At 42.6% G+C, this 111848-nt stretch overlaps 1 protein-coding gene and 1 long non-coding RNA gene across 2 annotated transcripts; one reads left to right on the top strand and one right to left on the bottom strand.

The window, feature by feature from the left end:
• Nucleotides 1-5186: 5186 nt before the first annotated feature.
• CSNK2A1 (casein kinase 2 alpha 1) lies at nucleotides 5187-64529 on the bottom strand. Its single transcript, XM_027558916.1, has 13 exons — nucleotides 64411-64529; nucleotides 31701-31912; nucleotides 29329-29440; nucleotides 25085-25186; nucleotides 24520-24570; nucleotides 23276-23335; nucleotides 21729-21812; nucleotides 17017-17127; nucleotides 16177-16278; nucleotides 12324-12424; nucleotides 11438-11586; nucleotides 10156-10242; nucleotides 5187-8140 (listed from the first exon to the last, which is right to left on the bottom strand). Exons 2-13 carry the CDS (start codon nucleotides 31799-31801, stop codon nucleotides 8025-8027), a joined length of 1176 nt encoding a protein of 391 aa, XP_027414717.1. The 5' UTR covers nucleotides 31802-31912; nucleotides 64411-64529; the 3' UTR covers nucleotides 5187-8024.
• Nucleotides 64530-64613: 84 nt separating this feature from the next.
• LOC113902795 lies at nucleotides 64614-69556 on the top strand. Its single transcript, XR_003513916.1, has 3 exons — nucleotides 64614-65540; nucleotides 65760-65851; nucleotides 69236-69556. It is a non-coding gene; the product is annotated as an uncharacterized LOC113902795 (long non-coding RNA).
• The last annotated feature ends 42292 nt before the right edge of the window (nucleotides 69557-111848 follow it).

Raw genomic sequence — 111848 nt, forward strand, 5'->3', positions numbered from 1 at the left:
CCAGAGGATTCTTTGTTTTTATTTTCAAAGACACTGAGGCTGTCTTCTCTCTCCCTTGGGGCATCCAAACTCTATCCCCTAGCCTCTGAGGCCCACCTGTAGCCAAGTCACATGTCCTGGGGCCCAATGTGACTTCAATACCCACTTACCTTCAGGATGAATTCTGTCTGCCTTTCTATCTTGAAATTCCCATTTCTTTCTTTGAAACTGGCTATTTATTTTAAAGTAAATTAAGTTATATCAGCACCCTCACATATTTAGAGGTAGGTATCTATCTTTAGAGCAATCCACTATGCTGACTAGCAGTATGATTTTTTCCCCCCTAGGGAACAATTTGTTTTTTGCTTTTCTATTTGACAATAACACATTTCCCCATGGTTGTGCATCTCATCTCTCCCAATCTCCAGTGTTTAGCATGGGACCAGGCTCATGGACATCAGCACATGTTTATTGAGGGACATATTTTATTTAAAAAATGAATTCTGCAAAGACCAGTCAAGATAAGTAGATAAGTAACCCTGATTCTGGGCTGAGGGGATGAAGTTGAGTGGGTAAGCAAGGAACAGAATGAATAAACAGCTATGAGAATTTAGGTTTCTTCACAGGAAGTTTACCATAGAATTCTCAAAAACTGTTCAACAGAGAAACAAAGAGCTACCTTTCTAGATAAGTCTACAAATGTTTATCTATAGCTGAGACTGACTCATAGGGTGAAATCAGGAGACCACTTGCCAGCTGCTGCTACTTTTCCTTTTTTATCATTAGAGGAGCCAAGAAAATTCTGTCAAAGCAGGTGATGCAAGACTGAAGCTGATTCAGAAATACCCAATCCCCTCAAGAACTTCTCCAAGAAAGGGATTGGCCATTCTGTAGTCATCCATCTGGAGGTGTCTGGGGAAGAGCTTCTTACATCGAGGTCACTAAGAATCCCTGGTGATTATGACCACAGGGAGACAAATCCAGACTGTAATTTGCTGTAGTGCAAAAATATTTGGCTTTCAGTAGAGAAAAATTCAGAGGCAAGAGTGGTAGGATCTTAGAGGGAAAGAGTGATGGGGGTGAGAACAGGCCAATGCTGGCCTTCATGCAACTTAGAAACAACCTGCATCTGTTGAAAACCTGTCGTATTTAGTGTGTGGGTTTTTTTCCTTCTGCAACCAGATACTTACAGCCATCTGCTATAAAATTATAGAAATAAATGCACAAGTCTACAGCACTGCACAGCTTATGCGGCATCTTTTTCTGCACATGCACATGACCTACACAGTTACACACAATTCAGAGTGGAAATGAATCTTCAGCCTAACTTTACTATGTGCCAGACACTGTAGCAAGCATGTGTATCTAACCTGAATAACCATTTTCCAAAATAGATACTAAGACTCCAATTTTACATATGAAAACAATATTAGAACCTCTGGGGCAGGGAGGAAGAGAAGAGGGGCAAAGGGGTTTCATTCGTATTGGTAATACAGACTTGGGTGCGTTCATGGGTATGTTACACCTTCTTTACAACTTGGTACATCTAAAAAGTTTTACAATGATAATTTAAGTCATCTCTGAGGATTCAAGAAGTTAAACTACTGATCTAAAACTATACTCTTGTGTAGTGTAGTACTTAACTCTCAGCAGAACCAGAGCATATGAAGTCCAACTAAGTTACTTCTTTGCAGTAGTTAAAATTTACCACAGAATCACAGTAAGGTTATAAAATCTAGAAAGCACTTGTCTACATTAAGTTTGACTCCAGAATCAGACTACCCTGTGACACCCTCTGTATGTCTGTTCTACTTGGAGAACAGCCTGAATTTCACATTATTATATACAAATGGTGGAAAGCAGGGATATTGTGGCATCTAAGTCTTCTATATTGGTCAGGATCATTGCTCAGCCTTCAGCCACTTAAGATTTCACCAAAGGCTCATTATATTACTAAATAAAGAAGCAAACATTAAATAAAAATTTTGTCATGTTAATCCAGTCTGGCCTATAGCTTATAATTACAGCTGCAAACCTAAGAACAAGGTTCTTCTGATCTTAAGATCTTATTCAACAATACTCCCAATTAACTTATTGTATGTGAGGGAGGAGGAAGGTGAACTGAGAGTGTAGGATGGAATTACTATTTATTGAGCACCTACTAGGAACCTGGTAGGGCTTCCCAGGGGGTGCTAGTGGTGAAGAATCTGCCTGTCAATGCAGGAGACTGCCAATGCAAGAGATGCAAGTTCAATCCCTAGGTCAGGAAGATCCCCTGGAGAAGAAAAAGCAACCCAATCCAGTATTCTTGCCTGGAAAATTCTATGGACAAAGGAGCCTTGCAGGCTATACAGTCCATGGGGTCACAAAGAGTTGGACAGCACTAAGTATACACACACACGGTGCCAAGCATTTTCCCTGTGACACTCCACTGATCTTCAATTCTGAGGGATATTACTACAGCCTCATAATGAGGATGCACGGATTCACAGATTAGTAAAACATACAAGGTCATCAGGGAGTTTACATGCAGGTTGGGAGAGAGACAAAAATAACAAGTTCAGGTATTACTAGGAAAAAGGGCACAGGGGTAGAGATGGCAGTGGGGGAAGCAGACAAAGGTGACTTTAAATATGGTGGAGATTACGGTTTTTAGACCCATTTCTTTGAAGACAGAACTGGGGACTGCTTTACTTCAAAGACTTCTGGTGAACATTTGTCAAGCAGGAAAAAGTCCCAGGAAGGAAGCCTCCCTAGCATGCACACCACTAACGATCAGCCACAGTTCTCAAACCTGAAGCACAAGGGAGGGTGAAATTACCAGCAGAGAAGTAGGCAAGGGCTGAAAAGATGAAACAATTACTCAAACCCAATTCTAAACTCAGGGGAGAAATTGCTAGTGGGAATGGTGACAGAACTAGGTATTTTTTCAAGAGATACTTGTAACACACTTGACAACAGGTGAAACATGATGAAATTTAAAGACTGAGAGGAAATAAAAAAAATTTGAAATCTGTCAACCAATCCACAATGTTCTCTACTATGTTAGGATTACAGTCATTAGCCACACCCTGAAGTTCTAATTTTACAAAGTATATTCCTCTGTCTCTAATAGGCTCACTCTAACAATTTAATCTTCCTATCTGTCTCATGGATAAAATAAGAAAGAGATAATGTCAGAAATTAACATCTGTTTAACCTAGGCATTTCAGATACATGATATGCAATGGCTCCTTTTATCTAAACCATGTTTCTCAACTCCCAATATTAATAATATATGGATGCACTGAACATTTAAAGAAAACTAGGAATCTGGGATAACAGCATCTCCTGATTTCAACTTTATTTCTTTAAATGAGAAAGAATAAATGGCAATTCAAGTACATAATGTTGTAGAATATACTCATTTGACATCAGTAAGCAACTATGTGGATCATAACAAACTGTGGAAAACTCTTCAAGAGATGGGAATACCAGACCATCTTGTCTGTCTCCTAAGAAACCTGTACGCAGGTCAAGAATCAACAGTTAGAACTTTATATGGAACAGCTCACTGGTTCAAAATTGAGAAAGGAGTACGACACAGCTGTTTATTGTCACCTTGTTTATTTACCTTATGATGCACAGCACATCATGCAAAATGCCAGGCTGGATGAGTTACACGCTGGACTCAAGATTGCCAGGAGAAGTATCAAATCTCAGATATGCAGATGATAACACTTTAATTGCAGAAAGCAAAGAGTAACTATAAAGAGCCTCTTGATGAGGGTGAGAGAGGAGGGTGAAAAGCTGGCTCAAAACTCAGTATTAAACTAAGATCACAGCACCTGGTTCCATCACTTCATGGCAAATATAAGGGGAAAAGGTGGAAGCAGTGACGTCTAAAATCACCTGGATGGTGATTGCAGCCATGAAGTTAGAAGACACTTGCTTCTTGGCAGGAAAGCTATGACACACCTAGACAGTGTATTAAAAGCAAAGACATCACTTTACTGACAAAGGTCCATATAGCCAAGGCTATGGTCTTTCCAGTAGTCATGTACAGATGTCACAGCTGGACCATAAAGAAGGCAGCGCACCAATGAACTGATGCTTTCAAATTGTGGTGCTGGGGAAGACTCTTGAGAGAGTCCCCTGGACAGCAAGGAGATCAAACCAGTTAATCCAAAGGAAAATCAACGCTGAATACTTATTGGAAGGACTGATGCTGAAGCTCCACTACTTTGGTCACCTGATGCAAAGAGCCGACATGGTGGAAAAGACCCTGATGCTGAGAAAGACTGAGGGCAGAAAAAGGGGGCGACAGAGAGTGAGATGGTTGGATGGCATCACCAATTCAATGGACATGAACTTGGGCAAACTGCAAGAGATGGCAAGGGACACGGACGCCTAGTGTGCTGCATGCAGTCCATGGGGTCACAAAGAGTCGGACACGACTTACCAAATGAACAACAAAACCCAACTCTGTTTCACTTCTTTTACTGGCCTTTTCATAGTTTCTATTTAAGCTGCCAAATATGTTCTCATAAGCTCACCATAAGCTCATTCCAGGCCCCAAGACTGCAAATTGCCTCCCACTGGGAGGTATCTCCAAGACTGATCTTCCACAGGGCTTACTGCCATTAACTAACACTGGTCTTTTCTGCTAACACACTGTCTCTACAGGCCTTTATGCACCAACTCAAACTTTCTAAACTCAGTGTCAGAGCTGAAAAGCAGCTCAGAAGAAATCTCATCCAGTCTCCCCCTGACTGAACACACAGAGGTCCCGAGAGAGCCAGAGGAGAGAGAGGTCATACTGTGAATTACTTGCAAAGTCAGGGCCAAGGACTAATACTCTATACAAGGGGCCAGGGGAGTTAGGTTTAACAGGTGGCAGACACTTGACATTTACTCTCATTCAATCCAAAGAAGCAGTGGCTCCATTTTATGGATGATGAAACAGATCCAGAAGTAACTTGCCAAGTAGCCAAGTATGTAACAAGGGCAGGAATGAAACCAATCCTGTTTAGCAACATCATGCTTTCTTCATTATTATCTCCATGTTAAAAATTCCTAGACTTCAGTGCTCCTCCACCAACCTTAATCCATCCCGCTTCACACTGCCATCAACCCAGTATTAAATTCAAAGCACATGAGAACTAAGGCATTTATAACACACGGTGTCGGCAGGAGAAGCATACTGCTCAGGCTGCAGGGACATTTCATTTGTTTAAATGTTTTTTATTTAAAAAAAAAAAATTAAAGACCTTCATGGCACAACTTCTTCCCAGCACAATTTATGTTTTCGTTATACCAATAACAATACAATTACAACCAATAAATCATCGAGGTGGGGAGGGGGAACTTATGACTTCAAACTTAAAAGTGGGGGGAGGGGCACTTCAAACAATGTTAAAAAAATACTTAAAAAAAAAAAAAAACAAAACTTTCAGAGTAACTGCCAACACAACTGTCTGAGATTGGCATTCCAGATCCTGCCATCTAATCAATGCAAACAGGTAGTGCTGAGAAATGAAGTGTCCCAATACAAGGTATACAGATGAGGTAATTTACAACAACACATAAGTTGTTACTCTGTAAACCCTTGTCCCTCCCACCCACCCAATTGGGTCTTTTTTAAATTTTTCATGCTTCTGCAGTGACTCCTTAAGTAGCATTTTAAAAACTTCTATTTCTTTTAAAAGGCTCCTGGGTAGCATTTCAGAGTCCTCTGCATTCACCTTCAGCTTCCTTCAAGGTCTGATGCATGTTAGGAGGTCCAGCTATTTGCAGCTTCCCACATCAGCCTCAGCTACACCTAGGTTGTTCTCTGAGCTATAAGGACGTGATGTAAAATCTTGATTTACAACCCTCCTCCCCACTTCAGAAGAAAGAATTCATTAGTCCTGTTCAAATCATAATCCAGTGCAAATGAAATCACAGACTGCATCTCTGGCACATTCGGCACTTTGAGCTTCTGCACAGATTCAACATGGTAACCCCCTACAGCATTCTAGGGCAAAAAAGGATCAAGAACAATAAATATCCACTGTACGTGGCCACAAAGAAGAAAATCACCCTGCCACACAGTCAGAATGTTTTCCCTATGGTGGAGAAACATTATAAAAGAAGGCTTTAGCTTTCTCTAAAGTTTACCATTATATTCACTAAAGCCATCACCTTGATAAAGTTACTAAAGCCAAGATGGGTTACAAAGTTAGATAAGTTCATTAAATTCAACTCCTCAAACAATTATGTTTATCTCTGCCGCCCGGGTGAGAAAGACTTGTAAATCTATAAAGGTAGGAGAATGGGGAACTAAGACTTCAGGTCTTAAAATATGTTGGAAGAATTTTTCCTAGTCCCCACAAGCAGCTACTGTAATGGAATAACAGGAGAAAATACAGAGCTGATGATTTTGCTATTGTGCTTAAAAAACTAGGCTTCCTCAGTGAAGCACCTGATAAACTTAGGTGGTTGGATTACAGTGGAAAATCCACTTTACACACAAACACACACACAAAAACTGGCGACTTCTCCCATCCCCAATCCCTGCACTGCTGAGACACAAAATGATTTTATGGCAAAGGATCCTTAATCCCCAGAGACACTTTGGCTTGTGGTGCTTTTTTAAGGCCTCTCTGCCCTGCCCGGTACCATGGGTTGAACGAGGGGTGTATAAAAACGGGGGCCTTGGGAAGCCTCCATGGTACAGGGCTGCAGGCCCTTCAGATGTGAACGTGAGACACCCACCCAGCGAGACCTTTACACAGGGAACTTAAATCTAACCTTGATAAATAAAACCAAACGTTTATTTACACCAAAGAATTCCAACACTGGATCTTTCACATATGAAGGACAAAGTATTATATATATACACACAGCAAGGGGTGGCAGGGCTGTAACAAGAGAGTTTAGTTTTCCCACAATTACAGGTCTACCATTTCAGTTTCACTGGAGATAGTGGCTCTGCTCCTACCACTCAGATACGTTTATAAACCTGAGGGGCAGGTCTTCTCATTGGATGGCATATGAGGGAAGGGGAAGGTAGGAGGAAATGAAGGTAGAAAGCTGAAAATAAACTTCAGTGGCCACATCTCTCATTAGCTCTTAAAGAGTTGCTAGCATGAAACCTACATAGACAATGTTTTTTTTTTCCTTTTGTAAAAAGCAATAAGTTATGCCCAATAACTAACTGAATTCAAAAGGGCCAAGTCAAAGAAAACTGAAAAAGATTTTACCTTCCCCCTCCTACCAGCTATAGAGCATGTTGGGAGATGAAAGGCAGAGGACCAAGGTAAGGAATCTGGGAGGGATGATATTAAAGTTTTAAACTAAACTGAAACTAAATTATAAATGAGCTGGATTTAGGTTAGGTCAATAAGACATGATTCAAACTGCACAGAAGTTTTCAGGACCTGTCTGCATTTTGGGTAGATTTTCAGCATCTCAATGTAACTAAGACATATTTCCACTAGATTCACCAGGATAACCCCACTGAAGCACTTTTGGAGTAAAGTGATGTAAGTGACTAACAGTGTACTGCTCTTATAGGTTGGGTCCTCCCTTCCTCCTTCCTTCCCACCTCCCTTGAAGAAGCTACATTTTTGTAATCTCTGGAGAAGAGCGTGAAGTACAACCCCCCCAGAGTGTGGGATGGTAGGGGAGCAATGGTGAGCATGGGAAGAAATCTCCACCCAAACACAGCAGCTGGAATTGAGGCTGGTTTATCTTTGATCTTTAGTGATGAGAAACTGAATTTGGAAGGGGAGAAAAAAAATTTGTCCATGAAATAGTCCACCTGCAGATAATTTTTCAGGGAATCCCCTGAGTTATGAAAAGTTCGAGTTAAAAAAAAAAAGAAAGAAAGAAAAAAGAAAAAAAAAGAAAATCAGCCTATTATAATTTTTTTTTTTATGACTGAACTACTATAAATCCACAAGCAACGGTTCAGACACGGTGCTTCTGAAGTATTTCACCCCTCCCCACCAGGCGCAAGCTGCATCAAGGGAGAGAGTGGACTCCCCAACCTCTGCTCAGGCATCAGGAGACAGAAGGGGCCATTACTGCTGAGCGCCGGCGGCAGCTGGAACAGGCATCCCAAGGGGGTTGGCAGCAGCAATCACTGGTGAGCCCGCCAGAGGTCCAAGGGGTGAAGGGGTTGGCACTGAAGAAATCCCTGAAAGAAAACAGCTGACAGTGAGCTAGAAGCACCAATCACGGAACTCTTAAGTCACCAGTTTTTCAAAGCACCTATCTCAAAAGTGACATAATAAATACTCTCTTTATTGAAGGCCTCGTCTTAATTTTTACAAATTAATTGCAAATTAAATCCTCACAAATTAAAATTTAAGTTCCAATAAATTTAGAAGACAGAGACGGAAATCTAAGTTTGGAGAGTCTGAGCAGTTTGTCCAAGGTGCACAGCTAAGCATGTACAGCTATGTATGCTTGGATTCCAACCCAAGACTGTCTAAGATAACACTGTCCAACCAAACCTGCTCTGTAACCTGTATTAACATGACAGTCACTAGCCACATGTGACTACTGAGCATTTGCAATGTGTAACTAAACTAAGCAACTGATTTTACAATTTTATTTGACTTCAGTGAATTTAAATAACCACATGTGGCTAGTCACTACAAATGGAACAGCAGAAGGCTGGAGTCAAAGTTCATGTGCTCGTGGCCACTGTGCCTAGAGTCAGCCGGTGCAGAGAGGATCATCTCTCATCTCTAAGTTAAAACAGTGTTTTAGGATTTATTTCCATTTACTTTCTTGATCATATTACCTGTTACATTGCCTTCAGTCAGCTAGTTCTTTAAATTTTCAAAATATTATATATATTTCCTGAATAGGTAATATGGTACCATGACTCAAATAACTGCAAAGAGGATACAGTGAGAATTCTCCCTTATCCTATAACTTGGCCAACTTACAGCACTATTTTTGGCAGTGTATCCTTTCAGAAATATTTTATGGGTATACTTGAATTTTATAAAAACATGCATATAAGAATCACATATAAGAACTTGATTCTATGTTTTTGCCCATTTCTAGTCTTGAGCATGGTTCTGCATCTTGCTTCTTTTCACCTCACAATACTACCTTTGAGTTGAGGCTACAAAAGAACAGAAACACTCAAGCTTTTCTGAGTATACAGTACTCTGTTGAAAGGATGCCCCATAATTCATCTTATCAATTCCTTATTCTACAAGGAGCTGTTTTTAATGGTCTCTGACTAGAAACATGGCTAGAATGAGTAACCTTGTGTATGTATCATTTTGCACACTTGCATGATACCCAGAGGTTGAACTCTAGAAGGCAGCTAGTTCTTAAAAAAAAAAAAAAATTGAGACAACAGCAATTTGTTGAGGGTGTTGGAGTAGGTACTCTCACAAAAGTACTCTCACAAGAGCACCCACGTGGATGCTGCCCATGTATATAATTCTTAGGGGATAGGCCTATGGTTTCTTTTGGGTAACTGTGGTTTCTCCCCGGTAAAAACTCACTCTAAATTGTAATGACTCAACAACAATAAAAAGTAATTGCACACAAACCACTGTAATTTACTAGGTACCCTATAGCTGCTCTGGAAAAAAGAGCCATGCTTATACACATCTGTGCCCATGTACAAACCCCATCTCTACTCTCCCTCATTTTCTTATGTGATGAGGACCACATCACCTACTGCCACTCTAACTTGTGAGATGAAAGAATCTCTTTTCATTCTTAATGGCTTGTTGAGACTTTCAAGTCCCAAACAACTTTTGTGATTCTGGCCTCAAAGAGACTGTTGATACTCTAACTCAGCGATGCCCAACCTTTCTGGCACCCGGAACTGATTTCACGGAAGCTAATTTTTCCACGGACTGGGGTTGTGGAGAATGGTTTTGCGATGATTCAAACACATTACATTTATCGTGTGCTTTATTTCTAACCTAATGCCACTGCTGATTTGACAGGAGGTACTTGTTCTGTGGCCCAGAGGTTGGGGGACCCCTGCTCTAACTACTAAGGGAAAACAGGTTTCAAAAGCATCCTGAAACCTGGTGGAGAGAGCCACACAAGTCATCGTTATAGAGGAGAGCCACAGAAATCAGGCCACAAAGAAGGAGCAAAATTAAGAATGACAATTGACTTCTATATATACATTTAAAAAAAAAAAAAAAGAAATTTACCAATGACACTGACCTGACATCATATTGGCGCTGCTGACTGGCGTACTGCCCCCTGGCATGCTAGATGAGCCCATTCGAGCCTGGTCCTTCACAACAGTGTCTAGAAAAAGAGACAAAAATGTTAGGTTCTGTTATGCTTGAAGAACTGAACTAATGGTCTAGGGTCTTATAGCAGCCATCCTGATTCTTCACATTTTATTTAGACTCTGTATTATTCCCCTAATAACAGAACTGAGGTGTCAACTACCTTCACTATGAAATCAACAAGTAATATAAAATAGAACTATTTTTGCTTAAAACTGTGACAAAGGCCAACTATTAAACGGTAGGAAAATGAAGTAAGCATAGTAGAGCTAATTTCTAAACAACAACAACAAAAATGTATTTACTTTTGGCCATGCTGCATGGCATGTGAGATCTTAGTTCCCCAACCAAGGATTGAACCTATGCCCCCTGTGGTGGAAGTACAGAGTCTTAACCACTGGATTGCCAGGGAAGTCCCAGTACAGCTAATTTAAAACAAAAACAATCCTGTTATAGTTTAACAAGACAATACAATCTACCCTACCTATCAGTATTATATTATGAGAATGAAATGAGTTTTACTGCAGCTGGTCAAGCATGGTGCCAAATGGGCCAAAACCACAGGTTTGATCAAATTACTACTATGACCACAGACTTCACTCTCCATCTCAAACAGCCTGTCAGTCTGCTTCAAGTACAGGAGACTGAGCAATAATATAATTGATTCACTAAAATATCATCCCACCACTCCCCAAGGAACAACCCGATACTAAAGCTAACATCACAGTGAGGATGCAGTGGAGCTAGCTAAGTGGCATTTTCACTCAAGACAGTAGTTAGCTATATTCACAAACCTAGATCAAGGTGTTCATATAATTACATTTTTAAGCCTCTCTGGCTCTCTCCAATGAATGATTAATAGGACAGACATAAGGCTGTATGTTCTAATCCAACCACTCCAAACTAGCCATGAGAACTGTCACCCACACAGTAAGAAAAGAAGTTTATTTAGGGATGATCATGTGTCAGGTACTCTGTTAGACAAGAATCCTCTCAACAATTCTGCAAGACAACTGCCATCACTATCCACACTGAAGAGACCAAGGCTCACTGTGGGAGAAGTAACTTTGCAGCAAGCTAAGTAAGGGAGGCTGGGATTCCAATTGTGTTCTGTGGGTCCAGAGCTTTCTTCACAGCATATATTCTCCCTTGCTCTGTACAGTCTGCTGGGCAGGCCTGCAAAGCTCTGTGGACTAAACAGCTGGACTCACAGAAATAAGGGTGCTCCATGGCCTCTCTTGCAGTGAGCCGTGATTGGTGGTCGTATCGCAGCAGCTTGTCCAGGAAATCCAAGGCCTCAGGACTGACAAGGTGCTGGTTTTCACTGTGGACAAAGCGTTCCCATCGCTTACGGGAATGTCTGCAGAGCCAAAAGGGAGAATGAGAAATGGACCCAGGGGGAGAGAAGCCCAACATTTCAGTCCTACATTTTCCTTAGTGTCTAGCATTCCAGCCAATCATAAAGAGAGGTCAAAACTCAAGAGCTAACTGGAGAGACTGGAAATGGCAGTGTTGCAGAAGTGAAATCTGGATCCCAACAATTTTGTGAAACAAACATAATTCAGGTTACAGAAGGCTGGGCTGGTTAGCCTCCTCCCAACTCCCACCCATATTCCTGGCATCTCTACTGCTTGGCCCCCAAAAGCCTTTGTAACAAGAAAGCCTACCTCTTCCCATTAAGTGGTGAATGAATTAGTACTGGGTCTAGTCACTACTTTTAGAGTCTATTGTCTGTAAATTAGTCTGAAACATGCACTTTTTATGATTACTTTTTTCTCTTAGACGGGGTTTTGTCATCTACAAAAGCAAGATAAATCTAGATTTTGATTTCTGACTCAACTACAACCCTTCTATTAGACTACAAGGTCAGGGATCCTCTGCCTACAACCTCCACACTCAGACTCCTATTAGTGAATCTGGGAAAATGGCCATTCAAATCCAAAGCTTTCATCACAGGCTTGCCTATGCAGCATCCTGCAGTAGTGGACCACAGACACTTTGCAGGCAAAGAGAACATTAACTATTTTGGGAATCCAAAGTATCATTTTACACCCGAAGTGCTTATGGTGCAGATACGTATTTTGTTTTATGACTTACCTGCCCAAGATATCATTGAAACGTGGATCTAATTCAATGTTGTATTTGTCAATATAGTCATATAAATCTTCTGTCCCCAGAACCTTGGCTATCCTCACCAACTAGGATTGAAAGAAGACAAAACCCATACCAAAAGCATATTACATGATTAAATCAACAATTAACCATGATCAAGTTAACAATATGGGACCATCATGGCTACAGGTACGAACGCTACACCCATTTACTTCAAATCTCTTTGCATAGCATGAATGGATTTCCATACAACATTCCCTAATTACTACCAGTGTGAACATATCAATAAGAAAAAACAAACGGTTTTATAACCTGGTTCCTTCCCTCTGGAATGCAAAAGTAGGAAGTCAAGAAACACCTGGAGTAATAGGCAAATTTGGCCTTGGAGTACAGAATGAAGCAGGGCAAAGGCTAACAGAGTGCTGCCAAGAGAATGCACTGGTCATAGCAAACACCCTCTTCCAACAACACAAGAGAAGACTCTACACAAGAACATCACCAGATGGTCAACACCAAAATCAAACTGATTATATTTGCCGCCAAAGATGGAGAAGCTCTAAACAGTTAGCAAAAACAAGACCAGGAGCTGACTGTGGCTCAGATCATGAACTCCTTATTGCCAAGTTCAGACTTAAATTGAAGAAAGTGGAGAAAACCACTAGACCATTCAGGTATAACCTAAATCAAATCCCTTATGACTATACAGTGGAAGTGAGAAATAGATTTAAGGGACTAGATCTGATAGACAGAGTGCCTGATGAACTATGGAATGAGGTTCGTGACACTGTACAGGAGACAGGAATTAAGACAGTCCCCAAGAAAAAGAAATGCAAAAAAGCAAAATGGCTGTCTGAGGAGGCCTTACAAATAGCTGTGAAAAAAAGGGAAGTGAAAAGCAAAGGGAAAAAGGAAAGATATACCCATTTGAACACAGAGTTCCAAAGAATAGCAAGGAGAGATAAGAAAGCCTTCCTCAGAGATCAGTGCAAAGAAATAGATGAAAACAATACAATGGCAAAGACTAGAGATCTCTTCAAGAAAATTAGAGATACCAAGAGAACATAAATTTTATGTAAAGATGGGCTTAATAAAGGACAGAAATAGTAGGGACCTAACAGAAGCAGAAGATATTAAGAAGAGGTGGCAAGAATACACAGAAGAATTATACAGAAAAGATTTTCAAGACCCAGATAATCACAATGGTGTGATCACTCACCTAGAGCCAGACATCCTGGAATGTGAAGTCAAGTGGGCCTTAGACAGCATCACTATGAACAAAGCTAGTGGAGGTGATGGAAGTCCAGTTGAGCTCTTTCAAATCCTGAAAGATGATGCTGTGAAAGTGCTGCACTCAATATGCCAGCAACTTTGGAAAACTCAGCAGTGGCCACAGGACTGGAAAAGGTCAATTTTCATTCCAATCCCAAAGAAAGGCAATGCCAAAGAATGCTCAAACTACCACACAATTGCACTCATCTCACACGCTAGTAAAGTAATGCTTAAAATTCTCCAAGCCAGGCTTCAGCAATACGTGAACCGTGAACTTCCAGATGTTCAAGCTGAATTTAGAAAAGGCAGAGGAACCAGAGATCAAATTGCCAACATCTGCTGGATCATCGAAAAAGCAAGAGAGTTCCAGAAAAACATCTATTTCTGCTTTATCGACTATGCCAAAGCCTTTGACTGTGTGGATCATAATAAACTGTGGAAAATTCTGAAAGAGATGGGAATACCAGACCACCTGACCTGCCTCTTGAGAAATCTGTATGCAGGCCAGGAAGCAACAGTTAGAACTGGACATGGAACAGACTGGTTCCAAACAGGAAAAGGAGTTATGTCAAGGCTGTATATTGTCACCCTACTTATTTAACTTATATTCAGAGTACATCATGAGAAATGCTGGGCTGGAGGAAGCACAAGCTGGAATCAAGATTGCCAGGAAAAATATCCATAAACTCAGATATGCAGATGACACCACCCTTATGGCAGAAAGTGAAGAAGAACTAAAGAGCCTCTTGATGAAAGTAAAAGAAGAGAGTGAAAAAGTTGGCTTAAAGCTCAACATTCAGAAAATTAAGATCATGGCATCTGGTCCCATCACTTCATGGCAAATAGATGGGGAAACAGTGGAAACAATGGCTGACTTTATTTTTCTGGGCTCCAATATCACTGCAGATGGTGACCGCAGCCATGAAATTAAAAGACGCTTACTCCTTGGAAGGAAAGTTGTGACCAACCTAGACAGCATATTAAAAAGCAAAGACATTACTCTGCCAACAAAGGTCCATCTAGTCAAGGCTATGGTTTTTCCAGTAGTCATGTATGGATGTGAGAGTTGGACTATAAAGAAAGCTGAGCGCAGAAGAATTGATGCTTTTGAACTGTGGTGTTGGAGAAGACTCTTGAAAGTCCCCTGGACTCCAAGGAGATCCAACCAGTCCATCCTAAAGGAGACCAGTCCTGGGTGTTCATTGGAAGGACTGAGGTTGAAGCTGAAACTCCAATACTTTGGCCACCTGATGCGAAGAGCTGACTCACTGGATAAGATTCTGATGCTGGGAAAGATTGAGGGCAAGAGGAGAAGGGGACGACAGAGGATGAGATGGTTGGATGGCATCACCGACTCAATGGACATGGGTTTGGGTGGAGTCCGGGAGTTGGTGATGGACAGGGAGGCCTGGCGTGCTGCAATTCATGGGGTCGCAAAGAGTCGGACACGGCTGAGTGACTAAACTGAACTGAACTTCCCTCTGAAGTCTCATCCCCCACCCCTCCGCCCCACACTGCAACAGCCTAGCTGAAGATATTACTTCCTTTGGAAAGTTCTCCACTTCATCAGACCACTCACTCGCATTATAACTGCCTTTGTATATCTTATCTACACTTTTACCGACATTTATGACCATGACTTATTTTCTTATACATTTGGTTCTCTTACTAGGTAAGACTGTGAAAAACCTTATGCAGGGCAGAGGGCTATTTTTTTCCTATATTCCTCAAACCTGCGTGACATCTAACAAAAAGCTGCTGATTTTTAACTGAATTTACCTGATATTCTTCAACTCATATGAAGAGTAGTCATTTTCATATGAGTTGTACTATGTTAGTCATAGGTAAATATGACTTCATAAAGTCATATTTACATAACATTCTTGGAATGATAAAACTGCAGAAATGAGATACAACATAGTAGCGTGAAGGCCAGGGGGAAGCTGGTGTGGACTACAAAAGGGCATATAAAGGATTCCTGAGGTGACAGAGATGTTCTGGTATTCTGGTTGTACTGATATTAATATCCTGGTTGTGATCCTGTACATAGCTGGCAAAAAGTTCTATTTGGGGGAAATTGGGTAAAAGATACTATATCTCTCTGTATTAATTATGGTATCTTCACGTGAATTTGCTTCCCTGGTGGCTCAGCTGGTGAAGAATCCGCCTGCAACGTGGAAGACCTGGGCTGGGAAGATCCCGGAGAAGGGCAAGACTACCTGCTGCAGTACTCTGGCCTGGAGAATCGCATGGACTGTATAGTCCAGGTGGTCACAAAGAGTCGGACACAACTGAGCGACTTTCACAACAATTTACATTATCTCAAAATTAAATCACTGTGCTCAATCAAGGCAACGGTACCTCCCACAAGGCCCTAGAATCATTAACTGAACAAGCCAGTAATTGAAAATTATTCTGGGGGCTTACACTCAGAGATTCTAAATAGCTCTCAGGTAGGGGTTAGGCATTTGTATTTTAGCAAGATCCACTGCAGTTTCTAAGGAGTAAGCAGATCTGGCCATTGCTAGGGTACATCAATAAATTTCTCAATAGGAACAACATATATTACCTGATCATAATTGTCATGTCCGTGGAAAAATGGCTCCTTCCGGAAGATCATACTTGCCAGCATACAACCCAAGCTCCACATATCCAAACTATAATCGTACATCTGCATTAAAGAAAATGTTGTCATCACATGTGAAATGACAAGATGAATCTTGTCACTTCAAATTTAAAAAGCTATTTTTTAAAAATAGAAAAACAAATAAATCCTACTCCATTGACTTTAAGCTCCAAATACCAGTATCTTTATATATTTCTTTTCAGTCTTTTCTTCTATGCATTTCCACTTATACTCCCTAACCCTCTCATTTGAAACCCGTACATACTATTTTGAGTTACTTTCTTCACTTACATAAGAACACCCATAAACAAAAAGTTTATGGAAACCTTTTAATGTGTACCATATTTTATAGCATGACTGTTTCAGAATTTAATCTTTAGTGTACCCTATAGTAGGATAGTGTTTTTCACCATTATAAATAATGCTCTAAAGAATATTTTTATGTATAAAAATTCTTTGAATTCAGTGCTATACCAGAAAATAAATTTCTAGGACAGAGCCTGAACTTCTTTCAATTCTAAAACAAGCTCTGGAATTTCTGATTAGAAGTGTCTTTCTCTTCAGTTAGGATCAAATGCAGATTTATTTATATTCTACAGACATTTTGACAATATACACAAAAGTTGTGGTAGACGAACTGAAGAGATTCGTATCTGACACTCCTATAAAAGGGACAGTCACGGATGTGCAAAAATGGCCCATTCAAAACGCAAAATAACACTTAGAAAATTACATGCAAAACAAAACATAGGACAAAAATTTTATCTGCCCTTCTCTTCTCACCTGATAGTCTACAAGTAGCTCAGGACCTTTGAAATATCGGGAAGCAACTCGGACATTATATTCTTGGCCAGGATGGTAAAACTCAGCCAAACCCCAGTCTATTAGCCGTAGCTGAAGGGAGAAAAAAAGATAATAAATGTGTCTTTCAAGATACCCTCCACAATGCCATTAGAGTACTTTTTTTTTTTTGGCCACATTGTGTGGTCTGTGGGACTTTTAGTTCCCCAACCAGGGATTGAACCTGGGCCCTTGGCAGTTAAGAATTCCCAAAACTACTCTTTTTAACATACAATTATTTTGTGTTTCTCCAAATTTATACTCCTCCTCTTGACTAAAATGTCTCTACTACTCAATCTTGACTCCTATTCTGGTGAACATCTCTTCTGAGTTAACTCCTTCAACGAAATCTTTTCTAATTATGTAAATAGAAGCAACTACTGTCTTTGAACTGCCTCACCCACCAACCTTAGATAAATTTCTTTAATAGAACCTACAACTCTTTACTGAATATTTGCTTTCTACTTTTTTTTTTTTTTTTTTACAAAATATGGACTGTAAGGTCCTTGAGAATAGGGACTGTTTTATTCACCTTTGCTAATTTTTAGAATTCAATGCAATGCTCAGTACACAGGAGAAAAATAAAAATACAGCTCTTACCAAAATAGTATTGGGTTGGTCAAAAAGTTCCTTCTGTTTTTTAAGTAAAAATAAAAGACACATTTTTCATTTTCACCAAGATCTTTATTGAACAACGTATTACTGTTTTGTTCTACTACATCCTGCCATTTTCCAGGCAATTTCACAATTCCATTTTCCCAACACTTTTTCTTTCTGAGTAAAGAACTGTTCCAGGTGCCTTTACAGTCTTACAGGAAACTGAAGTTTTTTCCACTAAGATAATTTCATAAAGATCAAAATAAACAGACATCCAAAGGTACAATGTCTGGTGAATTTGGCAGATGAATCAGAACTTTCCAGCCAAGGTGTTAAACAGTTTTTGCCTGGTCATCAAAGAAACATCCGGTCTTGTGTTATCCTGGTGGAGGATTATCCCCATTTTCTGTTGACTAACTCTGGAGCGCTGCTTTCAGTTGGTCCAACCGGGAGCTGTACTTGTTGGGATTCATCGTTTAGTTTTCCAGAAGGAACTCACTATAGAGGACTCTCTTTCAACCCCACCACACATACAACATCACCAGCTTTGGATGAAGATCGGCTTTTGGGGTGGTTGATGGGTGGTTCATTTCACTTGTCCCAAGATCTCTTCCATTCCACATTACTGTACAGTATCCACTTTCATCATCCATCACAATTCGTTTTAAAAGTGAACAATTTTGTTACGTTTAAGTATAGAGAATCACATGCGGAAATACGGTCAAGAAGGTTTTTTTACACTTAACTTATGTGGAACCCAAACATCAAAGTGGTTAACATAACCAAGCTGGTGCAAAGGATTTTCAACGCTTGATCTGGATATTTTGAGTATGTTGACTATCTCTTGCGTGGTATATAACATTGATTTTTTTTCAATCAATGTCTCGATTTGATCGCTATTAACTTCAATTGGTCTACCTGACCAAACAGCATCATCCAGTGGGAAGTCTCCAGTACAAAAGTTTGCAAACCACTTCTGACACAATCAGTCACAGTACCTTCTCCACACACTGCACAAATCTTTTTTTGCATTTCAGTTGCATTTTCACCTCTCTTGAAACAATAAAACATTATATGCTGAAAATGTTGCTTTTTTTCTTCCATCTTCAACATTAAAATGGCTTCACAAAAATTCAGCAATTTGGCTAAGTTTTTAAAAAAAACGCACACTGATAATAATATAATCCAACAAAATTATTTCCAATGAAGTTAAAGACAGCTAAGTGCTACTACAGTCATCGTATGGAGAAATAAACAAACTTTTTGGCCACCCCAATAGTAGCAAGGACAAGAGGCCACCTTACTTGACCTTCATGCAAAGCACGACCATAACTTGTAGTGTGAGCAGAAGGGCCTGAGTAACGCCTGACTGTTCCAGCACTGTCTCCAAAACTTCAGTTTATTAGGTTCAGTGTCTTCTTTTAGTAAACAAAGGGAAATATAACAAAAAATATGAAAATGTAGCTTTTTTATAGTCTTTCTCTTCAACATCTTAATATCAGAGCTATTCCTGAGCTTCCTGTCTTATCAGGAAGTATTCCCAGGTGACTATTTCTGGTCTGTGGCTTCACACACACCATCTCTGATATTCCCACCTATATTTAGCCCACACCTCTCAACAGCCATCTCTCTTTGATCATCTGAAAGACATCTCAGAACTAAAACTCTGATTATTCACTGCAAAACCTGTTTTCCCATGGAATCCTCCTCCTCCTCCTGTTACCTTAAATGTAATTCCATTTATCCTGTCATTCAGGTTAAAAACTTTTCACCCTGGACTCTTCTCTCCCTTCTATCCCACATCTAATCTGTCAATATATCCTGATGGCTCTATCAGATTTTGAGCCTATCATCACATCCACTGCTACCACCCTGGTCCATGCTTTCACCAATCTCTGATTCACTGCAACAGCTGCTTTTCTTAACTGGTCTACCTTTCACTTTTACCCTCGATTCTCCACACAGGAACCAAAATGATCCTCTTAAAAAATATTTTAAAATGGTTATAAATTCATAGGAATCTGGAGATGTTCTGTGTACCCTTCAACCAGTTTCCCCGATGGTAACATCTTACGTCACTACAGTACAATATTAAAGCCAGGAAACTGACACAATTCAGAGACCTTTCTTTTCAACAGTTTTACACGTGTGTATAGTTCCACACAATTTTATCACATATGCAGATTCATACAGCTAGATTCCTATCTAGTCCATGATTAGAAAAAGAGCATCACAACAGTTATCCTTTATGCTACTCCTTCCTCTTGTTTTCTAACCCCTGGCAACCCTTCCGTTCTCTAACTCTGTCATCGTGAGAATTATAGAAATGGAACCATCAGTTTAAATTTTTGAGATTGCTTTTTTCACTCAGCATGAGACTTATCCAAGAGTTCTTACTAATCAGTAATAATACTACAATGGTATAGATACATCAGAGTTTAATGAATCATTTACCCAACTGAAAGTTTCTGTATAGATCTCAGTCTGTTTTTCTGGGATAAATGTCACTACTGGGTTGTCTGGTAAGCGTATGTTTAGCTTTTAAAGAAACTGACAAACTATAAAACAATACAGACTGACATTCTCCAAAATGAGTGTGCCACCTAACATCCCCACCGGCAATGTATGAGAGATTGAGTTACTCTGCATTCCTGTCTATATTTGGAATCCTTTGTACTAATAGATGTGTAGTGAACTTTTAAATACAGAACGGAGAACTTATCAACCCTCTGCTCAAACCCTGCAAAAACCTCTGTATCTTCAGAGAAAAGGTCTGACAGTGATCTTCAAGGTTTTACAAGATACGGTTCTATTTATCTCTCTCAATCTCATTTCCTTCTTCTCTTCCCCGAGTTCATTCTACCCCAGCTCTACCCTTGTTCTGTTTCAATATGCCAGGCACATTCTTGTCTCAGGGTTTTAGCGTCTGCTATACCCTCTTCTCAAAACTGCACAGCTAATTCCCTTCAAGTGTTCTACAAAATGTCACCTTCCTAACAAAATCTTTTCCTTGTCAGCCTGTTTAAAATTGCAACACCCTCTGACACTCCCCATTCCTGTTTTATTTTTCTCCCATACCACTTTTAACTCTGTATCCCACCAGTCTCCCTCAAATGCAAGCTTCTATGGACAAGAATTTTTTGTTTTACACATACACCCCAGCCTCTAGAATAGTACCCATTACACACAGTGTGTAAATGTGTAACAGGATATTAACTGAATGAATAAATCACCTATTATCTCCAAAGCCTGCAACAGAGAGCCATCACTGCATACAAAAGGTGGGCTTGGGTCACCTTAAAAAACAGAAATGTTATACTGCAACTAATACTCATGACACCTGCATCAGCAGTTTCTGAATATTTCATCCATTTTACAACTGTACACACCTAATCCTCGTAATAGCCTAGTGGCACATACAACAAATATTACTTGTATACCCCTATAAGAAAAAAAGAGGCAGATGAGAAACACCATTTCCCAACAGAGTAGTTTTTCAATAAATAAGACTAAAACTCAAACTAATGTTTTACCCACAACACTAATCTCTTTTATTTTTGATAGGAATATGAATGAAGTTTTAAACATTGTGATTTTTTAAAAATTTGTTTTATTCTAGTTGATTTACAATGTTGTGTTAATTTCTGCTGTACAGAAAAGTGATTCAGTTATACATTTATATACATTCTTTTCCATATTCTTCTCCATATGGTTTATCACAGGATATTGAATATAGTTCCCTGTGCTCTAAAATAGGGCCCTGTTGCTCATCCATTCTATATATAATAGTTTTGCATCTGCTAATTCCATACTCCCAGCCCACCCCTCCCCACCCAACTTCACTCTGGCATCCAGGCTGTGAGTCTGTTTCACAGACAAGTTCATTTGTGCCGTATTTTAGATTCCACACTGATTTGTTCATTCATTCAGTTGTCAAACATTTATCAAGTGCCTAATAGGTACCACAGACTATGACAGATGCTAGGGATAAAATGTTGAAAAATGGGCTGCTAACTCTCTTGTGCTGATAAAGAAGACTTGGCCTTCTATCACTTTACCTTTCTGTGCTCATGATCAATCATGACATTATGGGGCTTGACATCTCTGTGCATAATCCCCATGCTATGGCAGTAATCAAGGGCCTGTGGGAGGAACATGTAAAAAAGGGAAGAGTTAGCTTGTATAAGAGATTTTTTTAGTTGAAGTCTTTTACTTTCTCTTTCAGCTTTCCTTCAAGCCTCACAACACTCCTGAGAGTCAAGGTTAGGACAATCAGTTCCACAGGTATTTTTCAGAGACTTGTGCAAACCCACAGACTCTTAAATTCCGAAGACCTGTTTCTGCAGAGGTATTTCAACATCTTTTTTGTTAAAGACTCAAAGTGTATACCAACTACATCACTTCTAATTTCTCCCTCTTACCGAGAGCCTGGATTATTTTAATAAATATGAGCCCCTCAAAGGAAGAAACCTGACCTGTACTACAAACCTCTTATTCAAAGAATAGTAAATCTCTGGCATTAAGAGTCTACAACAGAGGTCGGCAAACCACGACGCTCCCATGGGCCAAATATGACCTGCTGTTTATTTTTGTGAATGTTTTATTGGAAGGTTTTTATAAATGGTTTTATTGTTTAATGGCCATAACTATTTGCTTGCATGTTGCCTGTGGCTGCTTTCATGCTACAGCAGCAGAGCTGAGTAGTGTGACCAAGACCCTGTGACCCACAAAGCCAAAAATTTTTAAACCATTTGGCCTTGTAAAGAAGTTTGCAAACTCCTGATTTATGACACCAAATACGATTTGAAAACCAAGTCCAACTTCAAGCTAGTGAGTGGCATAACTTCTGGAGTTTGCTAATCCAGGCCTTTAAGCCAGCTGAAGTCACTGGCCAAGTTTTTGTCCTTTCTCAAGGGCAATTTGGGTTCCTATGATACCCAGGGTTAGACAAGCATATCCTTAACTTTGTGAAGTCCTGTGTGGCACAAGACTGCATGAGCCAATGAAAGATAAAATACTTCTGCTGGCATAGTTTCTCTGGGGTACTTCTATAGTTCAAATGTAGGCTTTACGTCAACCCTCATTTAGTAAGGCACTAGTCAACTCTTAGCAATTTTCTTACCTATAAAGCTGATCTTTTGAGTACTGGAAGCAACATATTTGGTGATCCCACTTTAGAAATCAAAGCTCATTCTAAATCAGCAACTTCTAAGCAGAGATTCACACAATCCTTAGGACAATGGCTCTTTAAGGGTTAAGTCAAAGTTTACTGTTTTATTTGACCAATTTTAAGTGAAATAAAGTATACCAGAAGCCAGTACATCAGGAATTATTTTTGATAGAGATTACAAATATTTGTTAAGGAGTCTTTTAATCTCTCTTCTAAACACCCTTTCCAAAGCATTATAAATTATATTCCTACTAGACCCTATCTTTCAGTCAGCGTGAGTTCTGATGCTATTAGTTTATTAAGTAGTTACAGAAACAGACTCCCCCACCCCAACATATTTTACAAAGTCAACCCACTGGCTTTTCTACAGTCATCTGGATTATTTAACAAAGGGGAGATCAATCCAAAGATATTTAATATTCAAGAATTCCTTACCTTTAGAATCTCATACATGTAAAATCGAATATCATAGTCTGTTAACGTCTGGTACAATTGCTGTTAAAGACAAATGCAACATTTGAGCCATGAAATAGTACTGAAAGGAAGGCAACTTCTCATCCTCATTTGTAGTAATTCAAATCAAGACTTGGCTCATGTACCACTGTTCTAAGACCTGTTTACCAGTCTCTACTTCTCCAACATAACATTAACTTTAAAGATATACTTTGGGGTTTCAACTCTATATGTAAAAGTGAAAAACTACTTAAGCTCATATTGTTCAAACTATAATCTACTTTTGGAAGCATACCAATTGATATTTGCAACATGCGCTGATACACATTTTCAGCTTAGTTTTGTTTTTCATTTACTTCCAGATCTTCTCATAAAAGGAATATGGGCAAATACATAACCTCCTTAGTAGGGAATTAACCCACCTTTGGTCTACACAGTCATAGCCACTGCAGATCACCAGTGGGTACGCAGATGGCTTGTTGCCAAACACATCAGGACAATTTAACAGAATATTTCTGTCCCAATTTGAAAGTAAACTTTTCTTCCTTGTTTTTGTCCTCTCAGCATAAGAATTCAATCATTTATTGACATCCAACATTCTTGATACTGGACTTGTGCAAAGGCAAATCAAATATTTCTGCAAGTTAAAATCCAAGAGAGTGCCCACATTCTTCTACTGTACTGGAATTGAGAATTATTTGAAACTGGCTAAAAGTCAGAGATACCTATTGCAGGAGTTTGTGTTTTAGCAGAATTTACTACCACCCTTTCTTTCCCATCCATCTCTTTTTAAGATCAAGAGCCTAAAGTTTCTGAGGAATTCTAAGCTATAAGCAAGCAGTCCTGGCTTTCATATATACAATATATTCCTTCTGGAACTTTGTCATTTTTAAAGCAAAATGCTGTAAGGCCAGATCCTGATTAAACATGAGCTGTTGCTTTCATTAAGTTTGACATCAGTGGGACCTGTCAAATGAATGGTAAACTGTCAAATGGTGACAAACCTACACACTGGTCATTAAAGAGCATTAAACAAATAAAAGAGCAAAATACAAGATGTGCAAAGTGGGCACTGTACAAGAGTATGTCTATCTTTAAATTAATAGTATCAGGATGAAAAGCTCTTTTAAAGTAAGTTAGAAGGATGCTCTTCTAACAGTAACATCCCTAAAAGGTTTTTTATGTGGCCTAAAACCCAGCTTGAAATGGTTGGTTATACATTATACCTTGAAGTCTGTGTTGTTTACGTGTTCAAAAACCAAGGCGGGAGTTCGTGACTAGGGGAAAGAAAAAGAAAACACACATTAGCAATAGACCTGGCAGCTTTAGTGGGCACAATGTTTGTGGACACTACGTGGTGAATTTGGCAGTCCTCGCCTCAGTAGTAGGAAACCCTCTATTGCTACAAGCCCTCCCCACTCTGATTATCACCACACTTAGGTCACTTTGGGGATGGATTTCAAACAGAAGATATGGAGCTGAAGTCTCACCAGGCTCTAGGCAGCCCGACAATGCGCCCATCGCCCATCGGCATCGGACCTGAGTTTGCAAAATGGATTAACACATTTCAGTTTCCAGTGCTATCAGTCTCTTAGCCTAGAAGAATAAGAAATAGTCTGTGGGTGGAGGTTTCTTTGAAAGAAAGACCCAAACTAGTCAAATGGTATAACTGATTAAGCACTTTTAAAGCAGGACTTAATGGCAGAGGGAAGAACAGAAAGAGGCCAGCTGTGCTCAAGGTCAAACACCACCTCAGCCCTCGTGGGCCTTACTAGTGCCTACTATACTCACCACAGGGTCTTTTACAATGTCTGCCAGTGTGATGATGTTGGGACCGCCTCGCAAATTCTCCAAAATCTTTATTTCACGCTTGATTTTCTTCTTCTTTACTGGCTGAAAGGGTAAAAGTACATCATTAAAAACAATTATTTCAGGATATTTCAACGGGTAGTATAATACACAAATGGCTTGCTTATGAACTCCTTGAAGGAAGGAAATGTCTCAGACATCTCTGAATCCCCTTCTCCTAGTCCTGTGCCAGGTACTCTGCAGCTACTTAGCAATACTGAATTGAAAGAAAATAAAGATTTGTACTCCAAACACCTGAACTCTGCAGAATTAGCATTTAATTCTGATGATCATTCTTTATGTGTTAACATTAGAATGAAACACAGGGCTCTTTCCATTCCTTCCTCTTAAGTCTTATTAAACACCCTACAGAAATGAAGGAAATCAGGACCAGTAGCAAAGATGGCCAAACTATCTTTGTGTAGTATAACCTTTTCGGTTAAATGTGGGCCTGGGAGTCAGATTGCCTAATGTGACTCCTACTTTCATTACTTGCTAGCTGTGTGCTTATGAGCAAGTTATATAACCTTTCTAAACCTTTCAATTACAGGTAAAACAATCAATAAGAATACTTATAAAATTATTGCAAGACTCAAATGAGACATCTAAAAAGATCTCAGAATATGGCTGAGACATAATATCTGTTTAGCTTTATAATCAATGTATCTTTCATATTTCTTTGTCTTCACCCATCATTTCCACATCTGTTTTAGTACAGAAATTGCTTTCATTTTTCTGAGAAGGGCTGTGGTCCAAATGCACCTCCTCTACAAAGCCTTTTTTCTAAACAGTTAAAACAGTGCTGGTCCAAAGAAATACAATGCAAGCCACATGTGTATTTTATTTTTATTTTTCAATCTATTTTGGCCATGCCATGAGACTTGTAGGATCTTAGTTTCCTGACCAGGGAATGAACTCAGAGGTCATGGCAGTGAAAGGATAAAGTCTGAACCACTGGACTGCTAGGGATTTTCCCACATGTGTATTTAAAATATTCTAGCACCCACATTTAATATTTTAGGGCTAACAAAAAAAATATCCAAAATCTTATTTCAATATTTAAATCAATATAAAAAATTACTAATGAACCATTTTATATTATTTTTTGGTACTAAGCCTTTAAAATTGCTGTATTTTATCCTTACAGCATATCTCAATTTGGATCAGCCATATTTCAAATGCTCAGTGTGACCTGTGTCTGCCACAATGGACCATGTGAGTCTTTCCCATCAGTTTTGGTCACCTAAGACTACTGACACACAGTATACACTTCTTAGAAATTATTGTAAACATGTAATATCTCTTCTTTAACAAGACTACTGGTTACTAAACTTTGATGATCAACCTGGAGTTTTTAACATACAAACTGTACAGACCCACTTAATCAGAATCTTGAGAACAGAGCTGGAGAGCTATTTTTAGACATTTCCCAGGTTGATGATTTAGGTCTAGGGACTACTAAACAATACTGCAGACTTTTTAAACCTTGAGTCCTAATCACATGGTACAGCAGAAAGGAGAAAGTTTTAGAAACAGACTGTCCTCAAAACCTGGCTTTGTAGCTGTGCAGCTTTGGGAAAGATACTTAAGTATTTCTGAACTTTACACCAGTCTTGCAGAATTGTGATGTCAATACCACAGCTAGAAAAGGGCCCAATTCGGGGACTTCTCTGGTAGTTCAATGGCAGAGAAGTCGCCTACCAATGCAGGGGACACAGGTTCAATCCCTTGCCTGGGGAGATTCCACATGCTGCAGAGCTACTGAGCATGCATGTCACAACTCCTGAAGCCCGTGTGCCCTAGAGCCCGTGCTCTGCAGCAAGATAAGCCACTGCACCACAACTAGAGAGTAACCCCCGGTTGCCATAATTAGACAAAGTCCATGCACACCAATGAGGACCTTGGGTGGACAAAAAGTAAAAAAAAAGTCCAATGCAAAGTAGGCATTCAATAAATGAAAGCTATTTTATTAGACTAACCGTGAATTCCATTTTTAATTCAATCCATGGCCTCAGCCTTGCTTCTATTAGAATTCAGTACACTGGGTGGGAAGCTTAGCTAATTTTAAGTTTTCTTTTTGCTTCAACTATATCTTTCTCATCTGCTAGAGTATCTAGGAGATGTTTCTCCTCTCCAGGAAAGTCAAAGTGTTAGTTGCTCAGTTGTATCTGACTCTTTGCAACCCCATAGAGTGTAGCCTGCCAGGCTCCTCCATCCATGGCATTTTCCAGGCAAGAAAACTATAGAGTGGGTTGCCATTCCCTTCTCCAGGGGATCTTCCTGACTCAGGGACTGAATCCGGGTCTGCTGCATTGCAGGCAGAACGTGTACCATCTGAGCCACCAGGGAATCCCCTCTCTCCAGAAACTAATCCATTAATTTTTCTGTTTTCTACTACTTGCTATATCCCTACTGCTGGTTGATGGCAAATAGCTCCTGGTTTACAAACGTTTTTCCTATAGAATCCTTTAAAATCTATAAACTTACAAAAGCTAGTTTGTGATAAACCAGGCAAGTCACTTAAACCCTAATTTAATGTGATCAGTGCAAATTTTATCTTAATAAATGGAAGGAGATTTAAATAAAAAAATCTTTCCAAACCACCCATCACTAAAGGCCATTAATGGCTCCCAACAACCTAGAAGAGACAAAAATTGTAATTTTTAGGCTGGAAGGGAATGCAGAGGTTATCTTTTCCAGGTCATCACTATTCTCCCTTTCCAAGTTTACTTCCTATGTAAACTTCCATATGAAACATTTCTCTCACTTATTTCTTCCTCTCTTATCTTGTGCATTCTAGATTATGCTTCCCTCCCACCCTCCCATGCACACCAATCCAAATCTTCCTCACTCAGGCCCTGAAAACAGTTTCAGAGACCTTTTCCCAAGCACCACCACTGTCTTCTACACCGTAAGACTCACTATTTGTGCCTTTCATATGACTCTAAATGATCTATCACCTCAGTCTATCATATACTTTTCTGTAGGAGTATCATTTTATAATTACATACAACTTCGATCTCCAAAGTATATATCTATATACAATTTTGTGCTTGATCCTAATAACTCTGAGAAAAACAGGTAAAGCCAGACTATCTCATTTTCACAGATAAACATGTCTTAAAAAAACAAGTACCGTGGCTAATCACTTTTAAAGTGGGATTAGAATCTAGAAGTCCGGATTTCAGCCTAGTTCTCTTTGTACACACAATAAGATATAAATACTTAAACTCTCTGGTTCTAGAAAGAAAGGTATACCAAAACACCCCAGAAAATTCATAAGTGCTCTGTGGGCTTTTTAATTTTTGAGGGAAGCACCAGTTACTACTTGTGGTCTGCCAGTCACTGAGCACACTACCACAGCTTGAGGTAGTTCAGCTTCAAAATTACACTGCACTACATTCTCTTTGATGGCATATCTTTGTGAAGCTGGGTTTTCAGCAGCTGCTGTGACAAAAAGTATTATGCAAAAACCAGTGTGGAACAGGAAATGAGGCTACCGATGTCCAGTGTGATTCCACCATATGAGAAGCTGTGTAGCAACGAATAGGTATACATATCCCAATAGTAATTAATTATGGTGACAGAAGAATACAACAAAATTACTCTTCTCTTTAACTTCATATGTATAGTTTTTTAAAAGGCTGCCAAGTTGAAACAGAAATACTATTTTTAGTTATTTGAACTTCACTTAAGAAACAAACCTGTTTCATTTGGCTTAGGGGCATCATCAAAGTTACTGAAGCAATATGGGTGCTATAAATTGAGAACGTCTGGGGCCCTCTGCTTCTCCTGTCAATTATGGAGGCGCTTCTGTGGTAAGGGACTGTATGCTGAGTTCCTGGCATGTGAGAACGTCTGGGGCCCTCTGCTTCTCGTGTCAATTATGGAGGAGCTTCTGTGGTAAGGGACCGTATGCTGAGTTCCTGGTATGTGGCAGTGCACAGCACAGTTATAACTAAAGCAATCTGCACGCCAGTAGCCCACAGGCCAATGTGGCCTGTAGAGTGTTCTTCTATCTGACTTGAGTCAAAAAACTGCTCTTGCTTCAGTTTCCTGATTTGGCAAATGAAGATAATCTCTTCTATCAACTTCAAAGGAACAGTAAAATAAAGGCATTAAAAGCACTAGAAAAATACCTTCAAATGCTACTTAAAACCTCTGAATTACAATCTTTTTGTACTTACCTTGAGAATTTTAACAACAACTTTTTCATTATTTGTGATGTTGATGGCTTCAAATACTTCACTGTATTTACCCCGACCTAATTTTCTAACCAGCTGGTAGTCATCTTGATTTCTGGGAACAAAAAGAATCAAAGTTACAGTGATTTACAAAGTTCAAATTATCAAGTACTATTTCAATTTACAAAACTGTCAAGTGTCAGTCGCTCAGTTGAGTACGACTCTTTGCGACCCCATGGATTACAGCTGCATGGATTATAGGCTCCTCTTTCCATGGGATTTCCCAGACAAGAATACTGAAGTGGGTAGCCCTTCCCTTCTCCAGGGGATCTTCTCCACCCAGGGATCAAATCCCAGCCTCCCACGTTGCAGGCAGATTCTTTATCATCTGAGCCACCAGAGAAGTCCGTACAAAACTATACCCAGTAGAGTAAAAGAAATAAGACTATTTCAAATAATTCCTTAATTGTTTCTTTGTATTTTGTACGTTGGCCAATTAAAAATGTGTCTTCCAAATCCCAGAATTAAAAAATTAAAGTCTTTCAGTTATTCTTTCAAATCCCAAGCTGTTTATATTTCTACTGACATACCACACATAGATAGCTTGTATTGGGGTTTGTTATGTATGTTTATCTCCAACAACAGACAGCTTTCCCCTTGGAAAATAATTTTTATTATATTCCTGCCCCCCACAGCCTTGCCCACTGGTGGCATCTAGCAAGAAGTCAACATGTGCTGTAAGTTCAGCCACACTTTGGGAGTTGCTGACTTTTAATGGGTCTCTTTGCAGATAAGCGGCTTTCAAACATATAGGTCTGACCGCCAACTTGTTCTCCAAGGCTCTGAGGACAGTGCATGTACTGGAGTTTGCAAACCACATTACAGAACACGAGTCAGAGTCTGGTGCTCCTCCCGCTACCTTCACCCACATTCCAAGACCACAAAGCAACATCTGAGGTGAAAAGGAATAAGGGAAAATGCCAACACTTTTTCTTTGTCTCTGCTTACAACTTAGAGGAGTTTGCTCTAAAGAATGACAGCCTTTTCAATAAGGCCTAAATGCTATTTACTCCTGCTGCAGACCCTTGAAAATCCAACATGTAAAAAATCCACCGTTCATTTTCCTCAAGCAACTATAAAGAAAGTGAATGAACAGAGAAGGCAAAAGGTACTACGGACAATGGACAATATAATAATCATCACAGGTCTAAGGAAGGAAGCTTAGTTCTGGTTGAGTTCTTTTCCTGTGGGAGGGCCCTAGATCAATGCAACCAAGCAAACAGCACTAAGCCAAAAACTCAAAAGGGTTGTTTAGTGTCATTTAAGCAGAACTAAGCACAATGCACTTAATTTGAAGACAGTGGCTGAAATTTCTGCAGTAAAACTCAGATATTCCTAGAGTCCAAAGCATGTGATATAAAGGAAAATTAAGATTATCAGTAACACTTATTGGCACTGTACCACAGTTCTTGATGGCATCTTTGAAGCACACTGTGCTTCCTTGTGCAGAGGCAATATACCTACTGTTAAGAATTACGGCCATCATCATATTCATCATCAGGATTAAAATGATAATTTTAATGACCTATGATAATTTTTGAAGACTGTCTGTAAACACTCACATGCTATGAAAATCACATGTGGACAAATATAAAATATAACATATAGGAGCTGCAGCTTTACTGAGTTTTCAAATTGCTATCTTTTGTATTTGAATATCAAAATAATTTTATCACAAAACATACAACCCGATCAGTTTTAGTAAGTACATACTATGCTGGGACAAGATATGCAAAAATCCAGATGAGACTGCACAGAGGATTAGAAGGGCAAATATAGCTGTTCAGGCAGACTGAAACTGTTCAGAATGGAAAAGGGGCTGAATTCCATGTTACACATGGCTAGTCTCATGATAAGGGCAAATGTTTTAAGATTTTAATTTTGCTTCTCATCAGAAAGAGGACACCTTTCTGGAGAACTGTTTTATCCATCAGTATCATCATGGGACAACATTCTCTGACCTCAAAAATTCTTTTATGTAAGAGTCTAGTATTTTCAAACTCTCTCAAGTATTAATTCTCATCTAACTGCAAAGCCTTTAGCTGAGCAAGCTAATAGGTAACTTTGTTACCAGCTTTATATATATATCAGAGAAAAAAATAATAAAAGATTGAAATGATTTTTAAATGATAACCCATCAAAACTTTAATTTGCCAAAGCCAATAACCTGTTTCTTTATTGCAGAAGAAACCAAAAACTGGGTTCAATCTTGAGGTTTATAAATGCAGTCAGGGAATTTCTGACGTAAATTACTCAACAAATTCACCACAGTCAGCCCTTTGGATGAGTACAGTGAAGTGAATGGAAATTATTACCCCCATTCCACCACATGTGACTCGTAATCCCAGTACTCTCGGGGTCTGTGTGTATTAACATCTGTGTAAACTCTGGCTCTGCTTGGCACGGGTCCCGACATGTCAGACAGGTTGGCGGACAAAGCTGGACTTGGTATCTGGAGAGCTGGTAGTCACTGTGTTGAGAGGCAGCTGGGGAGTAAGACCTTGTTTCAGACCTGTTTTCTTCAAAACTGCAGAAACAAAACACATAAATGCCAAGGAACCATTTTTGAAAAGCATATGGGAAGAAAAAAAGTCATCTTACAGTAATGGTCTCAAGTATACCTCAGACTCTCTACTGGTTAACCAATGAATGTATCCCAACTGTGCCAATCAGTATTTCCTAAAACATGGGGAAAAAGTAAAACAACAGAACTCTAAGAAACATATCTAAGCCTATACTGGCCCTGATCCTATCCTACAAAGTAGCCTGTTACCTCCTCATCAAAAGCTTGGATGCTCTTGCAGTCTGAAAGCGAAGAATGGCATTGAGGTTACACCCATCACCATTGCTACTATTTACACATTCTACAAAAAGCTTTCAGCAGTTTTCTACAGCTCAAAGAGGGGTGCTAAACGGCTCTAGAATGGTGGCAAAGTTGAGTATAAACCTTAGTCTTACTCTAATATTTGATGAAACCAGGAAGGGAATAAACACTTGCTCTCATACATCAAAGTTCAATGTTATTTTATTATTTGGGGAACCTTATGTAATAATCGATAGGCTGGTGATCATCATTTGAGAAAAACACTTCATTAAAAAAACATTAATTTTCTCCTGATTTATTTAATATATGAGCAAGCTTAATACAAATTGGTAATATATATTGGCTGAACTAACGCAAAATTTTATACCCAGGAAAAGCTGGTGAAATTTCAGAAACGTGCTTTCTACCAAACCAGTAAAAAATGAAGTCTCCTTCATCACCAACCACTCCAATCCAGTTATCTCCATTCTCTAAGAGTCCTATAGTGTTTCTTGATTCCCTTAACTCTGCATTTAACTACAAATGTATTGAGGGAACTCCCCTCTGTTTGTTTGATGGGACACTGTCCAATGCATAAATCTGAATAAACACAATCATATTTTTAAAAAATGTAATGAGTCTCTAGGCCGTGCATATTTTGGCCTAGACTGTGTAACCTCAATCTAATTACAAGGAAAACACAAACAGAAAATGAGGAAGCTTCTATTAAGAAAAGTCAGGAGTGGGGAATAATATACTGTGCTCTCCAAAAATGTAAATATTATAAAAGATAAAGGAACCTAGATAGCATATTCAAAAGCAGATACATTACTTTGCCAACAAAGGTACGTCTAGTCAAGGCTATGGTTTTTCCTGTGGTCATGTATGGATGTGAGAGTTGGACTGTGAAGAAAGCTGAGTGTCGAATTGATGCTTTTGAACTGTGGTGTTGGAGAAGACTCTTGAGAGTCCCTTGGACTGCAAGGAGATCCAACCAATCCATTCTAAAGGAGATCGGTCCTGGGTGTTCTTTGGAAGGAATGATGCTGGGGCTGAAGCTCCAGTACTTTGGCCACCTCATGTGAAGAGTTGACTCACTGGAAAAGACTCTGATGCTGGGAGGGATTGGGGGCAGGAGGAGAAGGGGAAGAAAGAGGATGAGATGGCTGGACTCACTGACTCAATGTACGTGAGTCTGAGTGAACTCCAGGAGTTGGTGGGGCCTGGCGTGCTGCGATTCATGGCGATTCATGGGATCACAAATAGTCGGACACGACTGAGAGATTGAACTGAACTGAACTGAACTGAAAGAGACATGGCAACTATATACAATGTCCTACCCTAGACTAGACTGTATCCTGTACTAGAGGGGGAGAAATGCTATAAAAAACAATACTATCAGGTCAAATGACAAAACTGGAATTTAGACAGTAGGTATGTACAAGAGTATACTTACACATGATAAAGCAAATGGGGTAACATGTTCTTTGTACTATTTTTATTTTGCTGAAACATGTTATTTTTAAAAACTATTGTAAAATATATATAAAATTTACCAACTTAAACATTTTTAAGCATACAGTTAAAAGGCATTAAGTACTTTCAAATTCTTGTCCAATCATCACATCCATCCATCCTCAGAAATTTTCACCATGCCAAACTGAAATTCCATACTCATTGAACACCGACTCCCTCGTCCCCGCGCTCCTAATAACCACCATTCTATTCTCGGTCTGACTACTCTAGGTAACTTATACAACTGGAATTGTAGACTACTTGTCCTTTTACATTTGGCTCATTTTTTTCATTTAGCAAGTTCATCCATGTTGTAGCATATGCCAGAATTTCCTTCCTCTTTAAGGCTGAATATCTCCATTGTACGTATATTTTTGTCTATCCATTGATTCATCAATAGACACCTGAGTTGTTTCTACCTTTAGGCTATTGTGCATAATGCTGCTAGAAAAAGTGATGTACAAATATCTTCTGGAGTTTCTGCTTTCAATTCTTCCGGGTGGAATTGTGGATCATATGGCAATGCTACCTTTAATTTCTTGAGGAACCAGCACACTCTTTTCCACAGTGGCTGCATCATTTTATATTCCCAACAGCAATGCACAAAGATTCCAATTTCTCCACATCCTCTCCAAGTAATAGCTTTTTAAAAAAAATAGCAGCCATCTTAACAGGTATAAAGTAGTATCTCATTGTAATTTTGACTGGTACTTTCCTAACGATTAGTGATACTGAGCACTTTTTCAAGTGTTTATCGGCCATTTATCTTATTCAGAGATGACTATGCAAGTATTTTAACTGTTTTTTCTTTGGTGGTTGGGGTGGGGGGGTTAAGCTGCAGATGGTGACTGCAGCCATGAAATTAAAAGATGCTTACTCCCTGGAAGAAAAGTTATGACCAACCTAGATAGCATATTGAAAAGCAGAGACATTACTTTGCCAACAAAGGTCCGTCTAGTCAAGGCTATGGTTTTTCCTGTGGTCATGTATGGATGTGAGAGTTGGGACTGTGAAGAAAGCTGAGTGCCGAATTGATGCTTTTGAACTGTGGTGTTGGAGAAGACTCTTGAGAGTCCCTTGGACTCCAAGGAGATCCAACCAGTCCATTCTGAAGGAGATCAGCCCTGGGATTTCTTTGGAAGGAATGATGCTAAAGCTGAAACTCCAGTACTTTGGCCACTTCATGTGAAGAGCTGACTCATTGGAGAAGACTCTGATGCTGGGAGGGATTGGGGGCAGGAGGAGAAGGGGACGACAGAGGATGAGGTGGCTCGATGGCATCACTGACTCGATGGATGTGAGTCTGAGTGAACTCCGGGAGTTGGTGATAGACAGGGAGGCCTGGCGTGCTGCGATTCATGGGGTCGTAAAGAGTCGGACACGACTGAGCGACTGAACTGAACTGAAGCTGCAGAAGTTCCTTATATATTTTGGACATTAATCCCTTATCAGATATATTATTTGCAAATATTTTCTCACGTTCTGTGATTTGTCTCTTTTTAAAAAAAATAATTTACTTGTTTTTTGGCCGTGATGGGTCCCGGTTGCTGTGTGGGCTTTTCTCTAGTTGCGGAGAGCAGGGGCTACTCTCTAGTTCAGTCCACGGGTTTCTCAGTGCAGTGGCTTCTCCTGTTGCGGAGCATCGGCTCTAGAGCACAGGCTCAGTGGTTGTGGCTTATGGGCTTAGTAGCTCCGTGGCAAGTGGGATCTTCCCAGACCACGGATCGAACCTGCATCTCCTGGGTTGCAGGTGGGTTCTTTACCACTGAGCCATCAAAGAAGCCCTGCGGTTTGTGTTTGTAAGCTGCTGATTGTATTCTTTGATGCACAAAACTTTCAAATTTTGATGAAGTCTAATCTGTCTCTTCTGTCTTGTCTGTGCTTTTGATGTCCTATCCGTACTATTTTTATTTTGGTCTCATGTAAATTTGAAGTTACTTCCAAATAAAAAGTTTTTAAACAACGAGTATTAGAAAGCTGAGGCTCATTTACCTCAGAGGAAAATTTGCCTACAATCACATAGCTACTTAATAGCAGAATAAGGACCAGAAACCGAACTTCTGTTTCTTGTGACAGTAACTTGTTTTTGCCAAGTAATCATAAACTAGTTAGATAACAAAAGCTAACATCTACAGGCATTCATTATGTGCTTTGTGTGAATATTTCATAATCCTTACCACATGAGGAAATGGTAAGGAAAGGTTACTATTATTTCCAATTTACAGGATGAGGAAAATAGTGAAGAAAAGATTAAAGTAACTTGCCAAAGGACACACAGTTAGAAGGAGCTGACAATGTTCAACCAGACTACACATCAAGAGATAACTATTTACCTCTCAGGTTTGTGGTGATGATTCAGTAAGTTAATAAAGTGTGTAGAATTCTGCCTACTTGAGAACTCATTTACAGCAATCTGCATGTTCTCTCCACTTTGTATTTAAGTTGGAGCTTAGCTATTACACCAAAAGAGAAACCAGTGTTGTCTCCTTATACCTAGTTTCAGTGGCTTAAGGCTTTAGAGGAAGAGCATGAGAGACCAGAGCAAGGGTTAACGATATACTCCAGAAGTGTAGCAAACAGTGATACTCCCACTCCCCTCACAATACCTGAGGCCAAAAGATCCATTTGTCTACTTATGGATTCCCCCATTCATAAAACCCAATATAACCACCTCTGCTGACCTCTGCTGTCCCTTAAGTATACAATTTATATGGCCAGAAATTACAACAACATGGTTCAGATAGTTATTAAGAAGTGGACCAAAACTGCCTTTAAAATATTTCCAAATTATTTCTTTGGTTTTATAAAACAACCTGAGTGATAATAACCTAATTTATCTTTATCTAATATCGATTAATTATAAACAGACACATATACCCCAAACAAGCAAAAAACCAGAAAGCAGACACTTTTAACTTTCCTTTTTCCCAAAGAAACAAGGTCATTTGTGCTTTAGGGCTGTTGGTTTCTTGGTGATTTATTATCCCTGCACTAAAAACAGCAAAAGACACTAGGGAGATGAGTAAAGGTGTGTGTATATGCACAAACAGCCAAAACAGTAGAGACAACAGCATTAAGCCAGGAGAAATACTGTCCTGGGAATTTATAAATTATAATGATATTAGATACTTTTAAATTCTTACCTTCTTCTCTGCAACAGTATCTTCCTCTTCAGTTTCTATACTGCTTTAAAATTTATTCTTTCTGTTGATATTCTATACCTATAACACGACCTTTAACTGTGGGTCTCAAAGCTCTTCCCCTATGAACTTAACAAGTTTACAAAATCAGCACAAATTTAATAACTGGGATTAGATGCAATAGGGTGATGAAATGAGTAGTCAAGTCCTAGGTTCAAATCCCTAATTGACTGCAGGACCTCTACTGGGCTTCTTCCAGCTTTGATTCATCACTTATAAAACTTGTCTAATTGCACTTACTCAAGTGAGATATTCTTCTAAAAAGGGCTCAGAAACACCAAATACAATGTAAATTAACATTAAATGCTTACTATACCATTGTTGTGGAAACTAATAAGCAGAAGCCTGGCCTTTAAAGGCTGTGCTCTTCAATTTTAGTTTTCTTCACTTCATTTACAAAAATTATAGGAGTTGAGGTTAACTCCCAGCCTCTGAGAGCCAACTTATGGGTGGACACGCCATTACAAAATGAGACTCATTTCTCCATGGAAATCATCTGACTCAAGTGGAAAATATTCCCGAACTCCTTTAATAGACCAAATATCAATCACACTCTAACCACCAAGTCTTCGGCTCTCATACAGCCTTGGTATTCTCTGAGAAGAGCAGAGCAAGACTATTCACTAACGAAACTCCTGAGATCCTCAAATACCTGCTTAACTGACATTTGCAGCTTTGTGCCTCATCAACAGGGACCTAATTTATGAACAGGGGGATTTGATCCTCCACTGGGAGGACAAATGGTTGTTTTGCAGCAACTCAAAGCAGTACTTTACTTTATTGTCATGCATACCAAGTAATCTGCTTAGAGTAAGAGTCATTCACATGAATTTCAAATAGCTGGCCTTCGTTAATTATGTGGGGAGAAGAAAATGGGTGTGTGTGCATGTGTATATTTCTGAACTACATAGCCCAGCAACTTCAGATAAGTAAAATGGTACAAGGAGGGGTGAGGGAGGGTGATGGAACGGAGTAAAGAGGGGATGTGAAGATGGAAAAAAGATGATAAAAATTATTCTAACTCAGAAATACTACTTCACTTGCACCTCTATAAATATGTATGGATATTCACATGCTCTATACAGTCAGCAAAACAAGACCTGGAGCTGACGTAGCTCATATCATGAACTCCTTATCGCAAAATTCAGGTGTAAATTCAAGAAAGCAGGGAAAACCACTAAGTCATTCAGCTATGACTTAAGTCAAATCTCTTATGATTATACAGTGGAGGGGATGAACAGATTCAAGAGATTACAACTGGTAGACAGAGTGCCTGGAGACCTATGGACAGAGATCCATATTACTATACAGGGGGTGGTGGCCAAAACCATCCCAAAGAAAAAGAAAGGTAAAAAGGCAAAATGGTTGTCTGAGGAGGCCTTACAAATAGCTGAGAAAAGAAGTGAAAGGCAAAGGAGAAATGGAAAGATAAATTCAACTGAATGCAGAGTTTCAAAGAAGAGCAAGGAGAGATAAGAGAGCCTTCTTAAGTGAACAGTGCAAAAAATTAGAGGAAAACACAGAATGGGAAAGACTAGAGATCTCTTCAAGAAACTTAGAGATACCAAGGGAACATTTCATGCAAAAATACACAGAGGAACTACACAAAAAAGGTCTTAATGACCTGGATAACCACAATGATGTGGTCACTCATCAGAACCGAGCATCTTGGAGAGTGAAGTCAAGTGAGCCTTAAAAAGCATTATTATGAATAAAGCTAGTGGAAGTGATGGAATTCCAGCTGAGCTATTTCAAACCCTAAAAGATGATACTGTTAAAGAACTGCACTCTATATGTCAGCAAACTTGGAAAACTCAGTAGTGGCCACAGGACTGCAAACGGTTAGTGTTTATTCCAATTCCAAAAAAAGGCAATGCCAAAGACTGTTCAAACTACTGTACAACTGTGGTCATTTCACATGCTAGTAAGGTAATGGTCAAAATCCTTCACGCTAGGCTTCAGCAGTACATGAACCGAAAACTTCCAGATGTAGAACCTAGATTTAGAAAGGGCAGAGAAACAAGAGATCAAACTGCCAATATCTGTTGGATCACAGAAGAAGCAAGGGAATTCCAGATAAACATCTACTTCTGCTTCATTGACTACGATAAGGCCTTTGATTGTGTGAAAAATTCTTCAAGAGATGGGAATACCAGACCACCTTACTTGTCTCCTGAGAAACCTGTATGTAGGTCAGGAAGCAATGGTTAGAACCAGACATGGAACCACGGACTGGTTGAAAACTGGGAAAGGAGTATGTCAAGACTGTATACTGTCACACTGCTTATTTAATTTCTATGCAGAGTACATCATGCAAAATGCTGGGCTCAATTAATTCCAAGCTGGAATCAAAACTGCCAGGAGAAATAGCATCCTCAGATATGCAGAAAATATCACTCTAATGGCAGAAAGTGAAGAAGAACTAAATAGCCTCTAAATGAAGGTGAAAGAAGAGAGTGAAAAAGCTGGCTTAACATACAAAAAACTAAGATTATGGCATCTAGTCCTAACACTTTACAGCAAATAGATGGGGAACAACTAGGAACTGTTTACAGATTTTATTTTCTTGGGCTCCAAAATCACTCGGGATGGTGACTGCAGTCATGAAATTAAAAGACCCTTGTTCCCTGGAAGAAAAGCTCTGACAAACCTAGATAGCAAAAAGCAGAGATATCACTTTGCTGACAAAGGTCTGTCTAGTCAACGCTATGGTTTTTCCCGTAGTCATGTATGGATGTGAGAGTTGGGCCACAGAGAAGCATGAGCGCTGAAGAACTGATGCTTTTGAACTGTGGTGGTGGAGAAGACTCCTGAGAGTCCCCTGTACAGCAAGGAGATCCAACCAGTCAATCCTAAGACTTCCCTGGTGATACAGGAGTTAAGAATCTGCCTTCCAATGCAGTGGATGTAGGTTCCATCCCTGGTCTGGGAAGATCCCACATTCTGTGGGGAACTAACCCTGTGTGCCATACCACAGATCCAGCAGAGCCAAAAATAAAATAAATAAAAATAACTAATTTAGGGTTAAAACAAACAAACAAAACCACCAGTCAATCCTAAAGGACATCAACTCTTGATTATTCACTGGGAGGACTGATGCTGAAGCTCCAATACCTTGACCACCTGATGCTGGGACTCATTGAAAAGACCTTGATACTGGGAAAAATTGAGGGCAAAAGGAGAAGAGGCAACAGAGGATAAGATGGTTGGATGGCATCACTAACTCTATGGACATGAGTATGAGCAAACTCTAGGGGACAGTGAAGGACAGGGATGCCTGGCATGCTCCAGTTCATGAGGTTGCAAAGAATTGGACACGACTTAGCAACTGAACTACATTTACATGCAGCCTAACAAGAAGGAAATACAGGGATGAGCTAAATCTCTCAACTACAGATTTGGTTCTTTCAGACATTCCTTCCTTTGTTCATCCCTTTAACTATATGAGCATCTTCTATGAAGAAGTACTGTGCTAGGCTGTGGGAATATAATAATGAGCAAGGCAGAAAAGGGTGAGATGAACATGCCTTTAAGATTTTACCTATAGATTAAGGACAATGGAAATTCATTGAAGAGTTTTACACAGACAAGTGACCTGTATGTACATTTTGAGTAAGTTTATTCTGGCTGGTGTGAGACAGGCAGAGAGAATACATTTGGGGAAACAGGAAAGTTATCAACAGTAGCCTATGTGACAGAGATGATGAAAGCCTGACCTATGGTGGTAGCAATGGAGATAAAAGAACTAATTAAGATGAACAAAATTTATCGTGTAAAATCAACAGCTCTGGGTGGACTGGATTAATGGTGTAAGGAGTGGAAGTGACTTTCAGATGTCTGGCTAAAGAGACTGTTGATGCCGTTCAGGGAGATAGAAAACATTCTGGAAGACAGCTCACAAGTCAGCTTTTGAACGTAAGGTTAGAATGGTTCTTTGACATGTTAAAAAGAGAACTGAACAGGCAATTAGGTATTACAAGTCTGGAGCTAAAAGTTTTCCAGCTTTAAAATATCTACCCCCCACCTCTCCCCTAGTATTCTATGTGGCAGGCATTTCTTTTCCTAATCTACAGGTAAGAAAACAGCCTAAGTAAATTCAGCAGCTTTACCAAGACCATCCAGTAGAGATGGAGCTGGGATTCAAATCCCAGATGACTGGCCTTCAAGGTGTCTTTACATTCCTATCGAACCTACCACTTCCTACATCATATGGTAGTCTTCAAACTTTAATTTCCTTATTATGCCTTTAACTCCTTGAAGTCAAGATTCACTATCTAATCCATCTTTTTACATTACAGTACCCAGCCCAAGGCATTGCATTTTGTAGGATGTTCAGTAAATATTATTCATCAATTAAATCAATGTTGGTTTCTTATCCAAAAACTGAAACATAAATGAAGTTGCCTCCAAAAGGCAGTGTACCCCTAAACACTTCAGGTCATCTGGTACAGAGCTAGGAAAACTAAAAGATTAACTCAAGGGCTCTTGAGTAATTCTTCCTTCCACTCTCTCCCCCTTCCCAGTACAGCTTTTTCTATCAAATAACAGGGCCACAGTTAAAATTTGTCTTTTTTTCACACAACAATTAGAATTAAGAGAATACTAAGAAATCTAGTTTAGCAATTTTTACAATGGCTTATCTGAAAAGTCAGGGAAACTGCTTGAGTTCTGAAGGTCAATTCTCCTATCTACCACTCACAATCAAGTGTACCTTAAAAAATATATAACTTATAGAACAAGCATCACCTTTCCTTTTAATTTCTATTTTAAATGACCTTACTTAGTCTTTCCTGTCCCCATGTAATGCATAATAGATGCAACTTTTGTGGTTAACAATTTCAGATCACTTCTATTTCAAAAGCCCTCAGACTAACTGAAGACATGGCTAAGTTTTGTCCGTTAAGTTTAGCCTAATAAAAGCCAATTAATCAACTATGAAAAGTTATCTTGTTAACAAAAGTTTCCCAACTAAAGTCAGACTACAACTGCAACCAAAGCTAATTACATGGCTCTGATTGACCTATTCTTTAATAAAATGCAAGGAAAACTTATTAAATCATCAGGCTAAAATATATACTGTCAAAATCATAAGTTTATTGACATAAATGTAACAGAACTAATTAATTTCAATTATAATTCCTTTTGCCCTCTTCAGCCAGTCTCTCCCTCTAATCTCTTCTACTCCATTTGATTTCCGTTTTTCAATCTGGTAACTAAAAAAGAAAATTATAGGCTTAGTAAATGGTCCAAAATCAGAAAACTGCATAAGTCTAATCAGTTATTTGTGCTAAATATATTTTTATGGATCAATTTTCTAGTATGAGAACTGGAAAAGATTATTCTGAAACTTTCAACAATTTCCAAGCCGTGAAACAGTTCTAGGTCTTTTAAGCCTAAAATTTACTGATGGTCTCCATCTTAAAAAAAATTAAAATTACCCCTTCCATCCCTCTATCAACCATGGTGAACAAACAACAGCTCATAATCATCCAGACAGGACAAAGATGAATTCTACCGTAAAGAATGAGGAATGTGCTTATACTGCATTGACTACATGATTTAGGTCTTCTCGTTTAGAGGAAAAGCAGTTGTATGAGGAAAAAACACCTTTGAAGCAGTGGCAGACAATGACCTCTTCTCAGCAACCAAGCAGCATAAATTAGTGAGAGGATTTGTGGAACAAACTATGTATATGTTTTTGCCTTGCTGTAGAAGCAAAAGCAAACATTTAGTCATACAAACTTGTCCTTTCCTCTTTCAAAGCAGCACTGTTTAGAAGGCCAAATGAATACCAAAAGAGCCTAAGTAGTTAACACTACACAAAATTACTTGTTTCAAATGTCCACAGTTGCTTTTAATTTCTAATTATCTACTCCTTTCACATCAAGAGCAGATGTTCACTCATTAAGCATTTATCTAATACTTACTATGTACCAGGAAACATGCTTGATTGCCAGGAAGGGATCTTTTCTCTAGGCCCTAGAGAATAAAGAGAAAGTAACTCTGCCCTCCAACAAAGAGAACAGACCATTACAATCACAAGCAATCAGTACTTGAAAGAATAAAGTCAGGGTACTCTTGCAGGAATTGAAGGGAAGTCAAGTCACCCACCAACCCATTACCGTGCATTCAATAAATATCTGTGGAGTACCTCAATGTTTGGGAAAGGCAGTCAAGGAAGAAATAACACCTATACTCAGTTTTGAAGGATGCACAGGAATTATCAGGTGAAAAACACCAAAACAAGAAATCACAAAGCCCTTCTTTAAGCAAGTTAGGAATTTTAAAGACTGTAATTTGTATCCCCAAATGACCAAAAGCTGGCATACCCTGTAGTCCTCTATAAGAAGCATATCAGATCAACAATCTTTTAATATCTGATTTAGCGCACTCTACTCCACTGCTACTGTGTGTGCCTCTCTCCTCTGTCCTGAAATAATGATTAATTCACAACCACTGCACTCGAGATCTCATTCTTTCCTTTTCTACTCCTCAAACAAATCAGTTCTACTGTAGAGATGCCGAGGTCACAAAGGAAAATGCCTAGAAAGGGCAAGTAGCTAGAGTATGTAGATGATCCTTAAAAGTGTGATTCCTTCTCAGTTTTAAAAATAAGAAATCAAGGTTTTTGCAGGTAACTCCTGTTTTCAGTAATGGCAGACTAGGTGAAGTTTCCTACTGAGGAACGAAGATAATGGCTTTAACACCCCCCCTCCCCGCCACTTCCCTCTTCCTCTGCTCATCTGTCTCACTTAAAAAAAAATTTTTTTTTTAATTAGAGAATAATTGCTTTATAATAATGTGTTGGTTTCTGCCATACATCATCATGAATCAGCCATAGGTATACATGTATCCCCTCCCTCCTGAACAACGCCCTCATCTCCCTCCCCATGCCATCTTCAAGGTTGTCATAGAGCACTGGGTTGAGCTCCCTGTGTCAAACAGCAAATTCCCACTTGCTATCTATTTTACATAGGGTAATGTGCGTGTTTCCATGCTATTCTCACAATTCATTCCACTCCTTCTTTCCCCGAGTCCACAAGTCTGTTCTTTACATCTGACAAACAAGCATACAGCCAAAAGTGAAGAGAAAATGAGAACTCAGAGAAGAAAGCAAACAAGGAAGCACAAAGGGTCTTTGTTTGATCCCCTAAAATTAGAACGTTGTTCTGACAGAAAGCAAAGCCCCAGGGTTCTGACAAGGTAAGGAGTCATAATAAATAATGAATACATATTTATTATTAAAAATTTATTCATAATTAGTAAACAGGTAAATAAATGGAAGGGAGGAGGGAAGGAGGGAGGAGAAAGGCGATTTGTCACAATAAGCTGAGACTTCAGAGTCACAATCTTAGGGTGGAAGTGAACAGAAAGTAAAAGATTCAGGGAAGAGTTACAGTCCTACTACAGAGGGAGTATCTTCAGTGAAGCCTGTTTTAAGGTGACCTCTAGATCACCTGTGTCCACAGATAACCTGACACAAGCAAGTTCTCTGTGGAGAAAACAACCTTGCTATGGGCTTCAAATGAATCTTATAAATAAATAATTTCTCAAATACAACATCCAGCTTGTAACAGAGTAAGAACTAGCAGAAAAAGAACATTTAACAACAACAAAAAAAAACCCTACAGACTTCTGATCTCAAACTCAAGGAAACAACTACGTTGACCACCCTTACAGAAATGAAATAAACTTCAGACTATCTGCAGGGAACAGAATATTTTAAAAATAGCCCATTTCAGGGCTTCCCTGATGGTTAAGAATCCACCTGCCAATGCAGGGGACACGGGTTCGATCTCTGCTCCGGGAAAATCCCACATGCTGTGGAACACCTAAGCCCAAATGCCACTACTGAGCTCGCGTGCTGCAACTATTGAAGCCCATGCACCTGGAGCCTGTGCGCTGCAACAAGAGCAGCCCGTGCAATGAGAAGCCTATGCACGGCAATAAGGAGCAGCCCCCACCTGACACAACTAGAGAAAGCCCGCGTGTAGCAATGAAAAGCCAGTGCAACCACACAAAGAAGTGAGATACACTATATATTAAAATAGTCAAATAAAAAAAAGACAGCACCAAAAGCTGGTGAGGATGTAACAGAAACTAAATTAGAACAACAGAAACTGACTGACTTCTGATGAGACTATAACATGGTACAGGAACCTTGGAAAAATTTGGTCACTGATTACAATGTTACATAAACACTTACCATAAACTCAGCATTCCCCCCCAGGTATTTACTCAAGTGAATGTATGTTCACACAAAAACTGGCATACAAATGTAGACAGAAGCTTTATTCATAATTGCCAAAAAAAAAAAAAGGGGAAACAACCAAGATGTCTAGGTGAATGGATAAACAAATGGTATATGTATAATTACACAATGGAAAATAAGTTATTTATTTGTACAACATGGATGAATAAATATATATTTGTTAAGGAGCCAGATCCAAAAAGCTAGATATTCTATGTTTCCAGTAAGACGTACCGAAAAAGACAGAACAAGAATGACTGACACATGGAAATGCTACTGTTCTGTTTACTATTAATTTGCTACTCTAAGTATTCTCAAAACCCACAGAACTGTCCACGACAAAGAGTGGACATTACTGGTTGCAAATTCCTAGCTCCATCCAATGAGAGCACCTAGAAGCTGTGCTAATGAATAGCAACAGGAATCAGTAGCGTCCAAACCTTGGTTTCTCAATACCTTTCTCCAATAAAAAGGAATGAGGGCTCTTCAGAGAAATGGCTGATTCTAGGATTGAGTCAGGGAAAATATAAGAAAAGGACATAACTGGTAAAAATCGAAATACAGCCCACAATTTAATTAACAGTGCTAATTAACAGTGTATCAGTGCTAATTTCTTAGTTCAATAAAGTGTCATGGTTATGTGATATGTTAACTTTAGGGGAAGTTGGGTGAAGGGTATGTGAGGATTCTATCTTTGCAACTCCTGTAAGTTTAAAATTATTTCCAATTAAAAGTTAAATACAGACAATACTACGTGCTAGAGAGATATGGAACAATTGAATACTCTCTTACACTGCTAGTGGGAATGCAAACTAGTATAGCAAAGCCCTTCTGGAAACAGTTTGGCAGTTTCTTAGAAAGTTACAAATTTTCATATAACCTGGCAACCCTACCATGTTCATAAAGCCTATACAAGTGCATTTACAGCAGCTCAACTAATAATCACCAAAAAAATCTTAAATGGATAAGCAAACTGTTGTCCATCCATACAGTGCCATTCTACTTAACGATAAAAAGGAACTGACCACTGGTATACATAATTTCAATGAATCTCAAAAGCAATAAATAAGCCAGTTTTCAAAATATTATATATTGCCTGATTCAATTTATGTAACATTCTCAAAAAGATAAAACTATAATAACTGAGAATAGAAGAGTGGTTGCCAGAGAATAGGGGTGGGAGGCTGGGTAATATTGGGAGGTGATAGAATTGTTCTATGTCTTGGTTGTGATGGTGGCTACTTCCCTGGTGGCTCACACAGTAAAGAATCTGCCTGCAAGGCAGGAGACTGGGTTTGCTCCTTGGGTTGGGAAGATTCCTGGAGAAGGGAATGGCCACCCACTACAGTATTCTTGCCTGGAGAATTCCATGGACAGAGGAGCCTGGCAGGCTACAGCCCATGGAGTTGCAGAGTTGGACACGACTGAGTGACTAACACACAGAAAGGAAATCAGTTTTACTGTATATTAATTAAAAAAATAAAATTTAAAAAAGGGGGAAAATTCTATCATATGCCGTATCCTAAAACATAGGATAACATGAGGGACAAATTTGAAATATGGAAAGGAAAAAGACTTAGCAAAGCTGATACAAGAAGAAATGAAAATCCTGAATATCTAGCCATTTCCATTTCAATCACTATGATAATTGGCTATCACTTTTCAACCTCCTTTCCATCCTGCTGCTGCTGCTGCTGCTAAGTGGCCTTAGTCATGTCCGACTCTGTGCGACCCCATAGACGGCAGCCCACCAGGCTCTCCCGTCCCTGGGATTCTCCAGGCAAGAACACTGGAGTGGGCTGCCATTTCTTTCTCCAAAGCATGAAAGTGAAAAAATAAAGTGAAGTCGCTCAGTCGTGTCCGACTCCTAGCGACCCCATGGACTGCAGCCCACCAGGCCCCTCCGTCCATGGGATTTTCCACGCAAGAGTACTGGAGTGGGTTGCCATTGCCTTCTCCTCCTTTCCATCCTAAGCTATGCAGTTTTCCTACTGCGTAGCTTAATATTTCTATAACACTTTTTATCACTGTGCCTAGCCATGCTGAATATGTTTCATGAATATTTGATGAACTGATATTAAGACAGCAACAGACAATATACTGGCAAAAATCAAACCTGTCTGCATATGGATCTGCTCCTCTTCAACAATGAGAAAAGCAGTTTGGCTGTACAGTGGGTATTTGATCTGTAGCTGATTTTAAAGTTGCTCTTCGGTCTTACATGTAAATTTTATCACACACATCACTAACACCAGAAGTAAAACAGTCATACTATCACTTCCCAATGAGATATGAATTTAGTCAATATGTGTGGGAGATGCTTCTTTAGAGCCATGAGCTTTTATGAGGCCATGTAATTTACCCATGTGATGAGCATCCTTGATAGAACTACAGAAACAATATAGTGCTCTGTTACTGAAAAACATGAACCTTGAATTTATAAGGCCTCATGAGGTGGTAGAAAGAACAGGAACACTTGAGCCATGAAGACCAAATATGGCTCTGGGACTGTCATTTAACCTATCTGATTCCACTGAGGAAACTGCAGGATATAAGGAGTAACAGTCTCTCCCTCTCCCTCCTTTATTATCATGGAGGCAGGTTACCTAGGAGACAATCATACTTCTTGCAGATGATCAATAATCAATAAAAAATAGGGTGGGTTGTCCTCAATTCAGTTCAGTTCAGTCGCTCAGTTGTGTCTGACTCTTTGTGACCCCATGAATTGCAGCACGCCAGGCCTCCCTGTCCATCATCAACTCACGGAGTTCACTCAAACTCACGTCCATCGAGTTGGTGATGCCACCCAGCCATCTGATCCTCTGTCGTCCCCTTCTCCTCCTGCCCCCAATCCTTCCCAGCATCAGAGTCTTTTCCAATGAGTCAACTCTTTCGCATGAGGTGGCCAAGTACTGGAGTTTCAGCTTTAGCAACATTCCTTCCAAAGAACACCCAGGACTGATCTCCTTTAGAATGGACTGGATGGATCTCCTTGCAGTCCAAGGGACTCTCAAGAGTCTTCTCCAACACTACAGTTCAAAAGCATCAATTCTTCGGAGACTTGCCAAAAACAAATAGGTTGGAAACAGGACAGCAAACATCATCTATCCAGCTTCCAAATCTAAAGAAATGTGAATGTCTATACCTATACTGTTTCTTGGGATTTAAAATGATCACTTCTGAACATAACAAGCCCAGTGAAAGTGAAAGTCACTCAGTCGTGTCCAACTCTTTGTGACCCCATGGGCTGTAGCCTACTAAGCTCCTGTCCATGGAATTCTCCAGGCAAGGATACTGCAGTGGGTAGCCATTCCCTCCTCCAGGAGTTCTTCCCAACCCAGGGATCAAACCCAGGTCTCCTGCACTGCAGACAGATTCTTTACCAGCTGGGCCACCAGGGAAGCCCAGACCTATGTAATACCTTTCCCATGTTACAACAGGTGAATCTGAACAACTTTTACAATGTCACAGAGGGCAAGTGACTTTAAAATATTCTGTCTAGATTCAAAACCTATTCATTCTGCTTTACAGCAAACATATATACTCTATTTAGCTCATGCAGTCTCTTTTCATCCACTTTTTAAAGCTGAGATAAAATCCACACAACATCACATCTATTATTTTAAAGTGCACAATTCAGTGGTTTTTCTAATGTTTTTAACATGCAACCATCACTACCATATGATTACCTTCACTTCCAAAGAAAACAAACATCCCACAGTAGTCACTCCTAATAACTCTCCACTCCCCCCCTCCACGTCTTAACAACTATTCATCCGCTTTCTGTCTTTATAGATTTGCCTATTCTGGACATTTCATAAAAGCAGAATCACACAATACATAACTCTAAGTGTCTGGCTTCTTCCATTTAGCATGTTTTCAAGGTTCATTCATGATGTAGCTTTATAATAGTTCATCCCTTTTTACAGCTGAATCCACTGTAAGAATATACCACATTTTGTTCATCCATTCATCAGTTGATGGACATTTGTTTTCACTTTACGGACATTATGACTAATGCTGCTATGAACATTCTATGCAAATTTTCCACAGTGTTTTTAAAAAGTCAATCAGCTATTAAATTGAATTATGTGTTAAAGATTTTCATGATAAATAATTAGTATTTTTAAGTGTGATTTGATTGCCAACACTAAAAACCAAATTAATGTTTAGTTTCTTATAAGAAGAAATGAGAAAAGATAGGTAGGTCTGTCTTTTTGCTAACAATGATTCTGCATTCCGGCATTGACCACATCACTTTGGATCTGCTGACTGATTATGCAGTCAAAGATGCCATAGGTAAACCTGGACAATTCTACACATTTATCTTACTGGCCTGACTCCTGCAGGTATTTCAGTTAGCAATCCCTGACCTTCACTAAACATATAAATTAATAAATATATAAATAAAACTATTTAAAAAAGATAACTAGGGAAAAATACAGGCAAAGAAAATGTTCAGCATAATCAGATGCAACAGTAATAAGCCCATTTAAGCTCTCAATTTAAGACCATTTGCTCCTTGATTTAGTTTCCATTACTAGTTCAATTAGAGCTTAAAAAACAAAAATCATGGAGTAGTTCGCAGTATGTTTTCAGCCAATTAGAAAATACAGAACTGACTAAATTTATAGACAATTTTCAGTGATCAAGACCCTCCTCCCTCTACTCCAACAGCATATATTGCGTATCTCTTCCATTTAGCACTGTCACTGTACTGTTTACACATCTGTCGCCCTAGCCAAACAAAGCTTCAAAGGCAGAGAATATTGCCTTTGCATCCTCAGGAGTCTACCACTGAAGCTGACACACAGAATACCATGCAGAAAACATTTGTTGGATACTGTGACACCTAAGCAATAAAAAACAAAGCAAGAGGTATAATTCTCCCAGACCGCAGACAATACTATGTATGTATATATGTGTGTATGTGTTAGTCGCTCAGTTGTGTCCAGCTCTTTGTGACCTCATGGACTGTAGCCTGCCTCTGTTCATTGGATTCTCCAGGCAAGAATGCTGGAGTGGCTTGCCATTCCCTTCTCTAGGGGATCTTCCCAACCCAGAGACTGAACTCGGGTCTCCTGCTCTGTAGGCAGATTCTTTGCAGTCTGAGCCACAGGAAAGCAGACAATACTACAAAGCTACAATAATCAAAACAGTGTGGTATTGATACAAAACCAGCCATATGGATCAATGTAACAGAATAGGGCCCAGAGATAAAGCCATACACCTAGAGGCAATTAATCCTTGACAAAGCTGGCAAGAATATAAAATATTCTTTCTCAGCAAATGGTGCTGGGAAAGTAAATCAATGAAGTTAGACCACACCCTCACACTATGCACAAAAATAAATTCAAAATGCTTTATAGACTTAAACATAGGACACAACTCTATAAAACTCCTAGAAGAAAATAAAGGCAAAATATACTCTGACATGAATTGTACCAGTATTTTCTTAGGTCAGTCTCCCAAGGCAAAAGAAATAAAAACAAAAATGGGATCTAATCAAACACATGACTTTGCACAGCAAAGGAAAACAACAACTAAAGAAACTGAAAAACCAAACCAAAACAAAACATGAAAAGACAATTTAAGGAATGGGAGAAACTATCTGCAAATATTTGCAAATTGACATGGGCTTAATCTCCAAAATAAACAAACAGTTCATACAACTCAACAACAGCAAAAACAAACAGACCTTAACAGACATTTCTCCAAAGAAGACATACTAATGGCTAGAGCGTACGTGCATGCTAAGTTGCTTTAATTGTGTCTGACTCTTTGCGACCCTATGGACTGTAATCCACCAGGATCCTCTGTCCATGGGATTCTCCAGAAAAGAATACTGGAGTGGGTTGTCATGCCCTCCTCCAAGGAATTTTCTCAACCCAGGGATCACACTTACATCTCTATGTCTCCTGCATTAGCAGGTGGGTTCTTTACCACTAGTACCATCTGGGAAGCCCTACAGATGGCCAGTAGATACATGAAAAGATGCTCAACATCACTAATTACTAGAGAAATGCAAATCAAAACTACAATGAGGTACCACCTCACACTAGTCAGAATGGCCATCATTAAAAAGTCTACAAATAACAAATGCTGGAGAGGGTGTGAAGAAGAGAGAACTCTCCTACCCTATAGGTGGAAACATAAGTATCAAAGGTAAGTTTGATACAGTTATTATGGAAAACTGTATGGTGGTTTCTCAGAAAACTAAAAATAGAATGATCTAGCAATCCTACTCCTTGGCATATACCTGGACAAAACTGTAATTCAAAAAGATATATGCAACCCTACATTCATAGCAGCACTATTCACAATAGCCAAAACATGGAAACCACCTAAATGTTGATCAACAGATGAAGGGATAAAGAAGATGTAGTGTATACACAATGGAATACTATTCAGCCATAAAAATGACATATGCAGCCACATGGATGCAAGATTATTAAAACTACATGAAGTAAGTCAGAAAAACAAATATCGTATGACATCAGCTGTATGTGGAACCCAAAATATGGCACAACTGAACCTATCTACAAAACAGAGAAAGCCTCATAGACACAGAGATCAGACTTGTGGTTGCCAAGGAGGAGGGGGGAAAGAAGAGGGGTGGGCTGGGAATCTGGGGTTGGTAGATGCAACCTACAACATTTAGAATGCATAAACAAGATCCTACTATATAGCACAGGCAACCATATCCAATCTCCTGGGATAAACCATAATGGAAAAGAATATTAAAAAAAAAAAGAATGCACACATATGTAAAACTGAGTCACTCTGCTGTGCAGCAGAGATTGGCACAACACTGTACATTAACTATATTTCAATTTAAAAAATTGTGAAAAACGATAAATCATACAAGTGTTACTGTATTAAAAATAATAAAAAGGGGAAACTGTTATTTGGAGTAAACAAATTATTTCAAACTGGAATTCATCAATGAGATTGGAAGTCCATGAGTTCCCTAAAGTAATACAAAGTAGCGTGTACAGTACATTTTTTGAAATAAAGATCTGTAGCTTTCACTACAGGCTCAGATAAATCTGTAAACCCCAGCAGAATTAAGAATTGCTAAGTTAGACAAAAGGAGAGGTGTATTTTTAACACTGCAAAATATCAATTTTTAAAAGTTAACTTGATGGGAACTCCCTGGTGGTCCAGTGGTTAGGACTCCATGCTTCTACTGCAGAGGGTACAGGTTTGATCCCTGGTTGGGAAGAGGCTGCAGGCTGCACAGCATGGTCAAAAAGGGGCGGGGGAGCTAACTTCATAATTTACATAAATATTAAACAATTAAAAATTTTAAGTATATCCCATTATTGCCGAAAGGAAGAGGGGAAGACAATGTATCCTCGGTTTCAATTTATGTTAAAGCAGGAGACCCATGCCTGATGAATGATTAACAAAGTGTCAGTTCCCAGAAAAGATACAGTGGCATTCAGAGTCAGATGAGGACACCAATTTTATACAAGGGAACTTGTTTTGCTTCACATTATTGCTTAAACAAATTTAAGAACTCAAATTTATTCACAAGTGCCCAAACTCTAATCGTTCGGTCCCACATTTTAAAGTATAACCCCTGAATTATATGTGGAAAGGAAACTGCTTGAGGATCAGAAAGATACACTTTAAAATGGTCTTTTCTAAACTTAAAATCAAGACTATTTTCAGATCGGCATCCCCTCGAACCTTAAAACTGTTAAGACACTCAATTACTGAACTTTCTCAACTAGTGCTTACACGTAGCCTTTTAAAAACTCAAAACACAAGGAGAAAATAGTATTTGTAATAATGGATAAATGATCAAGACTTTTGGACTTAAGGTCACTGGTTTGGAGGCCCTGTACTCTGCCCAAATGGCCTGATGTCTGAGGGGACCAGAATCTCAGCATATCTGTAACTCTCCCTGACACAGTCCATTGGCTGAAAAATTCTGATTTAACTAAAAAGATCATGAGCTGAACTGTCAAAATCCACGCAGTTGGCTGAGAAAACTATTTTCATAGTGCTCCTTTAAGAGATACACAATTCATCTTTCGCAGCTTTCAAGTACAGCTCACTAATATACTACCATTTCTTCTGGGAGGTCATCCATTCGGAGGTCACTGGCACAAGAAAACCAAAACAATAAACACAACCTAAACCTCCTAACCCTATGGCTTGAAAGAATAAGCCAAAAGAAAACAGGTCAATGGTGGAAATAAATGAAGATTAAATGAAGCGATCTTCTTTCCTCTATTTTAAAATGATTCTCCCTCATCTATCAAACTAATGCCATAAGTAATGGTGTTTTATTTTTTCAACTGGGGAAAAATATAGAGGTAAAAAAGTTAACAATTTAGCTCCTTGACAGTTCACCATACCCACTCCAACCCTCAAATTCCAAGATCCCAAGAGCACACTGAAAAGCAAGAAAACTACCTGGTTCAAAGCTAACTGTAAATTTTTTTAGATCTGTTAAGGGTCTGAATTTGGAATATAAATTTCACAATAACACCTGATATAATCCTAACAAGGGCTTCCCTGATAGCTCAGTTGGTAAAGTATCTGTCTGTAATGCAGGAGACCTCAGTTTGATTCCTTGGTCGGAAAGATCCACTGGAGAAGGGATAGGCTACCCACGCCAGTGTTCTTGGGCTTTCCTGTGGCTCAGCTGGTAAAAAATCTGCCTGCAATGTGGGAGACCTGGGTTTGATCCCTGGGTTGGGAAGATCTCCTGGGGAAGGGAAAGGCTACCCACTCCAGTATTCTGGCCTGGAGAATCCCTGGAGAATGGGCAGAGGAATCTGGCGGGCTACAGTCCATGAGATCGCAGAATCGGACATGACTGAGCGACTAACACTATACTACTCTAGCACATACAAATATTTCTGAATCATTCTGCTGTATATCTGAAACATTATAAGTCAACCACACTTTAATAATACCTAAATCAAACATCCCCAAGCAGTTTGATCTGAATTAACACAGTTCTACCTCAAACACTTGACATAAGCATGAAGTACAATACTGTTTCCAGTAATATAAAATACAATAAATGGTGGGCAAAGAAGCTATCACCTGTGTCTTTTTACCAGGCAACACAGTGAAATAAAGTCACAATCTGCTACTCTATTCCACTTGCCACCACCCTCTGGAACCAAAAGATTTGTTGTGACCTACAGTAATCTAAAGTATAACCCATATATGTATGTAATAACTATCATTTGAGTGTCTCTTATAAGCCAGACATGGTATTAGATGTAGATTCCCATTTTAGAAATAAACACGGATTCAGAGGATAAATAACCTGCCAAATATCACAGGACTACTAAGTAACTGAGGCCAGATTTGAACCCAAGTCAAATACGTTTCAAAGCCTAAACAGGAAATTAGTTTTACTAATTTAACACTATTTCCCCAATTCTTCACACTGATTCAACAACAACCTATCATTTGTAATATTAAAATGAAATGGATTTCTTTAAATTTGGAGGCAAGGTGAGGGGTGAGAGATTTGAGTTTTGACAATCTGGAGTCTTTGTTATTCTCTTACCTGAACGGGCTGGCCACAATGTCACAGTGGTATAAAAAATCAGATTTGAAAAGATGGGACAACTCCCAAGGCAGATGGCTATTTGTATTCATTCTATACAGAGTCACGAATATACAGAGGACTGTAAGTACTGATGAAGACAGGTTTCTGCTATGCCTAAAGGTGTGTGTGTATGATTTAAGAACACAGAGCAAAGAAAGCAAGTTAGTGGATTACCTGAGTGAGCAAGACACAGAGAAGATGTTAATGCAGGAAAAAGTTCTCCTCCAAACATATGCCCAACACACAATACACAAGTTAATTCCCAAACTGTGATCAAAGAACCATCAGGAATAAGATCTCTGATCTCAGGTTCACAAGTCCATAGGTGAGTAAACTTTGAACTTTCCCCAAGTCTGAGATGGAAAGTCACTTTTCTATCTAGAAGCAACAGAACCCTAGATTCACCAAGACTGGATAACACCCTGACCGTGTTCACTGTAGATGAGTAACTGAGGCAATCTACACTGGGCATGAGTTACATACTGACCCACCCCTAAGCAGCAATTCAGTACCTCACCCATCCAACAGGCCACATCGGAAACAGGAAGTACAGGTTGAAAGGCCTCACTGAAAAATAAGGACTCCTGGCAGCAGAAAATGAGAATCAAGAGTATAGGCACTGGCAATGAACACACAGTTGTCACTGACAGGGAAGGAAAAGGTACCTGGCATTTTATAAATTATCTCCTTTAATTTTCAGTTGTGAAGTGAAAGTCGCTCAGTTGTGTCCGACTCTTTGTGACCTAAATTCTCCAGGGCAGAATACTGGAGTGGGTAGCCATTCCCTTCTCCAGGGGATCTTCCCAACCCAGGGATCGAACTCAGGTCTCCTGCATTGCAGGCAGATTCTTTACCAGCTTGAGCCACAGGGAAGCCAAGAATACTGGAGTGGGTAGCCCATCCTTTCTTCAGCAGATCTTCCAGACCCAGGAATCAAAACAGGGTCTCCTGCATTGCACGCGGATTCTTTACCAACTGGGCTATGATAACCAGCTGGTGCTTTAGTTATTAATCTTCACAAGAATATTCTGAGGTAAGTACTGACGCCCATTTTATAGATGAAGGAACAAAAGGCTAATAAATAAGTTGCCCAAGGTAGTTGCTATCCCAATTGCAGAGATGACAAAATCCAGGCTTAAGAGTTAAGTAAACTTGGTCACTAAACCCAAACTTGGTCTCATTCCAAAGCTGAAGCTTTTTCCAACTCTCCTGCTGGCTCCCTCCCTTAGTTCCCCCAGTAATCTTTTTTTCTTTTTTTATTGAAGGACAATCTCTTTACAGAATTTTGTTGTTTTCTGTCAAATCTCAACATGAATCAGACACAGGTATACATATACCCCCTCCCCTCCTGAACCTCCCTCCCCATCCCACCCCTCCAGGTTGACACAGATACCCTGTTTTAGTTTCCTGAGCCATACAGCAAACTCCTGTTAGCTATCTATTTTACATATGGTAATGTTAAGTTTCCATATTATTCTTTCCATATATCTCACCCTCTCCTCCCCTCTCCCCATGTCCAGAAGTCTATTCTCTATGTCTGTTTCTCCACTGCTGCCCTGTAAATAAATTCTTCAGTACCATTTTTCTAGACTCCATATATGTGCATTAGAATATGATACTTATCTTTCTCTTTCTGACTCACTTCGCTCTGTATAATAGGTTCTAGGTTTATCCACCTCATCAGAACTGACTCAAATGTGTTCCTTTTTATGGCTGAGCCCCAGTAATCTTAAAGAATTTCATTAAGAATCAGAAATCCTGAATCCACTGCCCACCAAATTTCTGCAGCTGTTTCAGAAACTATACCTAAATACAAAGCCAATATGAGTTTTCATAAGAAAACACTCCAGAAAGCTGCTGCTATGGCTTCTCTGCCTTTTGGCTAAGATCAAGTGCAGAAAGCTGCCAAGTTACGACAAAATGACACTCAATTTTAAGTTTGAGGTCAAGGACCATCTAGAGATCAGGTAGGCACAGCACCTACCTGAAATACACCAGGCACTCACGGCTTGTTGAAAGAATTAACATCGTTTCACCGGTTATAAATCCAATAAGGTCAAACGGCTATTTTGTACTTTCTGATATGACATGATTAAATTTTTAGGAAAATAATTTATCCATTCATTTTAACAAGGTTGCTTTCTTAAAAACTATAGAACATTAATGAGGTAGCTAAATTGAGAAATGCCCACTAGGGCATTAGTCATAACTTCAAAAAATTGCAAGTATTCACTTTTCCAAGTAGATTAAAAAGTTTCAGCTAATAAAAATCTGTCAAAAAAATCCACAAGACCAGAAAGTGTGAAAAGAAAAAAGTGGCCAATATAAAGGCATTTAAGACATGACACATATAAAATTATAAAACAGTATTCTAAGTATACCCCGGTATTTAACCCTAAAACCCTCACTTCAGGTAACACATACTTTCTATGCAAGAAAACACTATCATCACTAATGTAATAAAAGCTTGCCCACCATAGTAACTGTTGCTAAGTACATTTCTTATGTCTAAGGCTGAAAGACACATGCTTTGTAGAAACCAGTGAAAAGTCACTCCTAGTATGATACTATTAATTCTCTCACCTTAAACTTTTAAAAAGATAATACTTGATTTCTATAATGTGAAGGAGAAAAAGTTTGGTCAACAAGTAGGTCAGCTGAACTCTGCCTTGGAGAAACTACCAATTGCCTATAACCCAATGTAAATATTTGTTACAATGACAGCAGTTCCTTTTTCTTAATAATTCTACAGGAATTGTTTCCTTTGAAAAGCTAGATGGCTTAGATCTCTATTAAGGAACAACTAAATAATACAGTACCATTTTAAATTATCCATTTTAGGAGTTCAAAGAAATTTGGGTGTATGAAGACACTAACATTCTTATGAAACAAACTTGGTCCAGGTCACCCAACGAATTAATTGTGACAGACCAAGGATCAAATCCAATTCTCATTTTAAATTAAGGATCACAAGCATTACTTAAAACAGTAAGTCCTTACCTAATCCAATGCCAAATCACGTAATTCTGTTTCTGAACTTATACAAATTGTACTGTAATATTTATGCAAAAGATGTCAAACAATTGTCAAAACAATTATCATAAACATAACAGTTAACATCTTTTGGGCACTTACTGTGTTAGGTGCTATGCTAAATGTGTTATGTGTTACCTCAATCAATCCTCACAATGACTGCATGAAGAAAATGAGGCAGAGAGAGATAACCTATGTAAGGTAAAATATAGAAAAAGGACAGGATGGAGGTACACAGAGAATATATTCTTAAAGCCACAAATCCCCACTGCCTGGACCAGGATTCTAGGCCAGCTGTAGGACTGAGATGCTTGGTTTAGTCACTTAACCTTCAGGTGGCCCAATTTCCTTTACTCTAAACCTAAAAGTCACACAGATAATCACAAAAGTCCTTCATATCCTGAAATGCTCTAATTTTGTAATCATGTTTCTATTCAGGTAACTAACTCAAAGAGAAACTGTCTTATTTCCTCCATCCTCTGAAGTTCCCTTCACTAAAGTTGAGAGTCCACATTTTATGTATCTAATCAGTAACATACGGATAAACAACAATAAAGCCTTTCTTAAAAGTCAGAAGTCTTTTCTGCAATTATGATTCCAAAATCGTATTTTTTTTAAACTGTTTTGGCTTTTTTAGAAATTAATAGTTGATTTACGGTGTTACAGTAGTTGCAGGTGTATAGCAAGGTGATTTAGTTATACACACATACCCAAGTCTTATTTATGGCTGCTACAGGTCTTCACTGCTGTGCATGGGCTTCCTCTAGTAGACGTGAGAGCAGGCTATTCACTGCGGTCTTTTCTCGTTGGGGAGCAGAGGATCTAGGCGCACTCACTCCAGTAGTTGCAGCATGCAGGCTCAGCAGTCATGGTGCATAGACTTAGTTGCTCTGTGGCATGTGGAATCTAGACCAGGAATGGAACCCGTGTCCCCTTTACTGGCAGGCATATTCCTATATACTGTACAACCAGGCAAGTCCCCAAATCTTATTCTTAGCCCCAAGTGGCCAGTGACAATGACTGGACTTCCCTGGTGGTCCAATGGTTGAGAATCTGTCTGCCAATGCAGCAGACACGGGTTCGATCCCTGGTCCAGGAAGTTTCCACATGCTGTGGGGCAACCTAGCCTGTGCCCTAGAGCCTGTCCTCTGCTACAGGAGAAGCTACCTCAATGAAAAGCCTGTGTATCGCAACTAGAGAAAGTCCATGCAGCAACAAAAGTCCAGCTCAGCCAAAAAAAAAAAGGGGGGGGGGGAGGCAATGACAGGGAGAAAAGACCTTGTAACAATTTCGGGTTGGGGTAGGAAGTGTGAAAGAACAGACTACTGTACATAGGTGGTTATCAATTCCTAAAAAATAATCACCCATTTTCAGCTCTTCGAAAAAAACAGAAAGTCTTTAAAGGATTGTCAAATAAACTCGATGCTTTATTCAGCTAATAAAGATGAAGGAATTATCCAGGATGCTTATTATAGGCATGGAAGAATCATCAATTTATAGAAATTCTACCAAAATGGCCTAGAACTCTAGAATCTATGTTTTACCAAGCTGTTCATCTAGCCCCTTCAAACTTCATCTAATGACACATGACATCTAGGAAGTGTGTAAGGATGTGTAAAGATGCTTACACATCGAGGAAGAAGCCTGCTGCTGCTAAGTTGCCTCAGTCGTGTCCGACTCTGTGCGACCCCATAGACAGCAGCCCACCAGGCTCCCCCGTCCCTGGGATTCTCCAGGCAAGAACACTGGAGTGGGTTGCCATTTCCTTCTCCAATGCAGGAAAGTGAAAAGTGAAAGTGAAGTCGCTCAGTCGTGTCCAACTCTTAGTGACCCCATGGACTGTAGCCCACCAGGCTCCTCCATCCATGGGATTTTCCAGGCAAGAGTACTGGAGTGGGGTGCCATTGCCTTCTCCAGGAAGAAGCCTAGGTTCCACTTAACACCATTATTCTGTGAGGTCTTCCAGGACCAAATTTCCACTTTACAGAATAATCTCTGCTGTCTTTGTTCTCCAGAAAATAATCCCTGAAAGATTCTTAAATAAAGTAAGCAAAACCCCTCTAATTAGTTTTCTTTCAAAATTCCTAATTAGTTTCCTATTGTCACTGCAACAAACTACCACAAACATCAGTTCAGTTCAGTCGCTCAGTCGTGTCCAACTCTTTGTGACCCCATGAATCACAGCACCCCAGGCCTCCCTGTGCATCACCAACTCCCGGAGTTCACTCAAACTCATGTCCATCGAGTTGGTGATGCCACCCAGCCATGTCACCCTCTGTTGTCCCCTTCTCCTCCTGCCCCCAATCCCTCCCAGCATCAGTCTTTTCCAATGAGTCAACTCCAAAGTATTGGAGTTTCAGCTTTAGCATCAGTCCTTCCAATGAACACCCAGGACTGATCTCCTTTAGAATAGACTGGTTGGCTCTCATTGCAGTCCAAGGGACTCTGAAGAGTCTTCTTCAACACCACAGTTCAAAAGCATCAATTCTTTGCTGCTCAGCTTTCTTCACAGTCCAACTCTCACATCCATACATGACCACTGGAAAAACCATAGCCTTGACTAGACGGACCTTTGTTGGCAAAGTAATGTCTCTGCTTTTGAATATGCTATCTAAGTTGTCATAACTTTCCTTCCAAGGAGTAAGCGTCATAAAACAACACAATTTATTATCTCACAGTTTCTATAGACTAGAAGTGAGGTAGGGTTGGCTGGATTCTCTATTTAGGGTCCTGCAAGGCCAAAAATCATGGTGTCTGTAGGGCTATGTTCCTTGGTGGAAATTCTGGGGTAGGGAATCTGCTTTCAAGCTCATTCAGACTGCTGGCTGAAAGAGGTTCCTTTTGAGCACAGGACTAAGGTCCCTATTTCCTTGCTGGTTGTCAGCTGGTATTGATGGCATTCCTTCTTGTGCTTACTACGTGGCCCCCTCCAGGAATGGCAGGTTGAGTCCCTCTCATGCTTCAAATCTAACTCTAGCTGGACAAAGCTGTCTGCTTTCATGTGAACAGATTGGACCTACCTACCCAGAAAATCCAGGATAACCATTTTGTTAGAATTCTTAAACCACAGTTATATCCGAAAAGTCCCTTTTGCCACAAAACAGTAACAAACTCAGATTCCAGAGGATCTTTGGAATAGAGTCCACCCTAATGGCCTCCAAAGACTTATACCTCTCCCAAATGCAAAAACCATCCAATTCATCATAAGGTCTCATTTCATTAAAGCATCAACTCAAAGTCCATAAATTTCATCTAAAGTTCATCAATTCAAAACTCCCAAATCTCACCATGTAAAGCAGGTATGGATGAAGCTCTGGGTATAAAACATTAAGTGCAACACCCTGGAGCACAATTTCTAAAAAAAACACCAAAAAAGACAACTAGTTATCTGCTCCCAATCTGTAATGGTGAGACAAGCATAAGGCAATAGTCAAAAACATTCCAGTTCAAACAGGGAATATAACTATTAAAGAAAGCAGGCAAAACATAAGGGAAAGTGGATCCATCGGTCTAAAGCAGTTTCAAAATGTGGGCAAACTCCATTACATTTCAAACCCAGGGAAATCTCTTCTGTAACCTTCAGTTCTACCTCTTTGGGCTCTTGGTTCCAGCCTCTAAGTCACCCTTTTTTAAAAGAAAAGAAACACGTTCATATCTCTAGTTTTACCAGCCTGCTTCTTACTAGTTAAAAAAAAATCTGGGGGAGGGGAGTGGTTGAGAGCCCCCCTTTAATTTCCTACTCTATGTTTTTCAATCAAGCGGACATTCTGTTAGTAATAAAATGCTCAAGAACTTAGAGGGCTTCACGTGAATTTCACAGGAGCTCACCATTAGACCTACATCTACAAATAAACCAATACTTCGCTTGGAAATCTCCTCAGCTAAACATCCAAGTTCATCACTTTTAAGTTTTCTTTTCCACATGACCTCAGAACACAATTCTAAGTTCATTTGCCACTATGTAAAAAGATCCTCTTTTCTCCAGTTTCCAATGTATACCTCACTTCCACTTGAGTCATTACTCTAATAATCTGTTTCTAGGCCTTTTCTATCTCACGCTCCTCAAAACACTGCTGGCCTCTTCTACTGCCACTTCCAACGTTTTTAGGTAAAAGTACCCTATTTCTGGTACAAAAATGTATACCAGTGTTCTACTGCTGCCGTAACAAAACCACAAACATGGTGGCTTAAACCAACAGAAATTTATTATCTCATAGTTTCTGTAGGTCAGAAGTTAGGTGGGCTTGGCTAGGTCTTCTGCTCAGGGTTTCATATGGTCAAAATCAAGGTGTTATCCTTGTTGGAAATTGGGAAGAATCCACTTTCAAGCTCATTCAGGTTGTTGGCCAACTTCAGTTCCTTGTGGTTGTAGGACTGTGGTCTCCATTTCCTTCTTGGCTATCAGCCGGGGCTGGTCTTTGTTACTAGAGGCTCCCTGCATTCCTTCTCATGCTTTCCATGTAACTCCCTCTAGCAACTGCAAATGGAGTCCCTCTCATGATTCAATTCTCTCTGATTTCCCCTTCTGCCCCATCTCTCTTGACTCCCAGCTGGAGAAAGTTCTCTGCTTTTAAGGGCGCATGTGATTAGATTGGGCCTACCCACAAATCCAGGATAATCTCCCTGTTGTAAGATGTTTAACCCTAATAGCATCTGCAAAGGCCTTTTGCCATGTAACATATTTACAGATCCAGGAATTAAGAGTTTGGACATCTTAAGGGTGGTAGTGGTGGTCATTCTGCCCACTACAACTCCAAACCCTAAGTAAAGCTTTAAACTCAGTTCCCAAAGAAAATTTCTTTCTCCAACAGTGTGTGAAGTAAAGGTATATGTTCAGAGACAGAGACAACAGTAAAACCAAGGACTCATCCTGGAAGAGACTGGCTAAGCAAAAGAGATTAAAAATATACTTGTTTCATCCCTAAACAGTTATGCAATTAACACACTAGGTAGAAACTCACCCTTTGCTCTCCCTTAAACGTGTGCTTCTCTTCTCTACTGTATTCCATATAAAAGGATGTAACTAGACATATTTGGGTTTTGCTTTTTAAAAAAAGTTACCCCGGGGTGACCTAATTTTGTAATCAGTTGATAAACTTATCTAAGCAAACCTGAAATATTTTCATTCTTCAAGGCACACCCCCTCCTCCAACAGCAAACGAAAGTCAAGTATTTCAAAGTCACAGAAGGACAAACCTGTCTAGGTAAAACTGCAGGTGAACTTTTAAAAAACCACGAGGGAGAACTAGCATTGGTCCTGGTGTTTCAGCTCAAGGTCCACCTAGACAGTTAAGCCAAGTGACTTAGAACAAAACACTACAACAGCTACAAATATAATATTCTGAAGCCTTGCCTACTCTCAGATTATTGACCACACACTTTACCTAGATTGGAGGAACCTCATACCAAGTAGGCCCTTTAAGAAAAGCGACACGTAAGGTCTATCGAGCACTCACGACCTGCCAGGCACTGTAGTAAGCACCTGACACAAATTATCTTATTCACTCACCACAAACTTATCCTCTAAGAAATATTATCATCCCCATTTTACAGACAGAAAAACAGAGATTTAGAGAAGTTAGGTCACACAGGCAAACAGCAGTGGCACTTCTAATTGGGAATCCAGAGATGTACTGCCACTCCTTAGATGGAATGGACTCTTCCGACTCTTAGAAAAATCTTCCCTTTCTAGCTTTCTTTCCATTTCCTCTCTGCACGCCCACTTCTCATAGAATTTAGCAGTTGAAAAGGTAATCAGGCCTCCCCAATTAATTTGCCACCTCCTTGCCAGAACTCTTTCCTTCTCACAATAGCAAGAGCCAAGAAGCAACTTCTCCTGACCTCGACTTTGCTTCCCAAAAACAAACTACATAAGCTCCACCCTTCACCTGCCAAGGCAAGAAATGTTCCAATGCTGCAAAAACAAAAACACAATCGAAAAACAAAAATAAAAGTCCTACTCTTCAGAAGGTCACAAACTAACATGTAAACTCAGCCAATCTTTCATTCTATGTACCTCTCGTCTTCCACCCAAGCTCCCAACTAACCCTTAACTCCAACTCCACCCGTTCTGCCCCACTTCTAGGTACCCTTCCCCTTTATCTTCAATGACCTCGCCCCGGGTCGCCTCCACCTTGCACCCCAGTGTGCAGGTGGGAAGCCCTGCCTCGCCCAGAGGGACCTTAGGAGGCCCCCACTCCAGCAGCTCTGCTCCACAGGAAGGTCCACCCGAGCCTACACTGAGGGCATCAGTCCCCTAGACACCCTCCCCCAGCATCCCCCACTGCGGCCCCACCCCTCAAGCTCCCTTCCCCCTCTGGCGACCCCCTTCTCCAAGTTGCCCCCTAGTCCCCGCCCCAGTCCAACCCTCTCCCCAGCCATAAGCTAGACTCTAGAGCCAGCTCCCATCCTCACATCAACCTCTGCCCCCAAAGCTTCCCTCCCCGCCCTGGGGAGTGGCCCCAGGCCTCTCCGATGAGCTGCAGGGGCCTCGGATGGTGAGGGGGGGAGGGTGGGGGGCAGGGGAAGGCGAAGGGCCGCTCCGGAGTCTGCTGGAGGCGTGAGAGGCGGCCGCGCCCCGCTGCCCCGTCTGGGCCCACCCGCACCCCACAACGACCTCGTCTGGCAGCTCCCACGGTACCTGGGGTGGAAGCGGCAGCGGCGGCGGCCGCTCTCCCCTCTCCTCACACAGACAATATGGCGGCGGCGGAGGAGGAGACACACGGCTCGGCCGCCAGCCGCAGGGACCAGAGCGAGGCTGCAGCCTTCGCTGCCGGAAGCGGAAACCCCCCTCCGACCGGGAGGCGGGGAGGGACCGCTTCCGACTCCTCCCCCAGCGGAGTCTCGCAGAGTGCGGCCATGCTGGGATGTCTCATTGAATCCCCAGGGGTTCAGTTCTGAACTGCGGCGCAAAATGGAAGGCATTCTTATCGTAAATCATAATAAGGAGACTTGCAATAATTAAGCGAACTTTATTGCAGTACTGTACGAGCTGATGAGAGAGAGAACACTAACCTCCCCCTAAGTGTACAATTGGTTTGACCTCAGGTAAGATGGCGGTCCCTAGGTTTCCTGCATTTCATCCAGTTGGCAAGTCCTACAGTCTGCAAGCCGGTCCGCCTTTCGTGAAAAGAAGCATGCGCGACCTGCAGAGCTGGAGAGCGAAGCATTTTGGGAGTTGAAGTCTCCTACACTGGTCCCTCGTCTAGGCTCGGGGTTCCAGCAGCACATTTTTTTCTGCTCACACTTCGAGTTCCGGGACAAGTGAACGAAAGTTGGACCCCAGGAGTGGGGTGGCGCAGGAGTCGAGAAGTGACGGTACTAGCCCTCTGGAGACTTAGACCCAGTTCCTGCTCTTACAGGAGTCCTAGCCAGAGCTGCCCTAGCCAGAATAAAATATTTTCTCTCTTCGATCTGCCTCTCCACCCCACTTTACCGGGCAACCGCCCCAAGGCAGGTGTAGGACACTTTCTATTGTGCAGAACTGATTATGACGTCCTCTTGGTTGAACATCTCCCAAGACTTTCCTTTGTGCACCAAAAAAGAGCCCAAGCTCTTCTCTTAACATCGGAGTTCCTGCATAATTTGGACACTACTGCCATCCTTTCTCCCCCCACCGCCCCAAGCCACTTCTGCTGCTCTCATAAGAATTTCCTGAGGCTCCCACTCACTAAAACTGCAGACTGTTCCTGGATTTCTTCTGTGTTGCCTCCCTCCCTTTGCACTGGCAATTACTTCTGGTACTACCACCTCCTTGACCGGCTAACTTCGGTATGTCCGTTGAACCAATCCAAGGATCATTTCCTCTGGGGTTCTTCCCTCCCTTTGTTGTTCAGTTGCTAAGTTGTGTCCGACTCTTTGCGACCCTATGGACTGCAGCCCACCAGGCCTCCCTGTCCTTCACCGTCTGTGGCCTGCTTCTTCCATCAGACTGTGACCTTCCAGTGGACAGGGCTGAGTCTGACGGTCACCCTGTTCTGTTCCCTGCAGGCCCTGCTGAAAGCTGGTGTGTGTGTTACTGAGAGGAATTCAAGTGTTTGCCTCACCTTTGGTGGAGCAGAGGTGTGAGGTCTGGAACAAGGGTGAGAAGGCTGGGTTATTTTGGTACCTGTTTTTATCCCTGAGCTGCCTCAGAATAGCTGCTTGACCCAGGGGGTGGGCCTCCCCACCTTCTCCAGTTCTCCTTTCACAGCTCTTCAGCTGACTGGCACCTCTGCTGTCAAAGAGACAGTCTCCTCCCCTCCAGGGATGGAGTGGTGGCAGCTTCAGACATACAGTGGTGGCCTCGGGGAGGTGGCTGTGACCTTTTCTGGGCCTTTTCTGTCTGTCAGAGAGGTCTGTGGCATTTGACCTCAGTGGACTGAAAGTCCACGGTAATGACTCTCTGAGTGCCCTCATGCTAGTTCAGTTCAGTTCAGTTGCTCAGTCATGTCCAACTCTTTGCGACCCCATGGAGTGCAGCACACCAGGCTTCCCTGTCTGTCACCAGCTACTGGAGCCTACTCAAACTCATGTCCATTGTGTCGGTGATGCCATCCAACCACTTCATCCTCTGTCATCCCCTTCTCCCGCCTTCAGTCCTTCCCAGCATCAGGGTCTTTTCCAATGAGTAGGTTTGCATCAAGTGGCCAAAGTATTGGAGTTCAAGCTAGTTACTTCTGCTTTATGAGTCTTAGTTTCACAGGTTAAACAAGATGATTCTAGGTTTCTGTGAAGTTATCTTCCAGGAAATGAGGCCTTCATTTAGCTTTTCAGGTGTCTTTCCACTCTCTGGTTCCTTTTCACTATCTTTACTCACATTTATTCAGTTCATACCCTTTCATCACTTGCCATGAGACAGATAGTGTGCTAGATGCTGAGAATGTGGTTCTTGTAAAACTCACGTAAAGTGATAACAAATAATGCACAGGTAAACAAGTGAACAAATGCCATGAAGGAAAAAGATAAGTAGGTATGAGGGGAGAACTTTAGCTTGAGTGGTTCAGAAGGTCCCTCTGAGGGAAAGACAGAACAAAAGTCCTGAGGCAGGAAAGAGCTTGATAAGTTCGAGGAAGGAGGCCAGGGCAGCCAAAGCATTCTGAGTGAAGGAAAGAAGAGTAGGAAATAAGGTGGGAAAGGTGGCCAGGGCATTCAGGCCATGGTTAGGAGTCTGGAATTTCATCTGAAAAGAGTAGGGGTAGGTCCCAGGGTGTAACCGTCAGGAGACCTTTTCAATAATCTCAGCAGCTCCCATAGCCTCAGTTCTTCATTCTACCCAATTCCAGCCTCCATGTGTGATATGATTCAGAGGGCTCACCCAGACACACACATGTAGGTCACAGTTGAGACCCAACCCCTGCTATCTTCCAGGCCGGCCTGGTATAGGTCTCTGATTCCAAAAAGTCCTCAATCTCCAATGTTCAGTAGTTATGGCGCCTCCAAAAACAGTTATCTTTAATACTAATTCCTCCTGTCCCTCCATAGTACAGCTCTCAGACTAAACTTTCTTCAAACAATAACAATAGCCACAGCCCTAGTTAAAATGTTCACAGTACTTGTCCTGTGCCACACACTGAATGTTCATCATCTCATTTTATACTCACATCAGCCTAGTGAGGTAGGAACTAAAAGTATCCCACTGTACAGAGGTGGAAACTGAGGTTCAGTCAGGTTGCAGGACATACACAAGATCACTTAAGAAATGGAGCTTACATTCCAACCAGAGCCATAGGCACTGCATAAGAACCTCAGCATATCAACTTTCTATTTTTGCTTAACAAATCATCCCAAAACAGTAATTTAAAATGACAGTAATTTTTTGCTTATATTTGTGTGGATTGGTAACTTGGACATGTCTCAGCTGGGACAGCTCTTTTTGGCTGTACATGGTTTTGCCTGGGCTTACTGCTGCATTGCAGTCAGTTTGCAAGTCAGCAAACTCATTAATCATACATATATGGTCTCATTCACGAGTCTGGCAGATGGCTGGGGCTGCTGGCTTGAGAGCCTAGGTTCTTCTCCACGTGGCTTCAACAAGCTAGCTCAGGCTTCCTCATGATGGCCTCTGAAAGGAAAACACCAAAGCAACAAGGCCTCTTGAGGCCTAGGTTCTGAAGTGCTCTGAAGTGCTATAGCATCATCTTCACTACATTTTATTGATCAATGCCTATCACATGTCCAACTCAGATTCAAGAAGACTAGAAATAGTCTCTTGATGGAAAAGACAACAGAGTCATATTGCAGAGTCAAGTATGTGGGGTGGGGGAATCATTGTGACCATCTTTATGAACAACACAGCACACTAAATGACCATGGGTACAGAACTGGTTATGTAAATTATGGTATAGCTAAACATGGAGCTATTAATAGGGAGAGCTAATATGTTTTGAGCTCTTAATATGTCAGACTGTATAAGATGCTTTATGTGTATTAACTCATTTAATCCTCATAATGGCTCTGTGTGACAGGTACATGTTTATCTGCAGCTACAAATTAAATACACCAAGTCTCAGGTTAAGCCACGTGTGCAAGATCCCACAGCTAGTAAGTGGCAAAGTCGTTAAAAGTGATTTCTGGACATAGAAAACTGGCCTTGCCATACTAGTGTGTGATAAAAAGCAAGAGACAAAAGTTTGGTGAGAACGCATTTAAAAAAACTTTTAAAAACAGGTATATGTATAAGTATTATGTGGTTTTGGACATAGTTCAGCAAAGATTTACCATAAACTCTTAATGGAACTTATTTCAGGAGAAAGGAAGAGGAGGAAACTTTTACTTTAAACCCTTTGCACAGTGTGAATTTTTTGTTTGATTTTTTTCTTTGTACAACAAAGATAACTTTATTTCTACATGTAGCAAAATGGAAACATATCCACACACATAAAAAACAAACTTCCGGTCACCAAAGGGGAGTGGGGGAAGAAATGAATTAGGAGTGAGAGATTAACGGGCTTCCCAGGTGGCACTAGTGGTAAAGAACCCGCCTGCCACTGCAGGAGACGTAAGAGATGCAGGTTATATCCCTGGGTTGGGAAGATACTCTGGAGGAGGGCACGGCAACCCACTCTAGAATTCTCGCCTGGAGAATTCCGTGTTCAGAGAAGCCTGGCAGGCTACAGTCCATGGGGTTGCAAAGAGTCGGACATGACTGAGCAACTGAGATTAACAGATGCACACTATCATATATAAAATAAACAAGGATTTATTATGTAGCATAGGGAACTATATTCAATATCTTACAATAACCTGTAGTGGAAAAGAATCTGGAAAAGATATATATATATATATATATATAAAACTGAATCACTTTGCTGTACATGTGAAACTAACACAATATTGTAAATCAACTATACTTCCATTAAAAAAAGAAAGAATCCTGAAAAAAAAAGGCAATCAGTATATTATCCTAACAGGAAACAAATACAAAAGTTATATGTCATGCTATATCCTCTCCCCTTTCTTTCTTCCTTCTCTTTCTCTCTTAACAGATAAGGAAACTAAGGCTCAGAGAGGTCAAATAACTTCTCCAAGATTTACTACTAGTAAATGACAGAGCTGGAATCCAGTCAAGTTGGAGTCAAGGTTACACATGCCATGTATCTGAGACCAAGATGTTTGGACTTTCTCTGAAGGTGATGCAATGCCACTGAAAACTCTTGAGCAGGAAAGGAGCCGTGTGCAGAGCCCGTGGGAGAGGGAGAGAGGAGGGGCCCCTGCAACAGTCACACAATTTCAGGTCAGAATTGACAAGGGGCTGGGCTGGGGTAGGGTCAGAAAAGGAAAGCGGGGACTTCCCTGGTGGTCCAGTGGTTGAGAATCCACAAGGCAATGCAGGGGACATGGTTTCAATCTCTGGTCAGGGAGGGAACTAAGACCTCACGTGCCATGGAACAACAAAGCCCGCTAGCTGCAGCTACTGAAGCCCACGCACTCTGGAGCCCGCATGGCACAACCAGAGAGCCCGAGTGCACGACTAAGACCTGATGCAGCCAAATACATATTTTTTTAAAAATCAGTAAATGTAAAAACCAAATGAAAGACAGAAGAGACAAGTACACATATATACACAATGGAATATTAGTCTGCCATTAAAGAATGAAATATTGCCATTTGCAGCAACATGAATGGACATAGAGATTATCATACTAAGTGAAATAAGTTGGAGAAAGAGAAATATTATATGACATCACTTATTTGTGGAAATGAAAAATAACACATATGTGTATGTATGTATGCTGTATCTTTCTTATCTATTGGTCTGTTGATACTTAGGTTTTTCCCATTTCTTGGCTAAATAGTACCACTATGAACATTGGGGTGCAGCATGACAAATCTTGCAGCAAATTAGATTACTATTCAATGACTCAGTCTCTCCCCCAGTTAGGACTGATTGATACTCTCTGTTGATATTAAATGTGGCCACGCAGTTTGCTTTGGCCAGTGGAATGTGGATGAAAATGACAATGTGCACGTTCAGCCAAGGCCTTAAGAGATCTCTCATGTTTCCAGCTGCCTCCTTGGAATTTCCATCTCTGTCACAAGGATGGGGCTGTCAATAGTGTATTCCATCTTTTGAAACAGTGTCAAAGTTGCCATAGAAAAGTCTAGGATAAGGATAGTTTCGTAGTTTAGTGTTTTGTTTGTATTATTATTTTTGGCTGACTGAGCCACACAGCTTGCATAATCTTAGTTCCCTGATCAGGGATTGAACCTGGGCCCCTGGCAGTGAGAGTGCCGAGTCCTAACCATTGGACTGCCAGGGAGTTCCCAGTATCAAATTTTAGGTTGTATTTTTGTTTATTTATTTAGCTGTGCCAGGTCTTCATCACTGCATGTGGGATCTCCAGTTTCTGTTGTGGCGTGTGAACTCTTAGCTGCAGCATGTGGGATCTAGTTCCCTGACCAGGGATCAAACCTGGGCCCCCTGAATTGGGAGAGAAGAGTCTTAGCCACGGGGAAGCCTCCAGGGAAGTCTCCTCTTTTGCATGTATTATTTTTTTTCCCATGAACTCTTTCTTTTTTGAATGTCAGGAAACTAAACAGGTAGGAAGAGAATGCTCTGTGTCAATGTAGGAAAGCAATAGTTTCTATCCAAATCCCTAACATCAAATCCAGAAGAATAAGAGACACATGTAGTAGTTAAACCCAGCAGAGCCCAGCTGAGATCAGCCAAACCCCAAATGCAGGTGGAAGAGGGAGAAATTAGCATTTGCTGCCGTAAGGCATAGGTATTTGGGATGGTTTGTTATGTAGCATTACTATTATGCTATACCCACCTCTGAAGGCCCTTGTTAGGATTAAATGAGTGATAACAGCATGTGTGTGCTCAGTAACTCAGTTGTGTCTGACTCTGCAACCCCATGAACTGTATGCAGCCCACCCGCCAGGCTCCTGTCCATGGAATTTTCCAGGCAAGAACACTGGAGTGGATTGCTATTCCATCTCCAGGCAGTCTTCCCTACCCAGGGATCGAACCTCCATCCCCTGCGTTGGCTGGTGGATTCTTTACCACTGCACCACCTGGGAAGCCCCCGAGTGGTACAGTAAAGCCCTTAAAAATATGTTGACATATAACAAGAGTAAAGTCAGCGTGAGTGATTATTATGGGGGTGCCACTGGGGACAGAGAAGTCCCTGTTCTCACAGGTCTCCTGCTTTGTAGAGAGATATGTGCTCTGTCAGATGGTGACGAGCACTATGAAGGAAAACAAGGCAGCGAAGGGAGAAGGGAGTGCTATAGTGTAAATTCAAACAGATAGTCGATGGAAGCCTTGCTTAAGGAAACACGGAAGAGGTGAGGCAGGGAGTCGCAGGGGTATATGGGAGTAGATTGTTCCAAGCAGAGAATAGGCAAAGATCGTGAAGTGGACTCATGCCTGGTGGGTTTAAGGAAAAGCCAGTAGACAGGATGGCTGAGCTGAATAAGCAAGGGAAAGATGATGTCAGGGAGATTCCCCTGGGACTAGTTCATGCACACCTTTGTGGGTCATTGTAAGGACTTTGGCTTCTGGTATGAGTGAGGTGGACCATGTTGGAGAGTTTTGACCAGAGAAAGGACAGGACTTAATTTGCATTTTTACAGGATCTCATCTCTGTAACTGATGGGTGTAGAACAAATGGGATATGAGTGAGCTGAAGCAGAGAGACCAGATAAGAGGCTGCTGCCACAGTCCAGACAAAAGATGGTGATGGTTTGAACCAAAGTTTGACTTTGGGATTATTATGAAGGTAATAAATGGGGTTATTATGAAATTAATATACATTTTGGAGCAGATTGATGATGGAGTGTTTGAGAAAGAGGAATTGAGGATGACTCCAAGGTTTTTGCCCAGAAGAATTGCAAGAAGGAATTTGCCATTAACTGAGATGTAGAAGTCTGTAGAAGGAGAACTTTTTTTTTTGCAGGGGAAAGGAGAGGAGAATTAGCAGTTCTATTAATATCTGGAACTTGTTAAATTTAAGGCACCTGTCAGATTTCCAAGTGAAGAGGTCTAGTTAGAAGTTGCATTTATGAATCTGAGTCCAGGTTGGAGTTATAATTTTGATAGTTGTTATGGACTGACTTGTGTCTCCCCAGAATTTGTGTCAAAACTCAACACCCCAATGTGACTATGTTTGGAGATAGGGCCTTTTAAGAAGGTAATTAAGATTAAAAGAGGTCATGAGGGTTGGGCCTTAATTCAATAATCCTTAGAAGAAGACGAAGAGACATCTGAGTGGCTCCTCTGTCTTTCTGTGTGTGTGTGTGTGTGTGTGTGTGTGTGTGTATGTGTGTGCAGAAGACAGGCTGTGGGAAGGCACACAAAGAAGGTTGCAAACCAGGAAGAGAGTTCTTACAGAAACCAGCCCTACTGGCACCCTTATCTTGGACTTTCAACCTCCAGAACTCTGAGAAATTAAAAAAATTCTGTTTTTAAGCCACCCAGTCTGTGGTATCTTGTTATGGCAGCCTGAGTAGATTAACACAGGAGTCATCATTGTGAAAATGGTTTTTAAAGCCATGAGGCTGGGTGAGATCTCCAACAGAGTGAGCATAGACAGAGAAGAGGGCAGGGCTAAGGACTCAGACCCCGGGGCCCCCAACATTAAGAGACAAAGAACTAACAATGGAGCCTGAGATAGAGCAGCCAGTGAGGAAAATGGCCTGGGAACCAAGTGAGGAAAACATTTCAAGGCGGGGAGAATTTATGAACTGTGTCAAATGCTGCTGAGAGGTCCAGGAAGATGAAGATCAAGAACTGATTTAGCCAAGTGGAGGGCATTGTTACTTTGAAAGGAAAGAGTATAAATAGAAAAATGGGAGCAAGAGTCTGATTGGAGTAGGATTAAGAGAGTGTATATAAGATTAAGGTATAAACATACATACATACATACATATACACATAAGGGAAAGGAAAGCTCTTAACAGTAAAAGGACAACTAGTAAATGTAGAAAAAGAGGAATTAGAAATTTACCATTTGGCAACCATTCTAGTGGTAATTGTTTCAGGAGAGAATCATTAATGGATATTGCAATAATGGATTAAAGTTTGACAAGAAACAGGATATTTGCATAGTCCTGGAGTATCTCCTCACAGGGTACTTATTAATCACAAAGGGTAACATTGTAACTTGACAGTGAAGAAACCAATCAAGTGATGAAGTAAAGAATCACCAGTAATGGGGCAGATTGACCTGTCCCTCATATGGTGCACTGAGAGGGATGCAGCATACTTTCAGTGGTATTTCTGTTAAAGTGCATGGCTGAATCACGAGGAAATGTTGTTCAGTCACCAAGTTGTGTCTGACTCTTTGTGACCACATGGACAGCAGCAGGCCAGACTTCCCTGTCCTTCGCTATCTCCTGGAATTTGCTCAGATTCATGTTCATTGAGTTGATGATGCTGTCTAACCATCTCATCTTCTGTCACCCTCTTCTGCTCCTGCCCTCAGTCTTTCCCAGCATCAGAGTCTTTTCCAGTCAGTCATGGGCTCTTCTCAGGTGGCCAAAATATTGGAGCTTCAGCTTCAGCATCAATCCTTCCAACCCCTTCATGGTTGATTTCCTTTAGGATTGACTGGTTTGATCTCCTGTCCAAGGGACTCTCAAGAGTCTTCTCCAGCACAATTCAAAAGCATCAATTCTTCGGCACGCAGCCTTCTTTATGGTGCAACTCTCACATCCATACATGACTACTGGAAAAACCATAGCTTTGACTAGACCGACACTTTTTGGCAAAGTAATGTCTCTGCTTTTTAATATGCTGTCTAGATTTGTCAAAGCTTTTCTTCCAAGGAGCAAGGATCGTTGAATCTCATGGCTGCAGTTACTGTCCTCAATGATTTTGGAGCCCAAGATAATAAAGTTTATCACTGTTTCCATTGTTTCCCCATCTATTTGCCATGCAGTGATGGGACCAGATGCCATGATCTTAGTTCTTTGAATGTTGAGTTTTAAGCCAGCTTTTTCACTCTCCTCTTTCACCCTTATCAAGAGTCTCTTCAGTTCTTCTTTGCTTTCTGCCATTAGGGTGGTGTAATCTGCATATCTGAGGTTATTGACATTTCTCCTGGTAATCTTGGTTCCAGCTGGAGCTTCATCCAGCCTGGCATTTTGCATGATGTATTTTGCATATAAGTTAAATAAGCAGGATGACAATATACAGCCTTGATGTACTCCTTTCCCAATTTTGAATCAGCTCGTTGTTCCATGTCCAGTTCTAACTGTTGCTTCTTCACCTACATAAGGTTTCTCAGGAGACAGGTAAGGTGGTCTGGTATTCCTATTTCTTGAAGAATTTTCCGAAATTTGTTGTGATCCACATGGTCAAAGCCTTTAGCATGTAGTCAATGAAGCAGAAGTAGATGTTTTTCTGTAATTCCCTTATTTTTTCTATGATCCAACAGATGTTGGCAACTTGATCTCTGGTTCCTCTGCCTTTTCTAAATCCAGCTTCTACGTCTGGAAGTTCTCAGCTCATGCACTACTGAAACCTAGCCTGAAGGATTTTGAACATTACCTTGCTAGCTTGGAAATGAGTGCAATTGTGCGGTAGTTTGAGCATTCTTTGGCATTGCCTTTCTTTGGGATTGGAATGAAAATTACCTTTTCCAGTCCTGTGGCCACTGCTGAGTTTTCCAAATTTGCTGCCTGTTGAGTGCAGCCCTTTCACAGCATCATCTTTTAGGATTTGAACTAGCTCAGCTGGAATTCCATCACCTCCACTAGCTTTGTTCATAGTGATGCTTCCTAAGGCCACTTGACTTCACACTCCAGGCAGCCTAACTCTGCAACGAGAGAAGCCACCATGGTGAGAAGCCTGCACACCTCAACTAGGAAGTAGCCCAGCCTCACTCACCACAACTAGGGAAAGCCTGTGTGTTGCAACAAAGACCCAGAACAGCTAAATAGGAATAAAAAGCAACACATAAATATTTGGGCACAATATTGTCACAAAGTACAGTCAGTCCTCCATATCCAAAGATTCAATCAACCTCAGACTGAAAATATTTGGGAAAAAAAATTTTTTTTTTTCTTCAGAAAGACCTAAAAAGCAAAATGTGCATTTGCCACACACTGGCAACTATTTACTTGGCTTTGGGACTTCACTGGAGGTGCAGTGGTCAACTCCTTGCTTCCAATGCAGAGGGCTTGGGTTTGATCCCTGGAGGATCCCATGGATGGAGGAGCCTGGTGGGCTGCAGTCCATGGGGTCGCTAAGAGTCTGGACACGACTGAGTGACTTCACTTTCACTTTTCACTTTCCTGCATTGGAGAAGGCAATGGCAACCCACTCCAGTGTTCTTGCCTGGAGAATCCCAGGGACGGTGGAGCCTGGTGGGCTGCTGTCTATGGGGTCAAACAGAGTCGGACACGACTGAGGCGACTTAGCAGCAGCAGCAGCAGAAGGGAGCTAAGACCCTACATGCTCCAAACTGCAGCCAAAAATACAACAACCATCACCACCACCACCACCACCAAAATACATGACATTTACATAGTTTTAGGTATTATAAGTAATCTAGAGATGATTTGAAGTATATGGGAGGATGTATGTAGGGTATATGCAAATGCTACACCATTTTATATAATTTTATATATCCACAGACTTGAGCATCTGTGGATTTTGGTATCTGCAGGAGGTCCTGGAACCAATTCCTCCAGGGGATGACTTGTAGTTGGGAGGGCACGATTGTAAGTGGAATCACTGTGAATCTGTGTGCTGAATCAGGAGCTCCGACTACTCAAACACCACAACTGCATGGCTGTGATGGTCCAAAATGTGAGTGCCAGCTCTAGGTAAAGTTCCAAACCAAGCGCAGCCTGATCTGGTCCCAACTTATTTGCTTTCTTGGCAGATTCACTGTATATTAAAACCAAGCAAATACTGTGTTGGAAAAGGCAAAATTGTAGACAATAAAAAGATCAGTGGTTGCCAAGGATTTGGGGGAAGGGCAGGAGGGATGAATAGATGATGCATGGGCATTTTTAGGGCAGTGAAACCCTTCTCTATGATACTGTCACGTGAATACAGGGCTATGCATTTGTCAAAACCCACAGAACCTTGCAACATAAAAAGTGAATCTTAATGTAAACTATGGACTTCCGTGAATAATGATGTGTCAGTAAGGGTTCATCAGTTGTAACAAATGTATCACACTAATGCAAGATGTTAAAAATAGGAGAAACTGGGTTTGTTGGGGGGAGAAGTATGGAGGTACTTGGTGTAATTTCTGCACAAATTTTCTGCAAACCTAAAACTAAAATAAAGCCTATTAAAATGAACGAAACAAAACAAGCCTCCCAGAATTCCCTGGCAGTCCGGTGGTTAGGACTCCATGTTCCCTCTGCCAAGTGCCGAAGTTCAATCCCTGGGCTGAGGTTCAATATCTGGTTGGGGAACTAAGATCCCACAAGCCTCATGGCTCCACCAAAAAAGCAAAAGCAAAGCAACAACAAAAAACAACAACCCCCGCCCCCCCCCACAACACACACACTGTTTTCTGTGAAGTAGAATTTAGTCCCAGGCTCAGATTATTCCAAATAATATTTTCACCTATGCTAATTAATAATGGAATGTTTGAATACCGCATTTGACTTGGGATCCATTGCACAATGTCTGCACTCCTGCTTCCTCCTGTTCTTTGTCCAGGCCACACCCCGATCAGTGGTGCTGCCCAACGCCCCTGACAACACTGCCCCGTTTGAGATCTTGGCACTGGACCCTTGCCCTCTGTTCCTTGACCTTGAAGAACATCCTTTAAAACTCATAAGTACCTCTTGTTGACCTTGGGTGATGGAGGCTTGATAGCCAGATTGAAAAGTCTCCCTAGGGGCTTCCCTGATGGTCCAATGGTTAAGAATCTGCCTTCTAATGCAGGGGACACAGGTTCGATCCCTCATCAGAGAAATAAGATCCTATATGTCATGGAGCAGCTAAGCTCTCTTGCAACTAGAAAAAAGCCCACACGCAACAATGAAGACCTAGAGGAACCAAAAAAGAAAAAAAGTCTCCCTAGCCTCCAGAACTGCAGGGTTACTGGAGTTCCTCCAGCCTCTATCAACATAGCTCACACCTCAGCTTCCAGAACTCCTCCTTTCCGTATGAATCCCAGCCCCTTACTCATTGTATGAGCTTGAGTGAGGCATGTCATGTCACTTTACTAAGCCTCAGTCTCCCCATTGGTCAGAAAGAGGGTGGTAAACCTGTCTCACAGTATATGTATTTGTTTGGTAAATATCTGTTGAGCACCAACTGTGTGTATTGGAACTATAACGTGAACAGAATGAACATCCCTCCCTTATTGGAACGCATGGTCTCAGAAGGATAGACAAAAAATCAAATAAACGTATAAAACAATGTCAGGGAGGAAGAAAAAGAAGACAGGGTCGTAGAAATAGGGCTAGGGCTGCTTGGGTATAGTTAAGACTTCCTGAAGGAGGTGGCATTGGAATGAGATCTGACTGAAGTGGAATGAGCCATGCAAGTCTGCAGGGAGAACCTTCCAGGCATAACAGCAAGTACCAAAGCCCTGATATGCTTGGTGTGTTTGAGAAGCAAAAAGGAAGTAAGCTGGCAGGGAGTACATGAGTGAGAGGAGAGAAATGAGGACAGGAAGATAGGGAGAGAGCGAACCTGGCAAGGAATCTGGGCTTTATCCCGACTGTAGCAGGGAGAAAGCTTGAAGTTACTCACTGAGGAAGCCCTCCTATGTTGTGTTCCTTGCATATGAGAAAAGTGGGCAGGTACACTCTAAAGCCGCCCTCCTGTCCAGGACCACGGTCTGTGTCCTTTTGGTGGAAAATGTGCTTCCTTTTCCCAGCTGGCTGGTGATGGAATGTGTATCCAGGCTGTAGTTCCCATAACATAACACGAGGTGGCGACTTGGGGTCGCATTTCTAACTTGTGGGTTATTGATTCAAGTCTGAATATTCATTGGAAGAACCGGTGCTGAAGCTGAAGCTCCTATACTTTGGCTACGTGATGCGAAGAGCCAACTCATTGGAAAAGACCCTGATGCTGGGAAAGATTGAGGGCAAGAGGAGAAGGGGGCGACAAAGGATGAGATGGTTGGATGGCATCACCGACTCAATGGACGTGAGTCTGAGCAAACTCCAGGAGATGGTGAAGGACAGGGAAGCCTGGCGTGCTGCAGTTCATGGGGTCACAAAGAGTCGGACATGACTGAGTGGCTGAATGACAAAATTGATTCCAGCGCAGTGGTTACCAAACTTGTATGTCATCAAAATCACCCAGAGGGCTTGTTAAAACCCAGCTCTCAGTGTTTGATCTGTAGGTTTGGGGTTGGTCCCAAGAATCTGTATTTCTAACAAGTTCCAGGGGATGCTGATGCTGCCAGTTCAGGAACCTCACCATCAGAACCCCTGGTTGGAGCCCTGAGGTAGAAACCAAGACCGCCTCCCTTTCAGAGATGGGATAACAGAGGTGTCTGACCAAAACACTCCAGTACCTTCCCATCATGTTTAGAATTAAATCTAAGTCTCTGATCAGATTCACCTCCACTCTTACCACAAGTCCTGGTTTCTCTCCTCACCTCATCTCCTGCCACTAAGCAATGGCCACACTGTTTTGCTCCATGCCTTGAAGCTGGTTCCTGCATCACAGCCTTTGCGTGTGCTGTGCCTCTCGCCTGTGATGCCTTCCTCACAATCTTTTCCTTCGTTGGCATCCTCTCGTTCTTCATGCCCCAACTTGAATGTCCCCATTTGGAAAACTTTTCCTCTGCTGGCCCGGAAGCTGGCAGCCCTGCTCCTCTTCATCCCTGTGCTTTTCCTTTTGAGTGCTTGTGTTTGTGTGTGTGTTAGTCACTCAAGTTGTGTCCAACTCTCTGCAACCGCATGGACTGTAGCTCCCCTGTCCATGGGATTTTCTAGGCAAAAATACTGGAGTGGGTTGCCATTCCCTTCTTTCTCCAGGGCATCTTCCCCACCCAGGGACTGAGCCCAGATCTCCCACATTGCAGGCGGATTCTTTACCGTCTGAGCTACCAGAGAAGCCCAGCAACCTTATCTTGGTTGATTGTCTCCTGTTTAGATTCTAGGCTTTTGAAGGCAGGGACTGCTTTCTGCTTCATCCCAAGTACCCAGGACAGTGCTGGCAGCATGTAGGCCCCCCCAGGAAATAGTCATTGAATAAATAGAACTAAACACTTTTCCAGACCCTACCAGAGAGCCACTGGGTGAGCAGGGACTCCATGTAAAGGATATGGATCATGTGATGTTCAGCATCACCTCACCCTAGTCCCAACCCTGACGTTCAGAATGATCTGGAAGGAAATAAAGATAAGTAAAGGGACTTACCTGGTGGTCCATTGGTTAAGAATCTGCCTGCCAATGCAGGGGACATGGATTTGACCCCTGGTTCATGAAGAGTCCACATACTGAAGGCCAACTAAAGCCTGTGCACCACAACCACTGAAGCTCTTGCACTCTAGAGCCTGTGCTGTGCTACAAGAGAAGCAGTGAGAAGCCTGCACACCACAGCTTGAGAGTGCCCCCCCCACCGCACTTGCCACAACTAGAGAAAGCCTGAGAAGGCCCAGCACAGCCAAAAGCAAATAAATGAATTTTTTAAAAAAGATGAATAAGATGGTGTTTGTAAATAGTTTATAGCCTTTCAAGCATTCCTAGCTCACTGTCTACCTCATTTGGTATCATAAGGGCGGCTCAGAGGGACTCCCCCAGAGTTCTGGGTTTGGTGGGCAGAGACACTGCACAAATAATAAATCTGTAAATCCTTTCTACCTCTGTTATTGCATTGCACCCTCAGGTTAAAAAAAACTACCCCACACTCAGCAATAATGCAAAAGGAGAACTGCTTGTCCTTTCCGAAACATGCTGGAGCATCCTTTTAACAGGCCCACTCAAGGGTTATCTAAGTCTCTAGGGGAACAGATCTTTTCCTGACTTGTCATTTACTCATTTGCTAGGCCCCGAACACGGGGAAGTTCTGTGTTCACTGTAGGTTTATTTATGATTTTTGTCCAGTAGAAAAGGTCATCCTGAAGGTTGTAGTTGTTTTGCCCTGTAGGAGTTTAGGCAGTTTCACTCTGCAATCATTTTTCAGCATTTTGTCTTTCATTGATTATAAACTTTCTTACACTCTTTGAACCAGCTTAACAGCCCTGCTGATTGGTTAAATGCTAATAAATTACAGATAATTTTAGCATATGCTTACTTTTTTTTTTAAGCAAAGTCTCTATTTTCAAGGAAAAAGTACCTTTTCTCATTTTCTGTTCTTCACATAAATTTTAATTATTTCCAGGAACCAAAACTTCCTGAACCCCTTTCAGTGTTATCTAAAACTTGAACTTTCTCTATTTCTGGGTAAAATGAGCTGTGCAGTTCTATCACCCTTTTTGATTTCAAACTTTTTTTGACCAAAATAACAGTGCAACACCAACATTTCCTCTGTGCTTTTCATCTATGACACCAGCTCCTACACCTATGAAGTGTTTTACAGTCATGCCAGAACATGGAGCTACTCTCCCAAAGCACCAATAAGGAAGGGCTAGCTGAATTTCAGGCCATGATCAGGGCCATGATGTGCTCTGAGAGCCGAGCAAAGAGGAGCCACATGCCACCTCCTCTGCAACCCGGGTGGCCTTGCTGGGGGAGACGACTTATGCCTCTTGAGAGCAAGACACAGTTGGGCAGAATGTGAACCCAAGAGAGAGCAGGGAGGACACGCACTTAAAAAGCAAATTATTTATTTGCCTGCACAGGGTCTCAGTTGTGTCATTCAGGATCCTCACTGCAGCACACCGACTCTCTAGCAGTGAGTGGTGTGCAGGTTCAGTAGTGTGGGGCTCGGGTTTAGATGCCCCCAGCATGTAGGATCTTAATTCCCTGACCAGGGATCAAATCCACAACCCTTGCAGTGCAAGACGAATTCTTAAACACTGGACCACCAGGGAACCCCTTGGCACACGCTTACTTTTTATTTGTATGAGAGTTATGTCTTTAAGTTTTAAAAAATTAATCTTTGAGGACCATCTTTATGAGAGTGGCTGATCATCCCTGTATTCCAGATGAGTGTGTTGCGGCTCAGAGAGATACAACATTTGTCTCCATGAGCAAAAGTGAAGCCGGGTCTCGACCTTAGATTGGCCTGACCTCAGCGCTCCCTGTCCTTCAGCAATACCACACTCATGTGTGCAGTGCTGTTCTGGGCACTTTATAAACTCTTCCACTTAATTCTTGCAACTCAACAAACGGCATGTTGCTATCTGCATTTAAGGACTAGAATCGGGAAAGAAGTCACTCGATGTCACTGAACTCTTTGATGCCTTGGCAGCAATCCTTTTGGAATCCGATAGACCTGAGTTTCAACTCTGGCTCACAGCCTCTTTAGCTAAGTGACCTTAGGCAAGTTGTTCACCTAACTTCTCCGAGTCAAACTGTAACATGGGAATAAGAGCCCCTTCCATGTGGGGGCTGTTGGTAATACTGACGGGCAAATCTAGGCCTGGGGCCTCCAGGCTCACAGTGACACCAGCTTCTCTTGTTCTGGAATCCAGGGGGAAAGAGCAGTTGATTTGTTGCTGGCTCTTCCTGGTCTTCCCAGGTGGCCCTAGTGATAAAAAACCCTCCTGCCAATGCAGGAGATGCAAGAAATGCAGGTTCTATCCCTGGGTCGGAAAGATCCCCTGGAGTAGGAAATGACGACCCACTCCAGTATTCTTGCCTGGGAAATCCCACGGACAGAGGAGTCTGGTGAGCTACAGTCCATGCGGTCGCAAAGAGTAGGACATGACTGAAGCTTCTAAGCATGTTCCCGGGCTGACTGGCATAAGATCCTGGAAGGACAGACAAGTACCTGGTGAAAATGGGAGGGAGAAGCTGCTAGGCAGGATTGTGGGGGAGCTCAAAGGAGTCCCCAAGTTGAGCGCAGGTGTGGACTGCTGGGCCGGGACTCCAGTCAGTCAGCTGGGGACAGCAATGGAGCCTGGGCTTTGGGGTCAGGCAGCTGTAAGTTCTCTGAGCTCTAGCATCAGGATCTGTAAAATGGAATAATAATGACTCTTCCCTGTTTCAGATTATTGTGAGGCCTCTGAGGACAGTGGGCTTAGCTGGAGTGGTGCTATTCTAGGGTGTTCTCTGGGACCTCAACCCTTGTCTGTGGCCTTTCTAAAGCCTGAGGAGGTTATTGATCATGTACTGATAAGGATAATGATGGTAGAGAACATCTGGGATAGATTAGGGGCCACTAGGAGGTCCTCCTTCAGAGTTTTGGGTTTGTTGGGTCAGAAACATGGCACAATACCCAGCCAAGGGCCATTTAGGGCTTTGCAGTTTACAAAGATTTCCCCGCAGTGGCATCACGACCTCGTGTTAAGACAAACTCTCTGTGTCAAACCTTCTGTTAAAGGCCGGACAGGCTTTATCTTTTACTCTTCCAGGTGAAGTAGGTGGGTGTCTTGACCCTCATTTTTCACCTGAGAAGAATGAGGCACAGGAGGATTAAGTGACTTGCCTAAAACTACACAGATAAGAAGTGGCAGAGTAGGGACTGGAGCACAGACAGCCGAGTTCCCAAGCTGGCCTTTTGAGTGGAGAGCCCACACAGCAAGTTGGAGGCTTGGAGGCCTTTGGAAGGACCTGAGGATCCTCTGGCCACTCCTGCCTGGTCCTGTCCCACTGTGCCCCCTGGAAGTGGCTGCAGGGGAGAAGAGAGGATGGCCGGGGCGCTGAGCCTGAGGCAGAGGCTTTAGGGCGCAGGCCAGGGGAAAGAAAGGATGTAGGGAGGGCCTCTGTCCCTCCAGAGCAGCTGAAGGGAAGATAAAGTCCTAAGGAGATGTAGCTAGGGGCCCAGATGAGGAGGAAAGGAAGAGGCTGGGAGGCGGAAGATACAGCTGCAAGGGAGGAAGCAGAGTCTGGAGTCTCAGGGGAGAGTGGAAGGGGTGGGCTGGGGACAGGCCAGGCCCTTGGCCCAGGGTTCTGGACCCCTGCCACTCCAGACTCCACAGATGGGCCCTGTGGAGGGACCCTCAACAGATGCCCCTTTCACTCCTGCGCTGTGCAATGCTGGTGACACCAAGGTGAGCCCAGAGTCCCTGCCCTCAGTGGCTCACACAGTCTGAGCTCAGCTGAGTGACCGGATGGGCACTGTCCAGGGCATTCATTCATTCATTCAACAAATACCTATGAAGGGCTCACCGTGTGCCAGGCTGGGCTCCTAGTGGGAAATTAAGTCCCTCTGAGGAGGCACTAAGTTCCAATTCAAGGAGCCCCCAGTGCCACGAGGAGACAGACAAAACACAGGAAAGAAATCAGTGTACAATAACATCAGGTCAGGCTGTAAAGCCCAAGAGCTGTTTTATGAGGGTAGTCAGGGAGGGCCTCTCTGAAGTGACATTTGAACAAAGACCTGAAATCTTGGGGCAAAGGAACCTCACTCATGCCAGCATTGATTACTCTCTTAGTAAAATTCTGCCATCTTCTCTCCTCTGTGGACTCACTCCCAGGTGATGTCACCCAGCCCCGTGACATTAGCCTACCCATGCCCTAATGACTCTTAAATGTAGATCTAACATGTAGGCAATTCCCTGGTGGTCCTGTGGTTAGGACTCTGTGCTTTCACTGCTGGGGGCATAGGCTAAATCCCTGCTCAGGGAACTGAGATCCCACAAACTGTGAGGGAAAGCCAAAAAAAAGAAATCTAACATGTGGATCCAGGCTCTCTCCTGAGCTCTAGATGCTGATATCTGCCCATCAATGTGCCCACCACTGTTGCTTCTGCAATTCTCTCTGTCAGTAAAGGGCCACCCTTCATGCTGCTGCTCAGGCCCAACACCAGGAGGGACCTCCTTGACTCCTCCCACCTCACCCCTGCTTCTTGTCCTGTTGATCCCATCTCTAACATACATCTGGAACTCCATCCCATCTCCCCTTTCCCACTGTCACTTTCATCTGGCAGCTGGACTGTGATGGCACTTAGACCACGTCAACTTCAGGTTGAGAGCTGACAGCCGGGGGCAGGTGTGGGCTTGTGAGGACACAGCCTGGGGTCCCTGGTCTAGACTGAATCCTGCCTAGGCTACTATCTGTCGTGTGATCTTCAGTAAGCTGTCTCCCCTCCTAGTGTCAGTTTTCTCCTCCCCGAGGTGGGGATGAATGTGTCTGCCTCACTGGGCAGTGAGAAGGTCCAGTGAGATAAGTCTGTCCTTAGTTGGGGAAGAGGAGGCCACCAGCAGGCGGCAAGGATTTTATTCCACAGGTGCGTATTGCACCCCCGTTATGTGCCTGGCACCATATTTGGTTCTGGAGAGGTGATAGTGGCAGATAAGAATGTTGCTGTCTTTGCTCTCAGAGCTTTAATGGTGGTAGGAGAATGGGGAGACCAGGAGGGCACCCCTGGCAGGGGCATGGCATAAGCCAGGATGTGGAGGTGTGATGGATGACAGTGCAGGGGCAGGGAACCGGAGGCATAGTCTCTTGCCCCGAGCCATGGGAGGACCGGTGACAACCTCAGACATCAAATTCGGTTCAGGGACCTTGCCCAGCAGCACTGGAGCCCCCTGTGTAGAGGCCAAGGAAGGAGCCCTTGCTGCCAGACTGGAGGGAGCTACCTTCCTCTCCTGTCATACGGCTCCCCCTCGACTGGGAGCCCCAGTCTAGGACCCTCCTCAGCAGGGACACCCCTCCCCGAGAAGCCACAGCCTGGCAGAATGTCTGGGGTGCTCATGATGGCATTTCTCACCTGAACCCCAGATCAGTTCCTGGTTGGGGAGGATCAGCTCCTTTGTGAGAATCACCTCATTGAGTCCCCAGGGCCCCAGTTCTCTGCCTCTGAGGCTGGAGGTGAGACTGTAGGAGTTAGGAAAAGACTTGTGTGTGTATATGTGTGTGTGTGTGTACATGTGTATGGGTGAGTACATGTGAGAGAAAGAAACACAGAATGAGCCTGAGTGTGAGAGACAGATTGAGGTGTGTGTGAGAGAGAATGTGTGTGTGTGTGTGTGTGTGTGTGTGTGTGTATGCGTAAAGCATGAGAGATCATCTCTGCCCAGGCCAGGCAGCTGGACTAACGGTCCGTTTCCCCCCTGGTCCAGAGGCCTCCTCCAGTCCCCCAGCTGCCCTGATGGGCCAGGTCAGCCCCCCCAACAGGAGCCCCCAGCCGCTCCCCACTCGGCTTTCCTTGTATTGTGCACAGCCTGGTTCCTCGAGGAAATGGGGCGGCTGCTGGGTGCGGGGGCGGCCGCCAGCAGCCCCACCCCCTTCCCCCCATTGTCACTCCTGGCTTTGGCCCCTGGCCCCTGCTGCCGACACTAAAAATAGTCTTGTTCACAGGGAGACAGCCGCACCCCTGAGCGGGCTTCCAGACTGGGCGTGGGGCCAGAGCTGCCAGGACAGAGTTGTTGTCCCTGGGGAGGGGGGTGAGGTGCACCCATCGAGTGACCAGGGTCAAAGCACAATAGGGCTGTGTGACCTCAGGTCACCTCCTTCCCTTCTCTGAGCCTCGGTTTTCTCATCTGTCCAATGGGGATGAGGACACCTACCTCCTGGGGTTGCTCTTGAGAGTGGACAGAAGTGTGGCTGGGTCCCCAGGGCTCTGTTGGTGCCACCAGAGTATCTGGAGAGCCTAAGGCGAGAGGGCACGACAGGCCTTCATCCTCATCCCTGTGAGTGACAATCCAGTGGCTGCCAAGGGCCTCTGATTTCCCTCTACACAGAGGAGCTGAGGTGCAGAAGAGCCCACCTGGGAGTCTAGAGGCATCTCAGATGTGCGTGTGAGACCTGCGAGATACGGGCTTTCTGTACCTCTGAGGTCTGTGTGAGCTCACACTGTGAATTATGTGGCCAAGCTGGGACTCGAACCCATGTCTCCAGCTTCTGAGGGCTGTGTTTTTTCCGCTCTGAGGGGCTGCTTCCATGCTAATGACTCTGCAGACTTCCTGGCTAGATCACCTTGTCTTCAGTCCACAAACACATGATTCATCGTGAAGGAAGACGCTGGGCGGTGGGTGTTGAGGCTAGGGCTGGGGGCTGGGGAGTTTCCCTGGAGCAGGCGTGGATGGACAGCTGCCCTCTCTGTCTCCTGGCCACTGAGCTGGGTCTGCAAAGAAGGGATTATCTGTGTGTCTGTCTACCGGGCTCTTTCTTTCTTTCTTCTTTTGTGCTTTGTTCTTTTTTCTCAACCATGATTTGTTTGAAATGGGTTCTGTTGTATACTTTCAAGATCTGGAACTCTTAGAATTACTCTGGCCACAGTTGCAGTTTTATATGTCTTTCTGTGATTAACTGTGTCTCCCACTAATCCTGGGCCCTGGGGCAGGGACTGAGACTTTATTATTAAAAGTCATGTATCCCTGGAGACAAATACAGTGTAAGTGTTCTCCCATGAAGACCCTGATCCTGTGCAGGTTGGTCTCCATCCACTTGTATTTGGGGATTTGTAGGGACGCCTTGTCACCTGGTTTGTATGTAAATCTGGTCGGTGAGGTTTTGGTTTGCTAACCAGTTGGTTCACCTATTTTGATGTGGGGATTTGGAAAGATTCAAAAACTGCATTTCCACCACAGTCACAGTCATCTTCCCAGAAGCCTGACTCTTTCTGAATTTTTATGCACAAGGGAAAAAAAATCAGTACTCCAGGTGTTGAGCGATGGATCTCCTTGGGAGCCTGGAGATGACCACTGTTTCCAGCTTGGGCCTCCTTGCACATCAAGCTAATGTAGGTAGCCAGCTTGTTTTTACACGGACATTGATGCATCCTGCTTTTTGTATTGTACTTAGCACGGTATTTTGACATTGTTCCAAGTCAATATACAGAGTACCTCCCCACTTACAACCCAAAATGGCTGCATGTAAAGCAGGGATTTTTAGGTTTTTGTCCTATGGACCCCTTTGGCATGTGGTGATAGGATGGACCCCTTATCACAATCATGGTTTTTAACCGCATAAAATAAAGTGCATAGACTTACAAAGGAAGTCAGTCACACTGAGATGCCATGACCGCAACAGCAGCAAGAATTCACGATGTAGTAATAGAAGAGCTCCTTTATAACGACATTAAGTTAAAAGTGCGCAGGCAGGTTTGGGGTCTCGATGAGCTTAAACAATATGTGTGTGGGGGTGTCTACGTGCACTGTGCTGATGTCAGACAAGTGTCTCCAACTTCTGTTGTGGCAAGGGCACTGCCGACCCTCCTGGGGCACGTGGTCCCCATTTATACTTGAAGGGAATGCTGAATTTCAGTTAGAGGTTGGTGACTGTACAGTTTTTATTTCATTCCTATCTGAGCTCACAGAGTCCCTGAGTCCTGGAGCCCAGGTCCAGAACCTCTGCCACAGAGTGTGGCTGCCCTCACTTTATTCACCCCCATCTCTGATTGAAAAGTCACCCCATGTCAGAGTTTCTCCAAATCCCATTATTGCACAGAGGTGGAAACTGAGGCCCCCCGGCTGGCGAGTGGACTAGGGTGACAGAGCCCCGGGTCCTGACTCCTGGCCCAGATGCTGGCCCGGCTCCTCCCCCACCAGGCTGGTGGCAGGGAGTCCAGCAGGAGCAGGTTGGCAGCTGGTGTCCTGCCCGGAGAGTGACCCGGCCCCGCCTGCGCCCTGCATCCCGCCCTGGCCGGCACAGCTGGGGATGTGACAGGAGGCTTGGCTCCGATTCACCCAGGCACATTCCTGGCCCAGCCACTAATTTTTTTTTTTTTTTTTTTTGGTGACTCTTTCTCCCACACCCCCAACCCTCACCCCCCTTTTCCTCAAAAATGCTCTGTCTCTCCCCAGAGGGTCCCTTTGGGCGGCGGCTCCTGGAGGGAAATGCGGCCTGGATTTCCTGGAACACTCGGAGCTGGAGTCCCAGCGCTGGGAGGAGGAAAGCTGCTGGCAGCAGAACACCACCCCGCCCCCCAGACATAACTGGTTTCTCTGGAAAAAGGGGGTGAGCTGGAGCCTCAGGAGTTCCATTCCACTGGGCGCTCCTATAAGAGGTGCATACTGCTGCAATGCTGGGCCGCCACGAGACACCCCTTCAGACAACTGTGACTCTGTGACCTTTGGGGCTCTGTGACCTTGGACAAGCCACAGGTTCTTGCTGGGCTCTGGTCTCCTCACTCCTTAGCCTGGGGCCTGTGACCAGGACCTGCCAAGGCCTGTGGATGGTCCAGTGAAGGGATAAAGCTCAGCACAAGCAAGTGAGGTGTTTGGGGGGTGTTGGGGAGGCAGGTTTGGGGGATACACTGGAGCAAGAGTGGGATGAAGATTCTCCATCCTCCTTCATTCATTCATGAGACAAATAACTTTTTGAGCATTTACCATTGTGTCAAGCACTGATGCACAGCAGTGAGCACAAGAGACCAAGGCTCAATCCACAGACAAAAGTCCCCATACAGTCAAGAGGAGATGGGGAAAAGTGAAGCAGGGTATGAGAGTTGGGGGAGAGCCTCTGCTGGGGGACCCGAGAGCCGAGGCATGAATGAAGCAGGCCAGGCTGCAGAGGAGGTGGTGGGCTCCTAAGGCTCAGAGGTGGGTGCAAGTGAGGGAAGGAGGGGGAAGCCCATGTTGAGAGAGAGGTAGGGGCTTGTAGCCCAGGAAGGGCCTTGGCTTGGTTCATGGGAAACCACCAAGGGCTCTGGCATGTGCAGTGACACGTCTGTAAAATAACCCACAGGGGTTGAGGGTGGCGTAGGCGATGCTGCAGGAGACGCGTCCTCAGAGCACGGGCTTTGAGACCAGGAGCGGCTGCTTCCCAGCTCTGAGTGTGGGCAGGGAACTCTCCCCCTCAAGCCTCAGTTTCCTCCTCGGTAAAAGGGAGGCTCATAGCACTCAGATGGCCAAGAAGAAGGACCATAAGGAGCGTAGCGACAGCTTCCCAGGGTGTAACTGCTCTTTCTGTGAGTCTGAGGCCACTTGCTTGGGCAGAGCTCAAGGCTGGCTTTGAATGTGAGCGTGGGTGTGGCTTTGAATGAGGCTGCTCAACTCCCAGGGATGTGTGGGGTCATGACCTTGGATGGGGATACCCCTGAGTTGTCTGCAGCTGATTTCCCTTTCTGAGGCCAGAGCTGGATTTAGGAGAGCCACTAGGGTGAGGGAAGAGGGGCAAAGAGCTGCCTTGAGATGCAGAGGAGTCTGGGGGTCCTCCTCTACAGTCTCGGGATGCCCTTCTGACTCGTCCCTCGGCCCCAGAGCGGGCTAGACCCATTAGTATGCTTAGTCGGTCTCCCTCTCCCCTGATCTTCAGCCTCTGTGAGGGAGCACAGCAAAACCCAGGCTTGGCGCAATGATGGGAAGGGTAGGAAAGCAGTGGTTTGTTGTGCCTGAGGTGCCTGGACAGGACCCCCTGTCGAGGAGAAGGGACCCCACCTGCCCAGGTACTGTGCTGAGTGCTGCCCTGCATCAGCGGAAAGCCAGTGGAACGACTTCCCTCCTCCAACTTTCGGTGGCTTCCTGTTGCCCTCCAGATGAAGAACAGACTCCTGTCACGGATGCACAGGCCTCCTGGTTCTTCCTCATTGATGCCAACTTTGTTCCAGCATCCGAACCTTGCATTGATCCCTACACCCATCCCCCTTGGCCAGGTAAACTTCTGTGCCCTGTTCAGCTCAGTTTTTAACTGCCTCTTCCTAGAGGAAGCCTATCTTGACCTGCAAACTAGATTGAGTTTCATGTTGCTTGGTCCTAAGGTTGCCACCTCCTCTTCTGGTAACACCTATCACTGTTGTAATTTCACTGTGTGATTATTCGGTTATTGACTATCTCCACGTTAAGACTATAGTTAATGAGGTCAGGGATGCGGTCTTGTTCACAGCGGTAGCCCCAGCATCCAACACAGTGTCTGCACATAGCAGATGCTCAATACATGCCTATGGGATGATGGAGGAATCCTCTTGACAACCAGAGGAAGGAGGTGGTATTATTCTCTTTTTTTACAGATAAGCAACCAACAGCACAGAGAGGTTAAGTAACACACCCCAAGGTCACACCGCCGGAGCACAGCCAGACTCAGATGGTGTCTGTCTGGGGATGATTCCCAGCCAGCAGGGCTTAGAAGGTGGGCAGTTGGGGTTATGCAGAGAGGAACTAGGATCATCTGGACTGGGAAGGGGTGTGGGGGCGTGCCCCACCCATCCGTGTTTTCTCCTCGTTGTGGTGGTTCGTGGCTGTTTTCCTCAAGGGCGACTCAGGTGACCTTCAGGTTGGTCCCATGGGCCGGCTGGGTGGAGGGCCTGGTCTGGCCGGGGCTGCTTTTCTCGCCCCTTTGCCCGCCCGCTGGCTTCACGCACAGATTACAACTTCCCCTCCACGGCTGTCTTACGCAGGCCACCTCCGGCTCGCCATTGTCTCATTGTTTGCCGAGGGAAGCTCCAGGAGGAAATTAACCTGCTGCTCACCCCAAGCAGGGAGTTTCACCCCCAGTCCCCACTGGGAATGACTGGGGCCTGGGCAGGAGGGGGTGGGGGCAGGTAGTAGACAATACAACAGGCAGCCTTGAAAGAAGTGAGCTCCCAGGCAGGGAAAAATGCAAGCAGAAGGGCTATTCCCTGGCAGATTTACTAGGCCCTATCACGGGCCAGGCTGTGCATAAAGGAACTGGAGACACAAATATGAGACTAAGGTCTTCTTAAGGGCCCTGCAGCTGATGGGAGCTGCTGTGTCGGGGCCTAGGGCCAGATGGCTCTGCAGGCTGGACAGGTAACAAAGTCTGAGAGCATGTGGGCAATGGGGAGTGGTGGAGCATATAGCAAAATGAAGACTGAGGGCATCTCCTAACGGCCTGTACATTCTGATTTCATTTTAACAAGGTGCAAATGAAAAAAATATTCAAAATCCTTCAAGCTAGACTTCAGCAATACATGAACCAAGAACTTTCAGATGTACAAGTTGGGTTTAGAAAAGGCAGAGGAACCACAGATCAAATCGCCAACATCTGTGGGATCATAGAGAAGGCAAGGCAATTCCAGAAAACATCTACTTCTGCTTCATTGACCAGGCTAAAGCCTTTGATTGTGTGGATCACAACAAACTATGGAAAATGCTTTAAAAGATGGGAAGACCAGACCACTTTACCTGCCTCCTGAGAAACCTGTATGCAGGTCAAGAAGCAGCAATTAGAACTGGACATGGAACAACAGACTGGTTCAAAATTGGAAAAGGAGTATATCAAGGCTGTATATTTGTCACCCTGCTTATTTAACTTCTATGCAGAGTACATCATGGGAAATGCCGGACTGGATAAATCACAAGCTGGAATCAAGATTGCTGGCGGAAATATCAACAACTTCAGATATGCAGATGATATCACCCTAATGGCAGACAGTGAAGAGGAACTAAAGATCCTTTTGATGAGGATCCTTTGATAAGGGTGAAATAGGAGAGTGAAAAACCTGGCTTAAAACTCAACATTCAAAAAACTAAGATTGTGGCATCCAGTCCCATCACTTCATGGCAAATAGAAGGTGAAAAGTGACAGCTTTTATTTTCCTGGGCTCCAAAATCACTGTGGACAGTGACTGTAGCCATGAAATTAAAAGACGCTTGCTCCTTGGAAGGAAAGATATGACAAACCTAGACAGTGTATTTATTAAAAAGCAGAGACAGCACTTGCCAGCAAAGGTCCATATAGTTAAAGCTATGGTTTTCCCAGTAGTCATGTATGGATGTGAGAGTTGGACCATCAAGAAAGCTGAGCACCGAAGAATTGATGCTTTTGAATTGTGGTGCTGGAGAAGACTCTTGAGAGTCCCTCAGACAGCAAGGAGATTAAACCAATCAATCCTAAAGGAAATCAACCCTGAATATTCATCAGAAGGACTGATGCTGAAGCTGAAGCTCCAATACTTTGGCCAGCTGATGTGAAGAGCCGACTGACTCATGGGAAAACACCCTGATGCTGAAAAAGATTGAGGGCAGGAGGAGAAGGGGATGACAGAGGATAAGATGGTTGGATAGCATCACCAACTGAATGGACATGAGTTTGAGCAAACTCTGGGAGATAGGGAAGGACAGGGAGGCCTGGCGTGGTGCAGTCCATGGGGGTCACAAAGAGTCAGACACGACTTAGCGACTGAACAACGATAAAATGAAACAAAATGAATCCCCTAGACTGGCATAGTGTGCAGACTCTCAGTCTAGACTTTAGAAGGGAATTCTTGTTCTGGGGTAAAATTGGGTCCCTGGTTATTATTGGCATCCCACACTGCTGACTTTGGCTGGAGCTGTGGTGGTCACTTCCCAGCATACTGATGGCATCCCACCTCAAGTACCTGTCAGTCATTTGGCTTCTCTGAAGCCTTGGGAACTCCCAGCCAGGACTTGGGAGCAACTGAGCCTCTCCAGAGGCAGCCCTCTCTCATGCGGGTGGGAGGTTGAAGTGAGTAGATTATTGTCTCAGCCTCTTATTCACTGGAGATGACTTGCCTCGGCTGCTCAGAATGTCAGCGGTGAGATAGAGCACCTTTACCCATGTTGGGAACTGGCTCAGTCACTCCTTTTTTTTTTTTTTTTAATTGCTTTTCCTCCCTTCTTTGTTTCAGTCTCCCAAATTCCCCCCTTGCTTCCTGGGCTACTTGGCACTCAAATCCTTGTCTCAGGTTCTGGTCTCAGGGGAATCCAAGCTAAGACAATCTCTAACATTCTTTCTGAATACAGTTTATGATTCTAACCTTCTGTGATTCTAAGATTGAGTGACTTTCACTCTGCGATTACAAGTTTTCATAAGTTAATCCATCTGTGATTCCAGAATGGCATCATTCTAATGTGGCCAAAACACACCTCTCAGCCATGTACTCAGACATGCAAAAAAATGTAACACTCCATTTTCTATAAGGATTTTGCTTCTCCTGAGCTCCTATTTTTCCTGATGCCAAAAAATGCAAACTTCAATCAAATCTAGGCAAAAAAAAAAAAATGCTATTTCAGATTTGAATGAAATTGAGTGAGTCAAACTTTCCCTGTCTTCCGTTTTTTCCTGGATTGATTTAAGTCCTGGATGGGTGGGAGCATCTTGTATTCGTTGGGGGTGAATGGGGAGGTCCATGACTGGTATTTCTCAAGATGTAGCAACCCCCCCGCCCCAGCCCCGCTAGCTCTCCAGCATGCCTCCCCTTGGCATCCACTGAGAAAAACTCCACTCATGTTGATACTTTGACTTCTAGAGCCAAAGAAACATAGTTCTTCCTGAGACACTAAATGTAAATACAGTTATAGTCACTCCATTCTTAGTCACCTGAGTAAAGATTTGAACATTGTTTGCACCTCATGAAACATGGTATGCAAATTCATCATTCAGTCTATTTGTTGAGCATCTATTGTTGGGCATTGTGCCAGGCATTGAAGATACACAGATGAGAAGACAGACATGATCTCTCCCTCATGTCATTCACAAGCCAAATAAAGTGTGTATATTTATAACTTACATATCATGGTGTCTGTTATGAAGGAAACAAATAGAGTAGGCAGAGAACACCTCTTTGAGGAGTTAACATTTAAGCCAAGACTAAGAATCTAAGGTCGAGAGAAGCCACCAGAAGAGCTGTCAGGAAAGGGAGGTGTCGGGGTTGTATCTGTAGTTGTAAGCATTTTGTAATGTTGAAGACATCACTTGCATTTCTTTTATACTTTGCCTTTCCTTTCCCCTGTTTGTTAGTGGCCTCTATCACCATAGATAGGGAATAGTGAGGCAGAAATGGAAGGAATTCTTTTTTGAGTCTCAAAGTCCCAAGCTTTTGGTTTGGAAAAAATATAGAAATTTAGTCAAAGCCCTGAAGAATTTGACCATATACAATTTATGCTATAACTAACAGAGTGGGAAGAATAGGTGAATCAAAATTGGTTTTCCTCTGTAGGAAATGAGATAAAGATTATCTGGGAAGTGGGGAGAAAGGAAGTGTAGCAAAGATATTTAGTCATCAGGCAATTATCAGACTTCCCCTTCTGTAGCTGCAGATGGTCACACAGCTGAAGACTACATTTCCCAGTGCCCTTTGCAATTAGATGTGGCCGGATGACTAGGTACTGATAAAGGACATGTGAACCCAATGGTGTGTGCAACTTCTGGGTTATTATTTAAAGAAAAATGAGACGGTCTATCATCACTCCTCTTCTACTCCTACCAGCTGGAGTTTGACATCCTGGCAGAAGCTGGAGCGGCTGTCTTAGACCATAAGATGAAACCCACGTGAGAAGGATATCAGAGCAATAAAATGGAAGGAGCTAAGATCTCTGACACCAGGGAACTCCATATCAACTGCACTTCCTACCCTCTACTGGTTAGTGCGAGAGAAATCGACTTCTGTCTTGTATCAGTTCAGTTCAGTCGCTCAGTCGTGTCCAACTGTTTGTGACCCCATGGACTGCAGCATTCCAGGCCTCCCTGTCCATCACCAACTTCCAGAGCTTGCTCAAACTCATGTCCATTGAGCCAGTGATGCCATCCAACCATCTCATCCTCTGTCATCCCCTTCTTCTCCTGTCTTCAGTCTTACCCAGCATCAGGGTCTTTTCCAGTGAGTCAATTCTTCGCACCAGGTGGCCAAAGTGTTGGAGCTTTAGCTTCAGCATCATTCTGTCTTATGTGGGACATAGTTTGGCCTGTGTTACACTAGATAAATTCACATCCCAAGTAAAACAGAAGGTTGGATACAGGAAGCTATAAAGTGAGTACATACTGGTGTGTGACCCTGAGAAAAGAATACAGAAACCTCAGGTAATCTTAAGGGATCAGAGAGCAGAATTTATGGTCTCAGTCCTGGGTTAAACCTAAGAAAGCTGCGAACCTAGATGTCCGAGAAGGTGTGCAGGCCCCCTGGACCACGACTCTTTCTGCACATACCAGGAGGTGAGAGAGCACGTCATCTGAGCAGGGAAAGTGAAACAAGATACCCAGAATTGACCAAGACTAAGTTTATGCCACTTAGTGGAATGGAGACTATTTACATTGGAAGTGGCCTAAGGATTACATTTGCTTCACTTCTCCTCCCCTCTTCTTCCCCTTCTCCTTTCTCTTCTCCTGCTTCTCCTTCTCTTCTCTTCTCTTTTTCCTCTCCTTTCTTCTCCTCCTTGTTCTTTGTTCTTGTCCTCTTCTTTCTCCTCCTTTTTCCCACCTCCTCCTCCCAATACATTTTTGGCTGAGCACCAAGGCTCAGGTTCAGGTCCCAGCCCAGTCCTTCAGTGTGCTGTGTGGTCTTGAGCATATTGCATCACTTCTCTGACCTGGAGTGATCTCACTGGGAACATAAAGAAGTTGAACTCCAGTTTGTGGAGGTGGCTCTATCTTCATTAGTGTTCTGTGGCTCTTCTCTATATCTGATGTTGAAGAGGGCTTAGGAAATGTGTGACAAAGTATCTCTCTTCCAATTCATGAAGTAATTGGACACAAAGAGATGAGGATACACATATATACACACTTAAACAAATGAACATGGATAGCCAAACATCACAGTAGCCAAGAGGAAATATGGTGTCAACATTTGAGATGCAGGCTTTGGAACTGAACAGTCCAGAGTTTCACTCCCATCTTCTTCACTAACTAGCTGATGACCTGGGGCAAGTCACAGTATTTCTCCGAGTTTTAACTTTCTTATGTTTAAAATGAGAATAATAATATCTACCTTTAGGGTTCTTGTGGACAGAAAATGAAGTAATGTATGTAGAGCACCAAGCTCAATGCCCAGCAAATGGTTGGCACTCAATAAATGGTTGTATTTATTGAACCTGTTGTAATGAATGAGAACTGTCAATCATGGTAGGAACCAGTGAAATGTAGAAAAGGGCAGGGTGAAGAGGAGGTCTCAAGTGCAGAGCAGAAAGATCCCTGAGGGCTGGGATGTGGGAAGACAAGCCATGAATGGTGCAGGGATGTGCAAAATGGTTAGCAGAGGGGATAAGGTACTACTAGAGGGAGAAGGAGAAAAGATACACAGAAACAAGGTGGAACCAGGCTTGAGAAAATCTCTTCCTCCCCTGGACCTTATTTTCCTTATTTGTAAAGTAAGTATAACAATATCTGCCTTTCAGTGTTGTTGCAATGATTAGTGGAGATGACAAAGTCAAGTACCCATGAAGAGGCCTGGTTCATGGAAACATGTCAAATATCAGCTTCATTCATCTCCCAGGGAAGAGGTAGTCACACAAAATCAAGGCAAGAAGGACCCTCAAAATATATATATATGGTGACACACATGCCTATACATGAACTGTTTGCACATCATCCATCAATCTACCCAGCTATCATTTATCCATTTTTCATACAGCCATTCAAACACTAACAACTCATTTACCACTCATCACCATCCATCTAGCCAAATGTCAATTCAGACTTCACCCACCGTCTATTCCTTATCCATCATCATATATTCACCACCAACCCACTATCCATCTACCTATCATCCATTCTATATCCATCCTTCATCAATCTATTTATCACCTGTACTTCCATTCAGTCAGCCACGCAGCCAGCCATCATAATTCCATCTATTTATCTATCATTCATCCAACCATCATTCATCTGCTCACCATTCACTAGCCATTAATAGCCATCCACCATCTTTCATACAATCATTAGTTCCTCATCCACCCATTCTTTATGCATCTATTTATCCCTCATCCAGCCATCCATTGATTATTCCACTTGTCATTTATCTTTCTACTCTTTCTCATACCTCAAGTATCCACTCAGCATATATTCTCCATTCATTTCTTCATATCCATCATTCACAAGTTAATTATCAAGTCACCAATCTAGGTTCCATCTGTTTCTCTTCCATCTACTATCCATACTTCATTCTTTTACTAAATATCTATCATTTATTAGGCACATCTATCATCATCTATGAAGCCACATACAATTAATCTAAACATTTTATCCATCCATTTGTATCCATCTATCCAGTTGTGTTTCATCCATCCATTTATGTTTCATTTTCCGTGTTACCTAGGGATAATCTACACTAGGAATCTACACTAGGGATACAGGCTAAATAAACTACAATCTGTCCTCAAGTAGTTCAGAGTCTAGTAGAGAAAGACTGACAAACTAGGAAGTAGTTAAACATAATGTGACAGCTTCTGTTATAGCAGAATGATTGTACCAAGCACTGTGGGGGAGAACACAGAGAAGACAGCCCATAAACTCTGCAGGAACAAAGGAAGGATTATCAAGAGAGGTGGCTAGTAAACTGGGTTTTAAAGGGTGAGTAGAAGTTCAGCTGGTGTTTTTGTTGGGGGAAAACTGAGTCCTAAAGCAGGGAAGTGAGCACACAACCTTACTGAGAGCAACACAGTAGAGACTTGTAACTGCCTGCAGCCTCCTAGACTAACGTTTCCACTTCCCAAATCTGGGCAGACATGTCAGTGAAGAAAAACCCATGTCAAGGCAGGGGAGAGGCTGCTTAGGATTGGATGGTGAAGAGGATTTCCTTAGACCTCAGCTCTCCATTCATGGAGAGGTAACAGCAGAGGCCCTAGGAACTGGCATGGATTTGACAATGAGAAGAAAAGAATGGCCTTGGGAGGCAAGGAGACAGGCAGCAGGTGAAGTGAAAATATTTAGTCTTTAGCTTCTTAGGTGAAGATGGATCAGAAAAGAGACACCTAGTATATCCTTGTTACCTTTACTCAGGAAATTATTAATAATATTGCTACACTCTTACAGCCATGTTTTATTCATCACAGACTATGTGTTAAGCTTTCCATGCATTATCTCATTTTGTTCCCCACACCTCAGAAACCCCAAGAAGTAGTTACTACTTTTATTTCCTTTTTACAGATGAGGAAACTGAGTCTCTGAGGAATTAATTTATTGTTGTTATTCAGTCACTAAGTCATGACCAACTCTTTATGACCCAATGGATTGCAACACACCAGGCTTCCCTGTCCTCCACTGTCTCCCGGAGTTTGCTCACATTCACATCCATTGAGTTGGTGATGCTATCTAACCATCTCATCCTCTGCCTTCACCTTCTCCTTTTGCCTTCAATCTTTCCCAGCATAAGGGTCTTTTGCAATGAGTCAGCACTTCGTATCAGGTAGCCAAAATATTGGAGTTTCAACTTCAGCATCAGTTCTTTCGATGAATATTCAAGGTTGATTTCCTTTAGGATTGACTGGTTTGATCTCCTTGCAGTCCAAGGGACTCTCAAGAGTCTTCTCCAGAGAAGTTAATGTGCTTTGCTTAGTTACTCAGTCATGTCAGACTCTTTGCGACCATATGAACTGTAGCTCACCAGGCTCCTCTGTCTGCGGGGATTCTCTAGGCAAGAATACTGGAGTGGGTTGCCATGCCCTCCTCCAGGGAGTCTTCCCAAACTAGTGATCGAACCCAGGTCTCCCACATTGCATGCGGATTCTTTACCATCTGAGCCAACAGAGAGGCCCTTTTTTCCCCCACTGCTGCTGCTGCTAAGTCACTTCAGTTGTTTCCGACTCTATGTAACCCAAATCTTCAGTGCAAAACAAAAGACTCAGTTCAAGCAGGGCTAAGAACAAGGGTAAGAATAAGAGAAGTTAATGCTAGGATTTAAATCTAGTTCATGTGGCTACAAATTCCATGTCTTTCCCACTCCACTTCCTCTCTCTCATGGTCCTTTAGGCATGGTGTATGGTTGTACTGGTCACTGAGCATCGGGGGTGAGTAGGGAAGGAGTTGGGGCAGTGGGAAGAGGAGAATCATACATGACTTAGACAAAGTCACTCATGTACTAAAACGTGCTCCATCACATTGGAGATTATCTCTGTATCACCAGACTTTTAAACTGTGTCTGACACATAGTAGATAATAAATATTTGTTTTTGCTTGAATTCTTAAAAAATTTTGTTATTATTATTTTTTTAAATGTGACTGATAGCTTAGGACAAGGTCAGTCTTTATCTTTTAAAATTTTATTTATTTGTTTTTGGCTGCACTGGGTCTTTGCTGCTGCCCGTGCGCTTTTCTCTAGTTACGGCGAGTAAGGGCTATTCTCTTGCTGCAGGGCTCAGGCTCTAGAGCGTTCAGGCTTCAGTAGTTGTGGTACATGGGCTTAGCTGCCCTGTGGCATGTGGAATCTTCCTGGACCAGGGATTGAACCCATGCCCCTTGCCTTGGCAGGCAGATTCTTAACCATTGGGCCATGAGGGAAGTCCTTGATTGAATTCTTTTGCAAAGAAAATTGGTGACCAATTAGAATGTAAAGCATATACACTCGGTTGTTCTAACGCAAATCCTAAGTAATGATAGCATAAAGAAGAAAGTATTTTCTTTGTTTCAGGCCTGGACATAATAACGCAGGACTAGCTTGATAAAGTTGGGGACCCAGGCTTCTCTTAGTTTGTAGCTCTGCCATCCCTAAGGTGTCGCCTGGCTCCTTATGGTCTCAGATAGCTCCTCCGTGTCTACACCATGGCCAGCCAGCAGGGGTGGGGTTGGGGGAAGGAAAGGGGCAGTCATGACTTGGAAGACATGCAGGGTACTCTGTGTACCATTGGTCAGAATTTAGTCACATGGCTAGAACTAGCTGCAAGGGAGAAGCTGGGAAATAGAGTCTATTTTGTGTGGCTAGGTGTCCAGCTAAAGATCAGAGCTTTTATTTCTGTACAAGAAGGGGAATATGGGTATGAGGGCCAGCAGTGGTCTCTGTCACAAATGAGGACCCTTTGTGTGAGCACCAGTATTCTTCATGGTGTGAAGACTCTGGTAGGGACAGATATGGTCTCTCCCACTAGACTGCAGGGTCCCCAAGGGGCAGGAGGCTATGTTACATCACCCTGATATCCCTGGCAGCTTCTAGCTCAGACTTAAGAAGGAAGCTCTCTCAGACCTCGGATAGAGTTTTGATGATATGATAGAATCAGAACAAGTGGGTTAGAGGGCTTTTGCCTGCTGATAATCAAATGGAGAGGACTACAGTTCAGGCTGGGCATCTGGGAGGAAGCCAGCAATAGTGGAGGGACTCAGGAAGGTGACTTACGGGAGGACTGGATTGGGTGAAGGGGCAGAGAAGATCTTGGAAGGAGGAGGCAGAGTTGGAGGCAGAAGGGACCGTGCAGTAATCACAGATCTTCTGCAATAACATGCTCAGCAGTCCACAGAGCATCTTGGCTTCTGCTACCTTATCAGTGAGGCCAGATGGTGCCTGAATTTAAGTGGGGGGCATGAGGTGCATCTTGAATGCCACTAGCCTGTCCTGTTCCTATCAGAGAACCAGCACTGGTTTCCTCCCTCCCTCCTTACCTCCCTCCTGCTCTCCCTCCCTCCTTTCCTTCCTTCCTTTACCCTTTTATTTATTCAGTTTATCTCAGAAATTTGGAAGGATTCCATCTTGTACTGGGAGCTTTAAAGACTCCAGGTCTATTCTAAACTGGGAAGCACATAACCCCATTCTATCTATCTATCTATCTAACTATCTCTTATGCAAGTGTATATATACATATACACAGACACATGCATATGTATATGTGTGTATATAATCATCTACTCTGTCGGTGCTAGCCACTCTGCTAGTCTCTGGGGAACACAGTGGTGAACAAGTTGAAGTCCTTGCCCCATGGAGTGTACAGTGAGGAGAGACAGATAATACACAAATGAATACACAAATAACTACAATTATTAAATTATTAAATCAGTGCTACAAAGTTAATTAGATTATTAAATCAGTACAGTGGCTTCCCTGGTGGCTCAGTGGTAAAGAATCCTTCTGCCAGTGCAGGAGACATGGGTTCGATCCTTGGTTGGGAAGATCCCCTGGAGAAGGAAATGGTAACCCACTGCAGTTTTCTTGCCATGGACAGAGGAGGCTGGCAAGCTGCAGTCCACGGGGTCGCAAAAGAGTCAAACACGACTTAGTGGCTAAACAAGTACAGAATGCTATGAGAGCACAATCACGTTTCATTCCAGCATTCATTATACAAATATTTAACAAGCGAGCTTATTTATATATATTAAAAATAAATTTTTCAGAAGAAAAATCATGCTCCTTGTTCAAACATAAAATGAACACGTGTCAAAGTTTTTATTTAAATGATTACTTAATGAGAGAAACAATAAGGTGTTAAAAACTACATCAAAGGAGAAGCCAAAGCATATATATGCTGAAATTAATTTGTTAAGATGCAAAATTATTTTCTTCTAAGAGGGATGGGGAGCAGGGTGGGGGAATTGATTATACCTCCAGCAGATAAAACTTGCTTCCCGATGAGCAAGAATTATTTGTGTCACTACCAGTCTTGTTACAACTTACATAGAGATGCGCCATAGCTCAAAGAAAGGGAAAGGGATATACTACCATAGAATCAGTTAACCCAAAATGAGGCGAAGACTAGGGACAAGATTCTATAGGACAGCCGGTGATCTTTGTGGTTCTTGTTTTGTTTTGCATTTTGCCATCTTGAAGTCGTTTCCAATTTTCCTTAATATGAGTCAAATCCGTACTAGGTACTAGTAATACAGAGGTAAACCATACAGACACAATATCTCCCTCAGGGAGAAGAATGTTAAATGTTCCCTTAAGTTCTTATAGTGGGGCAGTGGGCTAGGGAACAGAAAGTTTTGGGAAGCCAAACCAAGTCTCTGCCATTTTTGTCTAATAGTCAGATCAGATTATAAAAACACTTTATAGCCTGAGAAAAACCAGGGCTCTTCTGTCTGGTTCTAAATCCCCAAGCAAGCAAGGCTTTGAGGCTTTCCTGTGAATTTCCACCTCTCTAACAAAAACAATTTTATTTCTTACTTCTGCAAAACTATGTCCAAAAATAAGTGATTACCTTTGCAGATATAATAATCAGGTGAGAAAATAATTTTTTCTAACTTGGAAAAACTAATCCTTGGTAATTTTTTTCCCTTGACGTATCTGTTGCATTTTTATTTTGTTTATACAAGTATCTGTTGTATCGTATCTGTCGTCTTTGTTGCTGCACAGGCTTTTCTCTAGTTGTGGAGAGCAGGTGCTTCTCTGTAGTTGTGGTGCAAGGGCGTCTCGTTGCAGCTGCTTCTCTTGCAGTGGAGCACAGGCTCTAGCGTGTTCATTCTTCGGTAGCTGTGACTCCCGGGTCTGGAGCATAGACTCGGTAGTTGTGGCACAGGCCTTTGTTGTCCCATGCCATGTGGGAATCTTTCCAGACTAGGGACTGAACCCACGTCTCCTGCATTAACAGGCAGATTCTTTACCACTGAGCCACCAGGAAAGCCCCTCTGTTATATTTTTTATTCAGTGATTTATCATTCTAAAACTTGGACCCTCTTGTAAAACTTCTTGTCAGGTAAATTTTTGTTTGCTTTCTAACTGCTTTTGTCTCTAAATTTTCTTTGAGACAACTAACAGTTATATACACTCACACATGCCAAACAACCAGGATAATTATACACTGTTCTAAGTGTGTGAAATAAATCAATGCAGTAACACAATCAAGATGAACTGGGGACAGCAAGGTCCTGCTGTAGAGCACAGGGAACGATATTCAATATCCTGCGATAAACCATATGGAAAAGAATATGAAAATGAATGTGCACAATGTACATCTGAGTTCTTTCTAAATTAACACAACATTGTAAATCAACTATACTTTAATTAAAAAGAAAAATAAAACTTGGGAAGAGGGGAAAGATTACTTTAGATAAGGAGTCAGCAAACCTTTTTCTGTAAGGGACCAAACAGTAAATATTTAGGCTTTGAGCCACATCTAGTCTCTGTTACAGTTCTTAGCTCTGAATTATAATGGGAAAGCAACCATAGATAATATGTAAATAAATGTATACGGCTGTGTTCCAATAAAACTTTATTTATAAAAACAAACGGTGGGCCAGATTTGGAATATGGGCCATTGTTTGCTAATCTCTGCTTTAAATAATGCAGTTTTACAAGGGCTTCCTAAGATGAAGCCTGACGAATGAGAAGAAGCTAGCATCCCAAGCAGAGTGGACAGGATGTGCTAAGACCATGGGGTAGAAAAGACTCTGGTGTATCTGAGGAATAGCAAAGGGACCAGGGGCAGAAGCGCAGTTATAAAAGAGTGAATGAATGAATGAATGAACTCAGAGCCTAACACAAAGTCTGCTTACATAACAGGGCCTAATAAATATTTGTTAAAATCTGAGTGGGTGATATAGTCACACAGTTCAAAAAGTATAAAAACGGATCCTGTGAAGAGTCTCATTCCCAGTCTGTCTCCTTCCCACCACTTTTATTCATTTCTGATCTTTCCAGAGATTCTTCATTCAAATTTATGCAAATGAAAACTACATCCTTGACCCCCAGGCCATGCTTGGTGAGAGTAGTGGGACTGAACAGGTGGAAACTCCTCTGTCCATGTACAAGAACCAGAGCTCCGAACTCAAGCTCCATCCTGGATGGGGCTCTGACCCTCTCCACCCTGGCCTGTGTGCAGGGGAGGCTCGGCCCCTCCACAGGAAAAACGGCTTCCTAAGAGTGGGTGGAGTGGGACAGGTCCCACCTGAGCTGCTGCCAGGTGGAGCCACTCCCAACCTAAGAACAACTGAGCCCAGAGTGGAATTTTCCTCCCTTTCCCATTTTCCTTCAGCTTGTTGTTGAGGAGAAAGTCTCTGTTGAATGCTGGTGTGTTTTTAACACCTCTCTTAACACTTACTTCCCTTTTTAACAGAGAGCAGGCCTCCACCTCCAAGCCTTCGGCAGGCAGCTGGATCTGGCAAGAATTTAATGACATTGTTTTGTTTTCATTGTACTTATTTTTATGGTTACTTTCTATTTATGGCATGAGATACTGGTTTTCCATTTATGGAGGGATCTAAAGTTCCCTTTTGAAATGAATATATTTATGTTTTTAAAAGAGGATTCATTTAAAGAAAAAAAATATTATGTAACTGATGGCACAGGTGGTACCCAGACATGGAAAAAATTGAAAAGAGGGACATGATGAGCTGAGAGGGGGAAATGCCTCTTAGGTCAAATGCCTTGCCAGCCCCTGTGGAACAGAAAGGACCTCTGAGGCTTGTCAAGGGGAAGGGACTTTTCTAAAGTCACGTAGATGACACGGACTGAGACTTGGGCCTCCTGATCCCCTTGTGGTGGGGATATGCTGTGCCAGAGGGATAGGGCAGGGTCAGGAGTCATGCATACTCTCGCGGCCACTGCGGTAGCCAGGGTCAGGGTCTTTCCAAAGATGGCCAAAACACAGACTGAATGTAAAGAGGGCTTGGGTTGTGAAGGAGAGGAGGGAAGCACAGTGGTGTCCCTCAAGCAGAGTCCAAGTGCTAGACCCTGGGCTTAGACCTTGCCCCAAGGGCACTCACAGATTCAAGGGGAAGACAAAAATAACTTAAGTTCCTGGTGGCAGTGTGGCCAGTGCTCCAACAGAGACATAGCTGTTACATCCATCACTACTGATATCTGGGACTTTTGTCTGCCCCAGTAGCCATTTCTTTTGGGAAAACCACCCCTCCTCCCATTCTTGGTTTTGTAGCTCAGGTCAGGCAAACCGTACACCCACTTCAGAGATGGTCATAGGATTAGGTTCGAAAGAGAGAGAGGTTGGAGTGATGAAAATTTGTCTGGAATCCTTTCTTGTGGAGGTGGGATTGAACAGGGTTTTGAAAAACGGAAGAGGATTTTGATGCATGAGGAAGGAACGATCTTTCCAGTAAGGGGAGCAGCTCAGGCAGTAGAACAGTGCTGGGACCACATAGCCATTGTGGCTGGAGAGAGGAGGGGGGCTAGAGAAGTGGTGGGAGAGGGGCTGACAAGAAGGAATGTTCTTGAATTTTGCAGAAATTGTCTACTTCTCTGCCTGTATCTTCCTTCTCTGGAAGAGAAGTTAATTTACCCACAACCATTTTGTTGTTCAGCTGCTCAGTTGCATCCGACTTTTTGTGACCCCATGGACTGCAGCATGCCAGGGTTCCCTGTCCTTCAGCATCTCCCAGAGTTTGCTCAAACTCATGTCCACTGAGTCATTGATGCCATCTAACTGTCTCATCTGTCATCCGCTTCTCCTCTTGTCCTCAATCCTTCCCAGCATCAGGGTCTTTTCTAATGAGTCAGCTTTTCACATCAGGTAGCCAAAGTATTGGAGCCTCAGCTTTAGCATCAGTCCTTCCAGTGAATATTCAGGGTTGATTTCCTTTAGGATTGACGTTTGATCACCTTACTGTCCAAGGGACTCTCAAGAGTCTTCTCCAACACCACATCAAACTTCAAAAGCATCAATAAACCATTTAATGAGCACCTATTATGTGCCATGTATGGTTGTGAGAGTTGGACCATAGAGAAGACTGAGCACTGAAGAAGTGGTGCTTTTGAACTGTGGTGCTGGAGAGGACTCTTGAGAGTCCCTTGAACAGCAGGGAGATCAAACCAGTCAATCGTAAAGGAAGTAAACCCTGACTATTCACTGGTAGGACTGATGCTGAAGCTGAAGCTCCAATACTTTGGCCATCAAATGCAAAGAACTGACTCACTGGAAAAGACCCTAATGCTGGGAAAGACTGAGGGCAGGAGGAGGAGGAGGTGACAGAGGATGAGATGGTTGAGTGGCATCATCGACTCAATGGACATGAGTTTGAGCAAACTCTGGGAGATGGTGAAGGACAGGGAAGGCTGGCATGCTGCAGTCCATGGAGTTGCAAAGAGTTAGACACAACTTACCAAGTGAACAATATCTACATACCAGGTACTGTTGAAGGGCTGGTGAGGCAACAGTGAACAACACAGCCAAAGGCCATGCTATCTTGTAGCTTCCATTCTACACAGATGGACAATAAACCTGATAAATTGATAAGTAAGTATCATAATGTCAGGTAGTAATAACTTACAAAGAAAAACTAGGACAAAGTGGATGGAGATTGGTGGAGAGCTGTTTGGGATTATGAAATGTTCTGAAAACAGATGGCAGTGATGGTGTACATGGTGAAAGTACTTAATGTCACTGAATTGTACATAAAAAATGGTTAAAATGGTGACATTTATGTTATGTCTGTTTTATCAGAATTAAACAAATAGATGGGTGGAGGAGCGCTATTGTAGTGATGGTAGTCAAGACAGACCTCCTTGAGGAAGTGACATTTGAGCAAAGATATGAAAAACAGGAATTAGTGAGCCTTGAGGATACATGGAAGAAGAGCAGTCTAGGCAGAGGGAACTGCACAAACAAAAACCAGGAGGCTGGAGTGTGCCTGGTGTGTTGTGAGAATTGCTAGCAAGCTGGTGTGCCTGGGGTCGAGAGGGCAAGGAGGGAAGGCAGAGAGCAAGGGGGACAGGGAGGGAGGAAGATGAGGCCACATGGCGGGCAGAAGCACAGGGAGAGAACTTTGGATTTGGTTGTAAGAGTGATGGGAACCCTTGCAAGTGTGGGCAGGAGAAGGGGCAGGAGTTGGCCCTTTCTATTCAACTTTCCCCCTCTCTCCAGCACTGTCTCTTAATCAGGCCTGTTATCTCACCTCTGCTTTCTGAATATCTCTCCTGGGCTGCTGCCCTCTTCTGCCTACCTTCATGATCACTACCTAATTTATCATTTTTTAACACGGATGACACAAGCAGCCTCCAACCAGCCTTCAGGCCTCCTGCTAATAGGGCCTCCACCATGTCTACTGGAGGCTTTTTCTACCTGCACTCGTGACCAGTCCTTCCCTAGATGAGAGCCATGTCTTCCCACTTTCCAGTTCAGCCCTGTCCAGCTCTCCAGTCTCTTCTCCCCTCACGTTCACCCCCAACACCTTGGCTACTCTGAGCCTTCCAGGGGGTCCCCCTGCTGCCTTAGGCTCTCTCCTCAAGGCTGGTGCATGTACCCTCTCCTTTACACAGGTCCCTTTTTACCTAGAGAATCTCCCCCATGATCCTTTAAGAGTCAACCCAGCACCACTGTCTGAAGAGACTTCCATGACTATCCCTACCCCAGGCCACCTTAGCTGCCTCCTCTTCTGTGTTCCCCCGCCTCTTCCACCAGCAGTCCAGAGGACCCTGTCACTCATGACTGCTTGGTTTGGTTTGATTTTTTCCAAACCTCTACCTCTCTTCACCTCCTGGAACGCCCTAGTTCTCTGCCCATAGTATGTTCTCAATAAACATTTGTTGAATAAATGAATGAGTTTGGAATGTATCTTGCAGAAACAACAAGAGCTAACTTGGTTTAAGGATGTGCTACGTGCCAAGCTAAATACTTTAGAGTCTGGATCTAATTTCTTTTTCACAGTCTTAGGAGGAACCTACTATAATTAGAACCATTTTAGAGATGGGAAAACTGAGGCTTGGTGAGATTAAGCAATTTCTCCATAGCCCTGAAACCTAGAAGCAGTGGAGATGGGAGCGGAGCTGGCAGCAGAGCTGACAGTTCAGAGTGTCCAGTTCAAAGTTATGGGCACATCACACAGCCAGGGGAGGTTTTAATAGCATTATTGGGCCCATGGTGGGGTTTCCGGGAGTCTCTGAACTTTATATGAAGCTCAGTTGTTCGTGAGCGGTTTTCAGACAGCAGGCTGATTGCTGTCATCAGAGTCTCAGAGGGGTTCTTGATAACCACTATGTTCAAGATGTTCTTCTGCATACAAGAGAAAGGTGGGGAATTTTTGAATATTGGACTGATGAATTCCAAGTTATGCTTTGGAAGGATCACTTGGGCAATTCATTGCAGCATTATTCATAAGAGAAAAAATTTGAAATATCCTCAATGTTCACCAAGAATGGACAGATTATTTTATGGTAATTCTTCCATAGAAGGGAACACCATGCAGCTGTAAAGATGAATGAGGAATCTCTTTCAGCACCGATCTGAAATGATTCTAAGATACATTTTTAAGTAAATGAAGGCAAGTGCAGACGAGGGTATATAATAAGCTTCTGTTTTAGAAAGGGAGTTGAGAATAAGAGTACAGATCTAGATTTGTTTCTATATGGATAGAATATCTGGCAATATTCATAATAATATAGACAATGGAAACCCTACTTCATATAATTTTTATAAAGATTAAATGAGTTAATACTAGATAATTGTTTAGAAAATTGCCTGGCACATAATAAGTACTAGAGGAGATTTTGTTGAATAAAATAAAAGAGGAATTGCTGCAATGGGCAGACAGGAGGTAATAGGCAGTGGTGGAAAGACTTATTTCATCTCATGCTCTCAGGCAACTTTTGAATTTGGTAACATGGGCAAATATTATTATTATTATTTTTATTATTGACGTGGACCATTTAAAAACTCTTTATTGAATGTATTACAATATTGCTTCTGTTTTTTATGTTTTGGTTTTTTGGCACGAGGCTTACAGGATCTTAGCTCTTCAACCAGCATTCCCTGCATTGGAAGGTGAAGTTTTAACAACAGGACACTCAGGGAAGTCCCCATGGGCATGTATTATTGATACATATTTTGAAAGTTAAAATTAAATGTATTCAGATACATAAAAGATAATCTGAGGGGATCAGAGACTGGAAGGAGGTCCCACCCAGCATCCCCGGGAATTAGCTGGAATTGGTCAAAGATTGCATTGTGTAGTGTGAAAGTCAGGACGTGAGGAAAAAGCGGAGGGGGGCGGGTGGACACCAAAACACCCACGCCCCAGGGCCCACTATAAAAAGCACATTCGAAAACATCAGACTGGAAATGTTTTTTTTATTTTTATTATTATTATTTTTTTAAATAGCCAAAGCTCGTCCCCCCAGGAGGCGTGTTGCAGCTGCGGGCCGTGGCAGTTCCCAGGTGATGTCAGTCCTGGCCTCGTGCCAGCCCCGGCCCCTTGGAGACGGTCTTGGTGGGTTCAGCTTGACTGTTTTTCCTTCCTGAGACTTGAGGACACCTTCCTGTCTCAAAGAAAGCAGCCTTTCCAGGGCTTTCTGAGAGCCTGGGGTGGGGGAGGTGGTGGGCCTGGGCTGAGAGGAGAGAGGGAGGCAGGGGAAGGTAGGTGAGGGGTGGGGAGGAGGGGGAGGCTGCTTCGAAGGAGAAGAGAGAAGGCTGGGTGAGCTGCAGACAGGCCCAGCGCTGCTGACTGGGTGGCTTCAAAACCACCCCACAGGGGACAGGAGGGGGCGTGCTCCTTGGGAATCTGAGACCCGTCTCCCTGACCCCTTCCTCCCGCTGCCCTGGCTGCTGCCTGGGGGGATGCACTGGGGTGGGGTGGGGTTGGGGGCAAGATTCATTCCCACGGAGTTCCCAGCTGGTCAGCGCCTCCTCTCTTCCCTAAGCTCTGGGCCCATCCCTCTCTCCTCTCTGGCTAAAGGCCCGTTGCCAGTATCTTCTGAGCTTCCAGGCGTGGGTTTCTACAGATGGGATGAACTGCAGAGCTGGGTTTGAGGTCTCACTGTGCTCCTCATTATGTAACCTCGGGTCAGCCACTGCTCCTTTATAGTCTCCATCTGTGAAATGGGTCACACTCGCCTTGCAGGGTGGATATGAGACTCTGATTCTGAGACTCTGGTTCCCTCAGTGAGGGCTGGACTCCAGGCAGGGGAGAAGACCCAGACTCAGAGGGATGAACTTTTCTGTCTTGTTCTGGAAGCCCAATTTCTTGGTCCTTCAGCAGGTCTCTGCTAAGCACCCATTAGGTGCTGGCACCATGTGAAGCCCTGGGATGCTGCCGCATGATGGTGGAATCCAGAGGTGTTGTGAGCAGGGGCTCTGGCCCAGCTCAGGGGCCTGGAGAGTTGCCTCCTGCCTCGGAACCTCGACACTGAGTGCATGGACAGCAGAGGAGGAAGATGAAGGGGTGGCTCTGCACTCTGCGTGTACGCTGTCTCTTCAGTTGTGTCTGACTCTGTGCAATCCTATGGGCTGTAGCTCACCAGGCTCCTCTGTCCACGGGATTCTCCAGGCAAGAATACTGGAGTGGGTTGCCATGCCCTCCTCCAGGGACTCTTCATGCCTGGGTCCAAATCCTGGTCCTTCAGTGGCCGAGTGACCATGAAGATGCTAACAGCCCCTGCCTCTCGGGGTTGGAAGAAGTCGATAAATTATGGGTTCACACCATGCCCGGCGCAGACCTGGTGCTCCGTGAGCTCCCCCATGCTTTTCTCCTCGGTCCACAGAGGCTCGCCTTGCTCTGAGTACTTTGCAGAGCAGCTCTGGGTGCCCAGATGAGACGTGTCAGGGATTATCAGGTTATGTTCAGGGGAGGTCCAGGGACCCGCAAGAGCCCCAAGCACTGCATCTCATGCAGGGGTGGCCTGAACCACTTTGCAGGACCTTTGCACGCTCGGCAAAGTCTTTTCTTGCGTCCGAGGCATCATCCTTATGTTTCCTCTATTCTTTCTCATTCACATACCCCCACAGACCTTGGAAGCACCAATCATATTTTTACTCTTTCTTTGCTCACAGCCTGTTTTTCTGATAGACCTTGGCCTCCATGAGAGCAGGCACCACATCTGTCTTGCTCTCTGGCCAGAATGACCTTTTCGATCTTGTTCTGTAAGCTCAGGTTCAGTCCAGGCCCTTACAGGACTGGGCACATACCTAGTGAGGCCGTGTGGGCCAGTGGCGAGAGTTCAGTGAGGCTCTGCAGCCAGAACACCTGGTTCAAATCCACTTGCTTGCCAGGGGCCATGTAAAGGTGGGCATGTTCCCTGTGCCTCAGTTCCCGCATCTATAAAATGGAGCCATAACTTGTTGGGTAGGTTACATTAACTTACGTAAAGTGTGTAGACGAAGACCTGACACCTAGTAGGACCTTAGAAAAAGTCAGGCACTTTTCCAAGTCTAGAGAATCTGGGCATTCAGAAAACACCAGCTCCTAAATTTTATCAGTCTTCCCTCCACAGGGCCAGTCTGTCCTAGTTCATATAGCCCTTCTGGTCTAATTTGTGCAGGCTGTGCTAAAACGAGGAAAACCAAGGCCTAGAGAGAGGCAGACACCCACCCTAGGTCACATAGGAACAGCGGCCAAGGTAGACCAGGCCAGGTCTCCTGTCTTCCAACCAGTTCAACCTTAGGATCTCCTTGGTTTCTAGGCCCTAGTGGCCTACCCTCTGACCCTGGTACCCCCGGGAGCCCAGTCCCAGGCTCGTGGGGCCTACAAGTCTGGTCTGGATTAGACACGCTGGTAAGCAAACGCCGGGCCCCCCCAGCAGGCTGCCTGGCGGGACCCGTGCTCACAGCTGCTGAAGCTCACAGGGATATAAATCATGGTGGCAGGAGCCTCTGGGGTTGGGACCACCTTAGCCTCCTGAAGGGCACAGGGGCCTGAGAGTCATGGGCAGAAATGCCTGGGTCCACTGGGGGTTTTTCTGTCTCTGCTGGGGCAGCTGGAGCAGGGCAGGTCAGAGCTGGCCAAGAGACCATTGGCAGGCCTTACCTCCTAGAGGGCCAAGATCTCAGCTCTGTTTTAACTTTTTGCTCTGGAGTTATTTACAAACATGCAGAGAAGTAACGGAAGGAGTGCACAGAACTCCAATATACCCTCTACCTGGATTCACCAAGTTTTAACAGTTTGCCACATTTGCTTTGTCTTGCTCTCACTCTTGCAGTTACTTTTTTCTATTCCATTTGATAGTATATCACCTACATCATGTTATTCTACTCCATAATACTTCAGAGTGTGTTTCTGAAGCACCAGAATATCCTCTTACATCACCATACTGTTAGCAAATTCAGTAAATGTAATGTTGATATATGTGTGCGTGCTCTGTTGCTAAGTTGTGTCTGACTCTATAACCCCATAGACTATAGCCCACCAAGCTCCTATGTCTGTGGGATTTTCCAGGCACTGGAGTGGGTTGCTGTG

Source organism: Bos indicus x Bos taurus, chromosome 13 (assembly GCF_003369695.1).
Source record: "Bos indicus x Bos taurus breed Angus x Brahman F1 hybrid chromosome 13, Bos_hybrid_MaternalHap_v2.0, whole genome shotgun sequence".
NCBI classification, from domain to species: Eukaryota; Metazoa; Chordata; class Mammalia; order Artiodactyla; family Bovidae; genus Bos; species Bos indicus x Bos taurus.

Coding starts and splice junctions, on each gene's coding strand:
- CSNK2A1 (XM_027558916.1), bottom strand. CDS start 31,801: ATGTCGGGACCCGTGCCAAGCAGAGCCAGAGTTTACACAGATGTTAAT. Junction 17,128..21,728: donor TTGATCATGAGCACAGAAAG/GTAAAGTGATAG, acceptor TTCTCCCTTCAG/CTACGGCTAATAGACTGGGG. Junction 11,587..12,323: donor TTCAATGATATCTTGGGCAG/GTAAGTCATAAA, acceptor TTGGCTCTGCAG/ACATTCCCGTAAGCGATGGG.